This window comes from Elephas maximus, chromosome 5, assembly GCF_024166365.1.
Source record: "Elephas maximus indicus isolate mEleMax1 chromosome 5, mEleMax1 primary haplotype, whole genome shotgun sequence".
Classification (NCBI taxonomy): domain Eukaryota; kingdom Metazoa; phylum Chordata; class Mammalia; order Proboscidea; family Elephantidae; genus Elephas; species Elephas maximus.
In genome coordinates this window covers 81,856,724-82,000,902 of record NC_064823.1, presented here as the reverse complement: position 1 = coordinate 82,000,902, position 144,179 = coordinate 81,856,724, and the positions used below count along the sequence as shown (strand labels likewise).

The following is a 144,179-nucleotide window of genomic DNA, read 5'->3' as shown; positions in this document are numbered from 1 at the left end:
CCTGGATGGTATGTAGAGAAGCTCAAGCAGGGAGACTGGACTTTTATCACTGCTAGCCACTGCAGTGTCAGTAAAGACCATGGGAAGCACCTAAACTTCCAGCTCCACTTGATAGTAACAAGGTGTTCTTCTCCCTCCCCACTTGGAGTGTTATCAGTGGAGACCTAGCAGAGAATCAGGACTTTCATCATTACCCACTGGTAACAAGGACACCCATCATTATATCAGTGGAGACCACATGTGAAGATGGAACTCCCACCCATACCGAACACTGTTGAGGAGCTCTTTCCTTGGGTGTCACTGGAGGCCAGGTGGACAACCTCGACTTTGGTGTCACCCTAGCAGTAATGAGGCAGCACTCCTATTCCCTGCAAGAGCTTTGTCAAAAAAAAAAAGTTTAAGTAAGATCTGAAGTCTCATAACATAATACAACAATGTCCATGTTTTAACTGAAAATCACTCTTGATATCAAGAAACAGACAGATCTCAAACTAAATGAAAGAAGACAATCAATAGATGTCAACACCGGGATGAGAGAGATGTTAGAATTATCTAATTAAGATTTTAAAGCTGCCATCATAAAAGTGCTTCAATGAGCAATTATGAACACGTAAAACAAATGCATGTTTGCCTCAACAAAGAAATAAAAACTCTCAGCAAAGAAATAGAAGATGTAAAGAGAAAAGCAATTGGAAATTTAAAACTGAAAAATACAATAACTAAAATTAAAAGTTTAGTCGGTAGGTTCACAACAGAATGGAGGGAAGAGAGAAAAGAATAAATAAACTAGAAGATAGGGCAATAGCAATTGTCCAAATCTGAACAAAAGAGATAAATAGACTGAAAAAATGGACAGAGATGCATAGGCTTGTGGAAATACAACAGAAATCTAACATTCATGCCATTAGAGTTCAAGAAGGAGAGGTGAACGCAGGCCTGAAAAAGTACTTGAAGTAATTCCTGAAAACTTCCCAAATTTGACGAGACATAAACCTACGGAATCAAAAAGCTGGGCAAACCCAAAACAGGATAAACCTAAAGAAATCCACATTAAGACACATCATGTTTAAACTTTGGAAAACAAAAGGCAAGGAAAAAAATCTTAAAAGCAGCCAGAGAAAAATGACACTTACCTGTAGGGGAAACATAACTATAATGACAATGGATTTCTCATAAGAAAGTATGGAGGGCAGATGAAGATGGCACAATATTTTACAGGTGTTGAAAGAAAAGAAACTGTTAACCCAGGATCCTATACCCAGTGAAAATATCCTTAAAAAAGTAAGGGAATCAAGACATTTTGAGATGAAGGAAAACTAAGGGAATTTGTTGCTGGACATTCTCAGACGGAGGTAAAGTAAGAATTTGTTACTAGGAGACTTACCCTAAAAGAATGGCCAAAGGAAGTCCTCTAAACTGAAAGAAAAAAATTAAAGAAGAATCTTGGAATATCAAAAAGGAAGAAAGAATACAGTAAACAAAATTATGGCTAAATACAATAGACTCAGTTTTCTAAAAAATTTCACAGTGAAAGCAAAAAATTATACCATTATCTGGCATGGTTCTAAATGTCTGAAGAGGCTATTATAAATGATGGGAGGGTAAACAAATGTAAAAAAGAAGCCCTAGTGGTACAGTGGTTAAGTACTCAGCTGTTAACCGAAAGGTCAGCAGTTCGAACCCACCAGCCACTCAATGGGTGAAAGATGTGGCAGTCTGCCTCTGTAAAGTTTACAGCCTTGGAAACCCTATTGGGCAGCTCTATTCTGTCCTGTAGGCTTGCTGCAAGGTGGAATCAACCTGATGGCAATGGATTTTTTTAAAGAGATGTAAAAGAAGGTAAGATTTTTATACTTACTCACACTGGCAAAATGACTCCAGTATATTACAATAAATTATGTAAAATGTAATACACTTATTTTGTTTTTCTTTTTCTAGGTTCTTAATGAGGAAACTTAGATGATAAATTTTCCACTTTTTTAATGTATAATTCTTATAGCACTCCATGCTAAAAATTTCCCCTCCAAGCACCACTTTAACTGTATCCCACAAATTGTGATTTATTTTAAATTTCATTCAGGTCAATGTATTTTTTTTTATTTCCCTTGAGACTCCCTCTTTGTCATATGGGTTATTTAGAAGTATATTGTTTAGTTTCCAAGTGTTTGGAGGTTTTCTTGTTATCTTACTGTTATTGATTTTTGATTTGATACCAAGAGATACACATTTATAGACATAAGTGAACAAACATGCCATGTCCATGGATTGAAAGACTCAACATAGTAAAGACGTCAATTATTCCTAAACTGATACACAAGTTTTACATAATTCTTATCAGAATCTAAGCAAGATCCTTTTTAGAGATAGACAAGATAATTCTAAAATTTATATGGAAAAGCAAAAGATTTAGAATAGCTAAAACAACTCTGATAAAGAAGAAAGTGAGAAGATTCACTCCACCCACTTTCAAGACTTCTTATATATCTGTGCTAACCAAGACTATATAGTATTGGTGGAAGAATAGACACATAGATCAATGTAACCAGAACAGAGAACCCAGAAATAGAGCACTCAGCTACTAATCAAAAGGTCAGTGGTTCGAACCCACTGGCCACTCCAAGAGAGAAGAATGTAGCAGTCTGCTTTCATAAAGATTACACCCTTGGAAACACTATGGGGCAGTTCTACTCTGTCCTGTAGGGTCACCATGAGTCAGAATCGACTTAATGGCAACAGGTTTTGTTTTTTTTAATGTCTGACTTTTTTTTTTAAGTACCAAAGCAATTCAATGGAGGAAAAATACCCTGTTCAACAAATGGTGCTTGAACAACTAGATATCCATACGCCAAAAAATAAACCTCCATCAAAGCCTCCTGCCTTACAAAAAATGTAATCAAAATAAATCAAGGTTTTAAATGTAAGATGCAAACTATGAAACTTTTAGAAAAAAATAGGAGAAAATCTTTTGACTCTAGGGCTACACAGAGTTCTTAGACTTTATACCAAAAGCATGATCCATAAAATAAAAAAATTATAAAGTGGCTTCAACAAAAATTTAAAACTTTTGCTTTGGGAATGACCCAGATAAGAGAACGAAAAGACAAACCACTGACAATGACTATTATCTAGAATATATAAAGACCTCTCAAAACTCAATGGTAAAAAAACAAACAATTCAGTTAGAACATGGGCAAAAGATCTGAAAGATATATATATCAAGGAATATATACAGATAGAAAATAAATACATGAAAATATGTTCAACATCACTTGTTAGGTGCCATCAAGTCAGTTCTGACTCACAGCGACCCTGTGTACAACAGAACGAAACACTGCCCAGTCCTGCACCATCCTCACATTCCTTGTTAAGCTTAAGACCATTGCTGCAGCCACTGTGTCAATGCATCTTGTAATAGATCTTCCTCTTTTTCGATGACCCTCTATTTAACCAAGCATGATGTCCTTCTCCAGGGACTGATCCCTTCTGATAACATGTCCAAAGTATGTGAGATGTAGTCTAGCTATCCTTGCTTCTAAGGAGCATTCTGGTTGTACTTCTTCCAAGACAGATTTGTTCGTTCTTTTAGCAGTCCATGGTATAGTCAATACTCTCCAACACCACAATTCAAAGGCATCAATTCTTCTTCAGTCTTCCAGCTTTGACATGCATAGGAGGTGGTTGAAGACATCATGGCTTGTGTCAGGCACCTTAGTCTTCAAGGTGACATCGCTGCTTTCCAATACTTTAAAGAGGACTTTTGCAGCAGATTTACCCAATGCAATGTGTCTCCTGATTTTTTTTTTAATTTTTATTGTGCTTTAAGTGAAAGTTTACAAATCAAGTCAGTCTCTCACACAACAACTTATATACACCTTGCTACATACTCCCAATTGCTCTCGCCCTAATGAGACAACCCGCTCCCTCCCTCCACTCTCTCTTTTCGTGTCCATTTCGCCGGCTTCTAACCCCTCTACCCTCTCATCTCCCCTCCAGGGAGGAGATGCCAATGTAGTCTCAAGTGTCCACCTGATCCAAGAAGCTCACTCCTCACCAGCATCCCTCTCTAACCCATTGTCCAGTCCAATCCCTGTCTGAAGAGTTTGCTTTGGGAATGGTTCCTGTCCTGGGCCAACAGAAGGTCTGGGGGCCATGATCACCGGGGTCCTTCTAGTCTCAGTCGGACCATTAAGTCTGGTCTTTTTATGAGAATTTGGGGTCTGCATCCCACTGCTCTCCTGCTCCCTCAGGGGTTCTCTGTTGCTTTCCTTGTCAGGGCAGTCATTGGCTGTAGCCAGGCACTGTCTAGCTCTTCTAGTCTCAGGCTGATGTAGTCTCTGGTTTATGTGGCCCTTTCTGTCTCTTGGGCTCGTAGTTCTTCATTCTCCATTGATCCAGATGAGTTGAGACCACTTGATGCATCTTAGGTGGCCACTTGCTAGAGTTTAAGACCCCAGACGCCTCTCTCCAAGGTGGTATGCAGAATGTTTTCTTGATAGATGTTATTATGTCAATTGACTTAGATGTCCCCTGAAACCATGATCCCCAAACCCCTGCCCCTGCTACACTGGCCTTCGAAGCATTCAGTTTATTCCGAAAGCTTCTTTGTTTTTTGTTTAGTCCAGCTGTGCTGACCTCACCTGTATTGTGTGTTGTCTTTCTCTTCACCTAAAGTAGTTCTTATCTACCAATTAGTGAATACCTCTCTCTCACCTTCCCTCCCCCCTCTCGTAACCATCAAAGAATATTTTCTTCTCCTTTTAAACTATTTTTCGAGTTCTTATAATAGTGGTCTCATACAATATTTGCCCTTTTGCAATTCACTAATTTCACTTGCCATAATGCCTTCCAGATTCCCCCATGTTATGAAATGTTTCACAGATTCATTACTGTTCTTTATCGATGCATAGTATTCCATTGTGTAAATATACCATAATTTATTTATCCATTCATTCGTTGATGGGCATCTTGGTTGCTTCCATGTTTTTGCTATTATAAACAGTGCTGCAAAGAACATGGGTGTGAACATATCTGTTCATGTAAAGGCTCTTATTTCCCAAGGATATATTCCAAGGAGTGGGATTGCTAGATTATATGGTAGTTCTATTTCTACCTTTTTAGGAAGCATCAAATCGATTTCCAAAGCAGTTGTACCATTTGACATTCCCACCAGCAGTGTACAAGTGTTCCAATGTCTCCACAGCCTCTTCAACATTTATTGTTTTGTGTTTTTAGGATTAATGCCAGCCTTGTTGGAGTGAGATGGAATCTCATTGTAGTTTTGATTTGCATTTCTCTAATGGCTAATGATCATGAGCATTTCCTCATGTATCTGTTAGCTACCTGAATGTCTTCTTTAGTGAAATGTCCATTCATATCTTTTGCCTATTTTTTAATTGGGTTATTTGTCTTTTTGCAGTTAAGTTTTTGTAGTATCATGTAGATTTTAGAGATCAGGTGCTGATTGGAAATGTCATAGCTAAAAACTTTTTCCCAGTCTGTAGGTAATCTTTTTACTCTTTTGGTGAAGTCTTTGGATGAGCATAAGTGTTTGATTTTTAGGAGCTCCCAGTTATCTAGTTTTTCTTCTGCATTGTTAGTAATGTTTCATATACTGTTTATGCCATGTATTAGGGCTCCTAATGTTGTCCCTAATTTTTCTTCCATGATCTTTATCATTTTAGATTTTATATTTAGGTCTTTGATCCATTTGGAGCTCGTTTCTGTGCATGGAGTGAGGTATGGGTCTTGTTTCATTTTTTTGCATATGGATATCCGGTTATGTCAGCACCATTTGTTAAAAAGACTGTCTTTTCCCCCATTTAACTGTTTTGGGGCCTTTGTCAAATATCAACTGCTCATATGTGGTTGGATTTATGTCTAGATTCTCAATTCTGTTCCACTGGTCTATGTATCTGTTGTACCATTACCAGGCTGTTTTGACTACTGTAGCGGTATAACAGGTTCTAAAATCAGGAAGACTAAGGCCTCCCACTTTGTTCTTCTTTTTCAGGAATGCTTTACTTATCCAGGGCCTCTTTCCCTTCCTTATGAAAATGGTGATTTGTTTCTCCAACTCATTAAAGAATGTTGTTGGAATTTGGATCAGAATTGCATTAAATGTATAGATCGCTTTTGGTAGAATAGACGTTTTTATAATGTTGTCTTCCTATCCATGAGCAAGGTATGTTTTTCCACTTATGTAGGCCTCTTTTGGTTTCTTGCAGAAGTGTATTGTAGTTTTCTTTGTATAAGTCTTTTACATTTCTGGTAAGATTTATTCCTATGTATTTTATCTTCTTGGGGGCTACTGTAAATGGCATTGATTTGGTGATTTCCTGTTTGATGTTCTTTTTGTTGGTGTAGAGGAACCCAACTGATTTTTGTATGTTTATCTTGTATCCCGATACTCTGCTGAACTCTTCTATTAGTTTCAGTAGTTTTCTTGAGGATTCTTCAGGGTTTTCTGTGTACAAGATCATGTCGTCTGCAAATAGAGATAATTTTACTTCTTCCTTGCCAATCCAGATGCCCTTTATTTCTTTGTCTAGCCTAATTATCCTGGCTAGGACTTCCAGCACAATGTTGAATAAGAGCAGTGATAAAGGGCATCCTTGTCTGGTTCCCAATCTCAGTGGGAATGCTTTCAGGCTGTCTCCATTTAGGATGATTTTGGCTGTTGGCTTTGTATAAATGCCCTTCATTATGTTGAGGAATTTTCCTTCTATTACTATTTTGCTGAGAGTTTTTATCATGAATCGGTGTTGAACTTTGTCAAATGCCTTTTCTGCATCAGTTGATAAAATTATGTGGTTCTTATTTTTTGTTTTATTTATGTGATGGATTACATTGTTTTTCTAATATTGAACCATCCCTACATACCTGGTATGAATCCCACTTGGTCATGGCGAATTATTTTTTTGATATGTTGTTGAATTCTATTGGCTAGAATTTTGCTGAGGATTTTTGTGTCTAAGTTCATGAGGAATATAGGTCTGTAATTTTTGTGTGTGTGTGTGGTGTCCTTGCCTGATTTTGGCATCAGGGATATGGTGGCTTCTTAGAATGAGTTTGGGAGTATTCCATCCCTTTTCTATGCTCTGAAATACCTTTAGTATTACTGGCGTTAACTCTTCTCTGAGAGTTTGGTAGAACCCTGCAGTGAAGCCCTCCAGGCCAGGGCTTTTTTTTGCCGGTAGTTTTTTTCTTACCTTTTCAATCTCTTCTTTTGTTATGGGTCTATTTAGTTGTTCTACCTCTCTGTTAGTTTAGGTACGTAGTGTGTTTCTAGGAGATCATCCATTTCTTCTAGGTTTTCAAATTTGTTAGAGTACAATTTTTCGTAGGAATCTGATATGATTCTTTTAATTTCAGTTGGGTCTGTTGTAATATCACCCGTCTCATTTCTTCTTCGGGTTATTTGCTTCCTCTCCTGTTTTTCTTTTGTCACTTTGGCCAGTGGTTTATCAATTTTGTTGATTTTTTTCAAAGAACCAGCTTTTGGTCTTGTTAACTCTTTCAACTGTTTTTCTGTTTTCTAATTCATTTAGTTCTGCTCTAATTATTATTATTTGCTTTCTTCTGGTGCCTGAGGGTTTCTTTTGTTGCTCTCTATTTGTTCAAGTTGTAGAGATGATTGTTTGATTTTTGGCCCTTTCTTCTTTTTGGATGTGTGCATTTATTAATATAAATTGACCTCTAAGCACTGCTTTTGCTGTGTCCCAAAGGTTCTGATAGGAAGTGTTTTCATTCTCATTGGATTCTATGAATTTCTTTATTCCATCCTTAATGTCTTCTATAATCCAGTCTTTTTCGAGCAGGGTATTGTTCAGTTTCCAAGTGTTTGATTTCTTTTCCCTGCTTTTTCTATTATTGATTTCCACTTTTATGGCCTTATGGTCAGAGAAGATGCTTTGTAATATTTCAATGTTTTGGATTCTGCTAAGGCTTGCTTTATGACCTAATATGTGGTCTATTCTAGAGAATGTTCCATGTGCACTAGAAAAGAAAGTATAGTTGGTTGCTGTTGGGTGGAGTGTTCTGCATACGTCTACGAGGTCAAGTTGGTTGATTGTGGCATTTAAATCTTCCGTGTCTTTATTGAGCTTCTTTCTGGATGTCCTGTCCTTCACCGAAAGTGGTGTGTCGAAGTCTCCTACTATTATTGTGGAGCTGTCTATCTCACTTTTCAATGCTGATAGAGTTTGTTTTATGTATCTTGCAGCCCTGTCATTGGGTGCATAAATATTTAATATGGTTGTATGTTCTTGGTGTATTATCCCTTTAATCATTATATAGTGTCCTTCCTTACCCTTTCTGATGGATTTAACTGTAAAGTCTATTTTGTCAGAAATTAATATTCACTCATGCTCTTTTTTGATTGCTCTTTGCTTGATATACTTTTTCCCTTCCTTTGAGTTTTAGTTTGTTTGTGTCTCTAAGTCTAAGGTGTGTCTCTTGTAGGCAGCATATAGATGAATCTTGTTTTTTAATCCATTCTGCCACTCTCTGTTTATTGGTGCATTTAGTCCATTTATATTCAGTATAATTATGGACAGTTATGAATTTAGTGCTATCATTTTGATGTCTTTTTTTGTGTGTTGTTGACAGTTTCTTTTCCCCACTTAATTTTATGTACTGAGTAGATTATCTTTATATATTGTCCTTTCCTCATATTCGTTGTTATTGATTTTGTTTCTGCTAAGTCTCTATTTTTTTCTTGTATTTTATTTTCATACGTAGGATAGTTTGTCTCCTTTGTGGTTACCTTATTATTTACCCCTATTTTTCTTTAAATTTAAACCTAACTTTTATTTCTTTGTATCACCGTATCTTCCTCTCCATATTGAAGGTCTACGATTACATTTCTTAGTTCCTCTTTATTGTTTTAATGTTGTCTCCTTTATATAGTAACATTGCTGTTACCCTGTTTTGAGCTTTTTTTTTTTTTAATAATCTTGCTTTGTTTTTTTTATTTCCCTGTCTGGGTTGACTTCTGATTGTTCTGCCCAGTGTTCTAGTCTTGGGTTGATACCTGATATTATTGATTTTCTAACCAAAGAACTCCCTTTAGTGTTTCTTGTAGTTTTGGTTTGGTTTTTACAAATTCCCTAAACTTCTGTTTATCTGGAAATGTCCTAATTTAATTTTCAGAGACAGTTTTGCCGGATATATGATTCTTAGCAGGCAATTTTTTTCCTTCAGATTTTTAAATAAGTCATCCCATTGCCTTCTTGCCTGCATGGTTTCTGCTGAGTAGTCTGAGCTTATTCTTATTTGCTCTCCTTTGTAGGTGACTTTTTGTTTATCCCTGGTTGCTCTTAAAATTCTCTCTTCATCTTTGGTTTTGGCAAGTTTGATTATAATGTGTCCTGGTGACTTTCTTTTAAGATCTACCTTATGTGGAGTTTGATGAGCATCTTGGATAGGTATCTTCTCATGTTTCACAATATCAGGGAAGTTTTCTGCCAACAAATCTTCAAAAATTTTCTCTGTATTTTCTGTTAACCCCACCCGTGTTCTGGTACTCCATTCACTTGTAGGTTATTTCTCTTGATAGAATCCCACATGATTCTTAAGGTTTCTTCATTTTTTTTAATTCTTTTATCTGATTTTTCTTCAAATATATTAGTGCCAAGTGATTTATCTTCCAGTTCAGAAATTCTGGCTTCTACTTGATCAATTCTGCTCCTCTAACTTTCAATTTAGTTGTCTACTTCTGTAATTTTATTGTTAATCTTCTGAATTTCTGATTGCTGTCTGTCTATGGATTTTTCCAGCTTATTAAATTTTTCATTATACTCCTGAATAATCTTTCTAATTTCTTCTATTGCTTTATCTGTGTGTTCCTTGGCTTGTTCTGTGTATTGCCTCATTTCCTTCCTGATATCTTGAAGGGTTCTGTATATTAAACCTTTTTATTCTGCCTCGGTAATTCCAGGAATGCACTTTCATCTAGAAGATCCCTGGATTCTCTGTTTTGAGAGCTTGTTGAGGTGATCATGGTCTGTTTCTTTATGTGACTTGATATTGACTGTTGTTTCCAAGTCATCTTTAAGTTATTGTATTAGTTTGTGTTTGCTTACTGTGTCATAGCTTCTTGCTTTGTTTTGCTTTGATATGACCAAAGGGGCTGTGTAAGTGAGCTTGCTTGATTATTTTCGCCTTTGGAGCTCTGACATCCTGTGCCCAGATGGCTAGAGCTGTTATCAGGTATATCACCAGTCTAGGAGTCCATTCAGTTTTCTTGTATGAATTCAGCTCAGGTGTCCAGGTAGCTGATCATCAAGTGTGTGGTACAGACTCTGTCCTACAGTCTTAGAGGGGCAGGGGTGATTGGTGTAGGTAGCAGTATCTGGTTGCAGCAGAGGGTCACTCTCTAACAAGGCAGGGGGTTGAGAACCGACTCCCGAGTGTCTCTGAGGAAAGTGCCTCCCTGTTCCCTATAGCATGCAGGTGGGTGGGTTCTGCAGATGGACCATGGGCACCCAATGTTTTTGGTTATAAGGACTGGGAGGTACCAGTTATCCTTGGAACCCTGTCACAGGTGGCTGGGTGACCTGAGTGGAGCTACCAGTCCTTAGGTCCCTGATGTGGGTAGGTGAGAACCCTGTTTAATAGGCAAAGCAATGTCAAACATCAAACACCCACCTCCCCACTGCACAACTGAAATGATTGGAGTCTGCCAACAAGGGCCTATTCTCCTGAAATAGGCTCACACAGGTCCATGCAGAGAGGAAAGGTGCTCAAAGTCCACAGACCATTTATGCCTGGTCAGGAGCCACTTCTGCCCTGAGCTCCCCTGGTTAGTGGAGCTGGCAAATTATCTTTTCCCCAAAATGCAAATTTTTTCCTTCTCCAAGGCCAGGAGGATGGCTCTAGCACTCAACAGGGCCTGCCTCAGGCCCAGGGAATTCAGCTGCTGAAGCAGGCTTGGGGGTGGTGGGCTCAATAAAATATACACAAGTACTTAGCTTTTGCCTAGAGCACCGCTCTTCTCTAGTTCCAGAGGTGTAAGTAGGCTGTGTGGCTGGCTGCTTCTCCCTGAAGAAACTGCGGCCGAAAGCTAGCACCAGCCCACTGCCACGCCTCTGGGAATGGTGCCTGAGTGCTCCCCATGATTCAGGTCCGATAACTCCTCTCCGCTTCTGAGCCATCTCTTCCTCCCCCTGCCCCTCTGTTTGTTTTCTAAGCTTGCTTTTGATGCTCAGGGGTCCTAGCTTGTCATAAATATACTCATTTCACTTGTTTTTTTGGTTTTTTGTTGTAAAGAGGGCTCGCCAGAACTGTCTGTCTATTCTGCTATCTTGGCTCTGTCTTTTGATTTCTTGATGGTTGCTTCCATGGGTGTTGGTGAAGAATTCACCATCAGTAGTAATTATGAGAATATAAATTAAAACCACAATGCAATATCACTATACACCTATCATAATGTCTAAAATAAATATAATGACAACACCAAATACTGGCAAGGATGTGGAAAAATGGGACCTCTCATGCATTGCTAGTGGGAATGTAAAATGGTACAGCCAGGCTACAAAGCAATTTGACAGTTTCTTTAAAAAAAAAAAAAAAACTAATTATGCAACTACCACAGAACCCAGAAGAAAAATTTATCTATCTAATGGAAGGCAGGAAAATTGGTGAGAGTGGGGGGTTGGGGCTGGTAGGAGGGTAGACAAAGAAAATACGTCAAACAGAAAAGATGACATAAAACTAAATGGCAGGAATAAGTTCTAAATAATAGGAATTATAACAACTGTAAATTAAGTTCTCTTACAGCAGAGAAATGAAGAATTATACTCACACAAATACCTGTACATGGATTTTGGGGCAGCTTTTTAGCCATAATAGCCCAAAACTGGAAACAATCCAGATGCCCTTCAGCAAGTAAATGGTTAAATAAACTGTGGTACATGAGTGTCATTGAATACTACTCAGCAATAAAAAGAAACAAGCTATTGCTATATGCAACAACCTGTATCAGTCTCCAAAGAATCACGCTGGGTAAAAAAAAAATCCAGTCCCAAGTCACATACTGTATGATTCCATTTACGTAGCGTTCTTAAAATGATAAAATTCTATAAATGGAAAACATTAGATTAGGTATAAGAAGACAATATGAGTGTTCTTTATGTTAATGGAAATGTTCTGTATCTTTACTGTATCAATGCCAGTATCCTGGTTGTGATATCGTACTATAGTTTTGCAAGATGTTACCACTGAGGGACACTGAGCAAAGAATATACTTGATCTCACTGTATTATTTCTTAAATAACTGCATGTGAATCTATAAATAACTAACATTTAAAAATTTATCTTGTAAAAAAAAAACCCACTCTGCCAGTTCTGCGTCTAGCCAAGGCAGAATAACAGAGATGGTTTAACTTCTCACCTGAAAAAACTAAAATGCCTGACAAAACACATGAAATACGTAAGACCCCATAGCTAAAATCTTAGGCATGGAAGGGAAGACAAAGAGAAAGCATTGTGTACATAAAAGAACAGAGATAAAAAAGAAAGAGCATGTCAGCATATTTGTATTGTTCAGGAGAAAGATTAAGAAATTCATAACAAAAAAGATAATGGATTTATTAAGTTAGTACAATAACCAGAAGAATGAAAATAGAAGGTATAACTTCCTAACTTGTAGAAGAAAACTTTATCTAATGGAAGGCAGGAAAGTTGGTGAGAGTTGGGGTTTGGGGTTGGTAGGAGGGTAGAAAAAGAAAATATGTCAAACAGAAATGAAGACATCAAACTAAATGGCAGGAATAAGTTCTAAATAATAGGAATTATAACAACTATAAATTAAGTTCTCAGTTTGGAAGACAAAAAGAAATAAAATCCAACACTCTTTTGCTTACACACCTGAAACAAAACAATGATGACGACAGATTGAAGATAAAGCGATCCTTATATGCAACAGCATGGGGGAGGGAAGGGGGAAGAACAGAGAGACAGAATAAAGGACAAAAGAAAATCACCTTGGCAAGTTGAACATTTGCACAGTTTTTTTTTTTTTTATGGTCTTAGTTTCCTAGTGCTGTTGTAAGAGAAATGCTGTAAGTGGGTGCCTTTAGAGAACAGAATTTATTTTCTCACAATTTAGGAAGCTAGAAGTCTGAATTCAGGACACTGGCTCTGTGGGAAGGCTCTCTCTCTGTCAGCTCTGGGGAAGGCGTTTGTCTTAACAGCATTCCTCAGTTCCTTGGGGATCTTCACTTGGCATCTATCTCCCCGCCCTATCCGCATTTGTGCTTGCTCATCTCTTTGTCTATACTACTCTTTATATCAATCAGAATTGATTAGGTTTAGGACACACCTCATTCACACACTAAGAAAACTCTATTCTAAAATGGAATTACATCCACTGAGATGGGGGTTAGGATTCTAACACATATTTTGGGAGCAGGGGGACACAATTCAATCCTTAACACCTATGCTTTAGCAGTTCCACTCCTACATGTACACCCCAAAAAAAACTCCTGCCCATGAGCACTAGGAGTACGGGAACGTTTGTAGCAGCACTGTTTGTAAGAGCAAAAAAAACCAAAACACTTTGATAAGGTGGTATAATCAAGTACTAAAATATTTTACAGGAGTGAAAATCAATGAACTGCTGCTATCCACAAGATGGAGGAATATGAGTAGCAGAGTGTTGAGTGATAAAAGCAAGTTCCAGAAAACCACATACGGCATGATACATTATTTTTAAAGTTTAAAAACAGCTAATAATAAACAATATATTATTTTGTTATATATCTATAAATCTGATGAAATACATATATAAATGACATATATATGATAAAACTATTTTTTAAGTAAGGAAATGATAAACACAAAATTCAAGGTAGCGATGACCTCTGAAGGAGGCAGGGGAGTAGGGTAGGCGAGAAGCCCATCAGTAGAGGTTAGCAATTGTTACTATTTTAGCTCTTGAGTCAGATGCTGGGTTAAAATTAGAAAAGACCGAACGATGAAAGAAAGAGATGAAGAAAGAGAAACCAAATGAAATTCAGTGCAGCAATTTTAATGTTAGACAAAAAAGAACTTAAGATTAAAAAACATCATATGGGACAAATAGAGGTATTATATACTGGTATTAGGAACAACGGATCAAGAAAATTTAATTATCACAAACTTATATGCACTTAGTAATGTAGGCTTAAAAATATGTGAAACAATAACTGCCAGACAAGGGGGAAAAATAAATTCATCATTCTACTTAGGGATTTTTAACTCACGTTTCTCGGAAACTGATAGTCCAAATAAGAAGAAAAACTAGCAAAGATATAAAATATTTGCATTTTAATGTAATAGATATATAAAGAATGCTATCCCACACTCAGAACACATATATAAAAATTCTCCGTTATAGAGTACCAAGGAAATCTATATATAGATATTATAAATCCTATCATATTATCAGGAGCCTCGGTGGCAAAGTAGTTAAGAACTTGGCTACTAACCAAAATATCAGCAGTTCAAATTCACCAGCTGCTCCTTGGAAACCCTATGGGGCAGTTCTACTGTATCATATAGGATTGCTATGAGTGGGAATTGACTCTACAGCAAAGGGTTTTTTTGGTTTATCATATTATCACACTTATTATGAAAGGGTAGCTAATCAAAGTAGTTGATGTCTGTCATGGATTAAATTGTGTACCCCAAAAATATGTGTCAACTTGGTTAGGCCGTGATTCCCTATATTGTGTAGTTGTCCTCAATTTTGTGATTTTACTATGTAGTATAAATCATAATCTTTGCCTGTGGTTAATGAGGATTATAGTGGGATGTTATACTCTTGCTCAGGTCACATCCCTGATCCAATGTAAAGGGAGTTTCCCTGAGATGTGGCCTGTACCACCTTTTATCTCTCAAGATAAAAGGAAAGGGAACCAAGCAGAAAATTGGGGACTTCATAAAAGCAGCACCAGGAGCAGAGCACGTCCTTTGGACCTGGGGCCCCTGCACATGAGACGCTCTGTGACTAGGGGAAGATTGAAGACAAGGACCTTCCTCCAGAGCCAACAGACAGAGAGAGCCTTCCCCTGGAGCCAATGCCCTAAATTTGGGCTTTTAGCCTACTTTACTGTGAGGAAACAAATTTCTCTTTGTTAAAGCCATTCACTTGTGGTACTTCTGTTATAGCAGCCCTAGATGACTAAGACAACATCTGAAACAAAACAACATGTTACTAACTATAGATGTCCACCTCCCATCTATCATTATATCATACTGTGGTGTCTTGTGTGTTTATGTGATGCTGGAAGCTATGCCAGCAATATTCCAAATACCATTAGGGTCGCCCATAGTGAACAGTCTTCAGCAGAGTGTCTAGACTAAGACAAACTAGGAAGAAAGGCCTGGCAATCTTTCAAAAAATTAGTCAGTAAAAATCCTGTGGATCACAAAGAATATTGTCCAAAGTAGTGGTGGAAATGAGCCCGCTATGTTGCAAGGCACTCAAAATATAGTGGCCACAACAATGGACTTGAGTGTATCAACAATTGTGAAGATGGTGCACGGCCAGCAACGTTTCATTCTGTTGTACATGAGTCACTAGGAGTCGGCACTGACTCATCAGCAACTAACAACAAATGTAAACATTACATAACTCATTCTAAACTGGGAATTTAGGGCTTCTCAAATCTGCCTGCTTTTCTTTTCATACATTTTAACATTTAACCTTGAAAAAATAGAGACTAACTGGTGAAAAGCCTTTGCAAGATAAGAGCAGATATTCCCCTTTCCCCCTAAAGCTGCCAGAAAAAGCACAGAATATTCTGCATCATAAAACTAGCTTGACAATGTAAATTCTAACAAAGATTTCTAAAACATCCAGATTTCAGAGACTGCTGTTACATCCTGGGGGGAATTGCTCCTAATCCCTAAGAGGTTTATAATGCCAATTGGTTTTCTTACAAAGTGTTGCCCTGGTGATAGTATTTAAATCAGCATCTTAAACATATAAATACTTGTTGACTTTCGTTGTTAAGCCAGAAAGAGATCATTCGCACTTAAGATGCCTTGAGAAACAAGTAAAATGGCTTTTAGATTTCTTTTTTATGCACAGATTGACTGGAAGTCTCATATACATAAACAAATAATGCTTGGGTTAAAGAGAAAATCATAAACTACTTAGAACTGAATGGCAACGAAAGTGTTATTTATTAAAATTTTCGAGATGCACCAAAAATACTACTTAGAGGCGGGGCCAAGATGGCGGACTAGGTGGACGCTACCGTGGATCCCTCTTGCAACAAAGACTCGGAAAAACAAGTGAATCAATCACATACATAACAATCTACGAACTCTGAACAACAAGCACAGACTTAGAGACAGAAAATGAACAAATACAGGCAGACAACGACTGTTTTCAGAACTAGGAGCCAGCGTACCAGGCAGGTGACCTTCGGAGCCCGATCTGGGGCAGAGCCCAGGGGGGCAGACGGCACAGACAAGGGGCCCAGCCCTACCCCCCCGAACCCATCCCGGGAGAGAGTCTAGCTGGTTGGCGCGGGCGGCGTAGCGGCGCAGCCGGAGGGAGAAGCGCCCGGGAGGCAGTGACTGATCTTGGAGCGGGGAGAGCAGCGTCCCAGCCTGGGAGCCGTCCCACCGGGAGTTTGGCGGGAAGCGGGCGGGGCGCGAGCGGGGGGGGGGTCAGCTATATTTCCCTAAAGCGACCCTGGGGCGGGGCCCACATGTTCCTGCGGGGGGACGCCCACCCAGTTCGTGCGTGTGGCGCAGCGCACCGGAGCGAGAAGTCCCCGGGAGGAAGTGACGGGTCTTGGAGCAGGGAGAGCAGCGTCCCAGCCGGGGAGCCGTCCTGCTGTGATTTTGGCGAAAGCGGGCGGGGCATGAGCACGGGGTCCAATTATATTCCCCTGAATTCACCCAGGGGGCGGGCCCACCTAGTCGTGCGGGTGACGCCCACCCAGTTCGCGCGAGCGGTGCCGCACACCGGAAGGAGAAGTCCCTGGGAGGAAGTGACTGGTCTCGGAGCAGGGAGAGTAGCGTCCCAAACGGGGAGCCGTCCCGCCCGGATTTTGGCGGAAGGGGGCGGAGCGTGAACGCGGTGATCAGCTCTATATTCTGTGGTGCTACACTCCTAGCTCTCGATCCCTCCCCCACCCTCCCCAGGCGGCTCCATTAACATCCGAATACCCTAAGCCAGAGGGAGAATTCAGATAGAGATCTGACTGCATTTTTTTTAGCTGGTTACCTGGAAAATCTAGTTTCCCAGTGATGGCTCAGAGACAGCAGTCCATATCAAACCACATAAAGAAACAGACCATGACAGCTTCTCCAACCCCCCAAGCAAAAGAATCAAAATCTTTCCCAAATGAAGATACAATCCTGGAATTAACAGATACAGAATATAAAAAACTAATTTACAGAATGCTTAAAGATATCACAAATGAAATTAGGATAACTGCAGAAAAAGCCAAGGAACACACTGATAAAACTGTTGAAGAACTCAAAAAGATTATTCAAGAACATAGTGCAAAAATTAATAAGTTGCAAGAATCCATACAGAGACAGCATGTAGAAATCCAAAAGATTAACAATAAAATTACAGAATTTGACAACGTAATAGAAAGTCAGAGGAGCAGACTCGAGCAATTAGAATGTAGACTGGGACTTCTGGAGGACCAGGGAATCAACACCAACATAGCTGAAAAAAAATCAGATAAAAGAATTAAAAAAAATGAAGAAACCCTAAGAATCATGTGGGACCGTATCACGAAGGATAACTTCCGAGTGATTGCAGTCCCAGAACAGGGAGGCGGGACAGAAAACACAGAGAAAATAGTTGAAGAACTCCTGACACAAAACTTCCCTGACATCATGAAAGACGAAAGGATATCTATCCAAGATGCTCATCGAACCCCATTTAAGATTGATCCAAAAAGAAAAACACCAAGACATATTATCATCAAACTTGCCAAAAACAAAGACAAACAGAAAATTTTAAAAGCAGCCAGGGAGAAAAGAAAGGTTTCCTTCAAGGGAAAATCAATAAGAATAAGTTCAGACTACTCAGCAGAAACCATGCAGGCAAGAAGGGAATGGGACGACGTATACAGAGCACTGAACGAGAAAAACTGCCAACCAAGGATCATATATCCAGCAAAACTCTCTCTGAAATATGAAGGAGAAATTAAGATATTTACAGATAAACACAAGATTAGAGAATTTGCAAAAACTAAACCAAGACTGCAAGAAATGCTAAAGGAGATTGTTTGGCTGGATGACCAATAATATCAGGTACCAGCACAATACAAGGTCACAAAACAGAACGTCCTGATATCAACGCAACTCAAATAGGGAAAGCACAAAAACAAACAAATTAAGACTAATTCTAAAAAATAAATAAATAAACAAAATAATACACATAACAGGAAATCATGGAAATCAATAGATAAACGATCACAATAATCAAAAAGAGGAACTAAATATAGGAGGCATTGAACTGCCAGATGGAGAGTGATACAAGATGATATAGAAGGATACAAGTTAGGTTTTTACTTAGAAAAATAGGGGTAAATAAAAAGGTAACCACAAAAAGGAATATCAATTCCATAACTCAAGAAAAACGTAACGACTCAACAAACACAAAGTTAAACATTATGAAAATGAGGATCTCACAAGCTACTAAGAAAAACGTCTCAGCACAAAAAAGCATGTGGAAAAATGAAATGGCCAACAACACACATGAAAAGGCATCAAAATGACAGCACTAAAAACTTATTTATCTATAATTACGCTGAATGTAAATGGACTAAATGCACCAGTAAAGAGACAGAGAGGACTGGATAAAGAAACACGATCCATCTATATGCTGCCTACAAGAGACACACCTTAGACTTAGAGACACAAACAAACTGAAACTCAAAGGATGGAAAAAAACACATCAAGCAAACAACAAGCAAAAAAGAAGAGGAGTAGCAATATTAATTTCTGACAAAATAGACTTTAGACTTAAATCTGCCACAAAGGATAAAGAAGGACACTATATAATGATAAAAGGGACAATTGATCAGGAAGACATAACCATATTAAATATTTACACGCCCAATGACAGGGCTGCAAGATACATAAATCAAATTTTAACAGAATTGAAAAGTGAGGTAGACACCTCCACATTTATAGTAGGAGACTTCAACACACCACTTTCAGAGAAGGACAGGACATCCAGTAAGAAGCTCAATAGAGACACGGAAGACCTACTTACAACAATCAACCAACTTGACCTCATTGACTTATACAGAACTCTCCACCCAACTGCTGCAAAATATACTTTCTTTTCTAGTGCACATGCAACATTCTCTAGAATAGACCACATATTAGGTCATAAAACAAATCTTTGCAGAATCCAAAACATCGAAATATTACAAAGCATCTTCTCAGACCACAAGGCAATGAAGCTAGAAATCAATAACAGAAAAACTAGGGAAAAGAAATCAAATACTTGGAAAATGAACAATACCCTCCTGAAAAAAGACTGGGTTATAGAAGACATCAAGGAGGGAATAAGGAAATTCTTAGAAAGCAACGAGAATGAAAATACTTCCTATCAAAACCTCTGGGACACAGCAAAAGCAGTGCTCAGAGGCCAATTTATATCGATAAATGCACACATACAAAAAGAAGAAAGAGCCAAAATCAGAGAACCGTCCCGACAACTTGAACAAATAGAAAGTGAGCAACAAAAGAACCCATCAGGCACCAGAAGAAAACAAATAATAAAAATTAGAGCTGAACTAAATGAATTAGAGAACAGAAAAACAATTGAAAGAATTAACAAAGCCAAAAGCTGGTTCTTTGAAAAAATTAACAAAATTGATAAACCATTGGCTAGACTGACTAAAGAAAAACACGAAAGGAAACAAATAACCCAAATAAGAAACGAGAAGGACCACATCACAAGAGAGCCAAATGAAATGAAAAGAATCATTTCAGATTACTACGTAAAATTGTACTCTGACAAATTTGAAAACCTAGAAGAAATGGATAAATTCTTGGAACAATACTACCTACCTAAACTAACACATTCAGAAGTAGAACAACTAAATAGACCCATAACAAAAAAAGAGATTGAAACAGTAATCAAAAAACTTCCAACAAAAAAAAGTCCTGGCCCAGACGGCTTCACTGCAGAGTTCTACCAAACCTTCAGAGAAGACTTAACACCATTACTATTGAAGGTATTTCAAAGCATAGAAAAAGACGGAATACTACCCAACTCATTCTACGAAGCTACCATCTCTCTGATACCAAAACCAGGTAAAGACATTACAAAAAAAGAAAATTTTAGACCTATATCCCTCATGAATATAGATGCAAAAATCCTCAACAAAATTCTAGCCAATAGAATCCAACAACACATCAAAAAAATAATTCACCCTGATCAACTGGGATTTATACCAGGTATGCAAGGCTGGTTTAATATCAGAAAAACCATTAATGTAATCCATCACATAAATAAAACAAAAGATAAAAACCACATGATCTTATCAGTAGATGCAGAAAAGGCATTTGACAAAGTTCAACACCCATTTATGATAAAAACTCTTACCAAAATAGGAACTGAAGGAAAATTCCTCAACATAATAAAGGGCATCTATGCAAAGCCAACAGCCAATATCACTCTAAATGGAAAGAACCTGAAAGCATTTCCCTTGAGAACGGGAACCAGCCAAGGATGCCCTTTATCACCGCTCTTATTTAACATCGTACTTGAAGTCCTAGCCAGGGCAATTAGGCTAGACAAAGAAATAAAGGGTATCCGGATTGGCAAGCTGGAAGTAAAGCTATCACTATTTGCAGATGACATGATCGTATACATGGAAAACCCTAAGGAATCCTCCAGAAAACTACTGAAACTAATAGAAGAGTTTGGAAGAGTCTCAGGTTATAAAATAAACATACAAAAATCACTTGGATTCCTCTACATCAACAAAAAGAACACCAAAGAGGAAATAACCAAATCAATACCATTCACAGTAGCCCCCAAGAAGATAAAATACTTAGGAATAAATCTTACCAAGGATGTAAAAGACCTATACAAAGAAAACTATAAAACTCTGCCACAAGAAATTCAAAAGGACATACTTAAGTGGAAAAACATACCCTGCTCATGGATAGGAAGACTTAACACAGTAAAAATGTCTATTCTACCAAAAGCCATCTATACGTATAACGCACTTCCGATCCAAATTCCAATGTCATATTTTAAGGGGATAGAGAAACAAATCACCAATTTCATATGGAAGGGAAAGAAGACCCGGATAAGCAAAGCATTACTGAAAAAGAAGAAGAAAGTGGGAGGCCTCACTCTACCTGATTTCAGAACCTATTACACAGCCACAGTAGTCAAAACAGCCTGGTACTGGTACAACAACAGGCACATAGACCAATGGAACAGAATTGAGAACCCAGATATAAATCCATCCACGTATGAGCAGCTGATATTTGACAAAGGACCAGTGTCAGTCAATTGGGGAAATGATAGTCTTTTTAACAAATGGTGCTGGCATAACTGGATATCCATTTGCAAAAGAATGAAACAGGACCCATATCTCACACCATGCACAAAAACTAACTCCAAGTGGATCAAAGACCTAAACATAAAGACTAAAACGATAAAGATCATGGAAGAAAAAATAGGATCAACCCTAGAAGCCCTAATACAGGGCATAAACAGAATACAAAACATTACCAAAAATGATGAAGAGAAACCAGATAACTGGGACCTCCTAAAAATCAAACACCTATGCTCATCTAAAGACTTCACCAAAAGAGTAAAAAGACCACCTACAGACTGGGAAAGAATATTCAGCTATGACATCTCAGACCAGCGCCTGATCTCTAAAATCTACATGATTCTGTCAAAACTCAACCACAAAAAGACAAACAACCCAATCAAGAAGTGGGCAAAGGATATGAACACATATTTCACTAAAGAAGATATTCAGGCAGCCAACAGATACATGAGAAAATGCTCTCGATCATTAGCCATTAGAGAAATGCAAATTAAAACTACGATGAGATTCCATCTCACACCAACTAGACTGGCATTAATCCAAAAAACACAAAATAATAAATGTTGGAGAGGCTGCAGAGAGATTGGAACTCTCATACACTGCTGGTGGGATTGTAAAATGGTACAACCACTTTGGAAATCCATCTGGCGTTATCTTAAACAGTTAGAAATAGAACTACCATACAACCCAGAAATCCCACTCCTCGGAATATACCCTAGAGATACAAGAGCCTTCACACAAACAGATATATGCACACCCATGTTTATTGCAGCTCTGTTTACAATAGCAAAAAGCTGGAAGCAACCAAGATGTCCGTCAACGGATGAATGGGTAAATAAATTGTGGTACATTCACACAATGGAATACTACGCATCGATAAAGAACAGTGACGAATCTCTGAAACATTTCATAACATGGAGGAATCTGGAAGGCATTATGCTGAGCGAAATGAGTCAGTTGCAAAAGGACAAATATTGTATAAGACCACTATTATAAGATCTTGAGAAATAGAAAAAACGGAGAAGAACACATACTTATGTGGTTACAAAGGGGGGAGAGAGGGAGGGAGGGAGAGGGCTTTTTATTGATCAATCTGTAGATAAGAACTGCTTTGGGTGAAGGGAAAGACAACACTCAATACAAGGAAGGTCAGCCTAATTGGACTGGACTAAAAGCAAAGAGGTTTCCGGGATAAAATGAAAGCTTCAAAGGTCAGCGGAGCAGGGGCTGGGGTCTGGGGAACATGGTTTGAGGGAACTTCTAAGTCAATGGGCAAAATAATTCTATTATGAAAACATTCTGCATGCCACTTTGAATTGTGGCGCCTGGGGTCCTAAATGCCAACAAGCGGCCATCTAAGATACATCAATTGGTCTCAACCCACCTGGAGCAAAGGCAAAGGAAGAACACCAAGGTCACACGACAACTAAGAACCCAAGAGTCAGAAAGGGCCACATGAACCAGAGACCTACATTATCCTGAGACCAGAAGAACTAGTTGGTGCCCAGCCACAATCGATGTCTGCCCTGTCAGGGAGCACAACAGACAACTCCTGAGGGGGCAGGAGACCAATGGGATACAGACCCCAAATTCTCATGAAAAGACCATACCTAATGGTATGACTGCGACTAGAGGAATCCCAGAGACAATGCTCCCCAGAACTTCTGATGGCACAGGACAGGAACCATCCCCGAAGACAAATCATCAGGCATGAAAAGGACTGGTTAGTGGGGGGGAGAGAGATGCTGATGAAGAGTGAGCTAATTAAATCAGGTGGACACTGGAAAAAAAAAAAAACTACTTAGAGGAAAATTTATTCTTTGAATATACTGAAGGAAGATTTTAAAAACAAATGAACTGTTTCTCTTCTTCTTTCTTTTCCTTCCTTCCATTTCCTTCCCTTCCCTTCCTGAGCAATTCAGCCCTAAATTTATTAGATGAGGCCCAGCAAGTGGCTCACCCTTTTGCTACCAAAGGGATGGGATGAGAGTGAGCCATAGACACTTAGAGCAGAATGTTGGTGCCTGAGGAGGGTAAGGAGGGAATCTATGCTGAGGAGCAGCCCAGCTTAGACCAAACAGGGTAAAGAGATGGAAGGGCACCTCCATGCCCATAGCAGGGCACACTAGGGTAATGGAGTCCAAGCAGGGTGAGGACAGCATCCCTTGGAGGAGCAGCCTCTGAATTTAAGGTTAGGGGCGTAGGTAGAGTATGGAAGACATCTACACAGGGGAAGGTATGGTGGTAGGAATGAGAGATTGGTTACATGCAACGGATTAATCTAATAAGTAAATAAAGCATGTCCCACAAGTCACCAGGCATTTTAAAACTTTAATAATCTCAGAAATATAAATTCTATAAACTTATAAAACTTTTTAAAGTCTAAGTATTTAAATTTCTTTTACATTTAGTTAGATTGGTATACATTGAATGACAAATATTAAATTTGACACTTTTGCACTGATCTCTTTTATTAAAGATGGCAAATATTGACTGAAACAAAAAGAAAAAAAATTTTTAATGTACTAATTAAAATTAACAAAAATTTAGAAATGTAAAAGAAATTTAAAGAACTAAACTTTCAAATGATGGAAAGGGAAAAAACTAAATAATATCAGTGATGATGGATTGGAAATAGGGATATTTGTGTGAACTCACAACTTTCAATTTCTAAATACAGAAACTAAAGACATGAGAGAAAGAGAGTGTTTGTGTGTTACATACAATATTCCCTAATTCTATGCATTAACAGGGCCTGGAAGCAGTGTCACCCTAAAATCCATGAACACACCTAGCACCCAGATCTTGGTTTCTAAATACCATTGTCCACAAACAGGAATCAGGACTGCTTGGAGAAATGGCTGATTCAGGGCCAGAGCAAGGTAAATATATAAAGATGGCCTTAGAATATCCTGTTGTGTCAAAAAGCAAGAAAGTACTCAAAGAATGGTGGGAACACATTAAAATGACAAATATGCTTGTCTTGAGAGGACTTCCACTGACCAGTTGGTAATATTTGAGCATCAAAATAAATGACAATGGCAAATTATAACCCACTGAATAAAACAATAAACCTGAGTCCGTACTGATATAAACAAATAAGTAAATATATTGAAAGTTTGATGAGAAATTGACTATTTACATTGTTTCAAAATGCCTCCCATAAAATCTTCATCAAATACTATGGTAGAAAGAATAACTTCACAGTGGAGAAACCTGACACACCCCATATTAATCAAACAATCAAATTGTACTTCATTGTTGCTGTTACTTGCCTTAGAGTTGGCTCTGACTAATGGTGATCTAATGTATAACACAGCAAAACATTGCTTGATCCTGCACTATCTTCATGATCTTTGTTATGCTCAAATCCATCGTTTCGACCACTGTGTGTTTTGAGTAACTTTCAATCTACGAGCCCGATCTTTCAGCACTATATTGAATAATACTGTTTTAATCCACAGGGTTTTCATTGGCTAATTTTCCAAAACAGATCCCTAGCCTTTCTTCCTGGTCTAAGTCTGGAAGTGCTGCTGGATCCTGTTCACCATGGTTGGCCTGCTGGTATTCGAAATATCGGTGGCATAGCTTCCAACATCACAATAACATGCAAGCCACCACAGTATGACAAATGACATACTGGTGGTGGGTACATCATTAGTAATGGGACAAATAGCATGCATGTGCCACCAGGCAGGATGCAATGAAAAGTATGTAGCATCACTTCTGTAGTATCCCTGCCAAAAATGTCTAAATCTAGTCATAAAGAAACAACAGAGGAGGCGGAGCCGAGGAGGCAGAGCCAAGATGGCAGAATACACAGACGCTTCACTCGAGCCCTCTTTACAACAAAGACCCCCCAAAACAGTGAAAGGAGTACATTTGTGACAAGCTGGGAGTCCTGAGCCTCAAAGGCAAGCTTAGACAATGAACTGAGGGACAGGGGGAGGAAGAGGCCATTCAGAAGTGGAGAGAAGTTACCGGACCTGAATTGTGGGGAGCCCTCGGACACCATTCCTGGAGCAGCAGCAGCGGCGGGCTGGTATTAGCATTGGGCCGCAGTTTCCTCAGGGAGAAGCAGCCAGCCACACAGCCTACTCACACCTCTGGAACCTGAGGACAATGGTGTTCTCGGCAAAAGCTAAGTACTTGCATATATTTTACCGCACCCCACCCCCACCCCCAAGCCGGCTTCAGCGGCTGAATCCCTGGGCCTGAGATAGACCCTGATGAGCACCTAGAGCCATCCTCCCGGCATTGGAGAAGGAAAAAATTTGCAACTTGGGGGAAAAGATAATTTGCTAGCTCCATTAACCAGGGGAGCTTAGGACAGAAGCGGCTCCTGTCCAGGCATAAACTGTCCATGGACCTTGAGCACCTTTCCCTTCTGCATGGACCTGTGTGGGCCTATTTCAGCAGAATAGGCCCTTGTTGGCAAACTCCAACTGTTTCAGTGATGTGGTGGAGAGCTGGGTGTTTGATGTTTGACATTGCTTTGCCTATTAGACAAGGTCCTCACCTACCCACATCAGGGACCTAGGGACTGGTAGCTCCACTCAGGTCACCCAGCCACCCACGACAGGGTTCCAAGGATAACTGGTACCTCCCAGTCCTTACAACCAAAAACATTGGGTGCCCATGGTCCCTCTGCAGAACCCACTGACCAGCATGCTGTAGGGAACAGAGACGTGTTTTCCTCAGAGACACTTGGGGTCGGTTCTCAGCCCCCTGCCTTGTTCAGAGCATGACCCCCTACTGCAATCGGATACCGGTATATACAACAATCACCCCTGCCCCTTTAAGACTGTAGGAAAGAGCCTGTGCCACACATCTTGATATCAACTACCTGGACACCTGAGCTGAATTTATACAAGAAAACTGAATGGACTCCTAGACTGATATACCTGATAGCAGCTCTAGCCAGCTGGGGACAGGACACCAGAGCTCCAAAGGTGAAAATACTCAAGCTAGCTCACTCAAGTAACCCATAGGGGTATACCAAAACAAAACAAAGCAAGGAGCTACGACACAGTAAGCAAGCAAAAACTAATACAATAACTTATAGATGGCTCGAAGACAAAAGTCAATATCAAGTCACATAAAGAAGCAGGCCATGATCACCTCAACAGGCTCTAAAAACAGAGAATCCAGGGATCTTCTAGATGAAAGTGCATTCCTGGAATTACCAGAGGCAGAATACAAAAGTTTAATATACAGAACCCTTCAAGATATCAGGAAGGAAATGAGGCAATATGCAGAACAGGCCAAGGAACATACAGATAAAGCAACTAAAGAAATTAGAAAGATTAATCAGGAACATAATGAAAAATTTAATAAGCTGGAAAAATCCATAGACAGACAGCAATCAGAAATTCAGAAGATTAACAATAAAATTACAGAAGTAGACAACTAAATAGAAAGTTAGAGGAGCAGAATTGATCAAGTAGAAGCCAGAATTTCTGAACTGGAAGATAAATCACTTGGCACTAATATATTTGAAGAAAAATCAGATAAAAGAATTAAAAAAAATGAAGAAACCTTAAGAATCATGTGGGACTCTATCAAGAGAAATAACCTACAAGTAATTGGAGAACCAGAACAGGGAGGAATAACAGAAAACACAGAGAGAATTACTGAAGACTTGTTGGCAGAAAACTTCCCTGATATTGTGAAAGATGAGAAGATATCTATCCAAGATGCTCATCGAACTCCACATAAGGTAGATCTGAAAACGAAGTCACCAAGACATATTATAATCAAGCTTGCCAAAACCGAAGATAAAGAGACAATCATAAGAGCAGTGAGGGATAAAAGAAAAGTCACCTACAAAGGAGAGCCAATAAAAATAAGCTTGGACTACTCAGCAGAAACCATGCAGGCAAGAAGGCAATGGAATGACATATTTAAAAAATTGAAGGAAAAAAATTGCCTGCCAAGAATCATATATCCATCAAAACTGTCTCTTAAATATGAAGGTGAAATTAAGACATTTCCAGATAAACACACTTTGAGGGAATTTGTAAAAACCAAATTAAAACTACAAGAAATACTAAAGGGAGTTCTTTGTTTAGAAAATTAATAATATCAGGTATCAACCCAAGACTAGAACACTGGGCAGAGCAACCAGATGTCAACCCAAACAGGAAAATAAAAAAAAAAAAGCAAGATTTAAAAAAAAGGCCCAAAACAGGGTACCAGCTACGTTATTATATAAAAGAAGACAACATTAAAATAATAAAGAGGGACTAAGAAATGTAATCATACACCTTCCATATGGAGAGGGAGGTACGGTGATACAAAGAAATAAAAGTTAGTTTTAAATTTAGAAAAATAGGGGTAAATAATAAGGTACCCACAAAGGAGACAAACTATCCTACTCATCAAAATAAAATACAAGGGAAAAATACAGACTCAGCAGAAATAAAATTAACAACAACAAATATGAGGAACCCAAATTAGTTTTTTTAATAACCCAGTGCTGTCAACTCAAGGACAATATATAAAGAAAATCTACTCAGCACATAAAATCAAATGGGAAAAAGAAACTGTCAACACAAAAAAAAAAAACTTCAAAATGATAGCACTAAATGCATACCTATCCATAATTACCCTGAATGTAAATGGGCTCAATGCACCAATAAAGAGACAGAGAGTGGCAGAATGGATTAAAAAACAAGATTCATCTATATGCTGCCTACAAGAGACACACCTTAGGCTTAGAGACACAAACAAACTAAAACTCAAAGGATGGAAAAAAAATATATCAAGCAAAGAGCAATCAAAAAACAGCAGGAGTGGCAATATTAATTTCTGACAAAATAGACTTAAAAGTTAAATCCATCAGAAAGGGTAAGGAAGGACACTATATAATGATTAAAGGGACAATACACCAAGAACATACAACCATATTAAATATTTATGCACCCAATGACAGGGCTGCAAGATACATAAAACAAACTCTATCAGCATTGAAAAGTGAGATAGACAGCTCCACAATAATAGTAGGAGACTTCGACACACCACTTTCGGTGAAGGACAGGACATCCAGAAAGAAGCTCAATAAAGACACGGAAGATTTAAATGCCACAATCAACCAACTTGACCTCGTAGACATATGCAGAACACTCCACCCAACAGCAACCAACTATACTTTCTTTTCTAGTGCACATGGAACATTCTCTAGAATAGACCACATATTAGGTCATAAAGCAAGCCTTAGCAGAATCCAAAACATTGAAATACTACAAAGCATCTTCTCTGACCATAAGGCCATAACAGTGGAAATCAATAACGGGAAAAGCAGGGGAAAGAAATCAAACACTTAGAAACTGAACAATACCCTACTCAAAAAAGACTGGATTATAGAAGACATTAAGGATGGACTAAAGAAATTCATAGAATCCCATGAGAATGAAAACACTTCCTATCAGAACCTTTGGGACACAGCAAAAGCAGTGCTCAGAGGCCAATCTATATCAATAAATGCACACATCCAAAAAGAAGAAAGGGCCAAAATCAAAGAAATATCCCTACAACTTGAAAAAATAGAAAGAGAGCAACAAAAGAAACCCACGGACACCAGAAGAAAACAAATAATAAAAATTAGAGCTGAACTAACTGAAATAGAAAACAGAAAAACAATTGAAAGAATTAACAAGACCAAAAGCTGGTTTTCTGAAAAAATCAACAAAATTGATAAACCACTGGCCAAACTGACAAAAGAAAAACAGGAGAGGAAGCAAATAACCTGAATAAGAAATGAGATGGGCAATATTACAACGGACCCAACTGAAATTAAAAGAATCATATCAGATTACTATGAAAAACTATACTCAAACAAATTTGAAAGCCTAGAAGAAATGAATGAATTCCTATAAACACACTACCTACTTAAACTAATACAAACAGAGGTAGAACAACTAAATAGACCCATAAAAAAAGAAGAGACTGAGAAGGTAATCAAAAAACTCCCAACAAAAAAGGCCTTGGTCCAGACGGCTTCACTGCAGAGTTCTACCAAACTTTCAGAGAAGAGTTAACACCACTACTACTAAAGGTATTTCAGAGCATAGAGAAGGACGGAATACTACCAAACTCATTCTATGAAGCCAGCATATCCCTGATACCAAAACCAGGTAAAGACACCACAAGAAAAGAAAATTATAGACCTATATCCCTCATGAATGTAGATGCAAAAATCCTCAACAAAATTCTAGCCAATAGAATTCAACAATATATCAAAAAAATAATTCACCATTACTAAGTGGGATTCATACCAGGTATGCAGGGATGGTTCAACATTAGGAAAACAATTAATGTAATCCACCACATAAATAAAACAAAAGACAAGAATCACATGATTTTAAATTGATGAAGAAAAGGCATTTGACAAAGTTCAACACTCATTCATGATGAAAACTCTCAGCAACATAGGAATAGAAGGAAAATTCCTCAACATAATAAAAGGCATTTATACAAAGCCAACAGCCAACATCTCCCTAAATGGAGAGAGCCTGAAAACATTCCCATTGAGATCGGGAACCAGAAAAGGATGCCCTTTATCACCACTCTTATTTAACATTGTGCTGGAAGTCCTAGCCACAGCAATTAGGCTAGATAAAGAAATAAAGGGCATCCAGATTGGCAAGGAAGGAGTAAAAGTATCTCTGTTTGCAAATGACATGATCTTATACACACAAAACCCTAAGGAATCCTCCAGAAAACTACTAAAACTAATAGAAAAGTTCAGCAGAGTATGAGGATAACAGGTAAACATAAAAAAATCAGTTGGATAACTCTACACCAACAAAAAGAACATCGAAGAGGAAATCACCAAATCAATGCCATTTACAGTAGCCCCCAAGAAGATAAAATACACAGGAATAAATCTTACCAGAAATGTAAAAGACTTATACAAAGAAAACTACAATACGCTTCTGCAAGAAACGAAAAGAGACTTATGTAAGTGGAAGAACATACCTTGCTCATGGATAGGAAGACTTAACATTATAAAAATGCCTATTCTACCAAAAGCGATCTATACATTTAATGCAATTCTGATCCAAATTCCAACAACATTCTTTAATGAGATGGAGAAACAAATCACCAATTTCATAAGGAAGGGAAAGAGGCCCCGGATAAATAAGGCATTACTGAAAAAGAAGAATAAAGTGGGAGACCTTAACTTTACCTGATTTTAGAACCTATTATACTGCCACAGTAGTCAAAACAGCCTAGTACTGGTACAACAACAGATGCATGGACCCATGGAACAGAATTGAGAATCTAGACATAAATCCATCCACATATGAGCAGTTGATATTTGACAAGGCACCAAAATAGTTAAATGGGGAAAAAACAGTCTTTTTAACAAATGGTGCTGGCATAACTGGATATCTATCTGCAAAAAAATGAAACAAGACCCATACCTCACTCCATGCACAAAAACTAAATCAAAATGGATCAAAGACCTAAATATAAAATCTGAAACAATAAAGATCAGGGAAGAAAAAATAGGGACAACGTTAGGAGCCCTAATACATGGCATAAACGGTATACAAAACATTTAAAGAATGCAGAAGAAAAACTAGATAACTGGGAGCTCATAAAAATCAAACACCTATGTTCATCCAAAGACTTCAACAAAAGAGTAAAAAGACTACCTACAGACTGGGAAAAAGTTTTTAGCTATGACATTTCTGATCATTGCCTGATCTCTAAAATCTACATGATATGGCAAAAACTGAACTGCAAAAAGACAAATAACCCAATTAAAAAATGGGCAAAAGATATGAATAGACACTTCACTAAAGAAGACATTCAGGTAGCTAACAGATACATGAGGAAATGTTCAAAATCATTAGCCATTAAAGAAATGCAGATCAAAACTACAATGAGATTCCATCTCACTCCAAAAAACACAGAATAATAAATGTTGGAGAGGCTGTGGAGAGATTGGAACACTTCTACACTGCTGGTGGGAATGTCAAATGGTACAACCACTTTGGAAATTGATTTGGCGCTTCCTTAAAAAGCTAGAAATAGAACTACCATATGATCCAGCAATCCCACTCCTTGGAATATATCCTAGAGAAATAAGAGCCTTTACATGAACAGATATATGCACGCCCATGTTTATTGCAGCACTGTTTACAATAGCAAAAAGATGGAAGCAATTAAGGTGCCTATCAACAGATGAACAGATAAATAAATTATGGTATATTCACACAATGGAATACTACGCATTGATAAAGAACAGTGACGAATCTCTGAAACATTTTATAACATGGAGGAACCTGGAAGGCATTATGCTGAGTGAAATTAGTCAGCTGCAAAAGGACAAATATTGCATAAGACCACTATTATAAGAACTTGAGAAATAGTTTAAACTGAGAAGAAAACATTCTTTTGTGGCTACGAGAGGGGGGTGGGAGGGAGGGTGGGAGAGGAACATTCACTAATTAGATAGTAGATAAGAACTACTTTAGGTGAAGGGAAAGACAGCACACAATACAGGGGAGGTCAGCACAATTGGACTAAACCAAAAGCAAAGAAGTTTCCTGAATAAACTGAATGCTTCGAAGGCCAGCGGAGCAGAGGCAGGGGTCTGGGGACCATGGTTTCAGGGGACATCTAAGTCAATTGGCATAATAAAATCTATTATCAAAACATTCTGCATCCCACTTTGAAGAGTGGTGTCTGGGGTCTTAAACGCTAGCAAGCAGCCATCTAAGATGCATCAATTGGTCTCAACCCACCTGGATCAAAGGAGAATGAAGAACACCAAGGGTACAAGGCAATTACGAGCCCAAGAGACAGAAAGGGCCACATGAACCAGCAACCACATCATCCTGAGACCAGAAGAACTAGATGGTGCCCAGCTACAACCGATGACAGCCCTGACAGGGAACACAACAGAGAACCCCTGAGGGAGCAGGAGAGCAGTGGGATGCAGACCCCAAATTCTCATAAGACCAGACTTAATGGTCTGACTGAGACTGGAAGGACCCTGGTGGTCATGGCCCCAGACCTTCTGTTGCCCCAGGACAGGAACCATTCCCAAAGCCAACTCTTCAGACATGGATTGGACTGGACAATAGGTTGGAGAGGGATACTGGTGGGGAGTGAGCTTCTTGGATCAGGTGGACGCTTGAGACTATGTTGGCATCTCCTGCCTGGAGGGGAGATGAGAGGATGGAGGGGGTTAGAAGCTGGTGAAATGGATACGAAAAGAGAGAGTGGAGGGAGAGAGCGGGATGTCTCATTAGGGGGAGAGTAATTTGGAGTGTGTAGCAAGGTGTATGTGGGTTTTTGTGTGACAGACTGACTTGATTTGTAAACTTTCACTTAAAGCACAATAAAATTTATTAAAAAAAAAAAGGAACACCAGAAAAATTCAAATTTAGGGCTATTATACAAAATAATTGGCATATAAAAAGTACCAAGGATATGAAAGTAAAGGAAGTACTAAAGAACTGTTCTAGATTAAAGAAATACAACAACTAATAAACTGTATCCTTCTGTTATAAAGGACATTATTGGGATAAACAGTGAAAACTTGAATTGTGGATTGGATGGTAGTAATATATCAATGTTACTTTCATTAATTGGATCGCTGTATTGTTATGTAGAATTTCCTTGTTTAGTGGAAAAACACAATATATAAGATTACTCTTTTCCTCTGGATCCCTGTCAACAATAGGTGTCACTGATTAAATTTTTTCCAGTCTAATGGATACAATGCACGTGAAAGCTGGACAATGAATAAGGAAGACCAAAGAAGAGTTGACGCCTTTGAATTGTGGTGTTGGCGAAGAATATTGAATATACCATCAACTGCCAAAAGAACGAACAAATCTGTCTTGGAAGAAGTACGGCCAGAATGCTCCTTAGAGGCAAGGATGGTGAGACTGTGTCCTACATACTTTGGACATGTCGTCAGGAGGGATCAGTCCCTGGAGAAGGACATCATGCATGGCAGAGTACAGGGTCAGCAGAAAAGAGGAAGACCCTCAAGGAGGTGGATTGACACAGTGGCTGCAACAATTAGCTCAAGCATAACAACGGTTGTAAGGATAGAGCAGGACCGGGCAGTGTTTCGTTCTGTTGTGCATAAGGTCACTATGAGTCAGAACCGACTCGACGGCACCTAACAACAACAGCAATAATAGATACAAAGTCATATCTCATTGCTACTTGAATTAACATTTCCTCAGTACTAGTGAGTTCTACCATCTTTTATATGATCCTTATCATTTGGGAAAAAATACACACACACACACAACATTTACATACCTATTTACAGTATCTGGGCTTCCTGACTGAGGTCTTCTTTATCCCTAGATTATAGATAATTTTTCTAAATATTCTTGCAGAATATTTATTATGGTTTATTTTCTTCATTTAACAAATTTGAAATTATGTTTATATATGGCATATATAATAAATTATATTTATATGTGATAATATAATTTCAAATTTGTTTAATGGTATTTATTAATATATAAATTTTTTCATATATATATTATATACATATAATAATATAAATACCATGGCTTGAGTCAGATGAACCTTAGTTCTCAAAGTGACATCTTTGCTTTTTAACACTTTAAAGAGGTCTTTTGCAGCAGATTTGCCCAAAGCAGTAAGTCGTTTGATTTCTTGACTGCTGCTTCCATGGGTGTTGATTGTGGATCCAAGTAAGATGAAATCCTTGACAACTTCAATCTTTTCTCCGTTTATCATGATGTTTCTTATTGGTCCATTGTGAGGATTTTTTTTTTTTTCTTTCTGTTGACGCATAATCCATACTGAAGGCTGTGGTCTTTGATCTTCATCGTAAGTGCTTCAAGCCCTCTTCGCTTTCATCAAGCAAGGTTGTATCATCTGCATATCGAAAGTTGTTAATGAGTCTTCCTCCAATCCTGATGCCCCATTTGTATTCATATAATCCAGCTTCTCAGATTATTTGCTGTTCTAGTCATCGAGTGCTGCTATAACAAAAATACCACAAGTGGATGGCTTTAAGAAAGAGGAATTTATTCTTTCACAGGCTGGTAGGCTACAAGTACAAATTCAGGGCATCAGCTCCAGGGAAAAGCTTTCTCTCTCTTTGGGCCCTGGAGGAAGGTCCTTATCATCAATCTTCCCCTGGACTAGGAGCTTTTGTGAGCATGAACCGTGGGTCCAAAGAACGCTCTCTGCTTCCACTACTGCTTTCTTGGCGGTATGAAGTCCCCCTGTCTCTCAGCCTGCTTCTCTCTTTTATATTTCAAAAGAGATTGGCTTAAAACACAATCTAATCTTAAAGATTGAGTCCTGCCTCATTAACATAACTGCCACTAATCCTATCTCATCAACATCATAGAGATAGGATTTACAACACCCAGGAATATCACATCAGACAACAAAATGTAGAAAATCACATAATACTGGGAATCATGGCCTAGCCAAACTGGTATCTTTTGGAGACACAATTCAATCCATGGCATTTGCTCCGTATGCACATTGAATAAGTATGGGGAAAGGATACAATCCTGATGCACACCTCTCCTGATTTTAAACCACACAGTATCCCCTTGTTCTGTTTGAACAGACTGCCTCTTGGTCTGTATGCAGGTTCCTCACGAGCACAATTAAGTGTTCTGGAATTCCCATTCTTCACAGCGTTATCCATAATTTGTTATGGCTCACACAGTTGAATGCCTTTGCATAGTCAATAAAACACAGGTAAACATCTTCCTAGTACTCTCTGCTTTCAGCCAAGATCCATCTGACATCCGCAGTGATATCCCTTATCCCACGTGCTCTTCTGATTCTAGCTTGAATTTCTGGTAGTTCCCTGTTGATATACTGCTGCAACTATTTTTGAATTATCTATTCTTGATTAGTTCCTAATTTTATTAGAAATAGTGTTATGATTTGATTTTAGGATGGTATTTGGTAGCAGATTTTGGCATGTCGTCTTTATTTTAATTACTTGTGTAGCGAAACAGGAAATAATCAGCCACACTGGTAATTAGTGTGTAAACCAAAACTGTTACTATAGATTTATAATCTACCTCCCTACCAGTCACCATCAAGTCAATTCCAACTCATGGTGACTCCACGTGTGTCAGAGTAGAACTGTACTTCATAGGGTTTTCAACGCTAATTTTTTGGAAGCAGATCGCCAGGCCTTTCTTCCAACATCTTTCTGGGTGGAGTCAAGCCACTTACCTTTTTGTTAGCAGCCATTAGCATTAACCATTGGCACCACCCTGGGAATCCACTATAGAACTACTGGGGGGTGGGGAGGGGTGTCAATCATCAGGTAAACTGCAGTCCTGCCCTTGTCCCTCAGTCTGGACAGTGTACAATTTTCTTTTTGAGTTTCGTAACATCTCATATCATAGCAATTTGGGAAATGTCATGAGCATTTTGTAACAGAGTTTGGTGATTAACTAAAAAAAGAAGAACTTGCCTAACTAACTTATCCTCTGGAAATTTACATGGTTACCTGGCTAGCTATTTACAGTCAGTTGGTTAGCAAGCTCAGAATATATTTTATTATAAAGCTAGGAAAACTTAATTTTTTAACAATAGCACAAATACTGGTTGTCAGCTAAAACAGACCACCACAAAGAATTTCGTTCTTATTTTACTTACAGTTTTATTGGGAATGGGTCTTAACTTTTGTCAAATTTTTTCCATATCCGTTGAAATTGTCATATAATTTGTTAATGTAATAAGGCATGTTACTAGATTTTTCACAATTCTGCTATCCTTATGTTTCTCAACTAAAAATACTTGATCAAAATTTATTTTGATTCATTGACATTACTTTTGCTAATACTTTATTTAGAATTTTTGCATCTATACTTGTAAGTAGGAGGCCTGGTGGCTCAGGGGTAAAGTGCTCGACTGTTAACTGAAAGGTTGAAGGTTGAAACCTGCCAGCCACTGCATGGGAGAAAGATGTGGCAGTCTGCTTCCATAAAGATTTACAGCCTTGGGGCAATTCTACTCTGTCATACAGGGCCACTGTAGGTACTAGGTACGGTTTGGCTTTTTACACCCATAAGTGAGGTTTGTCTATACATTTCCCCTATCTTTATCATGTTTCACTATTAAAGTTATGATGCCTTCATAAAATCATTAGAAGTAATAGCTATCTTTTTACATGGGCTGGAATCATTTAAAAACACAGTGAAATAATTCATTGTTTAAAGATTAGACAATAGCTGTGAACCCATCTGTTCTTGGATGTTTTCAATAGACTTTAATCGCCTTTCCATTCTTGTCAATAGTAATTTTCCATTTCTTCTTTGATCAGTTTTGATTATTTATATTTTTCTGGGAAATGAAGCATTTTCTCTAGTTTTTCAAATTTGTTATAATGAAGTTACATGTTGTATCTTCCAGGATTCTTGATTTTTCTAGTATTAGTACTTCTGTCCCCTTCTTATTCCTAATCTTGGGTATATTTTCTCTCATTTTCTCCTTGGATTCACAGGTGGTTTATTTGATTTGTCATTTAAAGAAGCAGCCTTTTAAATTATTTATTGTTTTTAATTCCATTAAGTATTACATTTATCTTTATTGAATTTTCCCTGCTACTTTTTTTGTTGTTTTTCTAATTTCTTAAGATTAATATTAAAGTTTTTTTTTTTTTAACAATCTGTCTTCCTTAATAATAAAATATTTAAGGCTATAAATTTCCTTTTGAGCACAACTTTTGCAGTGTCCATTGATTTTGGTATGACATGTTCACATTTTTATTGCTTCCTTAAAAGTTTATAATTTCTCTTTTGACTTCCCCTTTTATTTAGAGATTATCTAGGAGTATGCTTCTTATTATACTCCAAATAGTGAAGAAATTTTTGGTCACCTTTCTATCTTTCATTTCTATTTTCATTGGATTATAATTCTAGAATGTGACCTCTAAAATCTCTACTTTTTAAAATTTCAGTAATTTTCTTTGAGGTCAAGCGTCTCATCAATTTTTATAAATTTTCCAACTACAAATGAAAAAAATGAATTCCCCAGGGGCGTACCAGTTGCCAGTTCCAACTTATGGTGATCCTACGTGTGTCAGAGAATAACTGTATTCCACACAGTTTTCAACGACTAATTTTTCAGAAGTAGATCAGCAGGCCTTTCTTTCAAGAATCTCTTGGTGGCCTTGAAGCACATTAAAGGTTCGCACCACCCAAGGATTCTCAAAAGGTTTAAGTGTCTATAAATACCCATTAAATTAAATGTGTTGAAAGTGTCATTCAGTTCCTATGTACTTGCTTAATTTGCACACTAAATCTGTCCAATTGAAAGAGGTGTCTGAAGTTCTTCACTATTATTGAATTTGTACCAAGTCCCCCTTGGTGTCCAGGAGGTGTTAGAATCTTAGAGAAAGTGGCCAGAGAAGATCAAGCCAAGACGTGAAGAAGTTGAATAAGCCAGTCACGCAGCTATCTGTAAGAACAGCACACAGACAGAGGGAACAACTAGTGCAGAGGCTGTCTGGCACGTTCTAGGACCCATGAGGAGGCCAACGTGGTTATATGAACTGCCTTGTAAGCAAGGGGGAGAGACATGGGTAAGAGAGGTAATGGGCCAGTTCATATACGGCCTTGTGCGGGGGTACTAAGGTCTTTGGCTTTTACTCTCAGGCCTGACCCAGTCCACAGAGTTTCCCAGTTGTGTTAGCTTCTTGGAGAAGTTTCTTAGAGTCCCTCTCTTTTGACTTGAGTTGAAGAGGCAAGTGTCGTAATCACCCACCTTTGGGAGAAGTTGGGCCTCAAAACACAGCTCTCTCCAAACAAATCCTCTTCTCAAAAAATCCTCCACTCTGGGCCCTTTCAACTCTCAGTGTGGGTGAGGGATTTATAAGTCACCTAATCTGTAAATCCTGGCCTAACGACTCACTTTGAAGTTTAGTATCTATATTGTTTCCTCCTAAACGGCACTGGGTGTTTTTTAAACTACCGTTTTAATACACTATTACAAAAGCAAGCAAGCTGTAGTCTGAAAAATGCCATTGAACACAAGCTACTTTGTACCTGAATTAATCTACATAAATAACAAGTTGCAATGCCTTATTATCGTAATAATAATATCTTCAAATAAATGAGTGCTTACTACGTACTCTGTAAGTGCTTCATATAAGTTATTTTACTTGATTCCTAGAGCAACCTCGGCAAAAAAGTAGTATAATTCTCTTACTGGGTGGCACAAATGGTTAAGCACTCGACTACTAGCCAAAAGGCCGGTGGTTCTAACCCATCCATAGGTGCCTCTGAAGACAGGCCTGGTGATCTGCTTCCAAAATGTCACAACCTTGAAAACTCTATAGAGCAGTTCTACTCTGCACCCATGGAGTCTCCATGACTCAGAATCTACTCGACAATAACCACTCACAACAATGGTTGTGGAAAATAAGACTTGAAAGAGGCATAGTTTTCTCATCATCTCTGAGCTAGTAAGTGGCAGAACAAGTGCTCTCAACTGTTACATTCTACTATTAAGATGAAAAAGATCACTGCCAACTTGGCTAGTAAGCCACCATGGCCACAGTGATTTGTTTATACATAGCTGGCTTTGTTATAAAAGCAATTCCCTTTCCAGGATACCCTAAATCAAAGTATTGCTGGTCTGATAAACCTAAAAAGTGTAATCCTGGGTATCCTTTCCCCAAACAAAATGCCAGGAAGGAATGGAGGACAGACGGAAGGGAAAGAGGAAGGAAGGAAGGAAGAAAGGCCAACACTTTCTGGGAATAGGTTTATGCTAGAAACAGAATATTGGCCATTTTCTCTGCTTATTGACATATCCAATAACACTTCCAAAGAGTCTGATATTTTCATTTGATATCTCAGAAAAGATTTACAGCGAAGCGCTTACCAAAATCTCCTATTACTCAAGCTTTGTTCCTTCCATCACAAGGGCTGGAATGAGACGCAGAGCCCTGACTGATTGTGAATCTAAACAGAGAAATCAAAGAGAAGGCAGCCTGAGAGACTTGGAGGCTTCACTCTCAGTTGTTAAAGTTATTCTTCTTCAAGATCAGGTCTGCCATTCCTGCATGGCCATAGGTTGTAGCTCCAGGTTGGTCAGGGGAATGGATCAGACATAAGTGGATTTCTATCTACCACCTTACTGGCCGTGTGACCCTAGGCAAATTACTTAGCTTCTCTGAGACTCAATTTCCACATCTATAAAATAAGAAAGATAACACCTGCTTTACAGAGTTATTATAAGAATGGTGAATAACATATATATCCACTCCTCACTTACCCACTATCTTCCTATCTGATGTTTTCCTGTTACAACAGCAAAAATCTACTACCCAGCTATTTTGTGCATTAATGATGTACATCTGGCAATAACAAACACCAAGGTGTGAGGCAAGAGTAATGCTAGCTGAGACGGTTAAGGTTATATATCAACTTGGCTAGGCCATGATTCTCGGTGGTTTGGCAGTTATGTAATAATTGGCAGTTATGTAGTGATGTAGTCTTCCTCCATTTTGTGATCTAATGCAGCCATCCTCCATTTTTGCATAATGTTGATTTTCACATAATGACCTGCTCTTTGGAACCTTACTATGCCAATAAGTGAGGAGTGGGTGTATGCAGTATTTGACACAACATAAGCCCTCTATATATGATGACTATTATTATTATTAGATTATTTTTATCCCCCTTCATTGAACCCAGGAGACTTAAGTTGAAGGGACAACAAAAGATCATCTGCTCCCTTATCTAAAGTTTAAGAGGACTGAAAGCCAACACTGAGCCAAGCACTGTATGTATATTATTTCATTACCTATATTATAATTTAATTTAGGAAAAATGTACTTTTTGTGCCTCAATTCCAAATTTCCTTATATTCTCTTCTCCTATATTTTTGTCTCCCCTTGGCTACTTTCTAACAATTTCTGGCTCTCTTTCCTCTCTCCCTTATCTAAAGTGCACTTTTTATATTCATTTTGTACTTTGGTTAAATACACAATTTCTCAGTAAAAAAAAAAAATACATATATACCATATTTTAATAGCACATCTGTCAGCTACAAAGCACGGCAAACATGATTTTCTCATGGTTCTGCTTTAGTATGGGTTACTATTAATTCCACCTTTTAGGGACCCAGACAAGGAACCAATTAAAGGAGTAACCCAATTCACATAAAAAGGCAGAAGCAGAGCTGAGCACTAATCCCAGACCTCTCTGGATTTTCATGAGAATTCTGTGGGTGAAGAGAAGGTAAAGTAAATCCTAGTCCTTCCCCAAATCACTTCAATTCCAAGGAGTATACAAATAAGCTACATACTGCTTCCTTCTTGCCAGCCAACTTGTTTCTCCTTGAACTGAATTTCTCTCACCATTAGAGCCTAAATTTGGGTCTACGCTGAGAGGGAAGGGATTTAGCTTTCTCCAGTTCTAAGCCCCAGGCTAGGCAAACAGGAGTCATGGGAGCCAGTCCAATCTTGTAACTGGGGTTCCTCATTGAAGAGCTAACATCCAAGCTATCCAAGTCCAGTAAATGTTATTTTGTATGACCTCGCCCTCTGTGCATATATTTCCCTTGGGGTTCTCATGGGAGAGGGGCTTCAAGGGAGAAGTTTGAGTGTTTGATATTCTGGTTTCTGACCGAGAGGTACATACATAGATGAAGTAGGTAGAAAGGTAGCTCTGCATACAAAGAGAGTTTAGCTGAAAGAAAGAATATATCCATTAGAATAACAATTTACCACCTTTTTTCCTCTAATAAATGACATGGATCATACTCAACACAGTTTCATGCACCCACCCCTTGTGGCAGATATAACCCCAACCCTTTCTCTTCAAGTTAAAAAATGCTAGTAAGTAGGAGAGAAATATAGGCTTACCAGTCCAGGTTCTTTAGAGAAAAAGAACCAGTAAGATATAACGTAACATAATATAATATGTTGTTGGGCATTGAGTCAATTCTGACTCATAGCAACCCCGTATAACAGAGTAGAACTGCCCCATAGAGTTTCCTAGGCAGAAATCTATATGGGAGCAGATAACCAGGTCTAGCTAGGTTCTTCTTCTGGAGAGCTGCTGGGTGGGCTTGAACCACCAAAGATTTTGTTAGCAGCTGAGCACTGAACTGTTGTGTCACCAGGGCTTCAAATAATAGAATAGGATAATATATTGTTGTTGTTGTTCATGTTAGGTGCCATTGAACAACAGAACAAAACACTGCCTGGTCCTACACTATCTTCACAACTGTTGCTATGTTTGAACCCATTGTTGCAGACATTATGTCAATCCATCTCATTGAGTGTCTTCCTCTTTTTTGCTGACCCTCTACCTTACCAAGGATGATGCCCCTCTGCAGGGACTGAACCCACCTGATAACATGTCTAAAGTATGTGAGACATGGTCTCACCATCCTTGTTCTAAGGAGCACGCTGGCTGTACTTCTAAGACAGATTTGTTTGCTCTTCTGGCAGTCCATGGTATATTCACTGTTCTCCACCAATACCATAATTCAAATGCATCAATTCTTCTTTGGTCTTGTTATTGACTGTCCAGCTTTTGCATGCATAAGAGGTGATGGGAAATATCATGGCTTGGGTCAGGCGCACCCTAGAAATATGTCATTTGATTTCTTGACTGCTGCTTCCGTGGGTATTGATTGTGGATTCAAGTTAAATGAAATCTTTAACAACTCCAATATTTTCTCCATTTGTCATGATGTTGCTTATTGGCCGACTTGTGAGGATCTTTGTTTTCTTTATGTTATATGAGATGTGTGTGTGTGTGTGTGTGTGTGTAGGTATATGTCCCCCATGGGTCCGTCAGTTTGTCATACTCTGGGGGCTTGTGTGTTGCTGTGATGCTGGGAGCTATGCCACTGGTATTCAAATGCCAGCAGGGTCAAGTATAGTAGACAGGTATCAGCTGAGCTTCCAGGCTAAGAAAGGCTAGAAAGAAGGATCTAGTGGTCTACTTCTGAAGAGAATTAGCCAGTGAAAACCTTATGAATAGAAGTGGAACACTGTCTGATACAGTGTCAGAGGATGAGCCCCTCAGGATGGAAGGCACTCAAAATGCGACTGGGGAAGAGCTGCCTCCTTTGAGTCAGCCTTAATGACATGAATGGAGTCAAGTTTTCAGGACCTTCATTTGCTGATGTGGCACAACTCACAATGAGATGAAACAGCTGCATTCGTTAATAATCAGAACATGGAATGTACAAGTATGAATCTAGGAAAATAGAAAACCATCAAAAATGAAATGAAACACATACAGATCAGTATCCTAGGCATTAGTAAGCTGAAATGGACTGGTATTGGTCATTTTTAATCAGATGAGAATATGATCTACTACTCCAGGAATGACAACTTGAAGAGGAATGGTGTTGCTTTCATCATCAAAAAGAACATTTCAAGATCTATCCTGAAGTACTGAACTGTCAATGATAGGATAATATCCATATACCTACAAGGAATACCAGTTACTGTGTCTATTATTTAAATTTATACACCAACCACTGAGGTCAAAGATGAAGAAATTGAAGATTTTTACCAACATCTGCACTCTGAAATTGATTGAATATGCAATCAGGATGCACTAATTACTGGAGACTGGAATGCAAAAGCTGGAAACAAAGAAAAAGGATCAGTGGTTGGAAAATATAGCCTTGGTGATAGAAATAATGCCAGAGACGACATGATAGAATTTTGTAAGACCAACGATTTCTTCATTGCAAATACATTTTTTCGCCAACATAAATGGCGACTATACACATGGCCCTCACCAGATGAAATACATGGGAATCAAATTGACTACATCTGTGGGAAGAGACAAGGGAAAAGTTCCTCATCAGTCAGAACAAGGCCAGGGGCCTACTGCAGATCAGACCATCACTTATATGCAAGGTCAAGTTGAAACTGAAGAAAATGAGAACAAGTCCACAAGAGCCAATGTGCGATCTTGAGTATATCCCACCTGAATTTAAAGACCATCTCAAGAATAAATTTGACATGTTGAACACTAATGACCAAAGACTAGATGAACTGTGGAATAAAATCAAGGACAGCATACATGAAGAAAGCAAGAGGTCATTAAAAAGACAGGAGAGAAAAAAAAAACCTAAATGTGTGTCAGAAGAGGCTCTGAAACTTGCTCTTGAACATCAAGTAGCTAAAGCAAAAGGAAAAAACGATGGAGTAAAAGAGCTGAACAGAAGATTTCAAAGGGCAGCTCGAGAATACAAAGTACAGTATTATGATGACATGTGCAGAGACCTGGAGATAGAAAACCAAAAGGGAAGAACACATTCAGCATTTCTCAAGCTGAAAGAACTGAAGAAAAAATTCAAGCCTCGGGTTGTAATACTGTAGGATTCTACTGGGAAAATATGAAACGACACAGGAAGCATCAAAATAAGATGGAAGGAATACACAGAGTCACTATACCAAAAAGAATTGGTGGTTGTTCAACCATTTCAGGAGGTAACATATGATCAAGAACTGATGGTACTGAAGGAAGAAGTCCAAGCTGCTCTGAAGGCATTGGTGAAAAACAAGGCTCTGGCAATTGATGGAATACCAATTGAGATGTTTCAACAAACGGATGCAGCTCTGGAAATATTCACTCGTCTATGCCAAGAAATTTGGAAGACAGCTGCCTGCCCAACCAAGTGGAAGAGATCCATATTTATGCCTATTCCCAAGAAAGGTGATCCAACCAAATGCAGAAGTTATCAAACAATATCATTACTATCACATGCAAGCAAAATTTTGCTGAAGAGCATTCAAAAACAGCTGCAACAGTATATCTACAGGGAACTGCCAGAAATTCAAGCTGGATTTAGAAGAGGATGTGGAACCAGGGTTATCATTGCTGATGTCAGAGAGATCCTGGCTGAAAGCAGAAAGTACCATAAAGATGTTTACCTATGTTTTATTGACTATGTAAAGGCATTTGACTGTGTGGATCATACCAAGCTACGGATAACATTGTGGAGAACAGGAATTCCAGCACACTTGATTGTGCTCATGAGAAACCTGTACATGGATCAAGAACAAGGGGATACTGCATGGTTTAAAGCCAGGAAAGGTATGCTTCAGGATTGTATCCTTTCATGATACCTATTCAACCGGTATGCTGAGCAAATAATCCAAGAAGCTGGACTATATGAAGAATGGGCCATCAGGATTGGAGGAAGACTCATTAACAACCTGCATTATGCAGATGACACAGCCTTGCTTGCTGCAAGTGAAGAGGACTTGAAGCACTTACTGATGAAGATCAAAGACCACAGCCTTCAGTATGGATTACACCTCAACATAAAGAAAACAGAAGTCCTCACAACCGGACCAATAAGCAACATTATAATAAAGAGAGAAAAGATTGAGATTGTCAAGGATTTCATTTTACTTGGATCCACAATCAACACCCATGGAAGCAGCAATCAAGAAATCAAAAGATGAATTGCATTGGGTAAATCAGCTTCAAAAGACCTCTTTGAAGTGTTGAAAAGCAAAGATGTCACCTTACGGAATAAGGTGCACCTGACCCAAGCCATGGTGTTTTCAATCACCTCATATGCATGCAAAAGCTAGACAATGAAGAAGGAAGACCAAAGAAGAATTGACGCCTTTGAATTGTGGTATTGGAAAAGAATATTTAATATACCATGGACTGCCAAAAGAACCAACAAATCTGTCTTAGAAAAAGTGCAGCCAGAATGCTCCTTAGAAGCAAGGATGATGAGAATACCTCTCACATACTTTGGACCCATTATCAGGAGGGATTAGTCCCTGGAGAAGGACATCATAAAGCAAAGGTCAGCGAAAGAGAGGAAGACCCACAACAAGATGGATTGACACAGTGGCTGAAGCATAGCAACAATTGTGAAGCTGGCACAGGACAGGGTAGTGTTTTGTTCTCTTGTGCATGGGTTCGCTATGAGTTGGAACCAATTCGGAGCCACCTAACAACATGTGTATGTACATGTATATATTTTATGTATATGTATATATTTACATAAAATAGAGAGCGAGCTTTATTTTAGGTAATTGGCTCATGCAATTGTGGAGTTTTGGGGGCTGACAGGTTTGAAATTTATAGGGCAGGCTGGCAGGCTAAAAATTCATGGCCAGTGGTCTTGGAATAGACTACTCTGCCTACCTCTCAGACTGCTCTTCACCCATGGTAAAAATGTCTTCCATAATTCTTCTGTTCATTCACTGAGGATTCATACATAATACAAAGACCCTCTAAGATTAGATTAAATGATCCTAGGTCTCACTCATACCCTGGATGTGCTTCACTGCTTATTATGTGTGGATTCTGTCCTCATGTCTTATTAATTGTAAGTACTCACTGGACTCTGTGCCAGTCAAACATTGAGTCACCGTTATGTAATCACTCCTTAGAATTCCTTGTGCTGTGGGAGTATGTATAGAAATGAGGTTAAGTTCCCTTCTGGGAAACCTGATGGACAGGGGTTGTCTCAGTGGCCCATTAATGTCATCAGGGACCCAGGGCCTTCGTGTTTTTTCACACCACCATCTTGACTTTGCTGCTTTTCATTCTCTACTTACTGTTTCCTGATTGCAAAATGGCTACTACAGTTTCAAGTATCACACCTCACATGGTAGCATTCAAAGCAGAAAAGAGGAGGCAACTAAGTTTTCTTCTCAACTTTCTCTCTCTTATCATGAAAGTCAGCCTTTGCTTTACAGTTCATTGGCTAAAACCAAGAGAAAACCAAACTCATTGCCATTAAGTCAGTTTCCACTCATAGCAACTCTAGCTCATTGACTAGAATGAAAGTAAAATGCTAAGGCCAGACCAATCATTTGCAAAGGGGTGAAAGGTTGTTATGATTGGTTTAGATAAATTATGGGGCTGGGTACACTGTAGCTTAAAAAAAAATGGGGTTCCATTAGCAAAAAAGACGTATGGAATGGCTTCTGAGTAGGCAACCAACACTGTCTTCCAAGCCCAATCAGGATCTATTCTTCAACTTGTAAAGAAATGGAAAATTAAAAGCACAAAAATCTCCATTCCAAGCTAGTCAAGTAGAGCAAGTGGTGCCCTATTTCTTGACTGTTGGGTAAATATCACTGAGACCAACTCTACTCTCTGCCTTCCCTGAACAAGAAATTCTATTGCTCATAGAATCTGCCCTTGTTCCACTACCAGGTTGTGTCTCTAACCCCTGAGTCTCAAATACTGTTCTAGCTACCACCCCATTTCCCAGTTCCTTTTTACAGCAAATCTGTTTGAAACTTACGACCTCCGTTTCTTCATTTCCCATTCTCTCCCCAAACCATTCAGGATTTTGCCCTCAGAATTAGCACTTAAGACAATGCATAATGTATCTTTTCAAAGCCAATAATCAATATTTCTTCCTGCTCTTCCTCAATCTCTCAGCAGCTTTTACATGGTTGGCCATTGCCTGCTCCACAAACATTTTCTTCTCTAACCTCCCATGACACTTTCTTCCCCTTTCTCCATGAGACCTGGTCTCTGTCCTTAGTCCTCTTCTCTGTGTGACTACACTCTTCCCCTAGGTTATTCAGTCCCAGCCCAAGTACAGTCTATAAGCAAGTAACATAAGTTTCATCCCCAACTGAGAACTCGAGACCTTTATAACCAACTTCCTAATTGATGTTTCTACTTAGAATAAAATGTTGCTGTCATTAGTTGCCACTGATTCAGCTTCAACTCATGGCAACCTTACATATAACAGAAAGAAACATTGCCCATTCCTGCATCACCTTCATAATTGTTGGTATGCTCATGTTCATTGTTGTGGTCACTGTGCATTTTGAGTGCCTTCCAACTGAGGGCACTCATCTTTCAGCACTATATTGAACAATATTCCTTTGTGATCCATTAGGTTTTCACTGGCTAATTTTCAGAAGTAGACTGCCAGGCTTTTTTTCTAGCCTGTCTTAGTCTGGAAGCTCCTCTGAAACCTGTTCACCCTGGGTGACCCTGCCGGTATTTGAAATACTGAGGGCATAGCTTCCAGCATCCTAGCAACATGCAAGTCCCCACAGTACAACAAACTGATAGATAGGTGGTGGAGATGTGTAATAGGCACCCCTTCATTAATCTGGCCGTTAATTCCAAACCCCCACCCCCAATTCCTCCTTATGCTGTTCAATTCCAATCTCAGTAATGGTATCACCAGCCATTTAGTTGCCCAAACCAAGGCCTAGAAACCATCTTTGATTGCTATTTTTCCATAAAACTCCATATCAAATCCCTCAGTAAGTCCTGTCACCTCTACTGCTTAAATAAATCTTGTATACAGCCTGAATAACCATCTCCACAGTTACTCTAATCTCTCCCCTGGACTGCAACATCCTCTTACTGATCCCCCTGTTTCTATTCTTGTGCCACGGTACTCTATCCTCCAGGCGACTATTGGAATATTCTTTGAAAATGTAAATTAGATTTGCTATCTTGCTTAAAATGTTCCAAAGTTTCCTACTAAATCAACAGAAATATCCACAATTCTTACCATGCCTTTCAAAGCCCTAAAAGAACTGGACACCATCTAAACTTTCCAAATGTATCTTCTCCACTTCTATTCCCAGCCACCACGCTTCAACCCTCTGCCCTCTTTTTTCTCCCTGAAAAAGCCAAACTTGTTTCCATCTCAGGTTCTTTTGTATTTGCTGTTCCTTGTGCTTGGAATGCTCTGCATTGCCCCACCCTGCCCCCATCCCTCCCCACCCCTTATCAGTGCATGGCTTCTTTCTTCCAATTTGTTATTTCTCAACTCAAATGTCACCACCAGCTGTTATTGATTAAATTGTGTCCTTCAGAAAGATGTATTGTAAATCCTAACCTCTGCACCTGTGGTTATAATTCCATTTGTGAATGAGCTGTCTTTGTTAATTAGGCAAGATTAGTATAGGGGGTATCTTGAGTCAGTCTCTTTTGAGATATAAAAGAGATTAAACAAGCAAACAGAAGTGGAGGAAGACACAGGCCAAGCCACATAAAGATCGCCCAGGAGCAGAAAATCAGAAGACACAAAGATCTTCCTCAAGAGCCGACAGAGAGAGAAAATTTTCCCCTGGAGCCAGTGCCCTGATTTTGGACTTGTGGCCTCCTAAATTGTCAGAAAATAAATTTCTGTTTGTTAAAGCCACCCACTTGTGGTGTTTCTGTTGCAATAGCACTAGATAACTAAGACAGAAAGAGTGGGGTGCTGCTCTAACAAATACCTACAATGTGGAAGTGGTTTTAGAATTGGTTAAGGGTTAGAGGCTGGAAGAGTTTTAAGGTACCTAACAGTAAAAGCCTAGATTACCTTGAAGAGACTGTTGGTAGAATTATGATGTCAAAGGCAATTTGGATGAGGGCTAAGAAGGAAGTTAGGAGAGTTATAGAGAAAATCTCTGTCACCTTAGAGAATACATATGGCACCAGCAACAGAAGTTTCTAGAAATGTGGCCATTAAATGTGCTTCTGGTGAGGCTTTAAAAGGAAATGGTGAACATGTGATTCAACAGTGTAGGAAGGGTGATGCTTTTTTTTCAGGGGCAAAGAAGTTGTCTGAATTATGTTCAAATGTTTGGTGGAAGGTAGAACTTGTAAGTGATGAGGTTGAATATTTGGCTGAAGAGATTTCTAAGCAAGATCTTAAAAGAGCCACACAGTTTCTCCTCACTGCTTATGACAAAATGTGAGAGGAAAGAGATGGGCTTAAAAATGAGCTGTGCAAAATAAAAATAAAACTTGAAGATTTGGAAAATTCTGTTGTACAAACTAAAGACACATGTCCTAGAATTTTCAACAAGGATGTGGCTACACAACCTTGTTAAAGAAATTAAGCCTATAACTGGTGAATCTAACCAACTACCACAACAGAAAATCCATCAGCTTAGACTGAAGGGGACAGGAAAAAAAAGAAAGAACGCTGTCTGTTGCTTGGAATTCTACAGGCAGGAAACAGGACAAAGGAGCTACATCTGCTGTGCTCCAGGGAAAGAAAAAGACCATCCCTGGAGCAGCTCAGAGATCAGCAGAACTGTTAAAAGGAGCATGGGAAGCAGGGCTGCATCAGTTCCAAAGGGTGGAGTCACAGCCTCCTAGGTTTAAAAGAGTCCGATCACCAATTCAGTTCCAGAGTGTGGGGCCAATGCCCAAAGCTGTAGGGATGGGGCTACCATGACCAAGGGGCAGAAGACTGGGGCTTGCTGGGGCTGAGGGGATGGGGCCGTCCCTCAGATGGACTAGAAGAATGGGGCTTTCTAAAGCCAAGGTAGCAGAGTTGCCATCCTAGTGAGCCTGGAATGCAGAGCTGAAGCCCAAAGCGGAGGAGCCTCTACCCAGAATCCAGAGGATGTGGCCAACACCCATAGTCTGGAAGAAGGGACACAGGTGCTCAGGTGGGCCCAAAGAACAGAGGATTATTTTTAAGCCTTGAGAGCTAATATAAATTGTTCTGCTGGGTTTTGGACTTGCTTGGTGCCCATTATCCCTTCTTTCCCTCCGATTTCTCTCATTTGTTATGGATATGTCTACCATGTGCCTATTCCACCATTGTACTTTGGAAACAGATAACTTGTAGCCTTGATTTCACAGGTTCACAGATGAAGAGGAATTTTGTCCTAGGATGGAATGCAACTGAAGTCTCACCCATATTTGATTTAGATGGTTCAGAAGATGAGATTTTGGGCATGAAGCAGATTTAAGACTTCCGGGGTGATGTGATAGGGTGAATGTATTTTGCATATGGGAAGAACATGAACTTTGGGGGCCAAAGGGTGGAATGTCCCCCCGCAATATGTGTTGTAAATCCTAACTTCCATGCCTGGGGTTGTAATTCCATTTGGGGATGAGCTGTCATTGTTATGTTAGTGAAGCAAGATTATTGTAGGACATGTCTCGAGTCAATCTCTTTTGAGATATTAAACAGATTAAACAAGCAAGCAGGAAAAGGGAAGACCCATGCCAAGCTACATGAAAATCACCCAGGAGTAGAAGCTCAAAGAGGCATGGACATTCCTCCAAAGCCAACAGAGAGAGAAAGCCTTCCCCTAGAGCAGCTGCCCTTATTTCAGACTTCTAGCCTCCTAAATTGTGAGAAATTAATTTCTGTTTGTTAAAGCCACCCTCTTGTGGTACTTTTTGTTATAGCAGCACTAGATAACTAAGACATCACCTCAGAAAGGCCTGATCTTACGACCCTAGCTAAAGCAACCATTTCCACCTAAGGTATTCTCCTTTAAAATACTCCCTTTTATATTCTTCATAATACATCACCGCCTGACTTCTATGTTTATTATCTGTCTTCCTCCACCAGAATATAAGCTCCTTAAAAGTAAGGACCCCATCTGACTTAATCGCTGCTGTATCCTCTGTGCCTAGAACAGGGACTGCCCATAGTAAGTATTCAGTAAATATGTGTGGCTAATTATCTGTTGCTTTCTGGATAAAATCTAAACTTCTTATCATGACAATCAAGTACTACATAATCTGGCCTTGGCTCATGTCTTCTGCTACTCTATCCCCTGCCAGGATGCAACTGGGAGACAGCGTGATTAAAAATACACCTGCCATGTGCTGAGCATAGATCAGGTTCTATTAGTGACACAACGGCTTCAAAATAAATAGCTTTCTTCTCATAGAGGAGAATTCGAATAAAGGGAAGAATTCAAACAAAGGAAATGGGGATTTTTCTATTGCACATAGAAAATTACAATGCAGGAACTGTTTACATATACATTTTAATTCTCCAACTAGAAATGGGTTTCCACCAAAGACAGACCCCACCTTCTCTTGCCTTCCTTCTTCCTTTTTTTCTTCCTTTCTTCCTTCTTCCTTCCCCTCTTTCCTTCCTTCATCTGTTTTTTTATTTTTGTGGAGTTTCCAAAGCCACAAGCAGTGCAAAATCAGTAAATTTTACTGAGAAAAAAACGTGAATGGAGGTATGCTCAGTGTTTATGGAGCTGTGAGGCAGTGAGAGATGAGTAGTGGGTGATAAGGAAAAATTGATGTCTCCTACAAAGTCAAGAATATCTCCATGGTGGTATCTGAAAGACCCATAGTAAGGCCACGGTCAGGACTAGGAATCATGCTTCAGACACAGAGGAAAAAGTACTGGAAAATCTGACGACAGCAAATGTACCCATGATGTAGAGAAAAGGAAACCTGCATCCAAGCTTGCTAACTGGAGCTACTGTTTGCTTCAAAGCAGAGAGACAATTTTCAAGCACAAGAAAGAGCAGAAAATGCTTCACATAATGACGGGCTGAGCAGCACAATTATCTCCTCTACCCTCCCACACTCCACTGCAAGCCGGAAAATGGCCACCAGGGTCAGCTCTAAGTGGGAGGTTGAACTGAACATCAGTCGGAGGGAACATGCCTTTGTTAACATATTCTATGGAAATGCATTCCCTGGGCTTCTGACAAAGGATGCTAAGTGTCTGGGAATAGCAGGCCTACTAGGGCAGGCCTCCTAACAGCTCCTGTTCTGCCTTACTGTCTGAGCAGTGCTTTTCTTCGGGCATGTCAACAGCACTTGTCTCCCCGTAGATGAGCAGCAAGTGTGGATGTTTAAAATGCAATAGCATGTTTTCAATTTGAAAGTGAGGGGAGGAGTAAGAAGATAAAATTCCTTAAAAATTAGAGAAGGAATCATTTTCTTTGGGAGTAACTACATGTGTTAAACCAAAAGGGTTTCACTTGAATGAGATGGTCCTGGACACAAACTTCCAACATATTTCCCTGAGGTCGCCCAAACTTTGGGGAGTGAAGGGATAAGCATGGGGGACAGTACGTTGTTGTTGTTGTTGGGTGCCTTCAAGTGGGTTCCTACTCATAGTGACCCTAGGTACAACAGAACAAAATGCTGACCAGTCCTGTGCCATCCTCACAATCATTGCTGTGTTTGAGACCATTGTTGCGGATGGTATGATACTATGCTTAGAAAATCCAAAAGACTCCAACAGAAAACTACTGGAACTAATTAGAAAGATTCAGCAGAGTAGCGGGATACCAGATCAACATACAAAAATCAGTTGGATTCCTATACACCAATAAAGAGAACCAATAGACTGACTTGATTTGTAAACTTTCACTTAAAGCACAATAAAAATTATTTTTAAAAAAAAGGCTGTGAGCAGCCATCTGGGATACTCCATTGGTCTCGCCCTTTCAGGAGCAAGGAAGAATGAAGAAAACTAAAGACACAAGGGAAAGATTAGTCCAAAGGGCCAATGGACCGCATCTAACCACCGCCTCCACCAGACTGAGTCCAATACAACGAGATGGTGCCGGCTACCACCACTGACTGCTCTGACAGGTGATCACAATAGAGTCCCAGGCAGAGCTGGAGAAAAATGTAGAACAAAATTCTAACTTGAAAAGAAAAACCAGACTTGCTGGCCTGACGGAGACTAGAGAAACCCTGAAAGTATGGACCCTGGACACCCTTTCAGCTCAGTAATGAGGCCACTCCTGAGGTTCACCTTTCAGCCAAGGATTGAACAGGCCCATTAAACAAAACAAGACTAAAGGGGTGCACTAGCCCTGGGGTGGGGATTGGCAAGTCAGAAGGAACAGGAAAGCTGGTAATAGGGAACCCAGGGTTGAGAAGGGAGTGTTGACATGTCATGGGGTTGCTAGCCAACGTCATACAATGTGTGTACTATTTGATGAGAAACTAGATTGTTCTGTAATCCTTAAAGTTCAATAAAAAATATATATATATTTGAAAAAGACACTGGAAGCTGTAAGATATAAAATGAACAACTCAAAACAGTTCTTTATGATAAAAAGCACCAATAAGCTGCTATGCACCAAGAAATCTGTGAACATATTGAGTTGCTGGTTTTTAAAATTATACAAGTACACTATAAATATAAATTCTGTGGCAGGGCAACCTGACTTATTTTAGGGATGAACAATTCTACTGTACCTATGATCAGACTAAGTGTTTAACATTCCTATTTTTTTTTGTCTCTATGAATAGAAGGAAAAAGTAATCCATTAAAATATTAACAGTAGATATCTTTCCAAGATGGGATCGTGAGTTTTTTTACTTTTCCTTACCTCTTCTACAATAAATATATTTTGAAACCAAGAAAAGACAAAAAAAAAAAAAAAATGGGGTTAAGCTTATACATTTTAAGGATCACACACTGAGTACTAAGGAACTTATTAGACTTTATTCTGATTGTGAATGAGAATTATTGAAGGATTTTAAGCACTGGATTGACATGACAAATCTTTTAAGCAACCTGGGTACTATAGCTTGGACACTGCTTCAAGCACATGACTGGATAATATAAATATGCAAATATATACTTCCTCTACATTATTTTGGACAGATTTGGATCCTGAGTTGAAGATATAAGTAATCACACTTTGAAGTAAAATAAAACATTCTAACAATAGAGCTATCTGAAATGGGAGATCTATAAAATCATGAGTTCCCCACTGCTAGATGACTATCAGGAGTATTGCTGTTGTTGGGTGCTGTGGAGTCAGTTCTGACTCATAGCGACCCTATGTATAGGAAGGAAACATTGCTCAGCCCTGTGCCAGCCTCACAATAGTAGGTATGTTTGAGCCCATAGTTGCTGTCGCTGTGTCAACCTATCTCACCAAAGGTCTTCCTCTTCTTCACTGAACCTCTATTTCACCAAGCAGGCTGTCCTTCTCCAGAGATTGGTCCCTCCTGACAACATGTTCCAAAGTGAGACAAAGTCTTACCATCCTTGCTTCTAAGAAGTATTCTGTCTCTACTTCTTCCAAGACAGATGTATTCATTCTTTTGCCAGTCCATAGTATATTCAATATTCTTTGCCAACATCATAATTCAAAGGTATCAGTTCTTTTTTTTTTTTTTTTTTGGTATATTAAAAAAAGGCAACACAAAATACCATGGCTTGGGTCAGGTGTACCTTAGTCCTCAAAGCGATATTTTTGCTTTTAAGATTTTAAAGAGGTCTTTTGCAGATTTGCCCAATGTATCATTTAATTTCTCGACTGCTGCTTCCATGGGTGTTGATTGTTGACCCAAGTAAAATGTGAGTTTGAGTCAAAGGCAGTGTGGCATACTCGGTTTGGAGTCATAGACCTGGCTCTGATTCCCAGACGCAATATTTAGTAGCTCTCACTTACTCAAGCATGTCATTTAATCTCTGAAGGTTAGACAAATACCTACCTTGCAGAGTTAGCGTTATTAACACTAATACAAGAATCTGTATTAACACTAATACAAGAAGATGCTCAAACCTAAGAGTCTTGTTCTTATTTACTCACTCCTATTCTAAGGTCCAACGATTCTGTGACTAAAAGATAAATAACATAAAAATCATTACATCTAGAAAACTAGTCTTTCCTTATCTGTATACTGACTGGTAATACCTGGCAACATAGCCCATTCCTCCCCCAAATCAAGATCAGCACTGCTGCTCTGCCCAGGCCAGGCAAACAAAGAAAACACAAGAGCAGAACCAGGAAAACAGGTGGGCAATACAGAATGAAGAAGATCTGGGCCCAAAAAGAAATTAATACTGCTGCCTTTATTCAGGTAAGGAGATTTTAACAAAAGGAGAATATACCACAAACGTTAAGGTTTCTAGTTATAAGGCTATATTCCTCATTCACCGGCAATTAAACCTGCTCAAAATTGGAAATATAATTGGTGCTTAATACATGTTGATTGATATGTAAGCATTTACCTCCTAACCTAAAGCTTTTTATAAATAGGCTAAGCTGGAAATAAGGATACTACTGTAAAAGTTGGCCAGGTCATGTTTGTATACTTTGTTCCTGAATTAAGAAGTGTATATAACTCCACTAATTACGTGAGCCCAGAAAAGTATTATAAAATCGGAGAACTTGCCAGGATTGTCCCATGCCTCTCCCATCCATTCATCCGTACTGTCATGAATTATGTCCCCACAAAAAATGTGTGTATCAATTTGGCTGGGCCATGATTCCCAGTATTGTCTGGTTGTCCTCCATTTTGTGATTGTAATTTTATGTTCAAGAGAATTAGTGTGGGATTTTAACACCCTTACTGAGGTCACCTCCCTGATCCAAAGTAAAGAGAGTTTCCCTGGGTTGTGGCCTGCACCACCTTTTATCTTGCCAAAGATAAAAGGAAAAGGAGGCAAGCAGAGAGTTGGGAACCTCAGACCACCAAGAAAGTAGTGCAGGGAGCAGAGCGTGTCCTTTGGACCTGAGGTGCCTGTGCAGAGAAGCTCCTAGACCAAGGGAAGATTGATGACATGGACCTGCTCCAGAGTCGACAGAGAAAGCCTTCCACTGGAGATGATGCCCTGATTTTGGACTTGTAGCCTACTAGACCGTGACAGAATAAATTCCTCTTTGTTAAAGCCACCCACTTGTGGTATTCCTATCACAGCAGCACTACATGACTAAGACACCTACTTTCATGCATTAGGGAAGAAAGAATCCATTCATTTACAAAAAAGACATTCATTGCTTACAAAGAGAAAAACAAGGTATAAGCTGGTCAGGCATAAGGAACACTAGAATATATATCCCCATAAAGGCAAAGACTTTTGTCTGTATTGTTCACTCTTGTCTCACAATACTGGGTACATAGTAGTTGCTCAATAAATACTTCCTGAATGAACGAATGCAGTACTCTTAGACAAAATAATTCTGGGCAACCTAAATCATTTTCAATGTTGCCGTTATTCTTAAGGAAGGCCTTGGGACAGTTGGACACAAACTGAAAGAATGGAAAAAAATAACCCATGCAAATAGTAACCAAAAGAGAGCAGGGGTGGTCATACTGGTATCAGACAAAACAGATTTTAAGTCAAAATCTTGTTATAAAAGACAAAGAAGGATAATGATAAGAGAGTCGATACATCAAAAACATACAGCAATATAAACGTATGCACCTAACATTAGCGCCCCAAAAACATGCGAAGCAAATGCTGACCGAACTTAAAGGAGTAATAGACAACTTCACAATAACATTTCAGAACTTCAATATACCACTTTAAATACCGAATTTGAACAACAGTATAAACCAGTTAAGGTCTTAGAAGAGTTCTATTATTTTATAAAACATTTTTCCCAACTACTCTTATGGAAGGATACCTCAAAAAGAAAAGATGATTTCTTTTACATTATAAAACTCATTATACTGCCCTAATGGAACGAAAATTAGACAACCGTAGAAAAAATGTTCTATGAAACATTGTTTCAATATAATTTTATTAGCAGTCATTACATTAAAATTCACATTTACAGGACTGTTTTAGGAAATTCTAAAGCATATGTAATTAGATTTTAACCGTAAGATAGAACCTGTTCTCATTATAGCACAGCCCTTAAAAAGTACAGAATACTGAGGATTAGGTGCAGTTCTCTCAAGAACTAAACTCTGCGTGCACAGTGTCACTTAAAGCAAAGTTCCACAGAAGTATGACATACTTCTATGGATGTGAATTTCAATGGCAAACATCATTGGCTTCCAAACAACTCATACTAAAGGGATCTCCAATCGAAACACAAGCACAGTGGCTTGCATCCAATATAGAGCTATGATAATTCTATAAATAGACCCTGAATCCTTAAGTAATTGTAATATGATTTTATGCTGTGACACTAGTACAAAACACACCAACTCTACTGCATAGATTGTGACACATTATGACAACAGGACACTAAGGAAAGCCTTTTTCTGTATCAGAAAATGCTGAGTTTTCCAGTGTAGTACGGGCTGGTCATTGCTGGTCTAGTGAGAGTCTACGTCCTCCAGCTTGAGCAGTATTGTAGGATTCACAAATCTTACATTTCATGCCTAATATATGGAACTGGACTGTGGATCGTCCATTGCAATCATTGCAGAGAATCTGAAAAGTGAAGAGATTAATTGAAATTAGATATATAGATCTTATATACACTAGGTGGCACTGTCTGCTCAAAACAATCCCTTGAAAATCACACTGAATGTGTCAAAACATACAAATACAAGCCTGAACATTTCCATAAGTAGAAACACCTTTTATTTTTTCACTGAAAATTCTAAGAGGCCATTAAGGTAGCTTTGAATTTAGAAAATGAAAACGTAGGTTTCGGCAAAGGAGACTTACTTTAAAATAGTTCTGAATAACGTAAACAGTACTAGCAAGAAAATTATCCTTAGGCATCATCAGATCAATACCTAATGCTTACAATTCAAAATAACATACATAATTTCTATTATTTTTCATTGACACTTTGAAATGTACCTTTCTCAACTTTTAAAACTGAGATTTGTATACAGTTATTACAATGTTTTTGCTTATTCTTTAGGTTTAATATACTAAATTACTAATCTATGACTCAGGAGTGAATTAAGGTCCAAAAATAATAGTTCCTAAAATTTAGTAAAGAGAGGCTATTGGCTCAGCCCTAAAATACAATACCATTTAGGAATTAATCTGTTCTAAGATCCTGAAAAATAAGAGGTTTTAACCTAAAAATAGATCAACACATTACTGTGAGAGAAAAGTATTAGCTTTAGAATAGTAAGGAAACCCTGGTGGCGTAGTGGCTAAGTGCCATGGCTGCTAACTGAAGGGTCGGCGGTTCGAATCCGCCAGACGCTCTTTGGAAACTCTGGGGGACAGTTCTACTCTGTCTATAGGGTTGCTATGAGTTGGAATCGACTCAACGGCACTGGGTTTGGTAGTTTTTGGTTAGAATAGTAAAACCGTAATAAGCAGAAAATTTCTAAATGTGCTCCAAAGTATAATTTGGAAAAAAAAAGTCTTTTAAAATATGATCTACATGCAGAAACTAAATGAGTGGTTGCCTAGGGCTGGGGTGGTGTAGGGGAAATGGGGAGTGAATGCTCATGGATATGGGGTTTCTTTTTGGGCTGACAATGTTCTAAAATTGATTGTGGTCATGTTTGTACAAAACTATGAATGTACGTAAAAACCACAGAATTGCACACACTAAATACAGGAATTTCATGGTATGTAAATATATGTTAATAGAACTGTTATAAAAAAAATTATCTACACGAAACACAGCACACTTTAGCCTCTCGTAAAACATCACATGATTATCAGTATTCCAAAAGCAATCTTTCTTTGTCCTTACTTACAATTCAATTATCCACATGAGTTATGAAATGTTCCAGTTTAGATAAAACAAAAAATAATTTTTATTTGGCTTTGATATATAGTTCTTAAGGAGTCCTGGTGGCATAACAGTAAGTGCTCAGCAGTTCAAACCCACCCAGCAGCTCCATGGGAGAAAGACCTGGTTATGCTCCCATAAAGATTCCAACCAAACCAAACCCACTGCCATCAAGTCGATTCTGACTCACAGCGACCCTATAGGATAGAATAGAACTTTACCTTGGGGTTTCCTAGGCTATAAATCTTTATGGAAACAGACTGCTACACCTTTCTCCCACAGAGCGAGCAGGTAGGTTCAAACTGCTGGCCTTTCAGTTAGCAGGAGAGTGCTTAACCACTGCACCACCAGGGCTCCTCCGTAAAGATTACAGCTTAGGAAACACTATGGGGCAGTTCTACTCCGTCACATGGGGTCACTATGAGTTGTAATCAACTCAATGGCACCTAACGACATCATGTGGCTTTTATCCTTGCATGCAGAAGTACTATGTGCAAAAATATTCAAATTACACTGAGGTTGTTCAGAAAATTCACAGTATGTCCAAAATTGTTAAAGCACCAGAAAGCTATCTAGCTTTCCAATTCTGATCTATAATGCAATGTTATGCTGAGAATAGACAGCAGCACCTCTTAAGTAATGGAAAAAAGAACAAAAGGCACAGAAATACTTTTTGTACTTTAGGTTGCAGGCTGTTGTTGTTTTTGTTGTTGCGTGCCATTGAGTTGATTCTGACTCATAGAGACCCTATAGGACAGAGTAGAACTGCCCCACAGTGTTCCCAGGGATGTAATCTTTACAAAAGCATATCGTCAGGTCTTTTCTCCCACAGAGCAACTGGTGAGTTCAAACCTTGGGCCTTTCAGTTAGCAGCTGAGTGCTTAACCACTGCACCAGCAGGGCTCCTTAGGTTACAGGCTAATAAAGACCAAATAAGGTCTAAGTTATAATAAAAAGGGTAATAAATACTAAAAACCAAAATGTAATCTTCTTTAAAAATCAATAACCATATTCTTCCTGAAATAAAGTTTAAAATTAAAATAAGACATCAGACCAGTGATCCACCTCTATCAGTTACATTACTGACTCTGGCAAGTATGTGTAAACCGTTCAGGAGAAAGTTGTTGCCTGCCACCTAGTGTTGGGAAGAACTATACAAAACTACCAGGATTTTTTTTCCAGTCAGAGCTCAAAGCAACTGAACTTTAAAGATTATTTTGTCCTCCCCGTTAATCATCACACTGACATCTGTGTCAAAGCACTGGTTTTTAGACAAAATTTGGGCAAAAGGGCAAAAATGTACAAGAACATTGACAAGAAACCTGAGAACTTTTAAATATCGGTTCTACTCACATCCACAGTCATGTTCTGATACTCTGATGGCATAGGAGTCTGTGCTACCTCATCATCCAGCTGTCTCCAGTACCTCGTCATGTCTAAAGCCGAGTGCATACATAATGGGCATCTGTAGCCTCTAGAAGAGATTGAAAAGTTATTTTCCAAACATTAACTGCTATCAACTCAGGGATATAAGGAAATGCAAACTACCTGGCATATAAACCACCCAAGGCAGGGCATTATTGTATATTCCAAAACAGTCTATTAGGAACTTGGAAACCTTTACAATGTAAAGGTTTTAAATAAAATCCTGTATCTTATGGTATATTTTAAACCAATTCCTTTTTCCTTAGTTCTCTAAAATGGAGAGGAATTAATTCACTTTCTTTGTAGAATATAGTTACATGTATTTTTTTTTTAAAGCTGCTTCTTAGCTACACAACTTCAATTTCTTAATACATTCATGCAAAAGACTGCATTCCCTAAAAATTATTCAGGTGATAGTTCTCCCTTCTAAAAATTCTGAAAAAGTTCCTCTCTTTTCTGGCTCTTAAACTAAAATTTCTACTCATCAATTTGCAGAACCAATTTACATTTACAGAGTCTCCACTTTTCTAACTATTCGAATTTTAACATTCTTCTCCCACAGTAAATTACTAGCTTTAGACAATCTCTTTACTAGTTTTCTTTGCAGGTCATGATACTGGGCCAGTATGATGTCTTAAAAGAATTTTGAGCAACATTCCTCACCAGTATTACAATACTATGACTGTCTTTGAAAGTGGCTATACTCCCTGGTAAGTACAGCCAGAAAACAAGAGGTTCCTGTCTCAAACTGAGAGATGAAATAAGGCGTAACAGATGCATGGGGACACAGGTGTAGTTACGTCCCCCAAGACGCTTTGCCCAGTTTCATACTACCCATCTACCCTTCCCGTCTCAATATTAAGTATCTGTCATGCCCAACGCAGTATTAAGTAACATCTCCCCAACCCACAAAAAGGCATTTTAAAATTATAATTTTTTAAAAATCCCACCAAGCACTCACTCTTTCAACATTTCTTCATAGCATGTTCTGAAAGAAAATACAACATCATTTTAGTAGAGCAAAAACTATCTTCACCATCTTCAAACATCACTGAGGAAAAAAAAAAAGTATTTACCTGTGTAAAAGATGTCCACATGGCAAGACATGAGCAACAACACGAGATGTGTGAATATCCTATAAAGGAAATAAATGTTAGTGCTCATATAAAAGCTATATAAATATCCAAATATTTTAAATTCAAGAGGGAAGACTTTCAAAGCAAAAACCAACGAAGTTTCAAAGCAAAAACCAACAAACTTAAAAACAAAGTTGGTTTTTAAGCTTACCTCCAGACATATTGGACAATTCTGCCGGGAGACATTTTCAATACACTGTTTAAAAGAGAAATTCACATAACCAAAAGCTTAATAAGCAAGTGAAGATGTCAGATGTAACAACAGTATTAACAATAAAAGCTAACAATAAAGGAAACACTAATACCAGCTCACTAAAAATAGTAACATTAATACATGCTTCCAACATGTCAGACAGATAAGAAAATTTTAATAATTACTCTTTTAATTCTCATAACAACCATTTCAAGCTTGGCACATTATCTGAAACAATGAAAATGCTCAATAAATTTTAAGTATTGAAATTAATTATTTCCATTTTACAGATGAGGAAACTGACTCAAGACACTTACTCAAGATCCAGAGGTAATAAGGTTTGGAATCTTTCAATCTTACATGTGTTTTACTCCAAAGCCACTGCCCAAAATTAGTAGGCCAAACTACTTAATAATACAATAATAAAGACAGTAAATATAGATTAAGATTTACTACATACCATATGATAGCCCATTAACCTGAATTTAGCTCAATTCTCAGAACCCTAAATGAAATAGGTACAATTACTATCCTATTTTATAAATGAGGTATTTTGGGGCCAAGAGAAGCTAAATAACTTATAAAATTATACACTAATAAGAGATGGAGCTAAATTTGAGCTCCAAGAGATAGACTCAAGTCCAAGTTCTGAATGAGACCTGGTGTCTGATTAGCTATGGGGAGGTAAGGGGCAGCAAAGTGTCATGAATGACTTCCAGGTTTTTAATGTAAGCACATGAGTAGATGGCAGGACCATTCATAAAAAAAATTAAAAGATAAACAACTGGGAAAAGAGAAAAATATATATAGTTTTTTAAAGACAACAGAACACAATGGAGGAAAAACCTTCAAAGTAATAAGTTTAAAAATCTGGATTGTAACCCCATCTGTGCCACTTACTAACCCTTAACATCTTGGGCAAGCTGTTATTTCTTCAACCTTGTTTTCCTTATTTATAAAACAAAATTAATGCATACTTTGTTGATTCTAAGGGACACTTTCCACGCACACATTTTAACATCTCTGGAATCACAATGCATCTGATAATCAATGGCATATTCAAGATGATAAAAGGCAATGTTGTGGTAAGGTCAAAATGCGTTGGTTTTGTGTGTGCGTGCGTGCACGTGCTTTGGTAACCATAAAGAACCACAGAAACGTAATCTCTAAGAAGCTATTGGCTCAGGGCTATTTCCGTTAGCGTATCTTGCTATCATCCCAAACTCAAGTTTATAAAACCAAACTCAATCTTTTATCTCCAACAAATTCACAATCTATTAATCAAATACCTTAAGTCAGGGCTAAAAACCTTGGGAGTCATTGTTAGTCAGCCAATTCTTCTTCCATAATACCTTGCTACCATATCCTTTATATTCATTACTCATATCAATCAATTTCCCTCACAACTACCATATTTTCATACAAACCTTCCATGTTTATTTGCCAACCGCTCCCTCCCCATGCAAGGTATTTTAGTAAGCATGCTTTTGTAATTTCTTTATACAGCAATATATTAAAAAAAAAAAAATTGGCATAGCAGCACCTAAAAAAATACCTCATGGGGGGAGGAAGCAGTTAGCAAACATCTAAAGCATACATTATTTGTGTAAAAATACTGTATACTACTTAGGCCAGTTACTACCTAATATCTATATTTCTGCAATAGCTTATCTCCTATTGAGCCTGCTTTAGTGCTAAGCAAATGATTTCAAATGCTTCTCTTTCCAATCAACATTTGTGTTTCTACGTCTCTCTCTCAACACCCACACTCAATACTACTACTTATACTATTCTCTCTTCCCAAATATTTTCACTTCAGTCTGACTAACCCCCACTGGTCTCTCCGTTCTCTAAATTTCTATAGTAGGTAAAATCAGTACTACATAGTTGATATTTTATTCTTTTTTTTTTAATGAAAAAGGATTGTAAAGGACCTGGGATATTCATACAGTTCCTACGCTTAGGTTTAAAATGTGTCTTAATTATAAAAGGAAATATAAAGTACTTTAAATCTTCTTAGAATGTTGTGCTAACTGGCTACACTGCTCAGTACTTCTTCTGTACTATGTATTTTTAAAGTTATTCTTAAAAGCAGTACCAACAATAAGAATCCATAAACCAACTTAGAAGTTGCCAACATTATGCTAGTAACTGATGTAAGTATTCTTCCATGATAGTGAAGGAATAGTCATAGATCAGACATCCTGAGGCATAAATTTTAGAATATCTGATGGCAGTAGGTTTTTTTTTTTAATACTACCTTTAAAAAAGGTGACATAGTTGTACTTGTTAATATTTGAAAATTAGCATGCTTCCAAAACATTTTAAGATTTAAGCTGGTTTTCAAAAACACTGTAATACTTTAAAAATAATACAAACTGAATAAAATACCTTGTGTTTTCCTTGGAGATTCATAGCTAGGCATAAGTTACATTTCAAACAGTGGAAAAAATCTTCCTTTGGACCAATCCTAACAAAACATATGAAAGCCAAAAGATTAATTATTTTTTGCTACAGTGGTAATTTGTTCATTATATAATACATAAATTTAGTCTCACTGCAAAAAAAATTCAAAACACACATAAGAATATGGGGTAAATTCCCAACTCCTCAACATTCCTCTCCAAATATAACCACTGTAAACAGAATGGTATCTACCCAAGTCCTTTTTCCTAAAAAATTGCCTATATGTGTTGTGTGCTGTGTGCACACACAAACACACACAAATTTTGGGTTTTGTTTTGTTTTTGACATAAATCAATTCCTTCCACTTATGTAACTTATTTTATACTTAACAGTGTATTCTGAAGATTATTCTGTCTGTCCATATAGAACCACTTCATTCTTCTTAACAGTTGCATAGAATAACTTGTTATGGATGTATCATAATTTTATACCACATGCTGATTACTTTTTAGAAGACTATCAAGAAGGTGCAACTACAAAAATACTAATCTTTTAATAAAAATATAAGAATTCATACAAATGACAATTTCCTTAAAAATTATTATGGAAGGGTGAAGAGTTTACAACAATGCTGCCCTTAAACATTTCCCAACTTGGCTTCTGATATTTTTACTGTTTAAAAACAAGAATCATTATTTGATGGTCATATGACACTTCTGACTAAACATGGTATCTGATCTTCATTTGCCATTACAAGAAAGTCATTCCCCTACTTTATCCAATTCTACGGAATGCCTTTCCTCTATACCTGAAAGTTTATGGGACACCATGCCTACCCTCCAAGGAAAAATTAGTTAGCTCAACTTCTTGTTAAATACTTAAGACATACTGTTTCAGCAGAAGGGGTCACTATAGACCCCAAAAGAAACTATCTTGGCTTATCCTGTCCCTACTACCAAGAAACAGTTAAAAGGATTTCTGGGACTCTACTGCTATTGCAAACTTAAAAACCTAACTTTTCTTTGCTGGCTCAACCTCTTTACCATTATCTAGGGTTCAAAGCCTGACCCCTTCTAGCTTTCCAAAGATGGCCAAAAAACCATCGCTCAACTAAAAGAAGCATTAATTAACACTCCTGCCCTAGAGTTTCCTTATTACAACTTGGACTTTTTGCTTTTTTGTCCACAAGACTTCTGGAAATGCTCTAGGAGTCCTCAATCGAACATACAGAGAACAACAATCTTAGTTATTATAGCATTCAGTTAGACCCTTTTGGTAAGGGCCACTCCCTTGCCTTAGAGTAGTCACTGACTAGTTGAGACCACAGCAGGTATAGTTTCAGGGAATTTTCTCAACGTTTTTGTTCCTCATGCAAGTCAGCCATTCTAAACTCAACATTAACTCAACACCTTTCAGCCAGTAGACTGACTTCTTATGAAGTTCTCCTTTTGGCTGCTTCTAATATTCGATTACATACTGTAATCTCTCTGAATTCAGCTACGTTGTTACCTCTACCTACTGATAACAACCAGCTACCCCATCATTGCTTAAACCTTACTGAACAGCTTTTGTCTCCTAGGCAAGATTTACAAGAAACGTCGTTATCAAATCCTGATTTAGGTCTATTTGTGGATGGGTCATGTTTAAAGCCTGAATCTACCAGCTCTGATTACCAGGGGGGATATGCCTTGACCATCTCCACCGAGGTCCTTAAAAGTGGTGCCTTTTGAGTCACTTTAGCTTAACAAGCTGAACAATCACACTTGCAAGGGATGGCAAATTGGCTTCTGAATGGTCAGTAAGCATTTTTACAGACTCAAGGTATGGATTTGGAGTAGTTCATGATTTGTGTATATTATGGAAACAGAGAGGGCGCTTGATCTTGTCTGGAACTCAAATTAAAAATGGCCCCTTAGTAGCAGAACTCTTAGAAGCCCTTTGGCTCCTCTCTGAGATCACTGTAATTAAAATTCAGGCCTACCAACCCAAAGGGTTGAAACTTATTGGTGGGAAGATTTTTCCACTGCTGTAGATCATGTTCTTTCTCATAGTTTTAAGGATCACACTCCTTCTTTCATCATGTCAACAGTCCTCACAAACTTTTAACAGTCGGGCATGGTCCCTCACATTGGGGTACTATTTTAGATGATGAAAGCACCATTCAATTTGTTTGCAGAAAACTTCTCTAGACTTATTTGAACATCAAAAATCAGCCCCACCAAATGAGATTGAAAAAATGGAAAAAGGATAGATGTTCCCAGTACTCCACCTCTGGGATATGGATGGGTCCTAATGAAAACTTAGTTCTCCCTAAATCTTTACAAATCCCTGTGCTGGAAACATTACATGTGAATACCCATTTGGGAAGAGATAAAATGACAGGAATTAAATTAAAAAATGCTGGTGAAGGTACTTTTATGAAACTGTCAAACAAGTGGCTTCCCAATGTCCAACTTGCTCTCAATGTAATTCAGGCAAAAGCTCCTCCCAGGAGAGTCCCTCAGTCTTCAGAACAAATGCTTGAATGGCAGATCGATGCTATCCAACTTCTACCCTCAAATGGTTACAAATTTGTATTAGTAATTATTTGTAGATTTCCTCATCTGGTAGCTTTCCTGGGTCATCAAGCCAATGCCACCATTTGTGCACAAGAAACTCTTAGAAATTATCACCCCCACTTGGGGAGTCCCAAGGATCCTCTGTAGTAACCGAGGCACCCATTTTACTGGTCAAATAATTAAGGATGTATGCACAATTTTCTCTATTTTTCAAAGACTTTGTTGTCCTTACAATCCCCAATCTTCTGGTCTAGTTGAAAGAATTAATTGTATAACAAAAACTCAACTAGAAAAACTTTCTAAATTATTACAGTTGCCCTGGACTAAAATGTTACCATTGGTCCTTTTAAATTTAAAAACTACTCCACTTGGACTTCACAAAGTGATTCCTCAGGAGATTATTACTGAATGGACCATGATCTTCCCTTGCTGGACAACTTGCCCTGAATCAAATCTAATTCAGATCTGTTTCAATATTGTAAATCTTTGATCCAATATTTTAAAGAATACTTTACACAAGTTAAAGAACCAAGTATCTACATTGCCTAATGTTCAATCTGGAGGTTGTTTTTACTGGAAAAGACACCAATTAAAAGATTCTCTCTAACCTCGACAGAAGGGACCTTACCTGATCCTTCTTACTAATTCTTGCGCCATTAAATTACAGGGAGTTAAGACTTAGATCCATCTCTCCCAAATAAAGAAGACCACAGCTTCTGTCTGGACTGTCCAACCAGCTGAGGAACTCAAAATGAAATTCAACTGCCACAGTGGCCAGAAGCAGATGACTGCACCGGAAGTAGATGGCTGAATACAAGATTGCAGAAAAAGATCTATGCAAGATACTACAAAATTTGGACCTTCTGGACTTTCTTAATTTTTAGTATTTTCCTTCTCCCACATGTACTGCACAATTGTGCAGTACAAATTTCTTGGTGGTCTCAGTAATCTCTATGTCAGTTCTTGAAATTGTTACACTTTGGCTAATATTTATAGCCTTTGACGTAACTTTACTCTGTAAGTTAGCTTTTATTGACCAGTAAAAGGTTATTAATCTCTCAGTCCCTATGCCCTGTGCAACACAGAAATCTTTATACCTATTTGCTATTAGAATTGTAACTATTTTTCTGTTACTCCTTCTGACAGTTCTTGTACCATCTTACATGCCAATCACTGAAGAAGCCTATTTCATTATTGCCATAATTTGTATGCTTTATGCCCTTATAAACAATTTTTGGGTAGATTTTCTGCACTATAAAGGTTATCTTAAGGTTTCTCTCTCTCATGCTTGCAATTTCCATTGAAGCATGGCATGAGAATGCTTTTGTGAGGTTATCCCAAGCAGTACCCAACACCAGAAACTTGACTAAATGTCAGATCTGTCACCCCTCTCCATGATCTGGGCATCAAAATCCAGATCCATTAGCATCCCTTAATAAGCCATACGTGTTAAGACTATGGCACCCTCCTGGATTTCAAGCTCAACCTCGGGTACCATGCTTTAATTTAACCCAACCCATAACACTCAACCAGGTCATGAAACACTTGAGAGCTTCCTCTACAAAACACAAAGGTGTTCACGTTTGCAAAATTAGCTATTCACTCCAACAGAGAATACCCTAGATACTTTGGGATTTTATCAAGCAAAGAAATTACCTGACTGCATAAAAAAAATGATTCATCCCCTACACCCTTTGTACTAGATTCTAGGACCCTTCAAAAATGGGATGATTATCAACTTGCAACAATTCCTTAACAGAACATTTGCTTCAACAAGCGAATCAAAACATTCCCTTCCTGTACAATTATACTGGAAATAATACGATTTGTACTCTGTATAGATACGTATTTTTTGAAAAGAATCAGATTATCCCACTTTAAAAAAAAAACCCAAGTAATGAGCCCTACACATGAGTATTACCCTATCGAGGTGGATGGACATGATGAGCCTGGAGTACCTTTAGACCTCCATTCACAAAATGAAAGCTTACACTGGACTAGTTCCCTAAAGTTGCTTACCAAAATTAAAAAACAGACACCTATGGGTACTGAAATCCTATTTGATTAAATCCTAGAACAGGATATAGATCCGTTTTTCTTTTTTTTCCTATGGGATAGCTGAACTAGAAAGGTCACTCAGAAATGTTTCTGCCACCATGGAGAATATAACCAGTGACATTGCCAATGGACTGACCAACCTGCAACGATCTTTAGATTCTCTAGCTAAAGTAGTTATACACAACAGACTACCTCTAGTTTTCATTCTAGCACAACAAGGTAGGGTTTGTGCAATCACTAACACCTCCTGTTGTATATGGATTAATACCTCAGGCCAAGTAGAACAAGATATTGAAGCAGTATATCAAACAGCTACTTGGTTATACATAGAAGATTCTGGTTCCCGGTCTTACTGATTTGGTATCTTCAGCTGGTTGCCAAAAGACATTGGCTCATGGATCAGATCAATGCTGTTAACTGGTTTAATGATACTTTTTGTTGTTGTAATTATTAGTAGAACAATGAAACGTTGTCTGAAATTACATCCGATGTTGTAACTCAAAAAACCAATTTAACGTCTATGAAAAGAAAAATGTACATTAAAAGTAATCATATTTCAGACAAACTCGAGCTTACTCCTTAAGCAGGTCTTCATCAGAAGCCAGACTATTCCTCTGATGTGGCCTTGCCCTACACCAGCCCTCACGTAAGGAAACCACAGAAGCATGAAGCTAAAGCTGTGGCATAATAAAGATGTCAGATGGTGCTGGCTACCTCTTTACATTTGTAGCATCTGGGGCCTTAAAGGCTTGATAAACAAGCAGTCATCCAAAATCGTCACATGCCTGAAGTCCATGCAGAAAAAGCCTTTCAGAGTGGTGGTCAATAAATGGATCAAAGAATTTCTCTTGGTATCCTTGATCAAAAGGAGGGAATGTTTAAGGAAATTTAAAAATTAGATGAATCTGAAATGACTGGCTTGAGGTTTGAGCTTGTTAAGTTCTGCTTTTGCCCTAGCAACAGCTGACCTTTGTACAGACTTAACCATGCTAAGGAAAAGTTTTCCTGTGATTAAGCCAAAGAAATATTGGCACAATGCTCTCTAGGGCCACTGTTCAAACAGCTATTAAAACCCTTTGTGTAAACTGTTCTGAGAAAATGATTTTGCCTTTAGCCTGTTATTTTAACAATCTGCCTTCAGAAAATCTGTTCTGTAAACACCTAGGCTCTAACTCACTCCCCCCTAACCAGATGGCCGATCTTTGCATTTTGAAGGACTTCAAGCTGAAGCTGATCTCGTCTAAAATCAACCATTAACCATCCCCACCCCCGTCTCTACGTACCTCTACAATTAAGCAGTGCCCAATCCCCTTTGCCCACATATGCTCTGTCAAACAATCCTAGCAAAAGCCCTACTTTGAGATGTCCCACCTCCCACTTCCTTAACTGCTTAGCAACCAATCAGAGTACTGTAACATAAACTCCAGGTTTAGGCCTAAAACTATCCCCATGAATTGTGCATCCCCAAAGTGCTGGTTTTTACTTTTTAAGATCTAGTGTGCCCTACCTTGGGTGGTTTTTCTTTCAATAAATCTCTTTATTTTTACTTTAAACAAGGTTTGGGTTGTTACTCTATGACATCAGTAAACAACTTAGAAAATATCAAGCATGCGAAAAGGCAGAACCAAAGGGAGAAAAAACCAATAACAGAACAGACCCACCGAGTAATCAAGATGCTGGAGTTATCAGACACAGCCTTTAAAATATTTGTGATTAATATGTTCAAGAAAATAGAAAGATAAAGAATTTCCTCTGAGAATAGGAAGCTATTGAGAGAATGAGAGATTAAGTGAAAATTCTGTAACCAAAGAAAAAATGAAATAAAATACTCTATAGGTTTAATAGTAAATTATTTCAGATGCTTTTTTTTTTCTCTATAAAGCTTGTTAGTTATACATTCTTTAATTATTTTAGTTCCATTGTTCAGCACAACAGAGGATAAGTGACCTGGAAGATGTACCAATAGGAACTATCCAAATTTAAGCATGAAGAAAAATAAAGACGAGAAACACTGAAAAAAACACAAAAAATATGAGAGATACCCAGAAAAATGGGACACAGTAAAAGGGTCTATAACAGGAACCCCAGAAAGAAAGGAGAGAGAATGGTATAGAAACATTATTTGAGGAGATACTGACCAAGAAATTTTCAAAACTGAGAAAATACATGAAGCCACAAATTCGAGAAACTCTACAAACTCCAAACCAGATAAATATCACACATATACCTGGACACATCTCGGGAAAACTGCTAAAACCTCACACAAAAAAAGAAATATTCAAAGGCAGAGAGAGCAAGGGGGAAAAAAGACATAGTACCTTCAAAGAGCAATAATATTTCCGACAGGTGGCTTTTAAATAGAAACCATGTAACCAAAATGATATCTTTAAAGTGCTGAAAGAAAATAACTGTCAACTTGGAATTCTATACACAGCAAAGACAGCATTGAAAAAGGAAGGCAAAACAAAGGCATTTTCAAAGAGACAAAAAAAAACTGAACTTGTCACTAAAAGTAAAGAGATTTCTTCAAAAAGAAAATCCCAAAGATAAAGATGAAGATGCAAAAAGGAATGAAGAGCAATAAAAGTGATAAATATGTGGGTAAATCCAAAAGAATATTTACTGTACAAAACAATGTCTTAAAAATCTTAAAATATACATAGATAAAAGTACATGGTAACAATAGCATAAAGGCATCTTAGTGTTTAAGGATCTTCTGTTGTCCAAAAAGCTGTAAACATATTTCTCACTAAGCCAAGGATGTATGCTTAATTTCTAAAATAACCACTAAGAGAATAATGAAAGAATGTACAACTAACAAGCTAAAAGAGAAGAAACTGTAAAAAAAAAAAAAAAAAAAAAAAAAAACAGCTGATTAATCCAAAAGGGAGTGGGGAGAGAAACAAATATTAAGGCAATAGAAAATACTAAAATTGTAGATTTAAACACAAATATATCATAATTACGTTAATAACAAATGGACTAAATACTCCAACTAAAAGCTATAGTCTTTGCCAAACTGGAATAAAAAATACAATGTAACAATATGCTGTTCTATAAGATACACGCCTTAAAATAAGTATATAAAACATTTAGAGACAAAAGAATAAATAAAGAGTATATATGCAAAAAGTAATCAAAAGAAAGTTGATTAAAGATACAGCAGATTTCAGAGTACAAAGCATTACTAAAGATAAAAACGAACATCATATAACAATAAATGGGTCAATTGTAGAAGAAAAAAATAACAAATCTAAATAAATACATAGGATCTAAGGACAGTGCCTTAAAATATATAAAACAAAACACAAAAGAGCATGTACCATATGGTTCCATTTATAAAAAGTTCAAAAAGACTAGTGGTTAGCTTTGGGGGAGTGTATTGACTTGGAGGTGGTATAACAGAGGGTATGAGGTGTTATGAATGTTCTATTTCTTGATCTGGGTGGTGGTTTCAAAGGTGTATTCACTCGCTAAAGTTCATAAAGTTGTTTGCTTATGATTTCTGCACCTTTTGGTACGTTTTTTTAACTGTTTCTTAAAAACAAACTATATATCATTCTGATCCAAATACCAATGACATCTTTTAATGAGATGGAGAAACAAATCACCAACTTCATATGGAACGGGAAGGGGCCCCGGATAAATAAAGCATTACTGAAGAAGAACAAAGTGGGAAGCACCACACTACCTGATTTTAGAACCTATTATACCACCACAGTAGTCAAAACAGCCTGGTACGGGTACAACAACAGATAAATAGACCAATAGGACAGAACCGAGAACCCAGATGTAAATCCATCCACCTATGAGCAACTGATATTTGACAAAGGCCCAAAGTCAGTTAAATGGGGAAAAGACAGTCTCTTTAACAAATGGCACTGGCATAAGTGGATATTCATCCCTACAAAAAAAATTAAACAAGAACCATACCTTGCACTATGGACAAAAAACTAACTCAAAATGGATCAAAGACCTAAATACAAAATCTAAAATGATAAAGATCAAGGAAGAAAAGATAGGGACAATGCTAGGAGCCTTAATACATGGCATAAACAGAATACACACAACTAACAATGCACAAACACCAGACGAGAAACTAGATAACTGGGAGCTCCTAAAAATGAAATACTTATGCTCATCCAAAGACTTCACCAAAAGAGTAAAAAGATAACCTACAGGCTGGGAAAAAAAACTTCGGCTATGGCATATCCCATCGGGGTCTAATTTCTAAAATCTACAAGATACTGCAAAACTGCAACAACAAAAAGACAAATAACCCAACTAAAAGATGGGCAAAGGATATGAACAGGCACTTCACCATAGACGACATTCAGGTGGCTAACAGATACATGAGGAAATGTTCATGATCATTAGCCATTAGAGAAATGCAAATCAAAACTACAATGAGATCTCCTCTCACCCCAACAAGGCTAGCATTAATCCAAAAAACACAAAATAATAAATGTTGGAGAGGTTGTGGAACACTTATACACTGCTGGTGGGAATGTAAAATGGTACAATAACTTCAGAAATCTATTTACCACTTCCTTAAAAAGCTAGAAACAGAAGTACCATACGATCCACCAATCCCACTCCTTGGAATATATCCTAGAGAATTAAGAGCCATCACAGGAAGAGATATGTGCACACTCGTGTTCACTGCAGCACTGTTCACAATAGCAAAAAGATGGAAACAACTCAGGTGCCCATCAACTGATGAATGGATAAACAAATTATGGAATATACACACAATAAAATGCTACTCAACGGTAAAGAGCAATGATGAATCCTGAAACATCTCACAATACGTATGAATCTGGAAGCCGTTGTGCTGAGTGAAATTAATCAGTTGCAAAAAAGACAAATATTGTATGAGACCATTATCATAAGAACTCAAGAATTAAGGTTTAAACACAGAAGAAAACATTCTTTGATGGTTAGGAGGGTGGGGAGGAGAGGAGAGGGAAGTTCACTAACTAACTAGATAATAGACAAGAATTATCTTAGGTGAAGGGAAGGACAACACACAATACAGGGGAAGTCAGCACAACTGGACTAAACCAAAAGTTAAGCAGTTTCCTGAACATGACCAAATACTTCAAGGGACAGAACACCAGGGCAGGGTCTGGGGACTATGGTTTCGGACGACATCTAGATCAACTGCCATAACAAAGTTTATTAAGAAAATGTTCTGCATCCCACTTTGGTGAGTGGCGTCTGGGGTCTTAAAAGCCAGCAAGCGGCCATCCAAGATGCATCGATTGGTCCCAACCCACCTGGAACAAAGGAGAATGAAGAACACCAAAGACACAAGGAAAATATTAGCCCAAGAGACAAAAGGGCCACATAAACCAGAGACTCCATCAGCCTGAAACCAGAAGAACTAGACGATGCCTGGCTACCCTGACCGCCCTAACAGGGAACACAACAAAGAGTTCCTGACGGAGCAGGAGAAATGTGTGGTGCAGAACTCAAATTCACATAAAAAGACCAGACTTAATGGTCTGACTGAGACTAGAGGAACCGCAGAAGACATGGCCTCCAGTTTCTCTGTTAACCCAGAACTACAACCATCCCCAAAGCCAACTGGACTATAAACATAAAATGATACTTGTGTAGAGTATGCTTCTTAGTTCAAGTAGATACACAAGACTAAATGGGCAGTTCAAATAGATACACAAGACTAAATGGGCAGCTTCTGTCTGGAGGCGGGATAAGAAGGCAGAAAGGGATAGGAGCCGGCTGAACGGACATGGGAAACCTGGAGTGGAAAGGGGGAGTGTGCTGTCACACTATAGGGATCGCAACTATGGTCACATAACAATACGTGTATAAATTTTTGTATGAGAAATTACTTGAGCTGTAAACTTTCACCTAAAGCACAAAAAAAATAAAAAAAACTATGTAAAGGAAAAGCAACACACCGATTTTAACAAATTCAAGACAGTGGTCATCTCCAGAGGGGGGGACAAGGAGAAAGGACTGATATGGAACACCAGGAGCATGAGCAACATCAGTAACATTTTATTTGCTAAACTGGGTGACTTGTTCCTTGTATTATTACACTTTATAACACACATGTTACGTATATGCTTTTGTATATACCAAATACGTGTGAATTTTTAGAAAGAAAAATATTCCTTACACACTAACATGTCAACAGTAGCTTGACAATGAGTGGCTGGACTGTGTTTTATTTTTATTCTGTCTACTTTTCTGTATTTTCCAATTTTATAAAATCAGTCTATTTTCTGGTAATTAAAAAAAAATCTAATTGTTCAAAAGGAAAACTCTATCCCAATTTTCCACCTCAGTTGTCTACAAAATGCTTTGTGAAAGTGTACCTCATATCTCAAAGTTAAAATAAAAAACAGGCACACAACATGTGCAAATTAAATGATTACTGCAAAAAAGGACATGAAGAAACTTTTTAGGATGACGGAAATGTTCTATATCTTGATTATGATGGTAGTAACATGGCTGTTTATAGTCATCAAAATTCACTGAACTGGACACACAAATGAATGGATTTTACTAAATGTAAATTGAATCCCAATAAATCTGATTCTGTAATTATTCTTGCACAAATACGTTAGAATTAGAAAACAGTTTATATACAGTACCTACAAATTCCACAGCTTTCGCAATGATACTGCTTCTTGTCTTTGTCAAATAGATGGCATATACTACAATAATATTCTCCAAACAATGTGCTACATTCTTCGCAAGTCTGCTGGGCCTGCAAAAAGACACATGTAATTAAAAACTGGAAAAAAAATTCACCCAAATATTTTGCACTGACATTTGAATATCCAGAATTTATTTTAAAGTACATGCCATTTTATTTTTAGAAGTTTTAGCATCTAAATCAAAGACATTGCTTACTCTAAGAATTAAAGACGTCTTCTTTGCAACAGACTAAATTCTTTTTCTAACCACTTTAGTAGAGAAACAGGAATTAAATAGAAATGTCAGAGAATCTTACATGCTGAATTTTTTCACAGTTTATGCACTGCACTTCCTTTACTTTAAAGCGGTCTAGCTGATGATCTTCATTGTTATCATGACACAGCCGGCAAGTATAAAGTTTGTCACAGCAAGGTGCCTAATCCACAGGAGAAAAAAAAGGTTATGAGAGAGAAGACAAGCTTGTAATACCACAAGAAAAATTTTTCCTTCTCCTCCTGGAATAATGTCAAAGATTACAACCCATGGTTCAGTAATGAAACTGATCCAAAACATAACATTTCAATGTTTCATGGCATATTTTATACAGTGACTACTTCAACATCTACACATCAGTATGAAGTTGAACACAACCTTACCCTTAAAGACAAAAGGATTATGAAGAATGGAAATCCCTAGCCTGAAAACTAATCCCACGACACCATAGTCTCATTCTCAGTCCTAAATGCCAGATAGGAGCACTCTTCTTAGACATTTCCAGATAAATTCCTTTACATACTTAAACCCCTAAACATAAAAATTATGAAGCTTTTTTTTTAGTTCACTAATATTTATTAATCATCAACTATATGTCTGATACTATACAAAATACAATAAATGTATGTCTGATACTATACAAAATACAATAGATGTAAGAGATAATCCTTACTTTCAAGAGTGGCAAAGGCTGCCACTTGTCCACTGTAATCTAGTCTCTCCTTCCTGGGTACCTGAATGCCCAGCTACATTACAGTTCCCAGACACACTTGCTGCGAGCTGTGGCAAAATGACCAAGTTCTTACCAACAGAACATAAGCAGATGAAATCAGTGCCACTTCTGAGCCTGAGTATTAAGAAATTGGGCATGCCTCCTCCTCCATGTTCCTTTCCATCAGATAAAACCGGGACATGGCAGCAACCTACCTTGGATGGACCATATACCCTATGCAGGTGCAGATACCCACATACCCTAAAACACAGCAAAATAATACAATAGAAAAAACTTAACCCTGGAGTGGCTGTGTGGAACAAAGCCTCATCATCATTATGGATAGCTCATTTTAGAATTAAGTGTGAATAAATAAACTACTTTTTTTAAGCCACATTGTTGGTTCTTTTTATTAAAGCAACTGTTGTATGCTGTCAGGTTGGTATGGACTATACAGGATAAAGTAGAACTGCCCCCACAGTGGCTCCTAGGCTGTGATCTTTATAGGACCAGATCACCAGGTTTCTTCTCCCGTGCAGCCGCTGGAAGGTTCGATCTGCCGACCCTTCAGTTAGCCACAGAGCGCTTAACCATTGAGCTATCAGGGCTCCTTACAGCAACTTAGCCTTACCCTAACTAGCATCAAGGGGTTACTTGCCCAGTACTTTCTAGTACACTGTGAGCTTGCATATCCACCCATTTTTGAAGCCTTGCTAAGCTGTTGACTTACCATAACATACATAGTTCATTCCTTAAAGATTTTAACATTTAACTGGCTCCCGGTCCCCTAACACTATTCCTACCCTAATTCTTAGTGACCTGCACATCCACATTGATAATTCTCCCAATATCCTGAACTCTCAGTTCCTTGAATTTCTCCCTTCCAATGGCCTTGTCGTCCAAAGCTCCTCAACCACATACTCTCACAGACATACAAAGAACAGTGGTTCTCAAACGTTTTGGTCTCAGGACCCATTTACATTCTTAAAAAATATTAAGGACCCCACAGAGCTTTTGTTTATGTGGATTATATCTATTGATATTTACCATATAATCAATTAAAACTGACAAAAAAAATTTAAAGATTACTTCCGTTTAAAATAGAAATAACAAACCCATAAATAACACATTTTAATGAAAAATAACTACTTAAAAAAAACAGCTAGATTTTCATATCTTCTTCTACATTCAATCAGTTATTTGTCGTTTCAATTGAAGTGTGTGAAGAAACTCTGGCCTCCCACAAACACGGCTGCAAAGGGAGGAGTATTTTTAAAAACCTTTTCAGATAGCTATGGATATTCTTCGCTGGTACTAGGCCAAAGCTCGACAAGTTTTGCAACAATTTGAAATACTATCAATGAACTTTCTTCCTATTTTACATTAAAATTTCCTGGTGTATCTGTACTTTGCATGACTCTTTTACCCAGGCATTGCTGTCGTTGTTGTTAGGTGCTGTCAGCTCAGTTCCAACTCATAGTGACCCAATGCACAAAACAACGAAACACTGCCCAGTCCTGTGCCATCCTCACAATTGTTGCTATGCTTGAACCCATTATTACAGCCACTGTGTCAATCCATCTTGTTGAGGAAGACCCTTTTTCACTGACCTTTTACTTTACCAAACATGATGTCCTTCTCCAGAGACTGATTCCTCCTGATAACATGTCCAAAGTATGTGAGACAAAGCCTCGCCATCCTTGCTTGCTTCTTAGGAGCATTCTGGCTGTACTTCTTCCAAGACAGATTTGTTCATTGACAGTCCATGGCATATTCAACATTCTTCTCCAACACAATTCAAAGACATCAATTCTTCTTCCATCTTCCTTATTCACTGTCCAGCTTTCACGAGCATATGAGGCGACTGAAAACACCATGGCTTGAATCAGGCACACCTTAGTCCTCAAGGTGACATCCTTGCTTTTCAACACTCTAAAGAGATCTTTTGCAGTCGATCTGCCCAATGCAATGCGTCTTCTGATTTCTCAACGTCTGTTTCCATGGGTGTTGCTGTAGATCCAAGTAAAATGAAATCCTTGACAACCTCAATATCCTCTCCATTTATCATGTTGTTTACTGGCCCACTTGTAAGGACTTTTGTTTTCTTTATGTTGAGGTGCAATCCATACTGAAGGCTGTGGTCTCTGATCTTCATCAGTAAGTGCTTCAAGTCCTCTTCACTTTCAGCAAGGAAGGTTGTGTCATCTGCATAACACAGGTCGTTAATGAGTCTTCCTCCAATCCTAATGCCCCTGTTGGTGAAAAAACGTATTTGCAATGAAGAAGCTGTTAGTCTTGCAAAATTCTGTCATTTGATCTCTGGCATCATTTCTATCACCAAAGCCGTATTTTCTAACTACCAATCCTCCTTTGTTTTCAACTTTCGCATTCCAATTTCCAGTAATTATCAATGCATCTTGATTGCATGTTTGATAAATTTCAAACTGCAGAAGTTGGTAAAAGTCTTCAATTTCTTCATCTTTGGCCTTAGTGGTTAGTTCATAAATTTGAACAACAGTCGTGTTAACTGGTCTTCCTTGTAGGTATGTGGACATTATCCTATCACTGACAGTGTCGTACTTCAAGATAGATTTTGAAATGTCCTTTCTGACGATGAATGATGAATGCAATGCCATTCCTCTTCAAGTTGTCGTTCCCCAAATAGTAGACCATCATTGTCCAATTCAAAATGACCAATACCAGTCCATTTCAGTTCATTAATGCCGAGGATATTGATTGTTATGCATTCCATTTCAGTTTTGACGATTTCCAATTTTCTTAAATTCAAACTTCATACATTCCAGGTTCTGATTATTAATGGATGTTTGCAGCTGTTCCTTCTCATTTTGAGTCACGCCATATCAGCAAATGAAGGTTCTGAAAGCTTGACTCCATCTATGTCATTAAGGTCAACTCTACTTTGAGGAGGCAGCTCTTCCCCAGTCGTACTTTGAGTGCCTTCCAACCTGAGGGGCTCATCATCCGACACTATATCAGACAATGTTCCACTGCTATTCATAAGGTTTTCACTGGCTAATTCTTTTCAGAAGTAGACTGCTGGGTCCTTCTTCCTTGTCTGTCTTAGTCTGGAAGCTCAGCTGAAACCTGTCCGCCATGGGTGAACCTGCTGGTATTTGAATACTGGTGGCATAGCTCCCAGCATCACAGCAACACACCTGGCATTAGTCATTTGGAAAATACCAGTTCACTGAGTTATATGAATCTTTTAAATGTTCACATATTTTAACAAATTATATCAAAAAATAACATTCATTAATATCACTACCCATCTCATCAGAAAAGCTTTTAGGTATTGGGAAGTTTTCAAGCTCAAAGTGACTAGGGTAAGTTTTCCAAAATCCTAAATTTGAGGCAAAAGCTCAAATTTTATCACTGGCAACAAATACTGTCAACTGTTTCCCTTGAAGTGACAGTCTCATTTCTTTCCTTTTCAAGAAAATGTTGCTAACTACCTAATTCTGAATAATCATAGTTCTTTCACGTAAAAAAAAAAATGTCGTTCACTGGAGAAAGTAACTAGCTTAGCTTGCAACTCAATTCCATAAGCAGTTTCTTTAAAACAATCATATTTCAGTTTGCATAAGTATTTGATGAAAACTTCCCAGTTCATCAAATAATTTTAAAAAGACATATTCAGACAATGAAATTTGATAAAATTAGTAATTTTATTGCTTCATCAATGATATTAAGTAAAACTCACATTTAACTACAGGTATAAATAGTTTAGTGCTATTGCCTTGATTTGCAAAGTGCAGTTTTACTCATCATTGCTTTTGCACCATCAGTGCAAATGTCAACACACTGAAAAAGACAAATAATATCTTAGTACAAAAATACTCTGATCTTGTGGTGCCCCTGAAAGGGTCTTAGAAACCCCAGGGGTCCATTCACCATACTTTAGCTGCTCTAAAACAAGAACAGCACTCTCCTTGTATCTCAATTTCAAATATGAAATTCTCTAACCACTACCTCCTATCTTCCTAACTCCAATTCTTCGTTGGCATGCACCCTAACTCCCTTATTCCTTTTCCCTATACATACTTACCTAGCACAACCCCCGTTTTGGTTAAATTCATCTCTCTCATATTAACCCATACAGGAACAGCTGAATATGGTTTTAGAGAAAAAGTTCCATACTAACTGGTCTCACTTTGAAGTCATGTTGTTGTTGGGGGCTGTGGAGTTGGTTCCAATTCATAGCGATCCTATGTACAACAGAACGAAACACTGCCCAGTCCTAAGTCATCCTCACAGTTCTCACTATGTTTGAGCCCCTATGGCAGCCACTGTGCCAACCCATTTTGTTGAGGGTCTTCCTCTTTTTCGTTGACCCTCTACTTTACCAAGCATGATGTCCTTCTCCAGGGACTGGTCCCTCCTGATAACATGTCCAAAGTATGTGAGACAAACTCTTGCCATCCTTACTTCTAAGGAGCATTCTGGCTGTACTTCTTCCAAGACAGCTTTGTTGTTCTTCTGGCAGTTCATGGTATATTCAATATTCATCACCATCATAATTCAAATGCATTAATATTTTCTTCAATCTTCCTTAAAATACCATGACTTGTGTTAAGCACGCCTTAGTCCTCAGAGTGACATTTCTGCTTCTTAACAGATTGTTAATGAGTCTTCTCCAATCCTGATGTCGCATTTTTCTTCATATAGTCCAGCTTGTCGGATTATTTGCTCAGCATATGGACTGAATAAGTATGGTGAAAGGACACAATCCTAATGCATACCTTTCCTTATTTTAAACCATGCAGTATCCCCTTCTCTGTTCAAACAACTGCCTCTGGGTCTATGTACAGATTTCTCGCGAGTATAATTAAGTGTTCTGAAATTCCCATATTTGCCTAGTGAATACACTTATTCTTCTAGAGCTCAGGACCTAGGAACCACATGATTATATCACAGCTTTTCCTCTCTTTTCAAACTTCTAACACTTCTTCCCTCCTCCTTGCACTCTACTGATGACCTTTCTTCTTACTTTACTAAGAAAATAGAAGTAATCAAAACAGAACATCTACATACCCTCCTAACAAACTCTATAAACCTGCTTGCAAATGTACTTCATTCTCTGCCTCCCCATTTGTTACAAAGAGTCTACAGTCCATGCTTCACTCTAAGGTCAGCTCCTCCACTTGTGCACTGGATTTCATCCCCACTCCAGCTACTCAAGGACAGTGCTGTTACAGTTTTCCCCTTCCCCTCCTCCATTATAAAATGTTCCCACTTTACAGGATCATCCCCAAAAGTATACACCCATGGTGCAACATCTCCCATCTTAAAAAAAAAAAAAAAAAACCACGATCCCATACCTCCCAGCAACCAAACCTCATTTTATTGCTCTCCTTTACTGCAAAACACCAAGAATTGTCTGAAAGCACTATCACCAGTTCCATTCCTCCCATTTGCTCTTGAACCACTCCAATTAGGCCCTGTCTCTTCACCGAAACACCTCTTGTCAATATCACCAGTGACCTCCTCCTTGCCAAATTCAAAGTTAACTTTTCATTCTCCTTTACTCAAACAGCTGCATTTGATGTAGTTGATCACTCCTCCTTGAAGCTCTTCACTTGGCCTCTGATATTTAAGCAAAAAGCAGACGAGGGCAAAAAAGCGTTTGACACTGAGTCAGTCAAGTATTTTAGTGCTATGCAATACAGATCTAATTGTGTAATTTCTAATGGAAGGCTTAGGTGGGAGGGAGTGTAAGGTCAGGCTGCTGAATTCAGTTTTTAACTTCAAGTCTGAAATAATAACAGAACATCTTAGTAAAAGTGGAATCATAAAGACAGCATCCAAATCTCCCCACACAACACTTGCTGAATGACCAACTCTGAAAGAGCTTCGTCCAGTACAGTGGAGCAAATCATGGCCTTCAAAAAAGGCTTCAGGTTGTCCTTACAGGCCTGAGACTCTACTTCCTTCCAGTGAGTTTGGTCTGTGACCAAAATGGATGATTGGTGAAGTGAGGTGCTAAAAAAAAAGAAACATGGTGGCGATGACGATGATTGTAGTCCACGTTTACTACTCACTTACTACAGGGGAAAAGCTTGTTGGTATGATGGTTAAGCACTTGGCTGCTAAGCGTAAGGTCAGTAGTTCGAACCCACCAGCAATGGGGGAGAAAGATGCGACAATCTGCTTCTGTGAAGATTACGGCCTTGGAAACCCTATGGGGCAGTTCTACTCTGTTCTAGAGGGTCGCTATGAGTTGGAATCAGCTGGACAGTAATAGGTTTGGTTTTGGTTTTTACTCCAGGGAATGCATTCTGCTAAACACTATACAAGCAGCCCTGGTGGTGCAGCGATTAAATACTTGGCTGCAAACTGAAAGGTCGGTGATTTGAACTCCCCAGCCACTCCGAAGGAGAAAGATGTGGTGGTCAGTTTCTATAAAGATTACAGCTTTGGAAACCCTATTAAGACACGGAACAAAGGCCCTGAGATCAGAGGATACCTGTTTAAGAAACAGCGAAGAGACTGGTGTGGTTAGAGGAAAAGCAAGTAAAAGAGAAATAGGCTATACTATCAGGGAGGTAATAGGGGGTTGAGTGTGGAACCCAGAGACTTAGTAAGACAGAGAACAGAAAACCCGTTGTTGTCGATTCTGACTCATAGCAACGCTACAGCTCAGAGTAGAACTGCCCCATAGAGTTTCCAAAAAGCACCTGGTGGATTGAACTGCTGACCTTTTGGTTAGCAGCTGTAGCACTTAACCACTATGCCACCAGGGAACAGAGGGGCCCCCAAATCTGCAAACAAAATAACAAGAAATGGGCCAAGGTGCAGGAACAAAACCATTCCCCAGGACAATGGCGCAGGGTATCTAAAAATAGCCTGCAAACTTCTTTTAAGTTGCCTTTCAGAAGCAGCTGGAGAAAACTAGGCCCAGGGACATGCGCAGAACATCCATCTGTGACCGCTGTGTGACCTTCCACCAGGGGCAGTGAGGGGCTACAGCCCCAGTGCGGGAATTAAACCCAAGAAAGCGAGAGACTGCGCAGGCATGACACCCCATAAGAACTCCTGCTATGAATCCCAGAGGTCTCCAGGACAGGAGCCATCTTGGAAAGCTGCTGTGCACGCACCTTAGTTAACATATCCCTGCCTGTGTCTACGAGTAAACAGGAATCTTCTCCCGCCCAAGAACCTTTAAAAACTCAGGCCTGTCTTTTGTTCTGTGAGAGGAGGGTAATAAGTGTTGCCCTAGGCCCTCCTCGTCTCCGCTTGCAAGCCTCTTCAATAAAGCTCTGCTCCTGTGGAAAACTACGTGCCTTACCTGCTCATTCTTGACCAGTGAGAGGCATGAACCTTACTTACTCCGGTAACACTATGGGCCAGTTCTATTCACCCTAGAGGGTCGCTATGAGTAGGAATCAACTCAACAGCACACAACAACAAACACTATATATGCAAGTTCGCATTTAAACCTCATACCTTTATCACGAAGCACGAACTTCTATCATCCCTACTTTACATACAGGCAGTAGCCTGCTCAAAACCGCAGGGCTACTGAGGAGCAGAACTAAGCCCTGGGGTAGGGCTGACACTCCAAATCTAAAGCTTTCAAGCAAAATCTTTATACTGGTTCTCGCAAGAAAAATCAGGAAACTTCAATTGAGTGGATGCCAATTTTAAAAATTCTAGATTGACTATGAAGTTTTCTCAAGGTAAAATGGCAAAAATAATAGTAAATGCACCTCCTTATGCATACAAGGCGCTCTCCCATACTTAACTTCCTAGTTAATGCCACATACATGCTTGTGTTCCTATTTTATCCTTGGCAGGTTCAGGCATCCGCACGGAGCCTGAAATGAGGCTAGCAGCTTGCAAAACTTATTTTCTACAAGAGTTGAAATCGTATGATTCTCCATTTGTTCACCCCCTTTCCAGTATTTCATCATACACCTGGAGATGACTGCGGATTCGAAAAAGCCCAACTGAGGTCTCGGGTTCCCTCAGGCTCTTTCCAAGCAAAAAAGGACTTTGCTTGCAAAATATAAAGCAGGGAGGCAAAATGGGGCCTATAGTCGCCTTGCCAAAGACGTTTTCTACAGCAAAAACCCTGTTCCAGGTGGAGGAGGCGTCCTGACAAACAGCCCACCCTCAAACTTAAACCCAAGCGCAACCACCTGGCCCACCCCGCCCCCAGCCCAGCTCGGCGGAAGCTCTTCATGAAAGAGCCCACTGAAGCTGTCACCTTCAAGAGACATCCTCTGTCATAATGTTCGCAGCCCCGCCGCACTTGCTCTTGGCCGCAGGCGCCATCTTCCCGCGCCGTAGTCGCCATCTCCACCGCCTCCCCTCACACTCCACGGACCCTTTCCCCAGAATGAAAGCCACGCCCAGAGAGCCGCCGCCGCTCTAGCACACCCCCTCCCGCGGCAACAGCCACCGGAGCTAATATGGCACGTGGGCATGTGACCCGGGGGGGGGGGCAGCCGGATTTCCGGTTCGCGGGGCGGCGGGGCGGAAGCGAGAGGAGACGCAATCTCTGTCGTCGCCGTTATTTGCTGTCTCCTCTGCTAACGGTAATAATTATCAGGTTACTTCTTCTTTTTTCCCCATCGCTACCGGCCCAAGTCCCGGGGCCTGGTTCGGAGCGAGGAGGACCGCAGCGGCGCGGAGACACCTGGCGGCCCCTGAGGAAGGGACCCTCTTCGGTCGCATCTGCACCTGTGACATGGCGGCCCCTCCCTCCGTCACCCTTCGGGCGTACGGGGGCCTGGAGAAAGGGCGGAGCTGGACTTGGCGGCTGGGCTCCGAGCGAGTCCGGGAGCGCGCGCTGTTGATCAAGGCCGCGGCGTTCGCCGGCTCCTGGAATACCTATTCTCTCAGGGAACAGTGAACCTCGTCCCTTTACTTGCTCTTCATTCGGAATATGTATTTACATTTACTAGATGTCAATCACCAGCTAAGCCTTGGGGATAAAAAGTGAGAAAAAAAAAAAAAAAAAAACACGCCCCACCATGCCCTCAAGGAACTCAGACTGATGGGGGAGGAAAGTCATTAATCAGAGACTCAGATGAAAGAAATGTAAGATTACAATTTTGAGAAGTGCTAGGAAGAAGAGGTATGTGTTTTATGAGAGCGTATTCGAGAGGGTCAATTGAATCTGGGTAGGGGAAGGTTTCCCTGGGAAAGCGACGTGAGCTGAGAGCTGAAGGAAAGGTAGGAGTTAGGTGGCATGCCAGGTGTGCGCCAAGTTCTTAGAGCAGGAGGGAACGTGATGCCTTTAAGAACCGGTGAAAGGGAAGTGTACAACCCAACAAAATTGAATCAGGCCCCTCAGTGAACATAGCTAAATGTTACTCTGCTTATTAATGAGTTAAGCTCCTGAAAATTTTTATGAGCAAAGCTACCCGGTGTTGAAAGAAAATATTTGCCTTTGACTTTCTAACATGATGAGTTCACGTTTCCTGAAACATACTGGGAAAAGTAGATGTATGTTCCCCCTTAGCTTTGAAGTTACTAACTTGCCATTTTAATTTTCTTTCAGTTCTGTTATGAGTTGCTAAAATCATGGTGAAATGTTGCTCTGCCATTGGGTGTGCTTCTCGCTGTTTGCCAAATTCCAAGTTAAAAGGATTGACATTTCACGTGTAAGATTTTGCTGTTGTTAAGCCAAGTACTTTTGACTGTTATAAAAACTGAATCTACTTAAATCTTGAATTTTGAACTTTAGTTTTCAAGTTCTTTTTAAATAACCTTTTCTAGTTAAATTTGAAGTGGCAGTGATACCTTTACATTTTTATAATTAGTTAAGAAGCTTAAGATAACCTGCTGAGGAGTCAGACTTACAAAAAACATCAGACTCACTTTTTCTCTTGTACTTAGTTTATATTTTAAATCCCTTCAAAAAGATTCAGTGTTGTTTACATGTAGTTTAAAATCTGAATGATCTTTGCCCAAATACACTGTCTTTTCTATTTAGAAATAGATCAAGCTTAGGGAAAAAATATAAATTATGAGTTCAGACCAAGGATTCTTCAGAAGATATTGCAGATAAATCAAGGTGATCCTAATTTAGCATTTGGCCATTCTCCTGACAACCATAGGAGAGCAGTAAGATTTAATAATTATTTAAGGAATCCTGGTGGCACAGTGGTTAAGGTGCTTGGCTGCTAACCAAAAGGTCAGCGGTTCCAACCCACCAGCCGCTCTGCAGTAGAAAGATGCGGCAGTCTGCTTCTGTAAAGATTACAGCCTCGGAAACCTTATGGGGCAGTTGATAAAGCTTTATTTCACTGCCTTTGTACCAGACATTGTGCCATGGGCTGAAGAAAGATCTGATGGCTACTTTACTAGGAAATTTAAAAGAAGTTCCTTACCTTATTCCAAAAAAGATTTGAACTAGCTTGTAAAATTAGAAAAGATATGAGCATTGGCCTCTGGATCTTTCAAAATAGTTCTGATCTCCAGAACTCCAAATTTTGCAAACGTGTTCTTAATTCACTAAGTGTTTATAGACCTTCTGTGTAATAAATGCTGTACTAAGCAATTTTCTATTGCTAGCAGAAGAGTGAAAGTACAAAGGACCCTATTCATCAGGGATAAAGTCTAGATATCTCTTCAGATAGGAATAGGGCCAAGTGATACTCTCCATCATCAGTAGATGAATAAAAATCTTCAGTGTGGGTCTTACTGTAAAGTATTAAATATTCTTGTCCTCCTAATATGAGGAATATTGAAATGAGGGTTATGTCTGCAGCATGATTGGCACAATGCTTTGAATAGTAAAACTGAGAGATATAAAAGCATGAATCATGATGGTTTCCTGAATATTGCAGTTCCAAGAGTAGTAACAAATTAGTTAAATTATCAGTTTAGTCACAATTGAATAAGACAGCCTTAGGTCAAATATATATTGTAGTATTTAATTTTAAAATATTTTTTTGTATTTTTTTTTCTAGATTCCCCACAGATGAAAACATGAAGAGAAAATGGGTATTAGCAATGAAAAGACTTGATGTGAATGCTGCAGGAATTTGGGAGCCTAAAAAAGGAGATGTGTTGTGTTCAAGGCACTTTAAAAAAACAGATTTTGACAGAAGTGCTCCAAACATTAAACTCAAACCTGGAGTCATACCTTCTATCTTTGATTCCCCATCTCATTTACAGGTTTGTTCGTAAGATACTGCTTACCATCACTACTCAGTTGTAGTCTGGGTCGTGGTTTGTGTTAGGTGGTCTCAATCGGGTACTTTTGAAAAACGTTCACCACTCTTTCTAACATTTTTGTTGTTTATTTATTTGAAGTCCATTTTTTGGGTTTTTAAGTTTGTAAACTGCTGCTTTAGCTCGTGTAATATGTAGTAGGATTAGTCTCCCAGTAGCCACTCATAAGCATTTGTACATTTCTAAGGTTTGGTGAAGTTGACTGACTTTAAAAACCACCAGTTGTGGTCCAGTCAGCACTGACTCATGGCAACCCCATGTGTGTCAAAGTAGGACTGTGCTTTATAGGTTTTCAGTGGGTGATTTTTCAGAAGTAGATTGCCAGGCCTTTCTTGCAGTGTACTTCTGAGTAGACTCAGACCTCCAACTTTCTAGCTAACAGCTGACACATTATCTGTTTGTACTACCCAGGAGCTTTTGGAGTTAGCATAACTCTTGATTTGAGTCTAAAAAAATAAAGAGGTTAACATAAGAGAGTTGAACTGAAGTTGAACTTGCAGTTCTCACACTGGAGCAGAGATCAAGAGTAGAACCATGAACAGGAGCAAAGTATACTTCTAAGAGCCACATACTTGCAAGCTTAGTGCCTGAATAGAGCTAAAAGGAGGAAAGCCAAAAGAGACTAGAACGATAGAAAAAAAGAAGCAGTCAGAAAAAGGAGAATAAAAAGGTTGTATAAATTGAAACTAGAGTCTAGTTGAATATATCAATCTAGTTGAATTCTGTAGGTATTTCTCTTGACTTTGTGTACCTGAAAATGTATTTGTTTCTAGAAAACTATTGACTGTTTGATTCTAGTGTAGAAAATTCAGGGAGAGTTTGTGGGTTCCTACAGTGATGGTAATGAGCCTCCATTGAAAGGTATCTCCTTCCTGACAGCTAAACAGTCCAGAAGTGTACCTGCTCCCATGTGGTTTTTGTGACTTTCTGCAGTTGATAACATTGCAGTGCCTGAGTGACCAACTAGAGACTGCCTCACTTTCTTCCATGTAAATTAATCTACAGTATTTTGTGCAATTTGCTATAACATTTTGTTTGTTTGATTTTTTGTTTTTTCCCTACCTCAAGATGTCATCTAGCTGTAATGTTAAAAGGACCTTAAGAAATGTGGGTGTAATAAAGCATCAGCTACTAACTTTCAAAGAATGATTTATTTATAATAGAAATATATTCATTATAGAAGATCAGATGTTACCAATAAGCAAAAAGAAAATAAAATTAATAATCACATAATCCATACATAATACTGTTAAGATTTTAATGTATATCTTCCCAGCCATTGTGCATGTGTGTGCATAAATTCTTTTATATTTGTGTATGGATATTTTTATAAAAATAGAATTACATTATATATCCTTTTTTTTATTTGCTTCTTTCACTGTCTTTTTCGCTTAACAATAGCTAATGTTTATATAGGGCTTATTATGTGCCAGACGCTATCTTAAACACTTTGCATATCTTAACTCAATCCTGGCAACAACTATGTGAGGTAAGTACTATTATTATTGTCATTTTACCACATGAAGAAACTGAGGCCCAGAGAGGAGAAATGCCTTTACCAGGGTCACAAAGCTATTAAATGGCAGAGGCAGGATTTGAACCTATGCATTTTGGCTCCAGAATCCACTCTTAACTACTACTTTCTACAACATTAAATGTTTTTCTGCAACACTGGCTCTCAAAGCTTAGTCTACAAAAGAATTGCCTGGGAGCTTATTTAAAATTCAGGCTCCTAATCCCTACTCCCAGAGAATTTGATTCAGTAAGTTTGGGTTGGGATCTAGGAACGTATACTTTTTAATAAGCACTCTCTATGAATTTGATGCAGATCTGTGGATAGCGTTTTTAAGAGAAACAGAGAACACCAAATTTTTTAAGTAAACATTGTATTGAGTATAACACGTGGAAAAGTACATCGTAAGTGTACAAATCAGTGAGCTCTCACTAAGTGAATGCCTCATACTCCTTCTTAGTCACTACACCCCAAAGGTAACTACTATCTTGACTTCTTTCACAATCAGTTACATAAATGAAGTTACACAATTTGTGCTCTGGCTTCTTTCCCTCATCAGTGTTGTAGTATATAGTAATGGCCCTTTTTTTTTTTTTTTAAACTATATGCAAAAAAAAAAAAAAAAGCCATTGCCATCAAGTTGATTCCAACTCATAGCATCCCCGTTGGACAGAGTAGAACTGCCTCAGGGTTTCCAGGGAACAATTGGTGGATTCAAACTCTAAACCTTTTGGTTAGCAGCTGAACGCTGAACCACTGTGCCCCCAACACTCCTTCCAATATAGTGTTTCGTTATATAAATAAACTATACTTTTTTCATTCTACTGTTGATCAACTTTCAGGTTGTTTTCATTGAGACTATTGTGAATAGTACATCTGAACATTTTTGTCCACGTTTTTTTGTGCACTTCTGTACACATTTCTGTTAGAAGTAGAATTGCTGTGGCCTAGGAATGTGTATGTTCAGCTCAAGTAGATATTGCCATAGTTTTCCAGCGAACTTTTACCAATTTATAGTCCCACCTTCAGCATATGGAGGTTCCCCTGGTTCCAAATCCTTGCCAGCAGTTCGTGGTGTCAATTTTATAGAGCATTTTTAATGACCATTTAGCAGTCGATTCTATGTATGAACAAGTTTTTACATAAACAATCCTCACTACATTCAAGTTAACACCTTTCACTTTTAAATAATCTAATGAACATCGTTGTAGCTTAATCTTTGTGGTTATCATTAATCTCTGGAAATAAGATTGCTGGATCAAAGATGAAATGTGTTTTTAAGGCTTTTACTTTTTATACAGATCTCGGAGTCTCCACTGAAAGCTTACCAATCTACTCCCTTCCTAGCCGTACCTAAGAGTGTCTATTTATGCACCCTAGCACTCAGTACAAGTTTTGTTTTTAACCTTTGCTAAAATTGATAGGTGAATGTGGCATCTTATTGCCTGAATTAATATTTGAATACTAATGTGTGTCTACATTTTTTCATGTTTTTGGTTGGACATTTGTATTTCTTTTGTGAGTTAATTGTTCAGGTCCTCTTCTGTTTTCGTCTATTGCTGTTTTGTAAAAACACTGTATGTTGAGGCTATGAGTCATTTAACTGCCCTCTGTGTTACAGATAGTTTTGCCTGTCTTTAGTTCTTAATGTAGGTTTAGGTGTTCTTGATTTTGAAATTCAGAATTTTGTTTTGTAGTCAATTCTGTTTCTTTGTCATTGTTGTTGGACTTTAGCCACCTTAAGAGTATATAACTATCCCGTGTATTTTTTCTAGTTCCTTATGGTTTTCATTTTTATATCAATTTTACATACCGTTTCATATTAATTTTACATGTGGTTTTGATTTTGGTTTTTTATAGTAAAAGATACCATAGTTTTTCTTAATTAGTAGAATTTTACATGATTTGTAGCCTTTCTCCACTTCTTTAAAATCGTCTTTTACTCTTATCCTGAGGACTTGTATCTATTGGTCTATTCCTAGATTTTCTATCTAGTCCTCAGAAATTAGTACTCTTTTTTTTCTGTTATTACTATGTAGTATGTTTTTAATATCTGATCAGGCATATCCTCCATCTTTTTAGGAAAATTTGTGTTTCCAAATAAACTTTAGAATTATTTTTAGAAAGTTCTTTTAAAATAATCTCAGTGGGATTTAAAATGTACTGACTTTTAGAAGCAATTTCCATGTAAAGAAATGCTGTGGTAATTTCACTACTGCAAATTAAAAAAGAATAAAAATTTAAGGAAGGGCAGAAGGATCTACAATGATTTTTATTAACTACTTCTTAACAGGGGAAAAGAGAGAAACTTCACTGTAGAAAAAGCATCACCCTCAAAACTCTCCCGGTCACAAACAACAATCGCCAGCTTGTTGGTGCTTCCTCGTGTATTGAAGAGTTCCAATCCCAGTTCATTTTTGTAAGTAAAATTACTTGCTGAGCTAATGTTGATTCTTTTAAGACAAGAATGCCTTCTCCATTAGGGTCTACTTTCATAACCTGACCTAAAAACTAGGGGTTTGGACATTTTTAATTTTTTTAAATATGTAATGCCAAGACATTATACTTTCCAGAGTCATTATAATAGTTTTTTTTTTATATATATATGAAATGACAATGTTGTTGTTGTTCTTACGTGCTGTGGAGTCGATTCTGACTCATAGCAACTGTATGTGCAACTGAACAAAATACTGTCTAGTCCTGCACCATCTTCATAATCATTGTTATGCTTGAGTCCATTGTTGTAGCCACCGTGTCAGTCCATCTCATTGAGGGTCTTCATCTTTTTTGTTGACTCTTTATTATACCAGTCATGATGTCCTTCTCCAGGGACTGGTCCTTCCTGATAACTTATCAAAAAATATTTGAGACAGGATCTTTCCACCCTTGGTTCTAAGGGGCATTCTCATACTTCTTCCAAGACAGATTTGTTCTTTGGGCAGTCCGTGCTATATTCAATGTTCCTCTCTAACACCATAATTGAAAAGCATCAATTCTTCTTCAGTCTTCCTTATTCTCTGTCCAGCTTTAGCATTTTGAAAACACTATGGCTTGGGTCAGGTGCACGTTACGCCTTAAAGTGACATATTTGCATTGTAACATTTTGACACTTTAAAGAGATCTTTTGCAGCACATTTGCAACGCAGTACGTTGTTTGATTTCTTGACTGCTGTTTCTATGAGCATTGATTGTGGGTCCGAGTAAAATGAAACCCTCGACAAATTAAATCTTTTTTCTGTTTATTGTGATGTTGCTTCTTTGTCCAGGGGTGAGGATTTTTGTTTTCTTTATGCTGAGGTGTAATTCATACTGAAGGCTGTGGTCTGTCATCTTTATCAGTAAATGTTTCAAGTCCTCTTCACTTTCAACAAGCAAAGTTGTGTCATCTGCATATCACAGGTTGTTAATGAGTCTTCCTCCAATCCTGTTGCCCTATTCTTCTGCATATAGTCCAGCTTCTTGGATTACTTACTCAGCATACAGATTGAATAGGTATGGTGAAAGGATGCAGCCCTGATGGCACACCTTTCCTGACTTTAGGCTACGTACTGTTGCCTTGTTCTGTCTGATCAACCACCTCTTGATCTATGAATGGGTTTCTCTTGAGCACAATTAAGTGTTCTGGAATCCCCATTCTTTGCAGTGTTATCTATAATTTGTTATGATCCACACAGTAGAATGCCTTTGTGTAGTCAGTAACACACAGGTAAACATCTTTTTGGTGTTCTGTGCTTTCAGCCATGATGCATCTGACATCAGCAATGATATCCCTGGTTCCACGTCCTCTTCTGAATCCAGCTTGAATTTCTGGCAGTTCCCTGTTGATGGATGGCTACAACGGCTTATTAATGATTTTGAGCAGAATCTTATATGCTTAGGATATTATGGTATTGTTCAATAATTTCCACATTTGTTGGATCATCTTTCTTTGAAATGTGTAGAAATATGGACCTCTTCCAGTTGGTTGGCCAGGTAGCTGCCTTCCAAGTTTCTTGGCATATGCAAACAGGTGTTTCTAGCACTGCATCCATTTGTTGAAACATCTCAGTTGGCATTCTCTCAATTCCTGGAGCCTTGTTTTTCACCAGTGCCTTCAGCGCAGCTTGGACCTCTTCCTTCAGTACCCTCAGTTCTTAATCATATGCTACATCCTGGAATGGTTGAGTATTGACCAGTTCTTTTTGGTACAGTGACTCTGTGTATTCCTTCCATCTTCTTCTGATGCTACCTGCGTCGTTTAATATTTTCCCAGTAGAATTCTTCAGCATTGGAACTCTAGGCTTGAATTTTTCCTTCAGTTCATTCAGCTCGAGAAATGCAGAGCATGTTATTCCCTTTTGGTTTTCTATCTCCAGGTCTTTGCATATTTCATTATAATACTTTATTTTGTCTTCTCAAGCAGCCCTTTGAAATCTTCTGTTCAGCTCTTCATTTCCTTCACTTTGGCTACTCTGCATTGAAGAGCAACTTTCAGAGACTTTTCCGACATCCATTTTGATCTTTTCCATCTTTCCTGTCTTTTTAAGACCTCTTGCTTTCTTCATGTATGATGTCCTTCCACAACTCGTCTGGTCTGCAGTCATTAGTGCTCAACGTGTCAAATTTATTCTTGAGTTGGTCTCTAAATTCAGGTGGGATATATTCAGGGTCTTACCTTGGCTCTCATGGACTTGTTTAATTTTCTTCAGCTTCAACATAACTTGCTTGTGAGCAATTAATGGCCTGTTCCACAGTCACCCCCTGGCCTTGTTCTGACTAATGATGCTGAGCTTTTCCATCATCTCTTTCCACAGATGGAGTCGATTTAATTCCTGCCTGTTCTGTCTGGTGAGGTCCACATGTATAGTTACCATTTATGTTGTTGGCAACAGGTATTTGCAATGAAGAAGTCATTGGTCTTGCACAATTCTATCATGCAATCTCTGGCATCATTTCTATCACCAAGGCCGTGTTTTCCAACTACCAATCCTTCTTTGTTTCTAACTTTCACATTCCAGTCACCAATAATTATCAGTCCATCTTGACTGCATATTTAATCAATTTCAGACTGCAGAAGTTAGTAAAAAATCTTTAATTTCTTTATCTTTAGCCATAGTAGTTCATGTGTAAGTTTGAATAATAGTTGTATTAACTGGTTTTCCTTGTAGGTATATGGATATTATCCTATCACTGACAACTTTGTACTTCAGGATAAATCTTGAAATGTTCTTTTCAATGATGAATGTGATGTCATTCCTCTTCAAGTTGTCATTTCCGGCATAGTAGACCATACGATTGTCTGATTCATAATGCCTAATACCGGTCCGTTTCAGCTCACTATTGCTTAGGATATCGATCTTCAAGCATTCCGTTTCATTTTTGACAACTTCCAATTTTCCTAGATTCATACTTCATATATTCCACATTCCAATTGTTAATGGATGTTTGCAGCTGTTCTCATTTTGCGTCATGCCACATCAGTGAATGAAGGCCCGGAAAACTTGACTCCATCTATGTCATTAAGTTCAACTCTACTTTGAAGAGACAGCTCTTCCCCAGTGGTATTTTGAGTGCCTTCCTACCTGAGGGGCTCATTTTTCAGTACTGTACCAGACAGTGTTCTGCTGCTATTCATGAGGTTTGCACTGGCCAGTTTTTCAGAAGTGGACTGCCAGGTCCTTCTCCCCAGTCTGCCTTCTTAGTCTGGACTCTTTGCTAAGACCTGTCCACCACTTTTGACCTTGCTGGTATTTGAAATTCCGAAGGCAAAGCTTCCAGTATTACAGCAACACACAAGCCACCACAGTGTGACAAACTGACAGACATGTGGTAGCAATGACAGTATAGAACTAATCCCTTGTATAGTTTTTTTTTACATATTTAGTTTGAAGGATGCTTTTGCAAGGATATTTCTGCCAAGAAAATGTGATTATGAATTCTTCCCTTTAAATACTGTATTTTCTATATGGAAATATCTAATTTAAAAATAGATAAATCTTTAGGTTTTCTTGAATAATAGTCATACAGTACAGACAGCATTGCATTTTATTTATCCATCTAATTGCTTGGTAGTGTTAGAGCCAGGCCTGGAATCCAGTTCTATTTCACTGTCTTGATTATTATAGCATTATAATAATTCTTAAAATCAAGTAATGTTAGTTGTCAGACTTTGTTTTTTTCCAAAGTTGTTTTGGCTATTCTAGGTCTTTGCATTTTTATATGAATTTTAGAATCAGTTTCCCAATATCTACAAAAGCGCCTGCTGGAATTTTGACTAGGATTGTGTTGAATCTCTCAAGCAATTTGGGAAGAATTGGCATCTTAACAGTAGTAAGTCTTTCAATCCATAAACTCAGTGTATCTCTCCATTTATTTACATCTTCTTTAACTTCTCTCAGCAGTGTTTTGTAGTTTTCAATATACAGGTTTTTCACATTTTTTGTCAGATTTATCCCTTAAGTATTTCATATCTTTGGGTGCTATTGTAAATCGTATTGTTTGCTACTGGCATACAGGAATACAATTGATTTTTGTATATTGACCTTGTCTCCAGAAAACTTGCTGAACTCCCATTTTAGTTGTAGCTTTTTTGTGGAGATTTTCAGATTTTCTACATAGATGATCATGTTGTCTGTGATTAAAGACAATTTTAATTAGGAAAGTAGAAAACAAACATTCCACTCTTGGCTGGAATGTTCTATAATCATCAATTAAGTCAAGTCATTTGAAGATGTTGTTCAGGTCTTCATCATTACTGAATTTCTATCTACATGTTTTATCAATTATCGAGAGAGGGATGTTTAAATCTTCTATTGTAATTGTGGATTTCTCTCATTCTTGCAGTTATCAATTTTTGCTTAATGTATTTTGTAGATCTGTTACAAGGTACATAAACGTTTAGGACTGTTACGGCCTCTTGATGTATTAACTTTATTATTAAGAAATGGCGGGGCCAAGATGGTGGAGTAGTCAAGACACTTCCTGTGGTCCCTCTTACAATAAAGACCCAGAAAAACAAGTAAACCACTTATATATGACAATCTAGGAGCTCTCATCATCAAAGACAAAGTTGAGGAGTCGGACTGAGCAGCGGGGGTGAGGAGGGGAGCGACAGTTTAGAAGCAGCAAGGATTTGCCAGACTTGACCTTGCCAGTACCCTGTAGGCTGGATCAGCTGGTGCATGTGGACTGAGGCAAGTAATAGTGCTCAGGACACGTTTTCCACACCAGGAGAAACCGAGTGGCAGAGAGTCTTCTCAAGCCTCTGGAACCAGGGAAAAGTGACGCTGAATCTGTGAAAGTTAAGTGCAAGCGTCTAACCTACCACGCGGGACAAAAAAAAAAAACCCTTCCCTCCTCTGGAAAGTACCTCTTTCCCATTTATTCACCTCCTTCCCTCTCTGCTCTGGTCCCAGTCTGGCTTCAGCAATTGCCGTGTCCCCTGGGCTAGAAGTGGGACCTGTTTTCACCCCAAGCCATTCTCCCAGCTTTGGAGAGGGAACAAATTAACAAACAGGTAAAAATAATGTGCCAGCTCCCCTAAGCCGGGAATTCAGGGCAAGCACAGCCATTTTGCCTAGGGACAGGCGTAAGGAGCTCATGGACTTAGAATGCCTGTCACCTCTCCCTAGACCTGTGTGAGCCCATTTCAACAGCATAGCCCCTCATTAGCCCAGTGTAACAGGGTATATTCCTGAAACCTGTTTTCAACTGCAGCAGCTAAGGGGAAGTGGCAGATTCATGACATTTGACATCACCCTGCCCATTAAGCAGGGTTCTGACCCACATCAGGGGCCTGAGGACTGGTGGCTCCACCTACTCCACCTAGCCACCTACAACATGGGACCAAGAATAAGTGGTGCCTCCCAGTCCTTACAGCCAACCGCACTGGGTGCCCAAAGTCTGGCAGCAAAACCTACCCACCTGTGTGCTCTAGGGAACAGGGACATGCCTTCTACTCAGGCACTCAGGGGCAGCCATCAGCCCCCTACCTTGTTCAGCACATAACCCCCCTACTACAGCCAGATACCTGTATCTACTCCAGTCACACCTACGTAGCTCTGCCCATCTAGGACTGTAGGTGAGAGCCTCTCAGTGATCGACAACCTGGATACCTGAGCTGAACCAGGAACTCCTGGGCTCACATACCTAGTAGCAGCTCTAACCCCCTGGTGACAGGACGTGAGAGCTTCAAAGATGCCAGTAATCAGAGTAGCTCACATAACCAGCCTATTTGGGCATATCAAAACAAAACAATACACTAGGATGCAAAAACCAAACATAAAATAAATATAATAACTTACTGATGGCTCGGAGACAGCAGTCAATATAAGATCACATAAAGAGGCAGACCATGATGGCTTCAGCAGGTGACCAAAACAAAGAACCAAGAAACTTCCTGGAGGAAGAAAAGTTCTTGGAATTACTGGACATAGAATTGAAAAGATTAATATACAGAACTCTTTAAGAGATCAGGAAGGAGATCAGGCAAAATGCAGACCAAACCAAGGAACATACAGACAAAGCAACAGAGGAACTTAAGCAGGTTATAGAGGAACATAATGACAGATTTAACAGGCTGCAGGAATCCATAGAGAGACAGCAAACAGAAATCCAAAAGATTAACAATAAAATTTCAAATTAGATAACTCAGTAGAAAATCATAGGAGCAGAATTGAGGCAATGGACATCAGAATTAGTGAGACTGAAGATAAAGCACTTGACACCAATTTATTTGATGAAAAATCAGAATCCCTGATAATATTCTTTGTTTTGAAATCTACATTATGTGATAATTTTTTTTAGTGTTATCACTGTATACCTTTTTCCATTCTTTTATGTTCAAGCTATTTGTGTCTTTTTTATATTTGCGGTACATTTCTTGTATGCAGCATATTTTGGGTCTTGCTTTTTTTTCTTTTTAATCCAATCTGATAACTTCTGCATTTGTGTTATTTAGACCATTTATATTTAATGTGATTATGAGGTGGTTAGGTTTAAATCTGACATCTTTTTTTTTCCAATTTGTTCCATTTGTTCTTTTTTCTGTCTTCTCTTGGATAAATGGAATCACTTTTTATGATCCCATTTTTTCTCCTTTGTGACTTACTAGTCTGTAACTCTGTTTTGTCATTTTAGTATCTGCTTTTTGGTTTATAGCATAAACCTTTAATTTATTACAACTTATGTTCAAGTGATATTATACCATTTCAAGTATAGTATTAAGAATCTTACAGTAGTATACTTTTATATGTCCTCTCCCAACCTTTGTCCTTTTATTGTCATAGATTTCACTTTTACATGTTATAAACTCCATACCATGTTCTTATTTAAAAATTAGTTTTCCTAACAGATTAATTTTGAAGATGTTTTAATAAGAAGAAAAAAGTCTTACATAATTACCCATGTAGTTGTCATTTCCAGGACTTTTCATTCCTTTGTGTAAATCTATATATGTATTTCCATCTGGTGTCATTTTCCTTCTGCCTGAAGAACTTCCTTTAACATTTCTTGTAGTGCAGGTATTTTGGAGGTGGATTCTTTCATCTTTCGCATGTCTGAAAAAGTCATTTTTGAGCCTTCATTTTTCAAAGATATTTTCACTAGATATTGAATTCTAGATTGACAGATCTGTTAAAAATATTGCTCCACTGTATTCTCATATGCATTGCTTCTGATGAGAAATCTATTGTCATTTTTATCCTCTGTACCTAACATGTCATTTTTTCTTTGACTGCTTTTAAGGTTTTCTCTTTTCCACTTGTTTTGACCAGTTTGATTATGATGTACCTTCGTCTAGTTTTCTTCATGTTTCTGGTGCTTAGGACTTGTTGAGCTTCTCGATCTGTGGGTTTATAGTTTTCATCAAATTTGGAAAAATTTGACCATTATTTCTTCAAATTTTTTTTCTATCCCAACTTCTCACCTCTTTTTCAAGGATTCTAATTACATGTACATGAGGCTGCCTGAAGTTGTGCCCATGGCTCGCTGGTTCTCTGGGATTTTTCTATTTATTTTTTGTTTGCTTTCTTTTTTTTAATGTTCCTTTTTTTCTCTTTGATTCATTCTGGATAGTTCCTATTGCTGTATCTTCATGTTCACTAGTATTTTCTTCTGAAATGTCTGATCTACCATTAATTCCATCTGATGTATTTTTTATCTCACACATTGTAAATTTTATCTCTACATATTTTATGATTATGAATCTTTTTGTATATTTTCCATGTCTCTACCTAACTTTTTGAATGTATTGAACGTAAGGAATAACAATTTCAGTAACTTTTTAGTCTCTGGTCTGCTAATTCTAACATTTGTGTCAGTTCTAGGTTGGTTTCCATTTATCGATTTATCTCTTACTATGGGACATATTTTCCTGCCTAGTAAATTTTGGGTGCCACACATTATAGATTTTACCTTACCAGGTACAGAATATTTTTGTATCCTATATTCTTGAGCTTTGTCCTGGGATACAGTTAAGTTACCTGGCAGCAGATTGATCCTTTCTGACTTTGCTTTGTTAGGCAAGATGAGAGCAGTGCTCCCATATAGGGCTAATTATTGTCTACTACTAAGACAAGACCCTTTTGTACGCTCTATGTAATATCTCATGAATATGGGAATTTTCTAGTCTGGCTGCTAGGAATAGGCATTATTCCCAGTTCACTGTGAGTGCTGGTAACTCCTCATCTTTTCTGGTGGTTCTTCCCTCACCCTCAGGTAGTATCCTCACACACAGGCATGCATGATCTTACTCAGCAGGATACTTGAGGTGGAACCACTGAAGATCTCCAGAGCTTTCTCTCCATGCATCAGTCTCCTCTCTAGTACTTTCTTCTGTGAACTCTAGCCACCTTGTTCTCTGTGGAGGCTCTGCACTATCTCCTCAAACTCTAATGGGTTTCCCCCGCTGCCACTGTAGCCTGGAAACTCTCTGAAAGCAGTAAACTGGGGCGATCATAGGGTTCACCTTGTTTGTTGCACGTCTCTCACCTCCTTCCTTGCCTGATGGCCGTTATCTTGAAAACTATTTTTTATGTATTTTTTCTGTGTTTTGGTTCTTTTAGGTGGGAAGGTCAATCCAGTCTCTGTTACTTCATCTTGAAGCAAAAGTCCATTTTACTGATTTTAATATTAAATAATTTTCAGATTTATTTTATAGTACTTTTGTATGTCAGTATTATCTTTCCTGTTGTCAAATGAAGGAAAAAAAAGTAGTACCCAGCAAAGTTAAGCATAAGCATAATAATTACTGAGAGGGGTAAAATTATCTCTTCAAAACTCTGGGCAAGAGCCCTCTATAAATCTGTAATACCTGTCAGAAGACTTGCTTCTGTGCTTCGTTCCTGTCATCTCTTATGAAGTGAAAAATTCCTCAAAATAAAGTAACTTGTTTAAAAATTTAATGGTCTAAGTTTGTTTGGTAGGTAAAAACTAACTTCCAGCCCCACACTTAGGGAACTAAAGCCTCTAGAGTCAATGAGAGTGTCATGATGTTCATAGCAGATACCTGCTCCCAGATGAGAAATGTTTCTCTTCCATAATATTCTACACTCCTCATGTATGCCAGGCCTTAGGAAAAGGATAAAGACCCTAGGCACCCTAAATAGTGCTTCCATCCCCATCCTTTTCCTATGTTCTTTAAACCTCTGAATATCACCGGTAATTAACTTAAAGATCTTCTCCAAGCATAGCAAATGAAGAAACAGCTGAGGCCTAGTTATAAGATTTTATCTCACTAGTTGTCTGCAAGGTTTAATAACTTGGTCTTTATGTTTTTAGGAACATAGCTACAGTGTAATGGACAGTCCAAAGAAACTTAAGCTTAAATTAGATTATGTGATCCGCGAGCTAGAGGATGCCAAGGAAAGCCTGCGGAATGTTTTAGACCGAGAAAAACAATTCCAAAAATCACTGAGGAAGACAATCAGGGAATTAAAGGATGAATGTCTCATCAGTCAAGAAACAGCAAATAGACTGGAAGCTTTCTGTTGGGAGTGCTGTCAAGACAGCATAGAACAAGACTATATTTCCTGAAATAATTTCATGTTCTACCTAAAATTGACATTGGTACAATTTTTTAAAAAATAATCCTCATGTACCATCACTAAATAATATCTACCATTTAAATGTTTCTTTGAATCCTCTGGAGCATTATGCATTATAGTCGTTATGCCAAGATTTTTTTGAAGGAGTGCAGGAATTTTTGCTAGTTATCATGTTGTTGTGTGATTTGTGACAATTATGTTTTCATAGGACTAAAGTAATGCCATGTCACTATTGTAAGATACTAAAAGCTCAAGAGAACTCCACAGGATAAGGAAGTGATATCAGATCAGCCACATTAAGCTATAGCAGTAGGAGTTGGACACATCTTAAGCAGCACCAGATTTTTGGCTTCAAAAGAACTATCTTTACTTATATGTATTTATGTATGCTTTGGAAACCCTGGTGGCGTAGTGGTTAAGAGCTATGGCCGCTAACCAAAAGGTCAGCAGTTTGAATCCACCAGGTGCTCCTTGGAAACCCTGTGGGGCAGTTCTACTCTGTCCTATAGGGTAGCTATCGGTCGGAATCAACTCAACGGCAGTGGGTATATATACTTTATGGTAAGTACATTGAATTTTACCTGAAATGTATTTTACTATAAAGTAGAATTTAGTTATATTACATGTCTGTCTTGAATCTAAGCTAAGTTAGTTATTGGTAATACCATAGGATCTCTTGGTACCCATAGCACAGCCCCTGAGACTGGCATATGATGAAGACATGTTGGCTGTTACAGTTTTCCAGAGCCAATCTAAGAAGGCCCCATCATGAGGTCTCAGGTTTTCAGTACATTATTCCTCCTCACTAGGAACACTTTGATGTGCTTTAAAACAAACACATCTTTACAAACAAAAAAAGTCATAATTCTGATTTTCAGACGGTTAGTTGTTCTGATAGTCTTTCTGAACACTTTGTTTCATGACTATTATATCATTCACGGAAGTATGTCTTCACAATCTGAGCGCTGGTACTAGCTGAATACTTTGAATGCTGCTTTGTATTTTACAGGAAGTTGTTATTGCTAACATTAAAATATATATATAATAAAACCATGAAAACTTAATGATTGTGGTTCTTCCAGTTGAAATAGGAACTGGAGAAAGGGTTAGAATATTCTCCTTTAATTAAGAGAATAGATTACTAAACAAGGGCTTTTATTTGAAGAAATAGGTCAGTAAAAAAACAGCAGTTTTGGTTTTTTACCGAATATACAAAAGAATATCTCTTAACTGTTTTCTGATTGATCCAAGTGTCAGAAATTTACCTTTTCTCCTAATTGCTTACTAAAAGCAACTAAAATATACGGCCATAACTGTGGATTAGAATGAAAACCATTAGCGCAAAGCCACATTCTACATATACAAAGCTTATACAGAGGTCCATGTTACAGTTGTTAGAATTTAAATATCAATTGTTATAATGTATTAACTAGAAATGAATTGCATTTTGTGCTAATATGTTTGTTGTAATATTATTTGTGATATATTAATATCAGTAGGGCTGTGATCACTTGCTTTTTTTTTTTTTTACTTAAGAATTTTCTATGTTTTAATGCATGTTATATTTTTATGAAGGATCCCAAGTGTCTTAGTCTTCTAGTGGTACTATAACAGAAATACCACAAGTGGATGGCTTTAACAAAGAGAAATTTATTTCTTCACAGTAAAGTAGGCTAAAAGTCCAAATTCAGTACGTCAGCTCCAGGGGAGGGCTTTCTCTCTCTGTCGGCCATCTCGTCAGTCTCCCCCCGGACTAGGAGCTTCTCCACACAGGGACCCGGGATCTAAAGGACACGCTCTGTTCCTGGGACTGCTTTCTTGGTGATGTGAGGTCCCCAACTCTGCTTACTTCCCTTTCCTTTTATCTCTTGTAAGATAAAAGGTGGTGTAGGCCACATCCCAGGGAAACTCCCTTTACATTGGATCAGGGATGTGACCTTAGGGTGTTACAATTCCACCCGAATCCTCTTTAACATAAAATTACTATCACAGAATGAAGGACAGCCACACAATGCTGGGAATCATGACCCAGCCAAATTGATATCACACATTTTTGAGGGTTTTTTTTTAATTCAGTCCATGACACCAAGCCTTCCCTCTAAAAGGAGATCATGCTAAGAGGAAATCTCTGAGGTCGTATCTTTTTACTGTCTTAAAAGAAAAAACTCAAGCTAACTGTTACTGCTTTTAGTTATCATTTAACTTTGAGTTCATAATGAATATCCTAATGGGAAGTCTGGGTATGATCTTAGGTTTTATGGATACCATGACAGAGATGGAGACTTTTTCCCTCACCCTGTTTGTGAAGATAAAGTAAGCCAATTCGGGGATAAAAGTAAGGATAGATCCAAACACCAACCAAAAGAAAACCTGTTGCAGTCGAGTTTATTCCAACTCATAGCGATCCTGTAGGGCAGAGTAGAACTGCCCCCATAGGGTTTCCCCAGGAGCACCTGGTAGATTCAAACTGCTGACTTTTTGGTTAGCAGCCAGCTCTTAACCACCGTACCACCAGGGCTCTAGATCCAAATACAATGTATCCAAATTTTAGTTCTCTAATGGCTGTTTAGTATAAATCAAGCGTAGCTGACATTTCTAAGAGTAAAGTCTCGATTTCATTCACTGTCACAGTTGCTACAGTCACTGCTACTGCTTGTGTTCACAGTGAACGCAGCCCTTGTCTTTTTCATTCAGCCTAGTATCAGTGAGAGATAGTTAACTGTGGGCAGAATATTGGTATTAGCAAGGACCTGGAGCTATCCATTTTCTCTTTATTCTCATGGAGAAATGGTTATCAATAGAAAGCGTGCATAAAAAATAGAGCCCCCCTCACCTGCTGCCCCAAACAAATGCCTGGACAGGGTATACACCTCAATCTTCTGTTCTCAGAGATTGCAGACTAGCCTGGGGAAGAACTGTCCAGTGCTGAGCAAAACCAAACCATCCCTATCCACAGACTCCTCAGGCAGCCAAGGCTGACCTAAGGGTTTCACTTTGCTCTAAAGCTTAGAGTGGCCTCTAGTTCTTGGAATAAACCAAAACACCAGTTCAACCTCAACACGAAATCAGGTACGAATGATGTGATGTGGCATTTTTCTCCATATAAATAGACTTTGGTTGCTAAGGATAATTGTACCCTAGTCTTTAACTTGAAAAAAAAAAAAGGTGAAGTGTATTAAATACATATTTAGTTTTAAAAGGAAGATAAAAATTATTACAGAAATAATGGAGTGGTGAAGAATATATATACATATATATATGCAAAAATAAAATATTTTATTCAGTAATGGGATCTATGTGGTTTTTATACATTCTGTCATTCAATAAAATGAGCAACAAAAAGACAATATGTATACAGTGTTTTTGCTTTAATTTCTTCCACATCATTTCCCTCCACCAGTAACTCTAATAGGGTCTGCTAGTTTAAATGGCTCGGGTAGCAGGTCTGCTTTCACCATGATATCAGTCTACCACAGAGCTCTTTCCTGCTTTGGGCCTCACTGAAAATTGGCAGCCTTTCATGTTACCTAGTATGTAGGCAAGAGCAGTGCCCAGGTATGAAGTGTGCTGTCTTCCGAACACGGAGAGGCCTATCAGGTATCGTGCTTCCTTCTTTGTGGGAGATACAAGGTATAATAATTGGTGTTTTACTTTAGAAGGGATATATATACTAGCATGTCCCAGATTACTGGACACCCCTCCCCAATTTTTACCTGTATGATGGCTCTCTGAATTTCGTAGGTTTTCTCTCTCACATGTGCTTTTTCAAGGCCTCAGATTTGCTATTCATTCTTGCTGATCCATTGGATTAAGATAATACATCAGTATAGTGAACTAAGTGGTAGCCTGTAGAATGTCTGTCTGATCTAGGTCTCTTTCCACTATATTCTGACAGAAGCAAGAGAGTTAACATAGACTTAAGACTGTACATGCATACCATTGTCCATTCCATGTGAATGCAAACTGTTCCTGATCCTGTTAATAAAGATGGAAAAGCATGTACCTGTCAGGTCAATGACTGCATACTAGGTTCCTATATCCATGTTAATGTACTCTAGCAAAAATATCACATCTGGCACAGCAGCTGCAGTCAGGGCTCTACTTGGTTGTATTTGCCCAAGTACAGTACCATCCTGCAGAATCTGCTTAAATTTTACAGAGACCAGAGTGGTGGATTAATTGAAGATATGATGGGGATCACTGCTCTTGAATCCTTTAGGCCTGTAAAGGTGGCACCTTTGCCAACCATATATAGAAAATTCTTATGCTGGGATGATGTGCAAAAAAAATTAACATAGAAGGCCTATCCTTAGAAAGGCCTGCTTGTAAAGTTGGCTCTTGGCTCTTATCTGGGAACTTAGGTTTTGGAAGGGTCTCTCCATTCCCTAACTGATAAGAGTGGTTCACTGTGCCTAAACTGTGCAATGTGGTTTATACTAAGCACCTGCTTTCCTTCTGGAAGTCTGGCATTTGGGTACATGCTAGGCAAAGTGTGCCTCTGTGACCAACCTCCAATAAAACATTGGACACTGAACCTTTACTGAGCTTCCCTGGTAGAAAACATTTTATGAGTGTTGTCACAATCTGATGCTAGAGGAATTAAGTGTGTCCAAAAAAAAAAAAAAAATTTTTTTTTATATGACTACACTGGGCGAGGACTCTTGGAAGCTTGTGCCTGATTTCCTCCAGAATTTTTTTTCCCCATGTGCCTTTTTCCTTTTCTGATTTTGCTTTTGCTTTGTATCCTTTTTCTGTAATAAATCTTAGCCATGAATACGACTATATGCTGAGTCCTTTGAGTCTTCCTAGCAAATCATCAATCCTGGGGGTGGTCTTGGGGGCTCACAACACAAGCAGCCTTCCAGAGTTGTCGTGAGTTGGAGCAAAGAAGCCAGGCCTTTATACCAAACATCAGTCTGTCATTAGATCCGGGCTGCTCAGGAGAGGGCATGCCCTTGGGCAAGACAGCTCACTTCAGCTGAGGCAATTTCTGAAGAGAGCTGATAGCTCAGGGCTGTCTGCTGGCAGCACTACCAGCAGCTGAAGGAGTAAGTCCTTTGTTCCTAAAGGGGGCTCTAGATAGTATATCAGAGTGTACATTGCGCCCTTGAGCTCTCCCTAGTTCTCACTCTTCTATCTTAACCCAGAGTTACTTTGTACATTAATTGCTGACATTATTGAAGAAATTATATGTCAACCATGTCTAGAGTAAAACTGCTCTAGCAGGTCCCTCTAATTATGAAAAGATGAATTTCTTATAGATGGTTATATTGTGTTAGGGACTTATTATGGCTTATGATATTTGGGTGCTTTTTGCATTTGATTCAATGTAGTCTGGGTAAAGATAAAAAACCGAAGATGTGTCAGTTTACCAGATAATCTGCAAAAACTATCCAGACACTTGAAAAAATGCCTTCCTGCCCTCCTGGCACTATTTTTATTGGGCTGATGTCTGATACTTTTCATCCCACACTTTTTTTTTTAAGTACTCTTCCTGCCTAGAGGGTACCCTTCTGCCTAGAGGGTATCTGGGCTTTATGCAATGACCACCAGATCAGAAATGTAATCAGAAGTTTAGCTTCTAATATGCACATTACATCTTCTAGACAATGGAGTCCTTCCAGGTACCACACCGATGACACAAACCTCTCTCTGCAAACTCCATTTCTATTGATTGTACCCTGTTAACATCTGACAGATACAGACCCCTCCCCACACCTCCAGAACCATTGCCTTGTTTTAAGCTAAGCCCTTGTTTCTTACCTTGATTGGTGCCTCTGACTCCTTGGTTTCCCTGTCTCCAATCTACCTCCAGAGTGACCTTTCTAAAATGCATATATCAATAATCACATTAAGCATAAATAATCTAAAAAAAAAAAAAAACCCCATTAAAAGGAAGAAATTGTGAGACAATAAAAAAAGCAAGACCCAACTATAAGCCACTTTAAATAGAGAGATAGAAATAGGTTACAAATAAAAGAATAGAAAAAGAATATGCCATGTTAACACTAATCAAAAAGGGTTGGAGTGGCTACATTAATAACGGACAAAGATTTCAGAGCAAAGACTATAAACATGGAAAACAAGGGTTATTTCATAATGACAAAAGGGTCAATTAAAAGGACATCATTTTAAACATTTATGCACCTAATAATAAAGCTTCAAATGCCTGAAGCAAAAACTGCAAGACATATACACAGGAGTTGTCAAAAACAGGTGCACAGACAGAGCTGAAAACAGTCCTGTAGGAAGGGGACTACGAGAAGCCCAGGGGGTCACCAAAACCAACGGGGAGGGTGTAGTAGGTATAATACTGGCCCCCCGCAGAGGTCCACATCCTAATCCTTGAAACCTGAGAATATGTTACCTTACATAGCAAAAGGGAGTTGCAGATGTGATTAAGTATTTTGAGATGAGATTATTGTGGATTATCCAGGTGGGTGCAGTGTAATCACAAGGGTTTTTATAAAAGGGAAGCAAGTGGGTCAGAGTCAGAAAAAGAAATGAGACATTAACAAAGGTTGAAGTGATCCCAGACCATGAGCCAGGGAATGGGAAAAGCCTCTAGAAGTTGGAAAAGGCAAGGAAATGAATTCTTCTCTAGAGTCTCCAGAGGGAACACAGACCTGCTGACCCATTTTAGACGTCTGACCTCCAGAACAACTGTAAGACTATAAATTTGTATTATGTTAAGCCACTAAGTTTGTGGTAATTTGTTACAACAGTGATAAGAAACTAATACCTGAGCCAAGGTAATATCAGAGAACCAAGCCAGAAACCTGGGAGCACCTGCAAAAGCTGGTCAAACTTAATATGAGGCAAAGAAGGAATCTAAAACAAAGGCTGGCCTGGCTTGATTTAATGATCCAATTGGGGGCATGGTGCATAGGTAGATTGTCCCAATTTAGGGCACAGGGTGAAAAGAGATCTAGAATGCTCATAAATGTTTTCACATTTCTCAAGCAAGGGATTTGGGGCATGCATATAGAGTGCCATAAAGCAGGAAATTATGAACATGACCCAAATCTCTTTTGTGGGATACAGAGATACTCAGAAACAGATAAATGTTGTGAACTGAATTAGGAAGCTCTGCATTTCACTGACTCAGTATTTTGAAAGGAAACAAGCAACATATGAATGTGGCTGGAGAGGGCCAAGAAAGACTGACTTGTGCTCACAGAGTCCTTTACTCTAACCGGGTAAAGTTGCTTTCTAGGGGACTGATTCTTTGCCTGAAGGAAGAAATACTCTATCCCTAGGAAGATGAGAGGTACAATTGTTTCCTCCACTGGATTAACTGGGAGAACTTGATATACAATAGTCTACTGAGAGTGGAGCCAGGTTCTAACAACTTGGGCAAGTCTGTGTGGAGTGAACCAATGATACACCCATTGACTACCTTCTCCATAGGTCTCACAGTCTACTTTCACATTGCTTTCTCAAACTTCATTTCACCATAGTTATGACAACTATCATAGCTCCCTTTTGGAGAACCTGCTCAGGAGAAACAATTCTCCCTGCTTCCAATCCCTTACATTCCCCCCAACTGTGCCTCTGATCATAAAATTGTGCCTGATGAAAAGCAAGAACTGGCAGAGATGGAAACAAAGGAAGAAGAAAATGTTGGATCAGGACCAGGAAATCTAAGAGCAGAAGAGAAATACCATTTGTAATCTAAGAACCACTTGGGAATTGATAGTGAGAACTAGTAGTAGCAGTTTAGGAGGAAATGCTGAGAATACAGCACATTCAAAGCTCCACACGTATTTTTTCTGTGCCAGGAACTATATGCCAAGGAATGTGCTAGGCAGTAGGGAAACAGCAAAGAAAAGACACTCTTCTGTTTTCAAAGAGGTTGAAAGCTATGCATCAGGGTCATATCCTTTCACGATACTTAAACAATGTGCATGCTGAGCATATAATCTGACGACCTGGACTATTTGAAGAAGAATGCAGCATCAGGATTGGAGGAAGACTAATTAGCAATATGCAATATGCAAATGACACAACCTTCCTTACTGAAAGTGAAGAGGATTTGAAGCACTTATTGATGAAGGTCGAAGACTACAGCCTTCAGTATGGATTACACCTCGACATAAAGAAAACAAAATGCCAGACTAAGCAGCAACATCATGATAAATGGAGAAAAAAAATTGAAGTTGTCAAGGATTTCATTTTACTTGGATCCACAATCAACACCCATGGAAGCAGCAGTCAAGAAATCAAACAATGTATTTCATTGGACAAATCTGCTGCAAAAGACTTCTTTAAAGTGTTCAAAAGCAAAAATGTTAACTTTGAGGACTAAGGTGTGCCCGACCCAAGCCATGGTATTTTCAGTCACCTCATATGCATGCTTAAGCTGGGCAATGAATGAGGAAGACCAAAGAAGAATTGATGCCTTTGAATTATGAGGTTGGCAAAGAATGTTGAATTATATCATGGGCTGCTAGAACTAACAAATCTGTCATGAAAGAAGTATATCCAGAATGCTCTTTAGAAGCCAGGATGGTGATACTTCGTCTCACGTAATTTGGTCACATTATCAAGAGGGACCCATCCCTGAAGAAGTACATCATGCTTGGTAGAGGATCATCATAAGAGAGGAAGACCCTCAGTGAGATGGACTGACGCAGTGGCTGCAACAATGGGCTCAAGCACAACGATTATGAAGATGAAGCATGACGGGGTAGTGTTCCATTCTGTTGTGCATAGGGTCGCTTTGGGTTGGAACCAACTCAATGGCACCTAACAACAACAACAACAACATACATTAGTAAGAAGTTCCAAAAGCCATAATCCAAAGGATATCAAGGAGTGCAGCCATGTGTTTCAAAAAGATGGGTTCTTAAATTCTACCTTAATGCCTTTCTCCTCACTGTGCACTGTTTTACTGGAAAACACATATGTCAGTACATATGGTACATCTTAAAGTTTAAATGTTTCAGTCTCATTCAGGCATATACATTTGATATTTTTATTTGATTTTTATCTTCTCAGGTACACAAAGAAATTTATAGAATGACACATTTTCAGTGTAATAACCCACTTGAGTGTACTACTTTTGAAACCTCATACACTATTGTGAAGGATACTAAGATAAAGGCTTTCGCAACCCACAAAGACACACAAGCATAAAACACAAATACAGAGAAGAAGGCAGTGTGGAAGGAACTGAAAGAAGGTGCTGAGGCTATGACTCTAATGGAGCCTCAAAATTCCAAAATGGAACGTTAGTGTGTCAGCGTGGGCACTTCGAAAGTTCTGTCCCAGGATGTGGATTCTGTTAGCACCCTACTCAGATGTTAGAGTAGTAGACCAAACCATCTGGGAGTGAACCAGACAGATCTGGGTTAAATTCCCATGCCTACCACTTTATTACATATGCGGCCTTGGTCAAGTTACTGAACTTCTCTGAGTATTTAAAAAGTAGAGACAATAATACCTCCCTGACCCAGTTGTGGAGCAATTCTACTCTGTCCTATTGGGTCACTATGAGTCGGAATTGACTCGACAGCAACAGATTTTTTTTTTTTTGACCCAGTTATGGTGAGACCTTTAATTACGTGTAAAACATAGATCATACAATGGGCTTTCCATAAATTGTTTTTTCTTTATTATCTCATGCCAGAAGCATGGGTAAGGGATATAAAAATAGGAAGATGGACAGAAAACAAGGGGGAAATGTCTCTGATAGGTGATGATAATGCTAGGTGGTAGATTTGTACTTTAGATAAACTTCCCTTTTATGGCAGCTCCAAAGCAGACAAGGCAGATTGTCCCACTGAAAGAGAAAATTTTATTTGATCACCACGCTCCTTTCCAGCCTCCCACCTCAACCCTGACAAGCCATTTAATCCATCTTATAATCATTCATTCATTAACTTCTTTACTAAGCACCGTAGACAATACTACTCAAAATGTCGGTCACAGACCAGCATACACCAAGTTAAGGATCTTGTACTTGAAAGTAAATCAACTACATCATTAAGCATACTGCTTAGTTCAGTATCTTGGTCATCAAGTGCTGCTATAACAGAAATACTACAAGTAGATGGTTTTAATAAAGAGAAGTTTATTTTCTCACAGTAAAGTAAGCTAAAGTCCAAATTCAGGTGTCAGCTCCAAAGGAAGGCTTTCTCTCTCTTTCGGCTCTGGAGGAAGGTCTTTCTCGTCAATCTTCCCCTGAACTATGAGCTCCTCTGCACAGGAACCCTGGGTCCAAAGGACGCGCTGTGCTCCCGATGCTTCTTTCTTGGTGGTGTGAGGTCCGCCTGTCTCTCTGCTTGCTTCTATCTTTTATATCTCAAGAGATTGCCTCAAGACACAATCTAGGTTAAGTCCTGCCTCACTAACACAACTGCTGCCCATCCTCCCTCATTAACATCATAGAGGCAGGATTTACAACATATAGGAAAATCACACAATACCGGGAATCATGCCCCAGCCCAATTGATACACACACTTTCTGGGGGACATAATTCAATCTATGACAGTTGAGTCAACGTTTTTTTCATAGCAACACTTTCCTGATGAACGAAGCTGTGTGTTGATTTACATTCTGAAACAGGGTCCTTATTTCATTCTGGACCAGTAAAAAGGAGTTCATAGACAAGCTAAGTAGTACAGTCTTAGGATATCAAGTCACTTACTAAATAGAATAATCTTTGAGTTAACCTTAGCTCCATGGTTTGTGGTCAGTTACTGCAGAGGAGTTCCTGGCAGATTTGAGTTAGGTAATAAGATTTCCAAATCCTTGTGGTAGAGCTCACGCCCTTGAAATGTAACATCACCTCTGACTCAGCAGATCTGGGACTAATGCTTTCTGAAACAAGTATTTTATTAAATAAAGTAGTGAACTGCACAGGGCTGTGTGGGATGCTAACCACAAATAGTAGTGATGGTACTTTGCAGAGACAAGCATTCAGCTACAGACTTGCCAAGAAAGTGTATTCAACATAAAATTCAAATAAAAAGGAAAGGTGCTGTTGCTTATAAAAGATTTTTATAATGATATAAAAATGTGGTCAAAGCTACAGAACCGAAGGAAATTACCTCTGAAATTCTGAAGATATTTTTAAGTTTTGGTGGACACTCTCACCATGACAGTTGTAGGTGGGTCTTAAAGAGTATGGCCATCAGCATTATCTGGCCATATTTTGTTGAAAAGATGGGAAATGGCTTTAGTTAGTAATAAAATGTGGCTTTCCAAAGGAGCAAACTCGCCAAGGCCGCACAGAGACTGGTGAATTTTAAAGAAAAGTGCAAACATATCACATAAATTGAAAACAAATAACAAATTCAGCAAGTTATTTTTAAATGCACCTTATAGCAAAAGGGCTCTGCATGTGCCCAAAGAGGACTACGTGAGGGTTGTTTGTAAGAGCAGAAAATTGGAAGCAATCTAAATGTTCATCAAGTGGTGAGTGGGTAAATAAAACTATGGTGTACGTATATAACGAAAAAATGAGCAAAAGGAAGAAATCAGTCTACATTTATTGAAATGGGAAGAAAAGGCATTTTTTTAAATAATTTATTTTATTTTTTGTTGTTGAGAATATACACAGCAGAACATACAATTCAACAATCTCTACATGTACAATTCAGTGACCTTGCTTACATTCTTCAAGTTAACATTCTTCAACCATTCTCACTCTTTTTTTCTGAGTTTTTCCTCCCCCATTAACATAAACTCACTGCACCCTAAGTTTCAAATCTAGTCTTTCAAGTTGTTGGTGTGAATTTGATTCCATATAAATAGTTCTTAAAAAAGCACAATGCTCAAGGCAGACATTCTTTACTAGTTAAGCTGAACTATTTGGTTTTAAGCAGACTTTAGGGGATTTGAAGATTATCTCAGGGCAATAGTTTCAGAGGTTCATTCAGCCTCCAGAGCTCCAGAAAGTCTGGAGTCCGTAAGAATTTGAAGCTTTGTTCAGGAGTCTTTTGATCAGGAGTCTTCTATAGAGTCTTTGATTAAAAATGTTCAATAATGGTAGCTGGGCACCATCCAGTTCTTACGGTCTCATGGCAAAAGTGGAAGTTATTCACAGAGGTAATTAGCCACACATTCTATATCCTCCTTCTATTCCTGACTCTCCTTCTTCCTCTGTTGCTCCAGGTGAGTGGAGTCCTATTGTCATGTCTTGGATGGCTTCTTGTAAGCTTTTAAGACCCCAGGCACTACACGACAAAATAGGAATAGAACGAAAGCACTAATCATATTACTTAAAAATTAACTGGGCTATCTCATAAATGCATGACCCTAACCCTCCAAACTAAGAAACTAAATCCCATGAAGTATTTTGTTGTACATAAGCAGCCTCAGCAGCTGCTCTTTTTTGTTGCTTATAACTCAGTGCTTTATAAGCAGTAACCCCCCTGTGATAGTTAAGGTTTCGTGTCAACTTGGCTAGGCCATGATTCTCAGTGGTTTGGAAGTTATGTAATGATGTAATTGGGCAGCTGTGCAATGATGTGATCATCCTCCATGATGTGATCAGCCAATCAATTGTAAGGGGATTTTCCTTGGGGGTGTGGCCTGCATTATATATATATATATATAGACATTCTGGCAAAGCTCACTTTGCTTGCTCTGGATCATGCACACAGCTTGTCATCATCTGACATTCAGTTCTTGGAACTTGAACCAGCAGCCTGCCGTCTTACCTGCTGGTCTTGGGTTCATCAGCCCCTGCAGCTACATGAGTCAGGAGATGCCTCCAGCCTGACGCCTGACCAACGGACCTGGGACATGCCAGCCTCTACAGTCTTGTGAGCCATTTCCTTGAGATAAATAAATAAGTGTATATATATATATAAACCCATTGCCATTGAGTCTATTCCAACTCATAGGGTTTCCAAGGAACGGCTGGTGAATTCAAACTGCTGACCTTTTGATTAGCAACCTCTTAACCACTGTGCCACCAGGGCTCATATATATGTGTGTGTATATATATATACACACACACACACACTTCACTGGTTTTGCTTCTCTAGAGAACTTAGCCTAAGATACCATACCCCTTTCCTCTCCCCTCACACCCCTGGTAACCACTAATAAACTTTGGTCTCTATACATTTACCTATTCTTGTAGAAAAGACACTAAAGTAGAAAAAAAAAGAAATTTTAAAAGCAATACACAATACTATTCTATATATACATATATATAAAATTTTTTAACCCACCTTCAAAACTATTTCTAAGTGTACATTTATATGTATATAAATGTATAGAAAAAGGAGTGGAAGGATATATGCCAAACTGTTAAAAGCGGTTACCTCTAGAGAGGGGAGTATATATTTCTTGTGAGAGAGAGAGAAGAAGAAGAAGGAGGAGAGAAAGAAGGAGAAGGAGAGGGAGATGGGCGAAAGGAGAGGGGGAGGGAGGGAGGAGAAAAAAGAAAGGAAGGAAGGAAGGGAAGGAGGGAGGGAGGGGAAAAAATGATAGTAACAGCATTCTACAAATTTAAATCAAAACCATTTCATCTCTGAAAAAATAAGGGACCCTTTTGTCATTACCTTCATCATCTCCCTGGGACATTGACTAAAGTTGGGTCAAAGTCCTGAATAATTCAGGACTTATTACCATTTCCTGTGGCACCTGGATATTTCAAATTAATCTCTCAAATCAGTCAGCTTAACTACTGAGATTTAAACCACTGTCTGGAGAGGTGTGGTTACAAGATTTTAGTTAGTTTGCCTGTGACTGGTCATCTAGCAGAATCTTAAGAACAGCTGCCTCCCTCCTCTGTTGAAAAAAAAATTGAGAACCTTCAAATACAACTTTCCAGCTGGCTCAATACCTCAGAAAACTAAAGAACCAATTGGATTTCAAAGTACTGATATCTGAAAAGTGTTGCATGTTCTCGCAGAGCTTTTCACAATTTTCATAAATCTTCATATTTCTGTCTTTGTTTTCTTTTGGACACCCATTTTCAAGAGGAAACGTTTGCCCAGGGCAGAGAATTATTTTTTTCAGTAAAATGATAGCTAACATTTACAATGTGCCAATCTCTATTCAAAATGCTTAAATTTTTTAACTCATTTAAACTCACAACATCCGTATGTTTTTTGTACATAAGGTTATACCTATTATTATTACTCTCATTTTACAGATGAGGAAATTAAACAAAGTTAGGTAATATTCCCAAGTTCTCTCAGCGGGTATAATGATAGACATTATACAAAGAGCAATGTTGCTGTCAACTCCGATCTACAAAACCAGACCCAGATAGTTAGTCAAACTGAATACTAAATTGTTGGGAATGATCATTAACACTTAGTCAGATTTCAACCATTCCATTCAGAAGCTCCAGTTGGGACATTTAGATGCTACAGGATAAAAGGTATGAACTCACCCTGTGTCTGAAGCTGGGGAAAGCCCATATTACTCATGACCACAACCCGGATCTGTCTGATGCTACCACCAAGCACAAATCGGGGGAGGGGGACTGAGCACCCTGGGTGAAGTCATTTTACCACATATGTAGGTAAGACATTCCAATATCCATGGGTTTCACCTCCACAGGAGCCGATCTAATCACCTGGTTTCTCTTAGCTCTCAGGAAGAATGCATGAAACGATGAAAGATTGGTCCTAATCTCTGCTAATACTTTACCCGATCACAGGAACTGACACAATTTTCTATTGCATGTCTACATCTGTAATCGAATACAAAAGTATAAAAGCTAATAGCTCTTCTTTCTACTTAGCAAACAACCCTAGGCTTAAAATAGAATCTTTATTCTCTATATGATTTGCTACTATAGACTATGTTGGTAACGTCTCAGAATCAGTTTCAGCAAACCACATGTAGTGCACTGTATACTGGCATCAAGCTTAGCTAAATCCAGGGGCTCAAATGATGTTATCAGAATCAGGTCTCTTTCCACTCTGCTTGTCAGGCAGGCTCTATTTTCATGTAGGTGTGTCTCCTCATAACTTCAGTTCCAAAGGCAAAATGTATGCTTCCTTTTCAGTTAACTCAAGCAAAAGTCCCAGGACTAATTTTGCCTGGGCCTGATTGACTCCAGTGGGGGCTTGAGTCAATCACCCACCCCTGAACCAAGCACTGTGGCCATATGAAATCTCATCTGTGATTGACAGGCATAGGTCACAGCCCAAGTGGGGAAGTGATGGTTCCCAAGAGGAAGCTCAGGATTATGTAGGTAATCAGAAGAACAGGGATGGGTGCTGGGCTAAGAAAGCAAAACAAAGGTAAAAGAACAGAGAGCAAAGAGTGGTCTCTGAGAGCTGTAAGGGTGGGGACATAGTTGCTGAGTGAAGATTTTTGCTACTAAATCTCTTCGTGTACCTTTGTCCACCAGGATAAGGGGGAACAGTGTAGGAGTATTTGGTCCTTGTTATGTCATGGTAGACAAAGCTAACTGTAAATGCACAGTTTGGTTTACTGGGAAATATACAGAATTGTTTTATTATTGTATTTGGCCCACACAAACTCTGTTCATGGACTTATGACAGAAGCATTCTCCAACTCACTGTGAATCAAGTTTATTCTTACCCACTCATTCATATACTGATGCATTCATACATTCCATTAGAATCTACTGAGTATCTGCTATGTGTAAAACCCTGTGGGTCACTCCAAAATAAATTACACCCTTGGAAGGTGAATCTTCTAAACAGTGTCCCACCTGTTTTCTCCCTGTGGACAGTTGTTTCTCCGCTAACCCTGAGGTAAGTTCATGGTGCTGTTGACATTTCTCACAGAGAAAGGAACAAAAATTTGTGCAGGGTAATTTTAAAAACTTTTTATAATGGAAAGTTCCAAACATACACAAAAGTAGAGGATATATAAACTTGATGTACTCATCACCCAACTTGAACAATTATCAACCCATGGACAACCCTGTGCCGTCTAAGACCGACTTACTCCCCACTCATGACTATTCGGAAGCAAATCCAAGACAACATATAATCTGTAAAAATTTCAGTGTGTATCTCTAAAGAGTAAGGATTTTTTTAAGAGAAAAACATATACTATTATCATGTCTAAAAATTTTGACAAATAGATAAACAAAGTGCAGTAGATACATACAATGAAATGTCCTTCATAGATAAAGAGAAATGAGCTATCAAGCCATGAAAAAACATGAGGAATTTTAAACGCATATTGCTGAGTGAAAAAAGCCAGTCTGGAAAGGTTATATAGCATATGGCATTCTGGAAAAAGCAATACTATGGACAGAGTAAAAAGACAAGTGGTTGCCCAGGGATAAATGGGGGTGAGGGGGTGAGGCTGCTGGAGGAGAGGTAAATAGGTGCAACACTGGGGCCTTTCACGGCAGTGAGACTGTTCTGTATGATACTGTAGTGGTGGCCACGTGACATCGTGCAGCTGTCAAAACCCATAGAACTGTACAACACAGAGAGTGAACTCTATTGTATACCATGAACTTTAGTTAGTAATGTATCAGTATTGGTTCATGAAATGTAACATCAAGTGTACATCAATGTACCACACCAATGCAAGATGTTAATAACAGGAAAAAGTGGATTCAGAGTTGTTGCTAGGTGTCATCAAATCAATTCCAATTCAAAGTAACCCTATGTACAACAGAATGTTTGAGCCCATTGTTGCATCCACTGTGTCAATTCATCTCAATGAGGGGTTTTCCTCTTTTTTGCTGACTCTCCACCAAACATGATGTCCTTCTCCAGGGACTTGTCCTTTCTGATAACACAGATCCTGTGAGACAAAGTCTCACCATCTCGCTTCTAAGGAGCATTCTGACTGTGCTTCTTCCAAGACAGACTTGTTCATTCTTCTGGCAGTCCACTGTATATTCAATATTCTTCTCCAAAACCATAATTCAAAGGGGTTAATTCATCTTTGCTCTTCCCTATTCATTGTCCAGCTCTCACACGCATATGAAGCAATTGAAAATACCACAGCTTGAGTCAGGCATACCTCAGTCCTCAAAGTGACATCTTTGCTTTTTAACATTTTAAAGGGGTCTTTTGCAACAGATTTGCCCAATGCAATACATCATTTGATTCCTTGACTGCTGCTTCCATGGGTGTTGATTGTGAACACAAGTAAAATGAAATCCTTGACAACTTCAATCTTTTCTATGTTTATCATGATGTTTTTTATTGGTCCAGTTGTGAGGATTTTTGTTTTCTTTACGTTGAGGGGTGATCCATACTGAAGGCTGTAGTCTTCGATCTTCATCAGTAAGAGCTTCAAGTCCTGTTCACTTTCAGCAAGCAAGGTTGTGTCATCTGTATAGTATAGGTTGTTAATGAGTCTACCTCCAATCCTGATACCACAGAGTAAGAGAGAGTATTTTGGGAACTCTCTATACTTCCTGGTCAATTTTTCTGTAAGCCTAGAACTGCTCTAAAAGATAAAGTCTGTTAATTTTTTAAAATTAACAATAATACATGATTACCAGATATCCAAGCAGTGTTCACATTTCTCCAATTGTCACATATATATATATCTATCTGTATATATATATATACACATACCAAAACCCAAAACCAAACCCAGTGCCATCGAGTCAGAACTCACAGCGACCCTATAGGACAGAGTAGAACTGCCCCATAGAGTTTACAAGGAGCGCCTGGAAGATTCGAACTGCCAACCTTTTGGTTAGCAGATGTAGCACTTAAGCACTACGCCAGCAGGGTTTCCACATATATACATACATTTTGTTTATTTGAAACAGGATCCAAATAAAGTCCAAACAATGCAATTGGTTGATATGTGCCTTTAGTTTCTTTTAAACTGAATTTTCCCCCCTACCTCTTTTTATTGATTTATTTATTTCAGGGTTTTTTTTAACCTCTTTTTATTGATTTATTTATTTCACCTTAATAAAAACATTTTTTTAGCAAATCAAGTCTCTTAAAGTACATGGTGAATTTTAAGAACACTTCTTTCACACACTTCCAATAGGATGGCTAACTTTAAAATAATAATAATAATAAATAACAAATGTTGCTGAGGGTGCAGGAATTTTGGAGCCTGTATCCACTGCTGGTAGGAATGCAAAATGGTATAGTTGTTGTGGAGAACAGTGTGGCAGTCCCTCAAAAAACTAAAAATGGAACTACGGTATGACCCATCAAGTCCACTCCTGGGTATATACCCACAAAACTTGAAAGCAGAGACTCAAAAAGAAACTTGTACACCAATGTTCATTGCAGCACTATTCACAGTAGCCAAAGGTAAAAACAACCCAAATGCCCTTCAAGAGATGAATGGATAAACAAACTGTGATATATACATACGATGGAATATTACTCAGCCAGTAGGAGAAAGAAAGTCTTTATACATGCTACAATATGAATGGAGCTTGAAGACATATGCTGAGGGAAATAAGTCAGTCGCAAAAGGACAAATATTATATGACCTCACTTATATAAAAAGACAAAAAAAAAGCAAATGCATAGAGACCAAGGTTTATTAGCAGTTACCGGGGGCAAGGGGGGAGGGGGAAAAGAGGGGTTAACAGCGGTGGGAAAATCGCATTGATTAAAGCACAGCCTATTATTGTAATTACTGTCAATAAATTGTACACCTGTAAAAAGTTGAACTGGCAAACGTTGTGTGATAAATAAAAATCAAACACAGTGCCGTCGAGTTGATTCTGACTTTCCAAGGAGCACCTGGAAATAAATTTACAAAAAAAAAAAAAACAGTAGCTGCTGAAACTTCTTACTTACAACCAAAAGCCTCGGCTTCTTACGTACAACCAAAAACCTCATGGGATTTGGTTCCTTGGTTTGGAGGTTTTAGGTTATGGCTTCATGGGTACAAAAATGGTGCGCTGGCTTCAGATGTCATTTAATTTCAAGAGGGGGAGGAGAGAGAATTAAGGTCAGCATCAGCTCAAGGCTGATTCCTATGAGGTGGAGGTCAAACATACCTCCACCCTCCAACCTTTTTACCCATTCTGACACCATCCATCCCTCCCACAGCACTCTCTACTTCTCTGTTAGATTCAGTAATTTATTGAAATGGCCACGCAGAACTCATAGACTATACTGACAATTATGGTGTTTATTAGAAAATAACAGGTTACAAGTCAGGATCAGGAATAACTCAGGATACACTTCTTCAGTCAGGGCTGCTTCTCCTCAGTCATGCCCTCAGGCAGGCCTCTCTCTGGCCCTCAGCCTGTCAACCCTCAGCCTGGCCTCTGCCCTGCTCTAGCAAGTGTTACAGCTTTTTAGCTCCACCAACAAGTGCCCAGAGGCATCCCACTCCGCCAGCAAGACTTGGTCCAAAGGCGCTCAGCTCTCTCACTGCCTGGTTCAGCACACCCACTATTGCTGCCTTCCTCCATGGGCTGGGAAGCCCACTGCACACCTCACACTCGTTTCCTGGTTCTACTGCTGCCACTTCTCACCATCTCCAGTGTTATACCTCTCTTTCTGTCTCCTGGGTCTAGGAGCATCTCAGTGCAGGGACTCTGGGTCCAAAGGATACACTCCACTCCTGGCTCTTCTTTCTTAATGATAGTGAAGTTCCCCCTTCCCACCTCTAGGATGGCTCATTTTAAGCCTAAACCCATTAAAAAAATCCAGTGGCGCCAAGTTGATTCTGACTCATGGCAACCCGTTAGGACAGAGTAGAACTGCCTCATAGTTTCCAAGGAGCAGCAGGTGGATTTGAACTGCTGACCTTTTGGTTAGCAGCCAAGCTCTTAACCACTGTGGCACCAGGGCTGCATGGTGGCCATCTTAAGCCTAGTCAGTAAAACTGACTAATCCCCTTGCTAGGGTTCCATTTGCCTGGTCCCACTCCTACAAGGGTACCGTGCCCCTTATTTGCATAGTTAGTAGGCTGTCCAATCCCTTGATGGGCCGCAAGCACCTTATTTGCATAGTTCCACTCAGTCATTGTGTGGGAGTCATAAGACAATGCATGGCTAAAAGGGCCATATTAAGTAATTCACTGCACTGCAATGGGACATTGCAGTTAATTGGCCTAATAACGGGCTTAGCGCTTCTGTCCCACCTCCTTGTTCAGTGCATAGTGCCTAGGGTCTTAAAAGTTTTCAATCAGCCATCCAAGGCATGACAAATAGTCTCCTGTAGCAACAGAGGATGGGGAGTCAGGCATAGGAGGAAATGGAATGTGTGGCTAATTGCCTCCATGAACAACTGCCACTTTTGCCATGAGACCAGAACTGGATGGTGTCCAGCTACCATTACTGAACGTTTTTAATCAAAGATTGTATAGAAGAATCCTGGTCAAAAGAGAGAAAATGCAGAACAAAATTTCAAATTCTCAGGGACTCCAGACTTTCGAGAGCCCTGGAGGCTGGATGAACCCCTGAAACTATTGCCCTGAGATAATCTTTAAATACCCTGAATCAATGTTTACCTTGAGTATTAAGCTCTTTTAAGAAATATATGAGATCAAATTGACAACAGCAACTCGAAAGATTAGACTTAAAAACCTAGGGAGCAGAGAGTTTTAATCAATGGGAGAGGAACAACTCCAGAAAGGATGGTTGCACAACCTGAAGAATGTAATCAATGTCACTGAATTGCACATACAGAAATTGTTGAATTGGTGTGTGTTCTGCTGTGCATATTCTCAAAAACAATGAAAATAAATTATATACATATATATAAAGAGTACTTTCACAGAACTTTTACAACAGTAAATTGACAGCCAGGGTATCAGAACATACCTAGCACAGTGATTAAGAACAATGATTTTGAGGAAAACTGTTGTTGCTACTGCTGCTTTTAGGTACTTTCAAGTCGATTTTTGACTCATAACGACCCGGTCTGACAGAGTAGACCTGCCCCATAGGGTTTTCTTGGCTGTAATCTTACAGAAATAGATCACCAGGTCTTTCTCACATGGAGCGGCTGGGTGGATTCAAACTGCCAACCTTTGGGTTAGCAGCCAAGCAATTAACCATTGTGCCATGAGGCCTCCTTGCAGCTAAATTGCTTGGGTTCATAACATGGCTCTGCCACTTATTAACCACATGACTTAACCTCTCTCTGCCTCAGTTTTCTCACCTTTAAAAAGAAGATAGTACTACCTACCTCCTTGGGTTATCTTGAGAATTAAATGATTTAATGCTTAGAACAGTGTCCAACATATAATAAATGCTATTGTTATCTAGATGAGAAAATCAAGGGACAGCTAAGCTGACAGCTGACTGGTCAAAGGTCTAAGAGCTAATTGGTGGCAGGGCAGGGAAAAGAACATAGTTTATCCCACTGGTTTGGTACCTCATTGATAAATGATGTACTTCGATAGAGGACATCTCTCTGATCTTGACCAGGATGTTATTGCCACTCTGTTGTTATAACACCTGGGTGACCTTAAGACCCTTCTCCAGGCCTCAGCCTCCTGATCTGCAAAATGAGGGGACTAAAGATGTCATCGAGGAGCCTGAAATCCCTTTTATGAGCAATCCCAGCAGAAGATGCCCTAGCAAGCCTTGCAGGGAAGTAAGTCATCCAGGCCACCGCAGAGCAGCACCTTCAAATCAGCGTCATCATCACCAGGAAAGACTAATCCCTAGAAAAGGACATCATGTTTGGTAAAGTATCAGGTTAATGAAATCAAAGGAAATCCCCAGTTGACACAACAGCCAGAACAATTAATTCAAACATACCAATGACCATGAAGGTGGCTCAGAACCTCTAGGTTCCCCAAAAGAGCCTCTGCCCCATCCTCTGACAGAGAACCCTGAGCCACGCCTAGACCTCTAAGCAGTAAGCCTCTGAACCACCAATCGCTGCTTCCTCAACCTGACTCAGGGGGCAGGCCCGGTGCCCCCACCATGCCCCATGCTGCCTGACTCACGTTATCCTGACTCATAGCAGCCTTAACGGCAGCTTCCCTGGATTACTCACTGTGGCTCTATGAGGGAAGTACCTCTCCAAGGCAGCTTCAGCAGTTTCTGCCCAGAAACAGAGACCAGTCTGATAGGACATAATGACGGCCGACCTTTGCTTCCCCAAGGCCTTGGAGCAAAACTGGCCCTTTATCCTCACAGATTACCACCTGTCTGTCAGTTTGTTGTATTGTGGGGGCTTGCATGTTGGTATGATGCTGGAAGCTATGTCTTAGTTATCTAGTGTTGCTATAACAGAAATACCACAAGTGGATGGCTTTAACAAAAAGAAATTTATTCTCTCACAGTTTAGGAAGCTAGAAGTCTGAATTCAGGGCATCAGCTTTAGGGGAAGGCTTTCTCTCTCTGTCGGTGCTGGGGGAAGGTCCTCGTCATCAATCTTCCCCTAGTCTGGGAGATTCTCAGTGCAGGGATCCCGGGTCCAAAGGACACGCTTGCTCCAGGCTCTTCTTTCTTGGTGGTATGAAGTCCCTCTCCTCTCTGCTGCTTCTTTCTTTTGTATCTCAAGAGATTGACTTAAAATACACCTGCTCCTGCAGATTGTGTCCTGCCTCATTAACATAATTGCCTTATCCTGCCTCATTAACATCATAGAGGTTAGGATTTACAACACATAGGATAATCACATCAGATCACAAAATGGCAGACAACCACACAATACTAAGAATCGTGGCCTAGCCAAGTTGACATATATTTTCGGGAGACACAATTCAATCCATAGCACTATGCCACCAGCATTTCAAATACCAGCAGAGCTACCCATGGTGGACAGATTTTAGTGGAGTTTCCAGACTATGAAAAATGAAGAAGAAAGGCCTGGATTCTACTTCCAAAAATTAGCCAATAAAAACCCCATGGATCACAACGGAATATTGCCCAATTTAGTGCTAGAAGATGCTTTCCTACGTTGGAAGGCACTCAAAAAACACAGTGGCCATGAGGATACCAACAATCGTGAAGATGGTGCAGGACCGAGGAACATTTCATCCTGTTGTATATGGGTCACCATGAATAGAAGCTGACTTGACAGCAACCGACAACAACAATCCCAACAGGCAAGGCAAGGTGAAGCTTATCCACTCCTCAGGCAGACATTCTGGTGAGACCTTGAGGGTGTGAAAGGTGGTTCTACAGAATGACCCTAAAAGTGTTGTAAATAGCTACAACTCTCCAGTCTTTCTGAATACAGCTGGTCCAAAGCCAGTGGTGGCTGCTTTGTTATTGTTGTCATTTTCCCTGTATCAGGCTGCTAGCTTCCAGAAGGATGGTTTGTACCTTGATGACCTGCATATTATTTGGAGGTTAAATTATATTCCTTCAATTTCAACATCTAAAATAAATTACTTAACAAAAACTATTTTCATTATATTTGAACCCAGTATTTTCAGAATTTGAGTTTCCTGAAATCATAAAAACATCTTAAACTACCAAGAACAAGGAAAGAGAGACCAAGAGGAGGGAATGAAGCAGGGAGGGTCACTGTGAGGTACTCCTCAAAAGACAGAATATCCTGAGACCAGAGAAGGGGCGCTGTCCTCACTGGCATCATTCTGAAGTATATAAATTACTTCAATGCTTACAAATCAACCCAAAATTCCCAAAGTCATCCCACACATCTCTGGTCAAGAAGCACTTGGCTATACCCTTCACTATCCATAAATACCCAGACTCTTATTTAAGAGTATTTATTATTGTTGTTGTTAATTACCATAAAGTCAGCTTGTATAACAGAATGAAACATAGCCAAGCCCTGTGCCATCTTCATGGTCATTGGTATGTTCAAGTCCATTGTTCTGGCTATTGTGTGAATCATTTCACCGAGGACTTCTCTCATTTTCACTAACCCTCTCCTCTACTTTACCAAACATGATGTCCTTTTCTAGGGATTGGTCTTTCTGATAATGTGCCCAAAGTAAGCAAGCCAAAGCCTCACCATCCTCACCACTAAGGAACATTCTGGTGGCATTTCGTCTAAGGCTGATTTGTTCATTCTTCTGGCAGTCCATTTGATGAGAGTGTCCTACCTGCCCTGACAGACTTGCTGGATAAAGAGGTGCATGAACATGCATGCACAGACAGGGACCCTCGTGAGCTCATGAGTGATGCTGTTTTTACATTCCCCTCTCCTCCTGCCCCTTCTCACTACTTCCTCCCCAGTCATTTGTTTATAAAATTATATATATAGAAAGAAAACTCTATGCAGCACAGCTCTACTCTGATACACATGGGGTCCCCATGAGTTGAAACTGATTAAAAAAAAAAAAAAGGTAACTTCAGGGGATTGAAAGATTTTCATCAAAGTACTACATCTGAAACAAACTTTCAGAAATATTTTTTCTTTTTTTTTTTTTTGGTGAATAAGGGTTTTTGCATATGAACCTGATAACCTCACAGCTGCATCATTGATTTCATCATATATATATGTATATATATATATATATATACACACACACATATTTGAAGGTTAAATTATATTCCTTCAATTTCAACATCTAAAATTATCAATGGCACTGGGTTGGGTTTCTTATATATATAACATACAAGTACATAAGATATGGCACTTACTTAGTTCCTCTATACACCAACAGTAAAGAACTAAGTTAGGACTTTCTGTCAAATAAGATTTTTTTTAATTTTATTTATTTTGTTGTCGTTGTTGACAATATACACACCAAAATACACACCAACTCAACAGTTTTTACATGTACTATTTAGTGCATTGATTTCATTCTTCGAGTTGTACAGTGATTCTCACCTTCCTTTTCTGAGTTGTTCCTCCCTGATTAACATAAATACACTGCCCCCTAAGGTTCCCATCTGATCTTTCAAGTTGCTTTTGTCAATTTGATCCCATATAGATAGTTCTTAAAAGACCAAAACCTTTAAGGCAGACATTTTTTACTAGTTAAACTAAACTATTGTTTGGTTTTAAGAAGCCTTCAGGGGATATTTTTGATTCAAAGTTCAAAGTCTATCTCAGGGCAATAGTTTCAGGAGTTCATCCACCCTCTATGGCTCCAGAAAGTCTAGAGTCCATGAGAATTTGAAATTCTATTCTGCATTTTCCCTCTTTTGATCAGGATTTTTCTATGGAATCATTGATCAAAATGTTCAGTAACAGTAGCACCATCCAGTTCTCTTGGTCTCATGGCCAAGGAGGCTGTTGTTCATGGAGGCAATTAGCCATACATTCCATCAACTAAAATCTTGATTAAATAATTTCTGATAAATTTATAAGATGGAATACTAGGCAGTAAAGCATTTGTGTGGATATAATTTTATTGGCATGACAATGTGTCTCCAATGCAGAGGACAAAGTAGCATATACCATGCACTGATGTAAAATTATAAATTATGTTTCTCTGCTTTGTGTTCCCATAGGCCCCACTACTTTCTCTCTCTTAACATGCAAAATTCTATATTATTATTCCTTGTTGTTGTTAACTGCTGTCCAGTCACCCCCAACTCATGGCAACCTCATGCACAATGGAAAGAAATGATGCTCAGTCCTGCACTATTCCCATAATTGGTTATGGGTCAGACCATTGTGATCCATAGGGGTTTCTCTGGTTGGTTTTCAGAAATAGATCACCAGGCCTTTCTTCCTAGTTTGTCTGGGTTTTCCTTGTCAGACAGTAAGCTCCACGAGCTATGTTTAACCCCACCACTTAGCCCAGTCCCTGGCACATGACCCACGGTCAATAGAGTTGTTGAATGAGTGGGTAGTGCCTGGATCTAAGGAAGTAAGCCCGTTCTGTATGCTCCCTGCTTCCTTTTCGAGCTGCTGAAAATTGTCTGTTTAATGACCTGTTCTAGAATTTTGCCTACGATTAACATTAAGCCTATAAGATTTACTATTTTCTAGTTTTTGAGTGTTTGTATTCTCTAAGTTATCTAGTGCTGCTATAACAGAAATACCAGAAGTGGGTGGCTTTAACAAACAAATTTATTTTCTCACAGTTTAGGAGGCCAGAAGTCTGAATTCAGGGTGCCAACTCTAGGCCAAGGCTTTCTCTCTGTGTTGGCTCTGGAGGAAGGCCCTTGTCTCTTTTGAGCTTCTGCCCCATCTCTGCTTCCTCTCTTGCTTGTTTAATCTCTTTTGTACCTCAGAAGAGATTCCCTTAAGATATGCCTTACTCTAATACAGTCTCATTAACATAACAAAGAGAACCCATTCACAAATGGAATTATAAAGGCTACCCCACACATCTGTTGTCGGTATGTTGTACTGTGGTAGCTTGAGTGTTGCTGTGATGCTGGAAGCTTAGCGACTGGTATTTCAAATACCAGCAGGGTCAACCATGGTGAACAGGTTTCAGTGGAGCTTCCAGACTAAGACAGATGGGGAAGTAGGACCTGGCAGTCTACTTTTGAAAAATTAGCCAGTGAAAAACTTATGAATAGCAATGGAACATTGCCTGGTATAGTGTGGAAGATGAGCCCCTCAGGTTGAAAGACACTCAAAATATGACTGGGGAAGAGCTGCCTCCTGAAAGTAGAGTTGATCTTAATGTCATGGATGGAATAATGTTTTGGGGACCTTCATTTAGTGAGGTGGTATGACTCAAAATGAGAAGAAACAGCTGCAAAGATCCATTAATTATTGGAACATGGGATGGTTCATGGATTTGTTATTATTCTTTATCATTGCGTAGTATTCCATTGTGTGTTGCGTGCCATAATTTGTTTATCCATTCATCTGTTGATGGGCACCTAGGTTGTTTCCATCTTTTTGCTATTGTGAACAACACTGCAGTGAACATGGGTGTACATATGTCTATTCATGTGAGGGCTCTTATTTCTCTAGGATATATTCCTAGGAGTGGGATTGCTGGGTTGTATGGTGTTTATATGTCTAGCTGTATAAGGGAAGCACCAAATCGATTTCCAAAGTTGTTGTACCATTTTACATTCCCACCAGCAGTGCATAAATGTTCCAATCTCTCCACAACCTTGCCAACATTTCTTGTGTTTTTTGGATTAGTGCCAGCCTTGTTGGGGTGAGATGGTATCTCATTGTAGTTTTGATTTGCATTTCTCTAATGGCTAATGATTTTGAGGATTTCCTCATGTGTCTGTTAGCCACCTGAATGTCTTGTTTGGTGAAGTGTCTGTTCATAGACTTAATGGTCTAAGAGATACTGGAGGAACCTCTGAGACTATGTCCCCCAGATGCTCTGTTAACCCAGAATTGAAACCATTCCCAAAGCCCACTTTTCAGACAAAGATTAGACAGGACAATAAAATGAAAAATAATATACATGAGGAGTGTGATTCTTAGTTCAATCAGATACCTGAGACCAAATGGGCATGTCCTGTCTGGAGGCAGGATGAGAAGGCAGAAAGGGACGGTCAAATGGACACAGGGCAACTGGAATGGAAAGGAAGAGTGTAATGTCACATTCTGGGGATTGCAACTAATGTAGCAAAACAATATGTGTATAAATTTTTGTATGAGAAATTAACTTGAGCTATAAACTTTCACCTAAAGCACAATTAAAAAAAAATAAAACGGAATGCATAAAAATCGATACCCTAGGCATTAGTAAGCTGAAATAGACTGCTATTGGCCATTTTAAATCTGACAGTCATGTAGTCTACTATGCCAGGAATGGCAAACTGAAGAGAATAGCATCTCATTTGTAGTCAAAAAGATCATTTCCACATCTATCCTGAAGCATAACACCATCAGTGATAGGATAATATCCATGTGTCTACTAAGAAGTCCAGTTGATACGACTATTATTCGAATTCACATGCCAACTACTAACGCCAAAGATGAGGAAATTGAAGATTTTTACCAACTTCTGCAGTCTAAATTGATCAAACATGCAATCAAGGTGCATTAATAATTACTGGTGATTGGAATGTGAAAGCTGGAAACAAAGAGAAGGATCAGTAGTTGGAAATATGGCCTTGGTGACAGAAACGACACTGGAGATCGCATGATAGATTTTGCAAGACCAACGACTTCTTCATTGTAAATACCTTTTTTCAGGAACATGAACGGTGACTATACATGTGGACCTTGCCAGATGGAATATTCAGGAATCAAATAGACTACATTCGTGGAAAGAGACAACGGAAAAGCTCAATATTATCAGTCAGAAAAAGGCCAGGGGCTGACTGTGGAACAGAGCATCAATTGCTCATATGCAAGTTCAAGCTGAAGCTGAAGAAAATTAGAACAAGCCCACAAGAGCCAAAATATGACCTTGAGTGTATCCCACCTGAATTTAGAGACCATCTCAAGAACAGATTTGATGTATTGAATACTAATGACCAAAGACCAGAAGAATTATGGAATGACATCAAAGACATCATACATGAAGATAGCAAAAGGTCATTAAAAAGGCAAGAAAGACCAAAATGGATGTCAGAAGAGACTCTGAAACTTGCTCTTGGACGCAGAGTAGCTAAATCGAAAGGAGGAAATCATGAAGTAAAAGAGATGAACAGAAGATTTCAAAGGGCAGCTGGAGAAGACAATGTGTTAAAATGAAATGTACAAAAACATGGAGTTAGAAAACCAAAAGGGAAGGACACACTCGGTATTTCTCAAGCTGAAACAACTGGAGAAAAAATTCAAACCTCAAGTTGCAATATTGAAGGATTCTATAGGAAAAACATTGAATGACACAGGAAGCATCAAAAGAAATGGAAGAAATACACAGAGTCGCTGTACCAAAAAGAACTGATTGACATTCAATCTTTCAGGAGGTAGCATATGATCAAGAACCAACGGTAATGAAGAAGTTTAAGCTGCACCGAAGGAAACAGTGAAAAACATAGCTCCAAGAATTGACAGAATACCAATTGAGATGTTTTAACAAACAGATGCAGGCTGGAGGTACACACTTGTCTATGCCAAGAAATTTGGAAGACAGCTTTCTGGCCCAACACTCAGAAGAGATCCATATTTGTGCCCATTCCAAAGAAAGGTGATCCAACAGAATGCAGAAAATATCGAACAGTATCAATAATATCACACACAAGTAATATTTTGCTGAAGATCATTCAAAAGCTGTTGCAGCGTATACCAACAGGTAACTGCCAGAAATTCAAGCCGGATTCAGAAGAAGACGCAGAACTTGAATCACTTCCTGATGAATAGCAAAGACAACTTTTAGTTTTCTTTATGTTGATTACACCTCAACATAAAGAAAACAAAAATCCTCACAATGAGACCAATAACCAACACCATGATAAATGGAGAAAATATTGAAGTTGTCAAGGATTTCAATTTATGTGGCTCTGCAATCAATGCCCATGGGAACAGTGGTCAGGAAATGAAATGAAGTGTTGCATTGGCAAATCTGCTGCAAAAGGCATCTTTCAAGTGTTGAAAAGCAAAGATGTCACTTTGAGGACCCGAGCCATGACATTTTCAATTGCCTCATATGCATGTGAAAGCTGAATAAGGAAGACAGCAGAATTGATGTCTTTGAATTATCGTGTTGGTGAAGAATATTGAATATACCATGGACTGCCAGAAGAATGAACAAATCTGTCTTAGAAGAAATACTGCCAGAACGCTCCGTCAAACCCACTGCCGTCTCGTCGATTACGACTCATAGAGACTCTATAGGACAGAGTAGAACTGCCCCGTAGAGTTTCCAAGGAGCGCCTAGCGGATTCGAACTGCCGAACTCTTGGTTAACAGCCATAGCACTTAACCACTATGCCACCAGGGTTTTCTAGAATGCTCCTTAGAAGCAAGGATTTCAAAACTTTGTCTCACATGTTTTGGACATGTTATCAGGAAGGACCAATCCATGGAGAAGGATATCGTGCTTAGTAAAGTAGAGCGTCAGCAAAAAAGAGGAAGACCCTCAATGAGATGGATTGACACAGTGGCTCCAACAATAGGCTCAAGCATAACAAGCATTGTGAGGATGGTGCAGGACCAGGCAGCATTTCATACTGCTGTACATAGGGTCGCTGTAAGTGGGAACTGCCTCGACAGCACCTAACAATAATATAGAGGTTAGGATATATAGCACATATTTTGGGGGGATACATTCTGGTCCATAACAAATTCTTACTTATTTTGTTTCTCACTTTTCACAGTCTCCCTCATTAGATTACTAGCCCTTCAAAGCCATTCAGTTGTATTCTTTCTGCAAGGCCCAGGAAAATGCTCTGCTCAAAAGGGATGCCTTTTAAGTGACTGAATGATTTGACAAATACAACCTTCTGAAAGAACAAATTATGAGTTAGGGTTATGATAATTTAATAACAATCACAACCACCTTCTTTCACAAGTCAGGCACTGTGGTAGGACCTTTATGTCTATTCACCTCAACAGCCCTATGAGGGAGACGCTACAAGCCCTTTTTACAGATGTGGCCCTGAGGTGTCAGCAAGTGTCAGGGACTCATCCATAGTCACCCAGATTGTAAGGAAAGGAAGCAGGATTGGAGCCAGTTTTCTCCATCTCCAAGATCCGTGCTTTTAATCACTTTCGACCATCTCCTCTCATTCCTCCAGCAGCTGCAGACCGAAGTCCTTCTCTCAGGAAGCAAAACGAGGCTCAGATGTATTATGTTCACATTATATGCAATTTGGTGAATCAGAAGGAGCTCAGAAGAACAACTCACTAAGTTGCTCCCCCAAGTTGTCTTGTTTGTTTAGACAGTGGTCATCATGGCTACTAGAGAAGATAGCTTTCTGAATCTGCTGCCCTGGCCTTCTGGACAAAAGCAAGAAAGAGAAGTCATAAATCCTGATAGAAGGTCCATGAACAATTCTTCAAACCACGTGGGGTTTTGCCTTTCTAAAATAAGTAAGCTACATAGCCACCACCTGTCTGCCAATTTGTCATACTGTGGTAACTTATGTACTGCTATGATGCAGGAAGCTACTATGCCACCAGTATTTCAAATACCAGGAGGGTCGCCCATGGTGGACAGGTCTCAGTGGAGCTTCCAGATTAAAACAGACTAGGAAGAAAGGCCTGGCAATCTACTTCCCAAAATTAGCCAAAGAAAAACTTACTGGATGGCAACAGAACAGTTTCTATCTCGCTTGCTTTGAACACATCATCAGGAGGGATCGATCGGTAGAATAGGGTAAAATAGAGGACCAACAAGGATAGGGGAGACCCTCAGTGAGATGGATTGGCATAGTAGTTACAGCAGTGGACTTGAACATACTGGCTCTATTATACATAAGTTTGCCTTGAGTCGGAGCCAACTCAACAGCATCTAACAACAGCAACAAACCACACAGAGAGAAGCAGCGTTGATTATTTCCTGAACAGATTCTTTCTCTTGCAGACTGAGATACCTACAGACAACTAAAGAGAAGGCATGAACATGGGAGAAGATTTGAGGGGATTAAAAGGATTGCCAGGGCATAGTTGTCCAAAATGTGACTCCACGCAAAGATGAATGATGTTTGGCTGTCATTACAAGAGGCTTCTGGTTGATAAATGCTGTCTGGTATTTCCTGGCTGATTTCTTACCCTCACACCACATGCCTGATCACTGTGGTCCACTCTGCAGAGGCAAATCACCTGAATCAGGCTGTAGGTGACTCACCACGCCTCTTTAAAGCTGCACTGGGTTCAGCCCAGTGACTACTGGGATAGAAGCCATGGCTCGCAGGCTCTGCTTCTCCTCCTGGTTTCTTGTGTGCTGCTTGGTCATAACTGTGGCAGAAGGTAAGGGTTTTGTTTTTATTGTATATGGGTTCACTAATAAGTCATGGAAAATGACAAAATGTCGCTCCATGATTATACATTCCTATAAATTGGGAATATTTACACCAGCTGCCATCAGCCTTCAGGGTAAAGAGAAAGAGGCTGAAGGCTTTGGTCACAGTCTCAGCTCTAGCTCCGTGACTTTAGACACGCTTGTCCTTTCTTGAGCATCCCTCTCCTCATGTGTGAAGTGACATTATTAACAACATTCGTTCAAATGGAGGTCTTGAGGACCAAATGAGTATCATACAAGAAAAAAACTTTTCAAACTTTATACAAATACTAGTGTTTATTGTTATACACTTAACAGTTTCTACCTTGAATTACACCAGTGTTCATCTCTTCCATCTCCCCAGCAGCATAGTAATAGGCACATGATAGGTGATTAGGCTGTGTTTGTTAATTACTCTAATCACACCCCGTCAGCTATATCTTCATACTACTGCAGTGAGCATAGGTTTCGGTTTCTGTCTTTAGGATTGTATTAGATTCAATTTCTCCACTGTTCCTCTTCTCTTTGCTTTTCCCAAACTACAAAATTTCCAGGTAGCCTTAGCCTTAGAATTGATTTGCAAACCACTGGGGAAAGGAAAAGTAAGGGAAGGAAAGGGGAGAGGAGAAAGAGAAAGGGCTAAAAAAAAAAAAAAGATCTTGCGGAACCTGGGTCTAACTTTTTCCCCAAAATTATATGCTATTCAAGGAGCAGAGACCCTGGAGTCAAATGGATCTCTTCCCTCTTCTCACATGCCCCTGGGGGGCTTTGCAGGGGTTCAGACACTACTCCTTCCGGGACAAGTTCTCTGCCCCCAGCCCCCAAAGCTCACTCCAGAATAGAGAGGTAGAGACATCATCATGTCCAGCCTCTGCACCAGCTCTGGCAATCACAGATCATAAATAACACTTCCCACCCAGCCCCAAGGCAAAGTCCCCAGTCATCACCTGCCAACATCGATGTTAAAAGTGCCTCATACAACAGAGTTAGTCGCCTTCTTCCCAGAAGGGGAACCACTCTTCGGGGGGGTTGTAAATATGTGGCCACACAAGTTATAATGAGATTGTTACTGTTGGGTGCTGTCAAGTCAATTCCAACTCATAGCAACCCTGTGTGACAAAGTAGGACTGCCCTATATGGTTTTCGTGGCTGTAATCTTTAAGGAAGCAGATCGCCAGAGCTTTTATCCTGCAGAGACAGAGTGGCTAGGTGGGTTTGAACTGCCAACCTTTGGGTTAGCAGCCAGAGCTCAACGTTTTGTGCCACCAGGGCTCCTTAGAAAGAGATTATATGTTTCTTTTATTCACATCTAAAGAAACACTTACTGAAACATGAGATTTGCTTCCTAAATTTGGCTCACTCTCTCCACTACCCCTCAAACTGGCCTCTAAGTTCTTCCAGTGTGGCTTCACTCTATCCAAGCAGCCCAGGTTCACTTTATTGCTCACTTACTCATACCCTGGGTTTGCCAGACAGGGTCTTTTGTGAGTCTCCAAACTCATCCTGTTTCCTTTCTTCTCCATGGCAGCAGCTGCTGCTGTTCCCTCTTGCTGCTTTCATCTCTGTTTATTGCAATTCTGCTTCAAGCAGAACATTGAAATACTACTACAGAATTGTCTTCACAAAGCCTTTGTTAACACACATCATTTTTAAATTGCAATCTCTCTCTCTGGCACCTCTGAATTCTTACAGCAATTTGTACATCACCCACAACACTTACGTGCCTTTGGCTCTGTATTAGAGGTTTGTACGTGTGTAGCATCTCCTCCCTCACAAGAACAGGCCCTGTGTCTTTATCATCTACATTTGCCAAAGCACCCGACACTGTAACAATGGCATTGTTTAAATGGCTTGCCTTATAGCACACCAAAACCAAAACCAAACCCAGTGCCATCGAGTGGATTCCGACTCACAGCGACCCTATAGGACAGAGTAGAACTGCTCCATAGAGTTTCCAAGGAGCACCTGGCGGATTTGAACTGCTGACCCTTTGGTTAGCAGAGGTAGCACTTAACCACTACACCAATAGGCTTTCCCCTTATAGCATAGAATGGAAAGAGTCCTCTGTGGCACTCCCTGGGTTCCAAATTCCTCATCTGCAAAATCAGAGATTTGACCAGGATACCCAGTCATCCTGGGAGTCTACAAAATGAATTGTGCTGCATTTATTGTGAGTAAATTAATCACAGGATTTATATTTCTTTCTGGTTCACCTCTGAAAGCACATGAGAATTTTGCAAAGACTCCATGTGTCATGTAAGGGAAGAAACGCATATTATATATCAACGGTAAAGCTTACTTCTCTTAGAATCAGTACAGTTCACTACAGACCAGCAATTGTCTGCCCAAATAACCACAGAGTACAGGTAATTATAAAACAGATCTTCTCCTCATTACCTTTTTTAAAAAAAGAAGTACTACTTGTTGGTATGGTATGAATTTCATGTCTAGACTATAATAAACCCACTTGAAATTGATATCCAAATCCCAAGCAATATTTTGCCTTAACTTTTTTATTATACTGTAATTTTAAATGTAAAAAATTATTATTCCAAGTTTTCTGGGACTGGAATTAAATTCTCACTGAGCTCCACAAAAATACACAGAGAGGAGCATTCAATGTCTGCCTGACCATTCATTTAATTCATCAAATATTTACTAAGCCCCACTATATGCCAGGGGCTACTCCAGCTACAGGAGTCCCAGGGTGGCAAATACAAGCACTCGACTACTAACTGAGAGGCTGATGGTTTGAGTCTACCCAATAATACCTCAAAAGAAAGACCTGGCTATCCACTTTCAAAAGATCACAGCCATTGAAAACCCTATGGAGCATAGTTCTACTATGACACACATGGGGATGCCATGAGGTGGAATTAACTCCATGGCAACTGGTTAGACTAGCTACTGGAGACATAGCAGTGACCAACAGTCAACAGTCTCAGTCCTCATGGAAGTCTTATTCTAATAATATCTGTACCTTTTAGTCTTATCCCTAGCACAAAGATTTTACATATAAAATATAATCGGATGGGCCTAAGAAAATGGGGTTATGCTAATGGACTCTTTCTATAACATTCAAGATTAATAATACCTAGATCTTACTAAATGCATACCATGTGTCAGGCAATGTTCTGAGAACTTTATACATATTATTTTATGTAATACTCACCAAAGCCCTATGAAATAGGTAGTACTATTTTCTCCATTTTACAAGTAAGCAAAATGAAACTTAGAAGTTAAGTAGCCTGTCTATGGTCACATGGTTATTAAGTGGCAGAGCTCAGGCAACCTAGCTCTAGAGTTTATGCTTTTAAACACTATGCTGTTCTGTCTCTCAAAATGTTTTAAATCTATATTTTAATATTTGACCTACTTTGGTCTTACTAAGCTTGCAGAAGAGCTCTTGTCTTTGACATTCAGTGACATTCAGTGGCATATTGATGTTACATAATGGGAAATGGTTACTTATTAATCATCACATTATCCCTAAGAGGAAGGAACATGGTAACTTGCAACTATAGAAACTGAGATTTCCCTCAGTCAATTCAATTCTACTGCAGGCACTGTGCTAAGGAAGAGGAGACATGGGCCTACCAGATGATCATGTGGACATTTCAGTCAAGCAAGAATATAATCAGTGAATAGTAATTATATGGCTGATGAGAGTATGAAAATGGATTCCAAGAGTGCTATAGGAGCAAATTGCAAGGGGTCCTAACCCAGCCTCAGGGAACAGAAGGACTTCTGAGGAAATGAGATCTGAACATGGAATAGGAGTTAACCAGGCAAACAGGGCAGGAAAAGGTGCATTAGACAACTGGAACCAACTTTTTAATGCTCAGAGCCATTAATGACTTTTGCCAAAGTAGCTTTTGTGAAGTAGAGGAGGCAGAGTCAGATTCCAATGGATTAAATATGTGTGAAAAAATGGAGGCAGTAAGTTTGTAGACTTCTTGTTGAAGAGAGAGAATAGGAACCAGAGAATTTCAGGATGAATCACCTCAGGTTTCGCTCTGAAATACAGAGCTAAGTAATCTATACAGAAGGGTTAAGAATTCGGAAAGGGCATTGGGGAGGGTTGGAAAGGCTATAAGGAAGTGGGATGGGAACAGAATAAGGATAAACAAAAGAATCGACGAGCAGCATTAATTCAGCCAAAGTCAGAGACCGTGAATGGCATGAGCCTACTCAGATGAGTGGCCTTAAGTTTGCAAGATGTGACAAGTTCCCAAGTCAATTGCTATAGCTCTCACAGTTTGGAACACTTGGACTTGCCAACCAGCGACCTGAAAAAAATCACCGAGTATCTAGTCTGCTGGAAAAAATGTGGTTTTATGTGGTCCTGCCCACATTCTTGGGTAGGTAATTGGGGCAAGCTTGTACCTTGATCTCGATCTTGGAAATTTCCATAAAAGAGCACTGCACAGTATTGGACATCCCAGAGTCATCGAAAACCTGCCTGGCAGACTCTAACACCAAATTGTCAGCAAGAGGACACGGAGAATGGCCTGAGGTATCAAGAAATGAGATGAACACAAGGGTGGGAGGGTGGTTGGTTTGTTAACAGCCAGAGCACAGCTTACTGAATGGCATAGCTCTGCCTAGCTAAATCTAGGATGATAGCAAAATGTCAAGTTGGAGCTTAAGGATGAGGCTAGCTTCTCCCCAGAGACTGGATTCTGAGCAGAAAATTTTCATGTTACAAAAATTTAGGACTGATCTAGTTAAATAGGAAAAAAGAACAGGTAATTTGGGGTTTAATCATCTCCTGTAGTCTGAAATGTCTTAATCTAGTTACAGTCATAATATTTTACACTAAGACTTCTATTTCAATACCCAGTAGCCTGGGTGGATATTGGAGAAAGAGTTGGTATATTATTCATGGAACAAGCACCTGCTCAAGCCAGCTTTAAAAAAAAAAAAAAAGAGTGCTCCTGGAAGTGGGGTGATTATTGTAATGACGTGATACATCCAAAGACCTTGAGTACAGCCAGCCCTCACTAAGACCAGTACTGGATAATCAAGGATAGAGGCTGCTCCCTCCATCTTTCTGGTACCGCCTGGTCTCTTGCTTTTTCTCTGAGATGCCTTTCCCCATTCTACTGCTGCTCCATGCAGACTGGTAATCTCTGCTTACCGAACACTCAGCTGGACAAAATCTGACATTCTTGCCCGAATCCTACATCCACTAACATCTTCCACTAACTGTGTCTCATCCTTGAAATTTTCAAGAGAGGACCCGACTGGTTACTGACCAGCCAATGAATGGATTGAGTGTCTATCAGAGGTCCAATCAGCCATTGTCAGAAGGTGTGTACCATTGACAGAAGGTGTGTACCATTGACGGAAATTGTGTACCATAGACAGAAGGCATGTAAGGTTGCCCTTTCCAGGGGTTATGGGTGAAACAGAATTTCTAGAAGTGGCTGTGGCCACAATAAGCATATATTATCCAGTCAGGAAACCTAAATTCAACTTTCTAAAGAAGAAGGAACTCTTTAAGCGCCTCAGTACTCTCAGCTTCCTGTGGGAAGTTCATTTTCCCATGATTCATGCTCAGCAGCCATTTCCCAGCCTGTATTTGTAAATCTTTACAAGAGTGAAGTCCCTGATTGGCACCAACAGTTAATGCACTTAGCTGCCAACCAAAAGTTTGGAAGTTCCATCCAGAGGCACTTCAGAAGAAAGTCCTGGCAATCTGCTTCCCCCAAAAAATCAGTCATTAAAAACCTATTGAACTAAACCAAAAGCAAAGAAGTTTCCTGAATAAACCAAATGCTTCAAAGCCCTGAGTAGAAGGGATGGGGGTCTGGGGACCATGGTTTCAGGGAAAATCTAGGTCAATTGGCATAACAAAACGTATTAAGAAAATGTTCTCCATCCCACTTTGGTGAGGGACATCTGGGATCTTAAACACTAGCAAGCAGCCCTCTAAGATGAATCAAATGATCTCAACCCACCTGGAGCAAAGGAGAATGAAGAACACCAAAGACATAAGGTAAATATGAGCCCAAGAGACAGAAAGAGCCACATAAACGAGAGACTACACCAGTCTGAGACAGGAAGAACTAGATGGTGCCCGGCTACAGCCAATGACTGCCCTGACAAGGAACACAGAGAATACCTGATGGAGCAGGAGAACAGTGGGATGTAGGCCTCAAATTCTTGTAAGAAGACCAGGCTTAATGGTGGGACTGAGACTAGAGGAACCCTGCAAGTCATGGTCCCCAGACCTTCTGTTAGCCAAAAACTGGAACCATTTCTGAAGCTAACTCTTCAGACAGGGATTGGACTGGATTATAGGACAGAAAATGATACTGGTGAGGAGTGAGCTTTTTGGCTCAAATGGACACATGAGACTATGTGGGCAACTCCTGGCTGGAGGCGAGATGAGAAGACAGAGCGGGACAGGAACTAGTTGAATGGACACGGGGAATACAGGGAGGAAAGGAGGAGTACGCTGTCTCATTAAAGGGAAAGCAGCTAGGAGTACATAGCAAGGTGTATATAAGTTTTTGTACGAGAGACAGACTTGATTTTTAAACTTTCACTTAAAGCACAATAAATAAAAAAATTTAAAAACCCTACTGAGCACACTTCTACTATGACACACAGGGTGACCATGAGTCAGAATGGACTTAACCAGCAACTGGGTTTTTTTAAAAGTGAGGGAACAATTTTATAAAGGGAAGCTTACTTTTTCATAGCCAGTTCAATTGTATGAGACAGCTAGAGGGAATAACTTGACATTTGAGCTTGATGCAAATTTTTTCTCAGAAACTAATTGCATTCTGGTCATCAGTGCTCTTTCCTCTGCTGCATGCAAATGTCCCCTTCCTTTCTCTCTAGGGATGACGTCACTACAGGGGCAAGTGAGGCAGACCTTCGGGATCAATGGCCTTTGAAGGGCAATTATTTTTATTTTCTTAATGTTGGTTAAGCTCTTGTTTTCCACCGAATATTTTTTATCATACGCATTGCTACCAAGTCGATTCTGACTCATATCTACCCTATAGGTCAGAGTAGAAGTGCCCCATAAAGTTTCCAAGGAGTGCCTGGTGGATTCAAACTGCTGGCCTTTTGGTAAGCAGCCGTGGCTCTTAACCCCTATACCACCAAGGTTTCCAAGGTACAATAAAATGCATCAGTCTTGAAGGTACAGCTTGATCACATTTTACAGCTACACACACATATGTATATATGTCTAAATATATACATATATGTGTCTGTGTGTATCCCCTATCCATGTAAACACCAACCAAATATAAAACATATTGAAACAGTCCCCCAGTGATTCTTTCCACTAAATAACACCCATTCCAATCCCAAGGTAAATATTTTTCTGACTTTTTTTTTTTTTATACAGATTACTTTTGTTCTTGAACTTCCTATCAGTGGAATCTTATAGTATGCACTCTTTTGTCTAACTTCTTTTGGTCAGCGTAACAGCCACAGGATTTATCCGGTCATTATATTCTTAGTTCTTCATTTTCATTGCTGAGTGATATTTCATGGTATGAATGTACACAGCTTGTTTATCCATTCTCCTATTGCTGGACACTTGGAATTCTTCCAGATTTAGGCTTTTATGAGTAAGGCTACGAGAAACATTCTTGAATTAGTCTTTTTGGAAACATATGCACTCACTTCTCTCCAATAAATTTCCTGGAGTAGAAATGCTGGGTCATAATGTATGTCTAAGTATCATTTTACTAAACTTTGGCAGTTCTTCCAAACATGCTTTGAGATTCCTCTATTTCTCTCTTCCCATTTTTCTCCCTTGCTACCATTTTTTTTTTTTTTACCATACTAAATTATCTTCCTTCTGCTTCTTTTATCAGGCCTGATTTCTAACCTGATTTTCCTCCCCACAGGACAAGAAGGGGTAGTCACCCCTCCTGGAGGTTCACAAAACAATGTGAACCCTACAGACTGCCACATCTTTACACTCACCCCTCCTCCCACCACAAGGAATCCAGTGACTAGGTTCCAGCCCATCACAAGGACACCCAGGTGTCCCTTCCATTTTTTTCCACCAAGAAAGCCAAGAGTCTACTTTAGGTTCCCATACAGACCTTTCCTCCTTCCAAAGTGTAAACACCGTTTCCAGTACCGGCCAGTTTTTTGGCCCCTTGGTCGCCACACACCTCATTATAACTATTTCCCCAGAAGAAACCTCCAGAGAGGAAGTTCATCTGAGGAAAGCTGAAAGAAAAGAGAGGTCCCAAAATGAAACAAAAGAAGCCAATGCCACAGAAAAAGCAATAAAAAGACTCCTGTTATCTCTTTCCAAACTAAAACTACTGGATTAGAAGATTAAGTATTCTGAAATCCACTGACTCTAAGTTGTTCTCTTTGCCAGCAGTGAAGATATTAGTTTATAGGCTTTTCCTGTTTTGCAACATAGTGACAGTGACTACATTATCCTTATCTCCAACTTTTAATGATTACAGGATATTTATGCAAATGAAATCTTAAAATGAATGGTTCCAGTAATTAAGAGCATTTAAATAAAGAGCAATATAAATGAAATGAAGATAAAAATGACATGCTTTTCTACTCATTGGAAGACTTACAAAACAAGGTGCATTTACAAAGCGAACTTTAAAACAAACAATAAAAACTAAAAAGTAAAACAAAGTTGTGGGGAGTTTGACTGTAGATGATACTGTAAAGATACCGCAGACTGAATTGTTTGGTTGTTAGTTGCCATGGAGTCAATTGTGATTCATAGCGACACCATGTGTGCAGATTTTCAAGATTGTGAGCTTCCACAAGCAAACTGCCAGGCGTTCCTTTCGAGTCACCTCTGAGTGAGTTTGAACTGCCAATTTTTGATTAGCACTGCAGCACTTAACTATTTGTGCCACCAAAAGACTCCTATAGACTGAATTATCTAACCCAAATAACTCTTTTCATTAAGTGTAGTATCTAAATTTATTTTTAATGTCAACTTTTCAAGCAACCAATGCAAATTAGTTTCACAAGTTATCTCACTGTTTCTCCCATTATTGTCATATAGATACTAGCTAAAATTACATGCTTCCCCTAAAACATTCAACATAGTTCCAGTCTCAGTGACCTGATTAAAAGATAACATGGGTGTTCTTGTGACTCTGTAACTCCGCAGACATAGATTCACTCAGCTACGGGAACCTAGGAGCCCTGGTGGCACAACGGGTAAGAGCTCGGCTGCTAACCAAAAAGGTAGCAGTTCAAATCCTCCACCACCTCCTTGGAAACCCTATGGGACAGTTCCACTCTGTCCTATAGGGTCACTATGAGTCGGAATTGACTCAACGGCAACAAGCTTGATTTGGTCCAGTATAGGAGCCTTGCATTCCTGGCACACAATATGAGAAATAAATCCCACAGATTGCATTCATTGGCTATTTGTTTGGCTGCTATGTAAAACAGGGCCTTCTGTTTGTCCCACTCATCTTGCCTATAACATAGGAACTTTGGTTTTGTATATGAGGTCAGTGGCTTGCAACTATTCCTCCTAAAATTTATAAAAGTTGATTCTGCTGTGGCTTCTACAAAAAAAAAAAAAACCTGTTGTCATCGAATTAGTGGCACAAATGATTTGCATTCAGCTGCTAACCAAAAGATTGGCAGTTTGAATCCACTTAGCAGTGCCGTGGAAGAAAGGCCTGGCAATCTACTTCTATAAGATTATAACCATTGGAAACCCTATAGAGTGCAGTTCTACTCTGACACATATGGAGGTCACTAATGAAAAATGAGGAGCAATATAGATGAGAATCTGGGGACAGTTGCCTGGAAAAAGGTGAGAGAGATATAAAATCACCGTGCTGTGCTTCCTTGCTATATTAAAAAAGAAAAAGAAAAAGAAAAAATTTCCCTTTACTCACTTCATGTTGTTGTTGTCACATGCTGTTGAGTTGGTTCCCACTTATGGTGATCTTATGTACACAGAACAAAATGTTGCCTGGTTGTGCACCATCCTCACTATTGTTGCTATGTTTGAGCACGTTGTTGCAGCCACTGTGTCAATCCATTTTGTTGAGGGTCTTCCTATCTTTTACTGACCCTCTACTTTAGCAAGCATGATGTCCTCCAGGGACTGGTCCCCCTGATACATGAGTCCAAAGTACATGAGAGTCCAAAGTACATGAGACGAAGTCTCACCATCCTCACTTTTATGGGGCATTCTGGCTGTAATTCTTCCAAGACAGATTTGTTCGTTCTTCTGGCAGTCCAGGTGTTGTTAGTTGCTTTTGAAGCAATGAGAGCCTGTTAGAAGACTGTGATGACTCTTAAATGCGTCTTCTGTTGTGTTGTTTTTTGGTAGATATAGCCTGTGTAAATCTAATGCTCTAATTATACCAAAAGTACATACCCTGAATCTAATCATCAGATAAATCCAAACTGAGGAGCATTTACAAAACAACTGTATATTATTGGGATAACTGGCAACAATATTCTTGGCCAACACCATAACTCAAAGGCATCAATTCTTCTTTGGTCTTCCTTATTCATTGTCCAGCTTTCACATGCATATGAGGCCATTGAAAATACCACGGCTTGGGTCAGGCACACCTTAGTAGTCCTCAATCCTCAACATGACGTCTTCGAAAAAATTTTTTCCTTTACTCACTTCATGGCAAGTTTTTATTATAAGGACAGATATCTACTTCCAAATTACAGATTTAAGTAAAAATGTACTTGAAATCTTCATCAAGAAACTCTGTATTTTCTAATAAGCCTTGCTCTCTTTTTTGGCTAGTGGGTACATAATCATAAAATGGACCAAGTTGGGCAAACTTGAAGACAGAAAAAGATGTGTATTTGAATCTCACCTCCCTTTCTGGACCTTTTCCTTTACTCTGGCATGCTTACCTAGGCGCTCAGTGCTCTCACAGTGTCCCCCACTGCTCACAACCTACATGGTATTAGCTGGGCATTCTGTCCTCAAACACCACAACTTTTGCCAGCCAAAATTCAACTGTTTTGAAACCTAGTCCCTTAAATCCTTGCCAGGTGATATGTACATCTCAGATAAACTAAGACCAACTAAAGATGGATCAACAGCTTGAACATGTTAATTACTACATCCATTATAGAAAGAAAGCTGTTCTTGTCATGTTTCATAGTGGGTGCCTTTTTCAAAATAACTAGGCAAAATTTTGTCATTCCTCACTCTGGAGCATGCATAGGGTTGTCCATATGAGAAGCAGCTCACACCTGCAATTAATACCATACGCCTTCATGTAGAAACTGTAGATCTGGTGTATGTTTTGCCATATATATTCTCAACAACAACAAATTAAATAAAATTTAGGGAAAAAAATATTATTTTGGCTATCTTAGGTTCTTTGCATTTTCATATTATAAAAAGAACATATCCCTTTGTGACTTAAAAAAAAATTGCATCATTCTTCTGGGTTAATAAATTAGTCTTTTAAAATACATTGCTCCCTAGCAAGTTTACTGACTCAGGCGAATAGTCAGTAATACCTCAAAGTGAATTAGTTTATCAAAAATGTTTCTCCTAACATGCAAGTGGGATTAGCTGCTTTTGAAGCAATGAGAGTCTGGTGGAAGGCCGTGATGACTCTTAAATGCATCTGCTGTTTTTTTGGTAGAAATAGCCTGTGTAAATCTAATGTCCTATTTATGCCAAAAGTGCATAACCTGAATCTAATCATCAGACAGACACAAACTGAGGAACATTTACAACACAACTGGCCTGTAGTCTTCAAAAGATGTAAATGTCATAAAAGAAAAAGATTAAAGAGATAAAGAAAAAAGACAATTAAAT

General features: G+C 39.0%; 3 protein-coding genes across 7 annotated transcripts; 2 read left to right on the top strand and 1 right to left on the bottom strand.

The window, feature by feature from the left end:
* Nucleotides 1-56,733: 56,733 nt before the first annotated feature.
* Nucleotides 56,734-84,576, bottom strand: RCHY1 (ring finger and CHY zinc finger domain containing 1). The gene is made up of 9 exons (XM_049885989.1): nt 84,320-84,576; nt 75,424-75,543; nt 75,062-75,177; nt 63,805-63,883; nt 61,372-61,416; nt 61,161-61,219; nt 61,046-61,072; nt 60,013-60,133; nt 56,734-57,383 (listed from the first exon to the last, which is right to left on the bottom strand). The coding sequence occupies exons 1-9, from the start codon at nt 84,407-84,409 to the stop codon at nt 57,255-57,257; spliced, it is 786 nt and encodes a 261-aa protein (XP_049741946.1). The 5' UTR covers nt 84,410-84,576; the 3' UTR covers nt 56,734-57,254.
* On the top strand, nt 84,562-104,172 carry THAP6 (THAP domain containing 6). 4 transcript variants are annotated; one of them, XM_049885990.1, is made up of 5 exons: nt 84,562-84,650; nt 85,619-85,721; nt 87,033-87,240; nt 91,104-91,229; nt 100,568-104,172. In XM_049885990.1, exons 2-5 carry the CDS (start codon nt 85,642-85,644, stop codon nt 100,820-100,822), a joined length of 669 nt encoding a protein of 222 aa, XP_049741947.1. In that variant the 5' UTR covers nt 84,562-84,650; nt 85,619-85,641; the 3' UTR covers nt 100,823-104,172. The 4 variants fall into 4 exon arrangements, with proteins under 4 accessions (XP_049741947.1, XP_049741950.1, XP_049741949.1 ...); XM_049885992.1 differs by lacking the exon at nt 84,562-84,650 and adding an exon at nt 84,977-85,053; XM_049885991.1 differs by lacking the exon at nt 84,562-84,650 and adding an exon at nt 85,111-85,192.
* A 28,026-nt stretch (nt 104,173-132,198) lies between these two features.
* On the top strand, nt 132,199-140,603 carry ODAPH (odontogenesis associated phosphoprotein). 2 transcript variants are annotated; one of them, XM_049887093.1, is made up of 3 exons: nt 132,199-132,360; nt 140,269-140,408; nt 140,553-140,603. In XM_049887093.1, the coding sequence occupies exons 1-3, from the start codon at nt 132,294-132,296 to the stop codon at nt 140,601-140,603; spliced, it is 258 nt and encodes an 85-aa protein (XP_049743050.1). In that variant the 5' UTR covers nt 132,199-132,293. The 2 variants fall into 2 exon arrangements, with proteins under 2 accessions (XP_049743050.1, XP_049743049.1); XM_049887092.1 differs by having other exon boundaries at nt 140,269-140,603.
* The last annotated feature ends 3,576 nt before the right edge of the window (nt 140,604-144,179 follow it).

Bases quoted from the DNA above. Each gene is read 5' to 3' on its own strand.
- RCHY1 (XM_049885989.1), bottom strand. From the start codon at position 84,409: ATGGCGACTACGGCGCGGGAAGATGGCGCCTGCGGCCAAGAGCAAGTG. The intron at 61,220-61,371 runs GTAAGCTTAAAA...TTTCCTTTATAG, and splicing joins ATTGTCCAATATGTCTGGAG to GATATTCACACATCTCGTGT. The intron at 61,073-61,160 runs GTAAATACTTTT...ATTTTCTTTCAG, and splicing joins TGTGGACATCTTTTACACAG to AACATGCTATGAAGAAATGT.
- THAP6 (XM_049885990.1), top strand. From the start codon at position 85,642: ATGGTGAAATGTTGCTCTGCCATTGGGTGTGCTTCTCGCTGTTTGCCA. The intron at 85,722-87,032 runs GTAAGATTTTGC...TTTTTTTTCTAG, and splicing joins AAAGGATTGACATTTCACGT to ATTCCCCACAGATGAAAACA. The intron at 87,241-91,103 runs GTTTGTTCGTAA...ACTTCTTAACAG, and splicing joins ATTCCCCATCTCATTTACAG to GGGAAAAGAGAGAAACTTCA.
- ODAPH (XM_049887092.1), top strand. From the start codon at position 132,294: ATGGCTCGCAGGCTCTGCTTCTCCTCCTGGTTTCTTGTGTGCTGCTTG. The intron at 132,361-140,268 runs GTAAGGGTTTTG...TCCTCCCCACAG, and splicing joins GGTCATAACTGTGGCAGAAG to GACAAGAAGGGGTAGTCACC.